Here is a 128143-nt window from a genome sequence, read left to right as displayed (position 1 = left end):
ACAGCTGTGTTTATGTTTTGTGAGAGTTGTTCATGAGTCCCTTGTTTATCCTGAGCAGTTAAACTGCCCGCTGTTCTTCAGAAAAATTCTCCAGGTCCTGCACATTCTTTGCTTTTCCAGCAGCTCCTGCATATTTGACCCCTTTCCAACAGCGATGGTCAAGAAGGCAACACGATACATTAAGAGCCGAGGGGATGTAAACTTTTGAACAGGATGTTTGTTGTAAAATGTTATGATTTTGTTTAAATATTTTAGTATTTCATTTAATACCCCCTTCAGAAGCTACATAAAATATCTACATGTTTCCCAGAAGACAAAATAATAATAATTTACACCAATCATCCTGTTCAAAAGTTTACACCCCCCCATTCTCAAGTTGCCTTCTTGTGAATCAGTGAATGTTTACATCTTTTGTAATAGTCGTGTACGGGTCCCTCAGTTGTCCTCAGTTTGAAGAGATGGATCTCGACATCATATAGTCACTGCTGGAATGGGGTCAAATATGCAGAAGATGCTGGAAAAGAAAAGAATGTGCAGGACCTGTAGGATTTTTCTGAAGAACAGTGGGCAGTTTAACTGCTCAGGACAAACAAGGGACTCATGAAACAAGGGACTCATCCACTATCACAAAACATAAAAACAGTCGTTGATCATCTAGGTAAAGACACACAGTATTAAGAATCAAGGGTATGTAAACTTTTGAACTGGTTGATTTGTGTAAATTCAGTTATTATTGTGTCTTGTGGACTATATGTAAACATCTGTTATGTGAAATATCTTATTCAGGGCAGCATTAAATAAAACAACTAAATTCAGTTTTTATGATTCCATGATTTTTCTAAAAAATTATTAACATTTTGCAGATTTTGTAAGGGGTCTATAAACTTATGACCTCAGTTGTACAGAGTCAACAATGGTGAAGTAATGCTGCGTTTAGCTAAACATTAAATCAGTTGATCATGACTTTTATAATCTTTTCCAGTGATTTATGCGTCCGTTCTGCAATGCCTGAATGTGCCTGTACTCTCCCGCTCAAAATGCGAGGCGTCCTATGGTTCCAAAATCACTAGTAACATGTTCTGTGCTGGGTACTTGGAAGGAGGCAAAGATTCATGCCAGGTAAAATCGCAATAGTACTGCAAGATTTTATTTCATTCTAACCCACTTTAATGTATTCTGTTTTGTATTTGTTCTGTTTGCTAATTAGAAATGGATGTTGACCCATGATATCTCTTGAGTTATGTAATAAAACAATTTATTTGAATGTAAAAACCTAATATACTTCCAAATAAATGAGTAGTTTCATGTTAGATAGTTTTGCTGTTGCATTTCAAGGAAACTGATTTTAATGAATTAACTATTAGCCTTTAGAATGGCAAAACAGACAAGCATTTGCCCTGTTGCCAGGAGAACTGTGGTTGGGAGTCTAAAAGAGTCAAATTGGCTGTGCAGTCTGGGTGAGAGGGATGGCATTACATTATGAATGGATGGGTGAATGAATAAGGGAACTGATTAATTAATTAACCAGTTCATTCATTCATTCATTCATTCATTCATACACCTTCTTCACATTGTTTATTTTATTATTTTTATCCCATTTCCCAACAATTTTTTCATTTGCCAATTCCCACCCAATAGGCCACAAGACATGTACCAACCAGGGAGGGTGAAGGCTAGCACTTGAAGCCAGCCACCACATCTTCTTGAACTGGTGCTCCACTGCTGTATCACAGAAGTTGAACATACTAGGAGGAAACTTCCCTCTTACACATACATGGGCTTACACACCCATAATTGTCTAGCGTCACTGTAAGTGACAAGGGAGAGAGTAATGCTGTAATGCCATCCCTCCCACCCAATTTTGAGTATTTAGACTCCCAGCCATGTTCTCCCTGTTCTCTCTGTTATGCCTCCAATAATTTTATTTGGAAACAGATTCTTCCACGCTCTTTTTTGTTTATGATATACAAAATATACATACACTGCACTACAGATTCATTTACAGATGTATTGCTCTCATTCATTTCTTTTGTACCTCATTCCAGGGTGACTCTGGTGGTCCTGTTGTATGCAATGGGCAGCTGAAGGGCGTCGTGTCCTGGGGCTATGGATGTGCTCTCGCTGGCTTACCTGGTGTTTATGCTGAAGTGTGTCGCTACATTGACTGGGTCAATACCATCATAGCTACCAACTAAGAAAGAAAATGATACTTCAAGCACCGTGAAATGTAAAACTTTGCTTTATGTTATAAATCTGATCATGCTGATCATACTGTCTGGTGTCAACCAGAACTGGATTTAATTTTGAGTCTGACTCGTCCTGTTTCTTTCTCATTCCATCTCAGTGAGTGTTTCCTTGCCAATATTACCTCTGGCTTGCTTATTATGTAGTTAAATTTACACCCATATTTCTGTAAAGCTCTTATTAAAATACTATGCTAATAAAGATGACTTGAAATTGAATTAAGTGAAGCAGGAGCTTTTTTGAGGCAGATGGCCCAAAAAAAGAGCCGTATTCAGTAACATCTCAATAAGTAGATACCATGTAATGTACTGCTATCACTATCACTCACTATCATTGACCGTAGTCTGTAAAATTAAAGGTACCAGTTTAGTTTACAATTGCATTGTAAACTAGGCACTGCTAAACAACAAATTTTCTTTAGTAAACTCAGTTTGGCTGTTTTGAAGATTCAGCAAATGGCCAAAAGTTTGTGGACACCTGATCATCACACCCAAATGTGGGCCTTCCCCATACTTTTGCCACAAAGATAAAAGCACACAATTGTCTAGAATTCCTTTGTATGCGATAGATAGATAGGTAGATAGATAGATAGATAGATAGATAGAAAGTATTTGAACAACAAGGCCAATTCTATTGTTTTTGCTATACATTGAAGCCATTGGGTTTGAGATCAAAAGTTGAACATGAGACGATAGATCAGAATCAGATATCAGACATCAGAATTTCTTGATATTTACATCTATATGTGATAAGCAACTTAAAATAGGGCACCTTTGATGGCAGAACACCCAATTTTTAGTTGAGCAAACGTATAGGATCAGACAATCTTAAAGTAAACTATAGTAAACAACACTTAATAATTGGTTGCATATCCCGTGCTTGCAATACCTGCATTGAGCTGGTGACCCACTGACATCACCAAACCATTGAATTTTTCTTTTGTGTTGCTTTTCCAGGCTTGTACCACAGCTTCTTTGAGTTGTTGTTTGTTTTGGAGGATTTCTCTCTTCAGTCTCCTACTCAGGAGGTGCTCTTGCATTCTCAATTGGGCTAAGGTCTGGTGATTGACTTGGCCAGTCTAAAACCTTCTACATTTCCCCATGATGAAGTCCTTTGTTGTGCTTGCAGTGTGTTTTGGATCATAGTCTTGCTGCATGATGAAGTTCCTCCCAATTAGATTGGATGCATTTCTCTGTAAATTGAAAGACATTTTTCTGTAGACTTCTGTATTAATTCTGCTTCTACCATCATGAGTTACATCATCAATAAAGATTAGTGAGTCTGTTCCAGAAGCAGCCATGCAAGCCCAAGCCATGTCACTACCTCCACCATGCATGACTGATGATCTTCTATGTTTTGAATCATGATCTCCTTTCTTTATGAACACTTTGGCCTTTCAGCCACATTGGTAAAGGTTAATCTTAGCTCCAGAACTTTTGTGGCTCATCTCTGTATATCTTTGTGAATTCCATTCTGACTTTCTGATTCATACTGCTGATGAGTGGTTTGCATCTTGTGGTCTGGCCTCTATATTTACGCACTTGAAGTCTTTATCAAATGGTGGATTGTGATGCGTTCACCCTGTGAAGGTTGTTGGTAACATCAGTAACTTTTGTTTATGAGTTTTTCTTCACAGCTCTCACAATGTTTCTGTCATCAACTGCTGTCATTTTCCTTGGCCAACCTGTTTGATGTCTGGTTGTTAGTACACCAGTGGTTTCTTTCTTTTTCAGGACACAGTCCTACGTGTTTATTTATGAGGGCCTAAATAACAATTGTGGTGAAGTCCTCACCAACTTATATATAAGTACACCCTTCCTACTTTCACAATCATCAAGAGAATAATTACCCACTAGGTGTTACTAATGAAATGTACAAGATTAGTTAATCAACAAGAAGTGTGATCCCAATAAAGTAGCTCCGGTGTGAGTCTACATCAGCCATGACCTCAGAGAAGCAATTGTTGCTGCTCATCAATCTGAGAACGATTATTTACAAGACCCTTCAAGACAGTTGCCAATCTTCCAAGGAGTGGGCAACCCAGCAAATTCAGTCCAAGGTCATATCGTTTAATACCCAAAGATATAAAGAAAAGCCCAAGAGCTACCATCATATGACCTGCAGGCCTCTGTAAGCACATTAAATGTTTATGAATGGTTATGTAATCAGGATACAAAAAAACTGGTAACTGTAATCTGTTACAGCAAAGTAATCAGATTACAGGTACATTTTGTAAAAAATGGAATACTATCAGGATTACATTTTTTTCTCATTTATAACCAAAGAAATTAATCTTTTGACATAACACAATACAGACAGTGGCTTGATTATAGTTCTGGTTCTCTCTTGCCAGTCATGTCTCACAAGGGCAACCTCCATGCGCAAATTTAATTTGGTAGAAATTAACACAAATTGTTCTCTGAAATGCTTTTGTGGTGTAACGTTACCTGCATCAGAGAGAGTGATCTTCTTTTAATTTATTTTTTATTAAAGCAAATCCAAACATTGAACATATTTTTAAGCTCTAAAATAAACTCTAAATAAAAGTATTTAGATCATATTGCTTTTCTCTTGAATTTATTTACATATGTGACCTTGAAGTAATCCAAAAATAATCAGATTACATTACTTTCATATTGTGATACTTGGATTACGTTACTGATTAAAATCTTTTATGAAGTAATTTGTAACTGTAACGGATTACATTTTTAAAATAACCCTCCCAACCCTGACAATAACTTATGAATAGATTATTATTCATTTATAATAATCAATCTGCTGTTTAACAGCACTGGACTCTTATTTTGAAAGGGGTTGCAGAAGAAGAAGAAATCATGTCGGTTGACCAATAAGGGACATTTAGAAATTTATCCTCAGCCACTCATCCAAATCAATAATCAACCCATATGGTTTATTTATTCCTAATAATGATTAAATGATGAATCAAGCCAAAATCTGGTTTGTTCTATTATAGACACAAAAAGATAGAAAAAAAAGCATTTCCCATTTTTTTTGTAAGTTTCAATTTAATGCAAGAAACGAAGGGTTAAAATGTACACAGACCCCCAGTGCAGCCCAGAGCAGGATAAAACACTTCCCTAAGATGAGTGAATGAACTGCATGAATTTACTGCAGTTCCATAATAAACAAACAACAGGCTAAAATGAGCTAAATTAAGGTAACTCTTTCTCACTTTTGGTTTCTCAACCATCTGAACACTCAGCTTTGTTTGGAGCAAAAGGCAAGAGAGACATTGTTTTTACTTTTCATGGTATCAAAATGACTTTGGGGTGGCATGGTGGTGCAGCGGGTGGCGTTGCTGCCTCACAGCTACAGAGTTCGATCTTTAGCACGGGTGACTGTCTGTGTGTTTCTGTGCATGTTCATGTCTGTGTAGGTTTCCTCCGGTTTCTCTGGTTTCCTTCCACCTCCCAAAAAACATGCCAGTATTTGGTATTGGCTAAGATTAACTGCCCCTGGGTGTGTGCACGTGCCCTGCGCATGGACTGCTGTCCCATCCAGGCTGTATTCCTATATATAAAGGGTGCACGGTGGCTTACTGGTTAGCATGTTTACCTCACACCACCATGGTTGGAGGTTCAATTACCACTACTGCCCTGTGTGTGCGGAGTTTGCATGTTCTGCGTGGGGTGCTGTGGGGGTTTCCTCCGGGTACTCCCTCAGTCCAAAGACATGCATGGTAGGCTGATTGGTGTGTGAATGTGTACGCGATTGTGCCCTGTGATGGATTGGTACCCTGTCCAGGCTGCACCCTGCCTTGTCCATCATGCCTCCTGGGATAGGCTCCCGGTTCCCTGTGACCCTGAATGACAAGCAGTATAGAAAATGTATGTGTGTGTATATATATATATATATATATATATATATATATATATATATATATATATATATATATAGTCATTTTTCACCATGAAAAGTAAAAACATGATATGTCCTAAGGATGCTGTGTTACTGGACAAAAAATGACTGTCTAAATGCAAAAATCATTCATTCATACATGAGGCTGGCTCTAACCATTTTCCCCAAACAAAGCTAAGTCTGAATCAGGACTTATCCCCCTTTTCTGGTGGTGTTGAGATGGTAGCAGGATAAACAAACTGCATTTGTATGTTCTATCTTCACAGGATAAACAAAATGAATACAATGAAAAAAAAATTCCTTTAGAAGCTTAATTACTGGACATAAATGAACAGAAAACAGCACGATTGAGTGCCTCTGCAAAAGGACTACAATGTCCAAGAGTAACTGCTGCGTCCCACGTGACGTCACACACTCCGGATTCATATTGATGAGGTAGTGACTGGTGATGCAAAGAAGAAACAATGCAGGTAGGCTGAATGCGCCGACAGAACAGCATTTTGGTAGCCTTTTGCGCATTAAAGTGCCTGTAATGAACATACTCTATCGTCGTTGCATAGTATGCGTGTGTTTTTGGTGAAGTGTATCAGTAGGGTTAATTTAGCGTTATAAGACTAAATAAAACAGAGGTAGCCTAGCCTCAGCTTCAGCTAACTATGGGCGAGTCGATGAAGCGTCGGCTTTGCTAGCGCTAAGCAGTTATTAGACGAAATAATTTTTTATTAGTTTTTTAAGTATTCACACCGTTATGGTGCAATTAAATGTTGTAGTAGAGTATATTCTGACTGAATATAGCCACCGTGCACATATCCTGCATGCCTACATTGTTTGTATATATGTCTGTATACTACTGTTCCTATATCAGTCACTATTCCTTCCCTGTCTATTGTTTGTATATATGTCTGTATACCACTGTTTCTATATCAGTCACTATTCCTTCCCTGTCTATTGTTTGTTTATATGTCTGTATACCACTGTTCCTATATCAGTCACGATTCCTTCCCTGTCTATTGTTTGTATACATGTCTGTATACCACTGTTCCTGTATCAGTCACTATTCCTTCCCTGTCTATTGTTTGTATATATGTCTGCATACCACTGTTTCTATATCAGTCACTATTCCTTCCCTGTCTATTGTTTGTATATATGTCTGTATACCACTGTTTCTATATCAGTCACTATTCCTTCCCTGTCTATTGTTTGTATATATGTCTGTATACCACTGTTCCTATATCAGTCACTATTCCTTCCCTGTCTATTGTTTGTATATATGTCTGTATACCACTGTTTCTATATCAGTCACTATTCCTTCCCTGTCTATTGTTTGTATATATGTCTGTATACCACTGTTTCTATATCAGTCACTATTCCTTCCCTGTCTATTGTTTGTATATATGTCTGTATACCACTGTTCCTATATCAGTCACGATTCCTTCCCTGTCTATTGTTTGTATACATGTCTGTATACTACTGTTCCTATATCAGTCTTATTAAATGTTCCAGATTTAAACGTTTGCGAATTTGTTGTGTGCATTTCAGGAGTGTTAACTACATCTTCGTTAAGTCTTCGTGAACCGGATTCCTTCTGGAGCTGAGGATCATGGAGTTTGCCAGTCAGTCAGTCAGTGATCTGTTTCTTGCTAAAGAAAATATGTCTCTAGCTTTAACGCAGATGGCTCCTGCAGAAACAGCATTAGATCACACAGTACAGGACATCACAGCACAGATCATTGGCCTGGGAGAGGGGAAACTGGACCTTTATGTCCCATCAGAAGCAATAATTGAACCGATATCCCCAGCGGAGGACGTGCCAGAAGACAGTGCACTTGCAGCTTCAACGTATGAAGCTGCTGAAGATGAAATGACAAGTTATCCGGTTCAGTCAAATCATTCTTCAGATCCAGGTGTGCCAAATGAGATGATCGCAGTCAGCAGTTCGGTATCAGACTCAAATCCCAGTGACGCGTGTGAAGTGTCCCTTGGAGACTTGGCATCTAACCCTACAGCTCCTGGAGAGACAGGAATCTCTAAAGAGGATACAAGTGTCAGAAAGTTCATCCCACCAAAGAAGGACAGAATGGACCCACTAAAAATGGACATGTCCAAGCCTACAGTGATCCCCCTCACCTGTAAGTTTACCTGATATTTGTTGTTGTTGATTACTGTGTGAGAAATGCTTTAGCTTTTAAGTATTGTCATATTTTCTTTTTTTTTCTCTACTTGTATTGAAAACGACTTGAACTTGCAGTATGCTGAGAAGTTATTAGTTTATGATCCACTTGCAGCATCTCAGCTCTCACTGCAATGTCTGGAGTGCCACATTATCTTCAGTGACGACAAGAGCAAGCAACGTCATCTCAAAATGAACCACCCTACTGAGTATGAGCAGTGCATGCTTGGAGATGCGCTGTTTGCGTGCTATGTGTGTGATCGTCATTTTACCTGCTCTACAGAGCTCATGGCACACCAGCGCGCTCACACAGAGAAGCAGCCCTTCAAGTGCCCCATTTGTGGAGATGCCTTCAGCCGATCGTCTGAGCTTACAAGCCATAAGAAGGTACACTATAGCAAGCAAGGTTATACCTGCTCAGACTGCAGCAAGCTCTTCAAAACCCTTACACTGCTTAAGTACCACCAGCGTGTACACACTGGGGAAAGGCCATATGTTTGCATACATAAAGAGTGTGGCAAGAGATTTACCATGCCCAAAGCTCTCCAGAAGCACCTGGATGCACATGAAAAGGAGGCAACAGAAGGTTTAGAAAACTTGACAAACGCCACAAGCAAAACAAAGAAAAAGAGGAGCAAGTGTAAGTATTACTGTGTCTCTACCAGTTATAGTCAGTACCGTTATTTAGTATGGTACATTCACAATGTTTTCCTACTGTAGGAACTTTCCGTGGACATACAGCATAGCATAAGATTTACTGACATGAAGCTGCATCATACTGTTGTTTTGCATTGGGTGAAAATGTATATTAGAATGCATTCACATGTAAACCATCCCTCTTAGTGATCCTAAAATTCATGATAATTGCTTTGTCTACATATAGTTCATATCTGGAGTCTGGTTTGGTAGTTGATTGAGGGGATATATTTCTCTCTAGATGATAATATAACCTTTATATTTTGGTACGATTTAAGCAGCTTAGCAGCTGGTAATGACAGATGATTTGTCCTCGTGGCATCATATCTTTTCTTTCTGCCTTCTATATAGATTGCTGCAGGGATGATGTATTTTTGTAGGCCAGCCCGGAAGTTAGCTTCAGCTTGGCCCCCTAGTCAAAAATCCAATACGATTTTTCCACTGGCTTTTAGAAAATAAGCTCTGTGACCAAGAAAGGTTTATGATTTTCGTACACATTTTGTTCATTAAGTTAATCTTCACAAATGAATACAGCTTTTATGAATTTTGAAACCTAATACATTTGCCAGATGTAAAAAGCTAAAGTTTGGCTATAAATGAACTACACCATGGTCACATGACTTCAATGTCACCACTGGGCGGCTGTGGCTCAGGAGCGGGTTGTCCACTAATCGTAGGGATGGCGGTTCGATTCCCAGCCCACATGACTCCACATGCCGAAGTGTCCTTGGGCAAGACACTGAACCCCAAGTTGCTCTAGATGGCAAGTTAGTGCCTTGCATGGCAGCTCTGCTACCATTTGTGTGTGTGTGTGTGAGAATGGGTGAATGAGACACAGTGTAAAGCACTTTGTAGAAATGCTAAGGTTAAAAAACAAAGTGTTTTTATTCGGACCATTTACCGCTAAGTTATTCCATAACTGTGGGGCTTTTGTAAGAGAAACTCTGCCCACTGCTGTAGCCTTCTATAGCCGCGTTTCCACCGAAATTACCCGGAACAATTAGTCCCAGGAATTTTTTTTCAAGGGACCATTTGGTTCCTCCAGACCATTTGTATCTACAAACTGATGATGATCAGACAAATAAGACCTGAGCCAGGAGAGGGTCGTTCCCTTAACTCCAGCAACGTTTTCTACTCTTATCAAGGACAATAGTATGATCAGTGGTATCAAAAGCTGCACGACGGTCAAGCAATATAAGCAAGGAGGCACAACCCTGATCAGAGGCCAGTAGTAGGTCATTTACTACTTTAACCAGCGCTGTCTCTGTCCTATGATGAGGCCTAAATCCTGACTGATACATTTCATGAATGTTATTCGTATGTAGGTCCGAGCATAGCAGCTGTGCTACAACCTTTTCTAAGATCTTGGAGATAAAGGGCAGGTTTGGTATTGGCGTATAGCTGGACAACTGACAGGAGTCAAGGTCAGGTTTTTTTTTTAATTAGAGGTTTGATAACTGCTAGTTTGAAAGATCTAGGTAGCCAGTGCTAAGGGAAAAATTGATTATAAACATACAACAAGCCTTCCACTCATGCAGCCAGTGTCTACATCTCTTGGAAGTTGAGGATAGGCATCCTGTATGTGCTCACTGCCCTGGAATTGACCATCTGAAGGATGCTGTGTCTGACCCAAGACAATGTGTGACTTACATGAAAAAGAAAAAAAGTACAGTTCGCAGTGTCACCGATGAGAATGTAGTGCCCTGGTCTGGGGGGAGGTGTTTCTAACAAAAGATGCCATGTTCCAAGTTGTTTAACACATCTGGATATAAATATCAAGAAATGAAAGCTGATATTCTGCTCCATTGTATCATATATTTTGATCTCAAACCCAAATGTCTTCAGTGTATAGCAAAAACAAAAGCATTGGCCTTGCCTTTCCAGTACTTTCGGAGGGGACCGCATTTGCATGTTAATATTTACTAAACCAGTGAAAGATAATGCAGAAACGAATGCTCCTTATGAGAGGTGGGCCATCAACGAGGGTAAGGTGAACAGTATTCTAGGAAGTGATTGCTGCATGGCAGCAGTATTTATTGCAAATAATGTCATACTTCACAAGGAGGTATCCAGGTGTTACACTCTGCCCCTGCCAGTTATCCATGGTTCATAGAATCATGTTCATTGAATTGCCTCCATCTGTTAAAATAGGTGATTCTTGGCCAAGCTTACTGATGAAATGTACCAGCCTTTCTAGAAAATGCATGCAAAGCTAGCAGTGTTGTGTACTAATATATAACAAATGTTTTTACTTGGTTAGTTGTCACTTGGTTTGTCTCACTGTTGTTCTATACATTTTACATGCTTTTTTTGTTTGTTGGTATCAAAGCAGTCCAGTCGTATAAATTCACTGTAAAATGTTTAAAGACTATTTTAAGGGCTTATCAATGGCGTGGCGGAAACTTTCTCCATGCAAAATGCATTCCTTGGGAATGTATATGGTTTGTCATGATTAACAAGATATTTATTTAGACAATTTTTTTTTTTTATTGTTCCAGGTACATCCTCTAGGAAATATGCATGCTCACAATGTAATGAATCTTTCAAGACAGCCAAATCACAGCTGCACCACATTAAGGCAAAGCACTCACAGTGCTCAACCATTACACCATCCAACAGTGCTGTGGCAGCAGGAAGCCCATGTGTTACAACTCTGACTGAAGTAGTTCAACTGCCTCTACCACACGTGGAAGCGTTTGGACAGGCAGCCCAGCAAATAGGCCCACTTGGAGTTGAACAGATTAAAAGACTAATAGAGAAAATGGGAAATGTCCAAAAAGTAAATCAGCTGGTCATTCTTGGAATTGATCAGTTACCTTTGCAGGCACAAAGCGCTGGTATGCAACAGCCACAGAGCCTTATACAACCGTTGCACTTTGATTTCACACAGCCAACAGTTCAACAAACTGAACTTCAGCAGGCAGGGGACAAGAAAGGACACGAAGGAACAGCACCAACTGGAACTGAGCAAGACACATTATTAGAATCTTTAGAGGTTGAGGTTGCTGTTGAACAAAAGAAATCTGCGGCCCACGTTGAGACAACTATTTCTGCAGCATGTCCAGAGAAACAGGCGACAGTTATTGAATCAGACATGACAGGAGAACAGGTAAATGAGGTTCAGTATGAATTTCTTCCTGAAATTACTGAAAAGGACATTTCACCTCCTCAGTTGGAGGCCAGTCATCAGCATATGCTTATAACAGAGGAGCAGCACATTCAAGATGCAGTAGATGTCAAAACTTCAGAAACAGTGAACGATTCATCTTTGACTTATTTAACTGATTTTGAGAGTAGAGTAACAAGCGAGAAGGAACTTGTGATCAAGCCAACAGACATCACAGTGCAGGAGAAGACAAACACAGATACAGAGCCAAGTCAAAAGGACTTTGAAGCTGCAGGTTCATCAATAGAACCCGAGACCCAAACTGAGCAGGGGAACGTAGTTAACCCTGATATGACCAACACACATGCAGATCCTCTAAATCAAAAGGCTTCCGAGGCACTAGGTTCATTAGTAGAATCTGAGCCACAAACTGTGCAGGGGAATCCAGATAAACCTGATGAGACCATTGCCAATGCAGAGTCCCGATGTCAAAAGGCAACGGAGGCAACAGATTCATTAGAAGAAGCTCAGCCAAAAGCTGAGCAGAATAATCCTAACCTTCAGAGGAGTCAAGAGATTGAAGCTCAGTTAGACCAAGAGCATTTAAAGGAAATTCTCTCATCAGAGGATTCAATATTACAGATGAATAAACCCTCTCTTGGCAATGTACAACGCAATCAAGAAAGGTCTCCCTTGGAGCAGGCACCCTGTAGTGAGTCCAGTGTACAGCAAAGCAGAGTGGAACCAGAAGACCAGACTCTTTTGGAAGAAGAAAAACATTACATTAAGAAGGTACTGCCAATAAAGAAGAAAAGTTCTAAAAAGCGGGTGATCCGTAAGTCTCAGTACTTGGAAGTTCAGGATGAAGTTGCAAAAAGTACATTACCCATAACACCTAATCAGAAAATTAGCACTGTATCAAAGACACCAAAAAAACAAGAGAAGGCAACAAAACATTTTGGACCTAAACAAAATAAGAAAAAATATTCAAAGCCAAAACTGTTACATATATCCAAAAACAGTCTATATAAAGATCAGCAAGACATTGATCCAGGAAATGTGCCTGTTTTGTCGCACAGTGAGATTGAAAAGTTGAAACAGAAACATAAAAAAGGGAAGAAAGCTGAAAAGTCTTCTGGGCTCATCCAGGCCCTTAATCTCCCCTGTGAAAAAAAAGTAATGAAGGTGTCGGAACAAGCACATCGAGGGAAACCTCAGAAAAGAAAGTTTGAAAACCAGAGAGATTTGGTAAAGAAAGGGAAGTCTACCCAGGAGACCCAGCAAGATGAAACCCCTGTGCCAAAGAAGAAAAAGTCAGGCAAAATTTCTGAGGCAGCTTCCCAAAAGAAAGCAAAGAGCAACATCACAGTGAATAAAGTAAATAAGAAAAGCCACAAGATCACAAAACAAAGGGAGAAAGATAAAAATGTATCAGAGACCCCAATCATGGATCAAATAAAGCAACAGGCCTTGCTTTTGCTGAAAGGTCATAAGCAACCACAGCTGAAGGTTCATAAGTTGGATGCTAAGACCACAGGATTAGACCACCAACTAATAAGTAAATGTCAAACCAAAGAAATTTATGGTCATGAGACTACAGAGCCAGAAAAGGAAGGGATACAAAATAAATCACTGCAAACACCCAGGCAAAAGAAAAAAAAAGCAAAAACAGTCGGAAAGAAATCCAAAGTAGATACAAAGCAATCTTCTCATTTGCAAACATCTCCTATTAACAGTGACTTCCCTTCTGGTGCAAAACAAAAAGTTGTGAGGAAGCGTAAAGCCCCTGCAAAAATAGATCAGGAAATTGCATTAAGCCCTCCATATTCTCGGCTCATAATTGGCTGCCATGACTGTGGGAAGAGCTTTTCGGAGGTGTCTGCCTTGCAAGAGCACATGGCATCCATGCACTCTGAAAATGGAGCCCTCCAGTCTATTGTACCCTGTGATGTTTCTGAAATGCCCACAGTTAGCCTGCGGCCAAATGAAATAATGCTCACAAATTCAGTCCACTCGAGCAGCTTCGAAATACACGTACCAACAGATTGGGATGTGGAGTCAGAGATGAGAGAGATTGGTTTAGGGGATGAACAAAGGAATGAGCACAGGCTTTCATTCCCTGCCCTCAGTCCTTCCCCGTCTTTTCCAATAACAATAACCTTTGTTGAAGGAGAAGGTAAACTGGATGACACTCCTAATCAAGAGCCTCCACTTGGATATAAAAAGTCAATTGGTAAAAATTCTGCCTGTCACGTTGAAACAAATGAAACTAAGGTAGTAGAACAGGAGAACATAGATGTACATTCACTTCCACCAGACTCCTTGTCTGGGCCACAGGAAAGCATGGCTCTTAAAGAGGCATTGCCATCTAATGTGAGTTTAGTCATGGTTGAGGACCAAAATTATGGAGATTCCCATGTATCAACTAAGTTATCCAGCCTCTCCCAAAGTAACTCTCACAAGGTCTCGGATCCACAGGCAGGGGAAGCAAGTCACAACACAGTCAGTCACAGTCCATCATTTGTTCAGACCCAGCTGCCTACCACTTATAATGCTGGATCTCGCTTAACAGAGCAATCGGAGATTAAGCAAGAGGCAGACGAGATATCCATTCAGACGGTAACGAGCCGACCAAACACTTCTATGACGAGAGGTAAAAGAGGACGAGGAAGCAAGGGTCGGGGAAAGAGACAACTTGGAAAAAGACGTTCTGCTGAAAACAGGCGTACAGAAGAGATGGTGGCCAATGAAGAAGACTGTCAGGTTGTCTTCGAGCTGTATTCACTAACAGGTAACAGTGAGGAAAAGAATGAAGACGTACTCAAAGACAGAAAAGCCATTAATGCCACTGCAACTTCCATGCACTCGGTCTTGAAGGAATCTTCCGAGGTTCAGGAAGTATACGTGTTACCACAACCTGTTACCGCGAGTGCTTCGGAGATGATGACATCAGAAAATGGTTCCCTAACTCAGAAGTCTGGAGAAGATGAAAAGAACAGTAGTTTCTCAAGTAGCTTAAGGAAGGGGAGAATCTCTGTACATCGCCAGAGTGGAATGAGAGGACAGGTAGGTTTCTGTTGAGTATGTAATACAGACTTCTTAATTATTTGTTTGATAATTGTTTAAAGTAAATTAACGTATACAGGAACAACAGCTAATAGGGATCAGCCAGCAGGATTTACAGTTATTGTATACCTTTGCAATACGTGCAAACACCCACAGAAATAATTTTTTCTTTTTAAAGCAAAAATCACAGGAGTCACAAAAAAAAGAGAGTAATACTTTTACAAAATTTGAGTTTTTTTTTTTTTGGTTTGTTTGTTTTTTTTCTAACATTGTTTGATACTAATAATATTGCTTGTGGGTCTAATTCTTTTTAATATATTTGGTGGAGATGTTTCTGTATAAAATTCACACACCACTTTATGCACTTGATGTGCATGATTGCAAACGGTTGAAATGAATCAAGAATTTTTAATTGATTTTTATTCTGAGAATTTTCTTGTTACGTGTGACTTCATTGAAGGGCAATCTACAGTCAGATAGTGGATTAACTTCTGCTGGTACCTCTACTGATGTGAAAATAGAAGCCAGTCCATCGGTTCTCACAGCCCAAGATGTCCAAGCTAATGATGGAGATTTTTTGCAAGGAGTCCAGATGATTTTGGTAAAAGCGGAGGATCAGCCAATTTCAAACGATCCCCACATTGTACAGGAAGCTCAACATATGCAAATTAATCACAATGCATGTCTAGGTAAATATTTTTGTTAAACCAAGCTACATTTAAATATTTTAAACTAATTAATCTAGTGGTTTTGCAAGTTCTTTTTCAGCTGTTGTTTATTTTTGAATACCTTTTCTCATCACACACTAAAGAAAAGCACCTGGACCATTCCACAATTGGAATTTCCTCTGGTTCCCCTACAGTGGGTCAGTCTACTGCCAAGCAGTGTATTTTCTACCCTGTAAAGGAGGAGGAGGGGGAGATGGTGGAGCCTCAAGTTAATATCCAAGGGACCTCAAGTTCAGAAGTTTTGGAAGAGAGGACCGGACCATGTAAGATCAATAATGTTTGGCGTCAATGGGAGTTTGGAAATGAGGTTCTGGATAACATATCACTAATTTGTCCTTTCTACCAATCTGTAGGGGGTGCACCTGGATTAGAGGAGTGTGAGGTCAGGATAGGATGCCCACAAATGGAAATGCACCCTAATTTATACTCCAGCACTGAAGAGGGTAAGTAACAGCAGTTTAGTTTAATTAAACATTTTGCTTTAAGTAAAACTTGTTTTAGGCTTGTGCGATATTGTTTTTTCCCCCTGGTCATGATTTAATAAAAATGAAAAAGTGGTTAAAAAAAAAAAACAATGTAAACATCCAGAACTGATAGGAAAAGACATGAGAACAAGTATTTCCACCATTCTGGTCCAAAGAGAGTACTGTAGGGCAATAATGTTCCAGTAGCTGTGCAATCGGAAACTCTGGATGGTGGATTTTTTTTTTGATGAGTCCGTAGTAGTGAGCCGTAAACGGTTGAAAACAAAACAAAACAAAAAAATATTCTACATTTTCAATATAATCCATTTACAAATTGGTTGTCTAATGTTCACATGGCTTATATTTTTCACTGTTTATGCTGCTGCTTAAAGTGCATGAATGTGTTTGAGTCCTGATTGGCCCAGGAGAGCAAAATCCTCACTGTTAACATCCTCACCATTAACGTTAAATGTAAATGTTAGATTTGACACTTCACTGTAGGCCATTTTTAATCTTTTAAGACCCAAATCTTTAGCCTTTTTTGCTCTTTCAACCAGAAATCAAATGTGCTGTTTTAACCATTTTTAACAATTTTTGGGAGAATGTTTTGGTGGTATTCTTAATAAATATATTTAACTGATGTTTTACATTATAGTTGTGTAATGTTAGCCGAGTCAAACATATATTGATAGATTTTATTTCATATTAATGAAACTCAAAACATTATCAATTTACCTTGACAGAAAGTGAGAGTACCTTGCAAGTTGTCTACTGGAGAGCACATAAAATAGGGGGAAGGGTGGGGCTTCCAGATTCATGTGTCGACTGCTCTTTTGGTGTAGTTTTGAGTAATGACTTATTATTGTACTTTGTTGTTGAATTGCAAAAGTCCTATGCAAATTGTGTAAACGTTGGCAGGTTTGGTGATATAATCAGAGTAAATATCACAGGATGTAATATCGTGGCAGTGTAATATCATTCAATGACAATTACATCAAGATTTGTAAATCACAAAGATTTCACAAGCTTAGTTTATTTATTGTTTGCTTTCTATGAATGTGCAACTATGTCACATGCAGGCAATGTTGGTACGGAGCAACAGAGCACTGAAGACATTTTAGAATTCCTTTCCCAAACATCAGATATGGAGGATTTGGTTAGTGACCCTTCTGATCCGGAAGCTGAAACTCATATTATGTCTTGTTACAATGGTATCTATGCCAATGGAGCAGTGCAACAGTGTGAAATGTCCAGCACTGAGCAGCATGCAAAACCCTCTAAGTAAGTCTTATTGCCATAAATAATTAAATTAGGAAAAGTGCCCACATCTGTCTTACCACATTCTATTGCTCTTTTTTTTCCAAATAGAAATACAGGCTGTCCTGAAGCAGATGACAAACAGGAAGGCAGTAAAGAGCATTGTGAACCCATTGACTACTTCATTCAGTATTTTAGTTGGAATATATGGAAAGATATTGCAACTTGCACAGGGCAAGTGTCAAAATTGCCAAAGCCTGTTACTGAAAAGGAGGTGGCCCAGTTTGTAGGAATCCACATTGCAATGGGAACCCTAAAGGTGAGTAATAACAGTCAGTCAGCTCCATAAATATTGACAAGGTTTTATTTAGGTTTTAGTATATTGGAGGTATATTGGGGAAGTGGCAGCACAGTGGGTAGGATGTTGGACTTCCGATCGGAAGGTCGTGAGTTCAAATACTAGCAACACCAAGCTGCCACTGCTGGTCCCTTGAGCAAGGCCTTTAATCTTTAATTTCTCAGTTCCAATGAATTAGTTATTATTTAAGTCGCTCTGGATAAAGGTGTCTATTTGCATAAATGTAGGTAAAATTAAATAATGTGCAATAATGCATACGTTCAGGATGAACTTGAGAGTATTACATCCAAATCAGGTGAATGGTATAGGAATTACAACACTTTTTTTTTTATATGTAGCCATGCTTCTTTGCCTTGGGTTGCTTTCAAAGTATCCTTTGTGTCATTGTCCATCTGCACTGTGAAGCGCCGTCTTTTTTGAAGCATTTGGCTGAATCTGAGCAGGTGATATAGCCCTATACACTTCAGAATTTATCCTGATGCTTTTGTCAGCAGACACAGTATCAATAAATACCAGAGAACCAGTTCTATTGGCAGTCATACTTGCCCACGCCATAAGATCATGAACAGTCCCTTTACTACTTCATGCACTTCTCTTCACATCATGGTACAAGTTAATAGTTGTCATCTGTCCATAGGATGTAGTTCCAGAACTGTACAGGCCTTTCTATGTGTATTTGGCAAACTCTAATCTAGTCTTCTTGTTTTTGAGGCTTACCTCTTAAAACCAGTTCACCCACTCACAGGCTACTCTAAATTGTCCCTGGGTGTGCATGAGTGTGTGATGTGTGTGCACCATCCAGGGTGTATTCTCTTATGCCAGTTATTTCCAGGATTGGGCTCCTGATCCACTACTACTGAAGACGAATTAACAAATCGTTATTTTATACGATACATTATCATCTTGTGATCTTTCTTTTGCCAAGCCTTTTCTCTTCTTTGTTTTTAGGAGTTTCTGTATTAGGCATATTTTCAATGGGTGAAATGTGTATAAAACAGTTTCCAGTGTCCGATTATGCTAATTAATCTAATTAAGCGAATGGATTTTTACAAAGTGTGCCAGTAATTCTGGAGCTGCCTCTACATAGTTGGATGAAATTGGTATTTAGTCCAAAGTGCAACATTTAAATTAATTGTGTTTTTGAGACTTGAACTTTTATGCTAAATAAGCTGGTCTACATCTTTCTCTTTCTCTCCTATTAACCCTCAGTTTCCAAGTATGAAGTTGTACTGGGATGATTTCACCCGAGTGCCATTGATTGCTGATACCATGTCTGCAGCCATGTTTTCTGAACTTGCATCTAATCTAAGATTGGCCAGTCTTAAAGGGGACGGGCCAAACTGGAACGGACAGGATGCACATAAGGATCAGGATGCAAATAATTGCACAGAAATTTTGGTATCAAAGAAAGATCCCCTATGGAAAGTTCAGGCAATAGTGAACAGAGTTCGAGAAGGGTGTCAAACACTTAAACGAAATGGAAACTGTGGAGTTGACCAGTATCTCCTTCCTTTTCAGAGACACCCAACACACTCATTACATCACACAGTAATGATAAATGCTTCCGGATTGGTCATGGACTTTAGCTTGCGTGTCAGTGACTGTAACAGAGAGGAAATTGTTGAGAAAATGGTTTCTCAAGAAAAAAGTGATGATCAAGGAATGGTATTTCTTTGCAAGCCAGAGCTATCAACACCTTCCATGTTAGAGCATCTCCTAGAGGCAGGAGTGCGCAGTGCTGGCAAGGTTGGTGGTGCTAGGGGGCAAATAGGTGATGAGTTTGTCACTTCTGATGGGAAACTAAAACTGTTCAGATGCCATCATGGCTTTATTTTGTCAGCAGTAACAAAAGACAAGTCCCGCTCGACATCGCTTGTAAGTGGTTTTGAGAAGGCAATCAAAGCTGCAAACCTGAACCGAGATTTGAGAAGCCTTTATCGTACACCATGCACAAGCCCATCACCCAGTGCCTGGCCACAATCTGTACTTTGGGACCTTATTGATCTGGCATTAGTTAATTCTTGGCTACAGTACAAGCAAGATCAAAACCATCTTTCAGAGCTACTATCACTTATGGCATTCCGATTAGAAGTTTCCAAAGCTTTAATTCAATCCAACAATATTGCTGTGCAAGACTCCTCACCACCCCAATATCTTCCACCACCAATACAGCCTGGATCAAATGCATCCACAGGACGTTCGGATGTCTTTGAGACCCCTTTACCTGATGCAGCCACACGATATGATGGTTTGGGCCACTGGCCAGAACAACTTTCCGAGGGTGAAGAGGCTAGGTGTAGATTTGGAGGTTGCGAGCAAATGTCTAGAGTACGTTGTCTCAAATGCTGTGTTTTCCTCTGTATTTCTCGCAATCACAACTGCTTCCTGAAGTTTCACAGTCAAGGAACTACATGAATCTACTAAAATGCTCTGACAATAGGCCAAATTAAACCAATGAGTTTTATATAGTTATTTATCACCATGATTTGTTATTTAGTGTTGACTGATGTGGGTCAGTTTGTCTGGTGTAAGTGATGGTTTGCTCTGTCCTGATTTTGTTAAAAAAAAAAACAAAAAAAAAAACAAGCAAACAAAAACCCTGTCATTTGCTCATCTTGATTGCAATGGTATTGTAATACTCAGTTCTAGGACCCGGTTGAACCCGGTTTCTACTTCTGGGACTGGGACTAAGTGTTGACTGTTTGAAACCTAAAGCACTTTGTTCACAAGCTGTTTTATTGGAATAGTTCAGGGTAACAGGTTATACCTGCTAGTTTGCCATGCTTAATTTGGCCAATTGTGCATCTTTACATCTGTTTAAGCTAAACCCTGACATACTAGGTCAGAATATATAGCCACAGTTTTAAAAACCCTGAACTCACCCCAAGAAACAGTTTTGCACAGTTTATATGTATAAACTAAGTATATAACATCAAATTACATCGTTTACATCGTTTTCTTCCCCCTGCTTTAACTGGTGTAGCCTATGGCTTAGGTGTACATATGTATTTATCATAGGCTAGCGGATTTGTAAGTTATTATTGCCCCCCTGTATCTAATCTTCCACTATTTTAAACTATTTTATATTTTTTTCTCCTGTATTATATATTACACTATTTTTAGCTAAAGAATAATTGTGTACAGTGGATATAAAAAAAAATTGTAAACACCTGTATTAAAACAGCTGTTTTTTGTAATGTAAACAAAGCTAAATCATAAAAGAACATGTTCACCTTTTAGTGTACAAATTACAACCTGTACAGTGCCACTGAACATTAAAGTGACATATTTCAGAGAAAAAAGATTTAAAAAAAAAAAAACAAAAAAAAAAAAACAGAATGATCTAATTGCATGAGTGTGCACACACTTTTATAATTGGGTACACGGCTTTGTTCAGAATGAACATCAAGCTCCTGTGAAATGGTAGTTAGTACACACCTCTCTTAAACTGAAGTAACTCGTATTACTCCAAATAAATCTCAGCTGGTCTTGTAGGATTTAAACTCCCAGTACACTTCTTCTAGTGGGCATTTTAAAAATGTTTGTTTTTTTTTTAGGGAAGTGGATCAAATGTCCTTTCTATTGGAATTTTTACAACACCTTCAGGCGTATAACAAACATGTTTTCTTGACAATAAAAAGTTTACCCGAGAGTTGTTTTATTGAGATACTTTAAGTTAAGTTTTGAAAATATATTTGTAAAAATTTTACTTTGGTGACCTTTAGTCACAGCATTTTTAATGTTACCTTATTTATGTTGGCTTAATGAAGGCAAACCCTTTGCTGTTAGAATTTTCGTGTACACAGTAAATTACTTGAGACAACTGTTCTTTTTTGTTTTTGTTTTTTTGTTTTTTTACACCATATTGCACTGTGTATGCCTTTTAGATCCAAGTCAGAATTCATACACAGGTCCACAATTTGTACAAAAATGTATATATGTAATTGTATAGTATGAACTGTGAACAGATTCAAGTTGTGATTTTTTCAGTATATGGTAGATGTCCATGAACAATGTACAGTTTCAGTTGGGCTTTTAATTTAGAATTGAACTGTCAGTGTTCTGTCTGATTTTAATTTTGTAATTAGGTAATTGCTAAGTAAAAAATGTGTTTGAATGTGCTTTTTTTTTTTTATTGTCTATGCAGTTATAATATAATATGTTGACTGCTATGTTATTTCCTGCAAATATGATGGCGTGTGTAGTATATAAACAATCAGTTCTGAAGCTTGGTGTGTTATGAAAGTGAATCTATTAAGTTATATACTGTACTTTAATGAAATATACTGTCTCTTCCTATGGAATGAATTTGAACTTGTCTGATTTCTTTGACATAAATAATAGAAATGTCTGTGTATTTCAAAAATAAACACATCAATTATTCCTTTGCTATTTAACTAGGTAAAGTACCAGAAACTAAAAATATTGTATAGTAGAAGAGGCATCTGAAGGTAAAGGGAACAGTGTTCTGAAAATATTAAAGTTAATGATGAGCATGTAGTTACCCAAATGTTTGCTAGGAGAATTTGCAATTTATACAAATCATTTCCTAATTCATGTTTGCCAATTCTATTAGTAAGTCAATTGACATGAATTAGTGATATAGCTCCCCAGTCTTATGTTTCATAAATTACAATGAATAATGTATATAATACTGCAGAATTTCTTTTAAAAATAGACATACAAATTAAAGGGATAATCCTATTGATAATAGTGAAAACTGAGTATGATCTGTAAGCAAGTTGTCTAATAAGAGTTGCTGTGGCTGGATAAGACTGTCTTATCATGGGGGCAGAGTGAAAAATGGCCAACATGAAGAGTTTTGGTGTAATGTTTAAACATCCAGCAGTGCAATAACTTCAGGTTTATATCAGGGGTTCTTAAATAATTTTTTTTTTTTTTAGCTGCCCCAAAAAAAACACTTTAGCTTGAAAAAATCTATATCTGCAGAACCTCTTTTGTTTTTATGAGCGTAATAGAACTATTTAAATATCACATTTTATTTGAAATATCAGATTTTTAAATAAATTTTTTAGAGTATAGTTACCTTTAGATTATTTACAGGGTTATTTTATTGATTTATTGTAAGTTATTCAGCTTTGAAGCAATACAGCACGGTACTTCTCTGGAAACTTCTTCAGCATCTGAGCTGTGCATGAAAATGCTTGTTGAAAATGTGTTATTAGATAGTACATTATATTACATTTATACACTATTGTTAGATAAATAATAGAGGAGGCGATCTTCAATTATTTGAAATATGTATTTTGTGAACTGCAATGCAAAGTAATGCTGTTTTGTTTGTTACACGGTAACGCAAGATCTCATTAAATAACTTCAGCCATAACGAGAACAACCACTGATCAGAACAGCGCAAGCTTTTGTCCCTTATAGAAACCAAAACGTCAATGAGCCGTTTGGTAGCCGACAGAGTCGACTCTTGTTTGGTGAGCTGAACCACGTGACCCGGCTCACTAAAAAGACTCGGTATTCACTGGCGTCTTCGACTCACTTGCGCCCCCTTTACATTATTTGCATGAGTAGTTGGTGCTGGCGGTTTCCCTCCATAAAAAGGGCAGCTATATAAGGTAAGCATGTAGCCCTTGTTGTTTGTAGCTTACCTTTTTTTCTGCTTCTTCTTTCCCCCGCCATAGTTACTAATACTTTGCACGTGGTTTATATGTGAACTGGTTGGATAAGGAATTGCTTAGCAGCCGGCTGGCTAACCAATACAGGTCAACAGTTGGCGAGTTTAATTTCTAAGGGTGTTAGCTTAGCTCGCTATCAAATTAGCTAACATACATATACGACTGCTAAGAATTGCACTCATAGAGTTATCTTTCTCAGTAACCGAGTCGCAGCTAAATCAGTAGCCCGGTTGGTCGCTGATCCCAGATCCAGCGGTATGTTTTCATGCAGCAGAGACAAGGCCATGTCACTTAGGCCCTGGTTTGTTAGCTTGGTTAGCTAATGTTTGAACTGTTTCGCAGCTTAATAATTACTTAACACGACGCCGGCTCGCTTTATTTGATTCTCTAATCGGGGGGGGAAAAGGGGGACATGAGCATTTTGCTCTTTCACTTTCCACGTATTCAGTAAAGTCAGTGTTTTTCATCTATCCTGCGTGCTGCTAAAGCTAACTAGCTAATTCGTTAGCTAGCCGTGCCGCCACTGTTAACCACGGCAGAACTGACATGACGTGGGATTGTTAAACTTGTTAAACATTAGCTACTGGTTACTTTTAACTGTGTAATGACTTCATCGGTATTAATGAACCAGCTCTAACTTCACTGAAGAGCAGATCGATAATGTGAAGAAAGTTTGCTATGTATGAGCAGTGCGTCCAAAGCAGAGGGAGGAGGGGAGGGGGGCGGGCGGTCAACTCGAATCAATACCAAAAATAACACACATGGAAGAGTCCATATCTTGAATATCCACTGGTTTTACTACAGCCTGGCGAAAGAGATTTATCTGAAACGTCCTGTTTGACTGGAAACTTTGTGAGCTAACTCTGAACTTGTACCAGCTCGAGTAGTATTACTGAAGTACACCAAGTCTGCCTCACACCTCCAGGGCTGGGGCTTCAAATCCTGCCTCCTTCACTGTCTCATGTCATTATTTAACAAGAGCTAGGAAGTTATTGTGCGGTGATTTAGTATTTATACCTCGTGCTTTAAATGGAGAATGAGTTTGGTTTTATTTCTAGAGCGATAAGACCTCATCATGAAGCAGCTTAGAAAAATTCAGGTGTATATATTTATATTCTGATCTTGATGAAGTTGAGGAAGAACCAGATTCAAAATCCTCTTTTGGGTGATAGCGGGATTAAAAGTCTTTCACGATTACACAGTCAGTACGTTTACACGGACAAAAATAATCTGATATTAACCCGATTAAGACGAGACTCTAGCATGTAAACAGCGATTATTGATGACCTTAATCCGATTAAGGTCATACTCGAAGTAAACACAAATGGAATTAAGACGTGTCTGTATTCCTGTTTTAGTCGCGTTATAGATGTGCATTACAGACATGTACACACCTTAATCACACTGTTAACGCCGTGTGAGAGTTTTCACCGCATTTCGCGACAGGGCACGTACACACACGGCAGTGCTCAACCGTTTTACGGCAAACGAGAGCACGGCTGCGTCTCAAACTGCGTACTTACCTACTACAGGATATAGCAGGTGAAATACATGTATTTCGGCTACTATATAGTAGGTAAGTAAGCAGTTTGGGACGCAGCCCACGGCTTCAAGCAGTCATCTATTTGCACGTATAGCATGACAAATGATTAACTGCACTTGAAGTTTTCGTAAAATTAAAAATGAAACACTCAGAACTGTATACGGTACCTTAACAAAGATAAACTGTATGTCGAAACGTGAAATTCTGGAGGAAAGGTGTGGCGTGGGGACGTAATGACGTGTGCCGTTAATCGATCTCTGTTCTATAACATGTAAAACATGAAAGGAATATTCTAAAAGCAATTCATGTAAACACCTTAATCACAATATGGTCTTATTCAGAATAAGGTCAATAATTAGATTACTGCTGCCCATGTAAACGTCATCACTCTCATATTCATAAGAGTGCATATTTATTATTAGCATTCTGGTCTTTATGATTCCAGCTATCCAGGTGGGTTTGTAATCCTATATGTTTGTTTCTTTGCAGTAGCGAATACACATATAGGCCCATTCTTCAGAATGGATTCCGATATACTGAAGATAGAGGAGATCGTGATGGGAGGTGGGGAGACTGCTGCCCCTGCTGACGTGAACGCTGAGAAAGCGGGGAAGCCGTACACCGCGATCATCATCCAGGATCCTCCTCCAGCACCTGTCCTTCAGTCCTGTAAGAACTGTTCTCTTCACCTTCCCAAGGCTTAAGATAGCCTGGGCAAAGTTAGGATAAGTATGATAGCATTGGATTGAACAATTTGGTGGGGTTGTATTTCTTTCTTTGATTTTGATCCTGTTTTTAAATTCAGTTAAGTTATTGGAACCTTTCCCGTCTGATTTCACCACTTATCATAGCACAGAGTCTGCGTTGCTAAAAGTGTCCAGTGACATCTTACTTGCAGTTGATGCTGGGGAAAAATACTGTGTTGATGCTACTAGATCTAACAGCTGCCTTTGATTCTGTAGATCATAACATACTTCTTTGGCGTTTAGAGCATTTGATTGGTATCAAGGGGTACCACCTTACAATGGTTCAGCTCATATCTTAATGACTTTTCAGTAGCATTGGGTAAGTTCTCCTCATCTTCTGCGCCTATTATTAGTGGTGTACCTCAAGGCTCCATTCTGGGCCCGCTTCTTTTTAACTTATCTATGTGTCCACTGAGGAATATCATCAGGACGCACAATGTCTCTTTTCATTTATATGCTGATGATACCCCGCTGTATGTACCATTTGAAAGCTGGTGACTCCATTCAACCATTGTTGGACTGTCTCGACGAAAAATGGTTAACAAATAGAATAACTTTCTCCAACTGAATGAAGACAAAACCGAAATAATTGTTTTTGGGTCCCCCTAGATTCAGACTGTCTCCGAGGTCTCATTAATGAGCTTCGTAATCACTTCCCCTCAATTTCTTCCCAGGTTAGGAACCTTGGTATCATCCTGGACTCAGAATTATGCTTAACCAAGCAAATTCGGTCGTTAAGAATAGTTTTTATCAACTTCGGATCATTTCTAAACTTAAAACATTTTTGTCTTTGGAAAAGGTTATTCGTGCTTCTATCAGATCGTGTTTAGATTATTGTAATTCATTGTACTCGGGTCTTCCTCGGTCATCTCTTGCTCGTCTCCAGATGGTTTAAAATGCAGCTGCAAGGCTGTTGACCAGGGCAAAGAAATATGATCATGTCACCCCAATATTAGCATCGCTCCATTGGCTCCCGGTCCACTTTAGGATTCAGTTTAAGATTCTGTTTTTTGTCTTTAAAACTCTTAATGATCAAGCTCCTTCTTACCTCAAAGATCTTCTTACTCCACAATCATCTAGCAGATTTCTAAGATCTTCTGATAGGTTTCTTCTGTATGTCCCTCGAACTAAAGGTGATGGAGCTTTTTCAGTCGCTGCCCCTCGTTTATGGAATCGACTGCCACTGGACATCCGCCTTACACCTTCTGTTATCATTTTTAAAAAGAGGCTGAACGTGTATCTCTTCTCCCAGGCGTTTTAATCTCATTTTTACTATTGTTTATTTTCTCTCTGTTTGGTTTTATTCTGTTTTCTGTTTAACTTCTTTCTTACTCTGTTCAGCACTTTGGTAAATGTGCTATATAAATAAAATTTACTTACTTTCTTTCTAGTAACTTGAAATTTCTCTCAATAGAAATTTCCCTGGATTTACTACACTTCTGAGCATGCTTTTCACATCCTGCAGTGGAGGATGAAGTTTGTTTTTCCACTTGTCTCAAAGGAGCAGTCTAAAATTTTGAGGCACACCTTTTGGGGTCTGCAAGTAGATTTGGGTGGTTTCGAGGTTTTACTGATGGTAAAACCTTTAGTATACATGAAAGCATGTGCTGTGATCGCGAAGAACAAGTCATCCGGTTAATGCACCACTCTTTGCATGGTCCTACTATTATAGCAAACGGTGGCATTTCACACAAGCAGTAAACAAAGAAAGATCACACAGAATAAAATAATATAACACTTTCAGTTCATTCATGACGAAGTATGTATGTTAACTTAAATGGATAATGCGACTAATAGAAGCTTGTTTCTGGATTTTCTGCTAACTAAGACAGTTTTCCTAGCAGTTTTATTATTTTCAGTAGTAACCAGACATATTTTGTACAGCATTGGCCATTTAGACATGTATTCATATTGCATGTGCTTAAAATGTTCTCTTTTGACTCAATTTACAGACCAGCATGAGAGCTTGCAGTGTTTCCAGTGTTTTATAACCTTCTGTAACTCCAAAGCCAAGGAAAGGCATATGAAGAAGAGTCACCGTGAAGAATACAAACAGCAACTGCAGCAGGTTAGTTTTAAATCACTTTTTAAATCACTGAATACCTTAATATTTTCACTAGGGCTGTTGGTACCACCACAGACACATATTAGTGTTTAAGGATGTGTTGATACCAGTACTGGTGTTTGTCTGATGCCATGCTTATCTACTCAGTAAAATGTACTCGTAAAAAAAATATTCAGATATTAACTGATTCTCTGAGACGTTAGTCTCATGTACGTTGGCATGTTAATGAACAAACGCTACCAATTCATGGTGATCTGGATGTATTTCATGATTAAAGCTGGCAAGCAAAGCAGACTGTAAACTGTGCTCTGTGCAAATATCAAGGGGAAGTACTGAGAAAACGTTAAACATAAACTTCAGCACCAGTCACTGACGACAACAATTCCTATGTAACAGAAACAAAACAATAAAATCTTTGTGACCTCCGTTGTTAATTAATACTAAGAAGTAGGTTACTCATTTTGGCATCACTGTTGGCAGGGAGGAAAAAAAAAACCCAATGTAAACTGATGCTCAGTCTGAAAAATCATATCAAATTTTTTTCCCTAAGACTTGGCTTGTGTAGTGTTGGCAGAGTTTTTCAGAGTAGTTGGAATTGTTCAAACCAAAAAGTGACCTAAAACATTTGCTCGTGTCTATAAAGTTATTGAGTATATTTTGTTTGCTTTTTTTTTTTTTCCTTATAGTGTGACACACTCTTCACCTGTTATGTTTGTGATCGCACATTCCCATCCTCTGAGGAACTAACACTGCATCAGTCTACTCACAACAAGGAAGACAAACCCTTCAAGTGCGCACACTGCGGAGAGAGCTTCCGTACATTCTCAGAGGTGAAGGGATATTCCTATGAGCTTTTTTTTCTGTTTTTCTTTGTATCATTGTTCATGTCTGTGTCCTTCGACTCCAGCAGCTCATCGTTTTGTCACGTACGGAAAAACCTGTCGCGTGTCGATGCGGCTACGTTTCGGCCAAACGGCAAAAAACGATGAAAAATTGGTTTCCCTTTTTCTTTCTAAACGTACCAAGTTTAGAAAGATACTGAGGCGACAATACCGAGTTTCTGTTGGGATAAGGATCCAGTTTAACATCATCCGTCTGTCTGAAGATGCCTGAAACGTTGCTATTTAAGTGTGATTGCCTCACACAGCGAATGTCAAGAGTTCATGACGTTATATGCCGTAGTAATAGACATGTGCTTAAACACTTGTTTGTACTTGGATATTGATCTTCAAATTGCACCTGAAGCATCTGCACCTGCTCCATCATACCAAAAACAGTGAGGAATGCTTACACCCATTTAAAAAAAAAAAGTTTGTATGACCTAATAAAACTGAGAAATTAAGCCGACAGAACTAATTGAACCAATCAGCTGTTATTTCCCCACCAGTGTAATAGCTAACAGGGATCAGTCAAGTGAGGAGTGTTAAATGTTGCGAGTGACTTTTACTGCAGGTGATGCGACTGAAACACGTGTCTGATTTTTCTCCTCGCATGCCACATATAGTCCTAAAACTTCCAAGAATAATAGTCTAGGTCAGTGATTCTCAACCAGGGGGGTGCACCCCCGTGGTGAGGCGTGGAGAGATCGGAAAGGGGGCGCAAAATGTTTTCAAGAAAAAAAACACAGACAGGGCATAATTTTGGTACTAGGTGCATTTTATTGCTTTTCAAATAGAATGTGCATAAATGAAAAACCTTGCGTTCCCTCTCCCTCTGTATTTTCTTTTTGCTGGGGAGAGGCGGAGTTTAGCCCGCCTTTTATCAGGCAGTCAGTGCAGACCAGTGTTGCCAACTTAGCGACTTTTCAGACACCTTTAGTGGATTTTTTTTGTTGTTGTTGTTGCCAAAAAACATGCCTAGCGATTCTTGGACAAACCTTAACGACTTTCAAAATGTGACCAGTACTGTCCTACAAGCGTGAGGTCTTGCCTTCCCACTGCCCTGTCACCTCTCTCTGTGTCTGCTCTGTTCAGTGAGGGTCTGAGAGCCGGAGATTTGACAATGTCATGGATAACGAGACGCGCACTTCCTCCCAATTTACATCATTCATATGCGAATGTTTATAGAACGCAAGATGAAAAGTAATGCAACATGTTTTACATGTAAAATAGTCCACGTTATTACAGCCTAGTTCTCTGTTCAAATTAGTTATAGTGTTCAGAAACATCTTTGATCATTCATGTTCCATATCGGTCCGTTATATAGTTTTATAAAAGTCATAAGTTATGAAAAGTAATTTTAAAAAAGTATAAAAGCACTAAAGCAAAAAAATCTCTCTATCTAGCTATCAAAGACAGATGATAGATTAGGTTATATATCGATAGATTTTATTTAGAATAGATAATCATTATACCTGGTCTCCTCCAATATGGGCCACATGATAGGGGAGGCTGGGGGAGGGCTTTAGTTATAAAAGGTTTTTTTTTTTGTTTGTTTTTTATCGAAGTACGTTATGTTCTTGGCTGCACTGAAACAAAGATGCCTTTTAAGGCTGTAACTAACTTGTATAGCCTGAAGCTCTTTTTATCGTCAGCTCTGTTTAATTGGTCGGTTTGTCTTCTCATGTCCCTAGTTGACCACACACCGGCGGCAGGTGTGTTACGGGCGTCAGTTTTTGTGTAGAGAATGCAACGAGACGTTCCGGAGCCAAGCACTTCTCCGTACTCACCGTCTGGCCCAGCACCCTGCGCGCCCGGATGGAGACGACACTGACAATCCTAGCAAAACCCACCGCTGTGGTAAATGTGGCAGGGGATTTGAAGAGGAGTCTGAGCTGCTGAGCCATCAAGAAAACCACGCAGCGAACCAGCACTGCAATGGCAGCAGCCCTGTCAAGAGGCGTGGCCGGCCTCCCAAAGCCGAAACAAGCTTGGCGACTGGAGAGAAGAAGCAAAAACGTAGCAAAAACGAAGAAAATGAAATTGCAGAGAAATCAGAGGACGCACCCGCAGCGCCCCCAGCACCACCAGCACCACCAGCAGTTGAGGCTAAACCCAAAACAGTGGGAAGGCGAGGGCGGCCACCAAAATCTGCCTCGCAGGATCCCAAATCTGACGAAGACAAATCTGACAGCAAGAAAACAAAGGCGGCTTCTCCGACAGCTCGCCAGATCCCGTGCCCAGAGTGTGACCTTTTTTTCTCTGCACCAGCTCAACTCCGGGCGCATAAGAAAGAGAAGCACACACAGCGCAAGGCACATCCATGCCAGGAGTGCGAGGAGAGCTTCAACCGTGCTGAGCAGTTGGAGGCCCACATGGCCCGCGCACACAAGGCTGGCCGTTACTCCTGCTCGACATGTGGCAAGAGCTTTGGCCGAGAGAGCAACCTTAAAGCCCACCAACAAAGCCATGGGAAGGAGGATGAGAAGTCTGCTGGGGGCGGCAAGAGATAAGCTGAGCGTGAGAGAGGAATGAGGCTTTGACGGAAATGGGTTAGGGCTTTCAAGGTTTCTAAAGCAACCTTTAGTGGAAGAAAATGAAAAAAAAACATGTTTTGGTTTATAGTTTGGAGACAGGCTTGAGATGCTTTGAGTGGGCGAGACTCTTTAGAGTTTCGTGTGAAAACTGGAAACCTGAAAGTCCCATTTGGCTTCCTCATTTCATTCTGACATGTTTTAATAGCTGTGGCATAAGTATATGATTTGGGCCACAATTTAAAATGTATAGCATAATCAAACCCATGTCTCACATATGCCAGAATTGTAGGGGCATGAACCTGATTTAAAAAAAAAAAAAGAAGAAGAAGAAAGAAAGAAAAGGAAAAAAAAAAAAAAGCCCAGTCTTAGTGAAAGGATTTGCATTAGGCTTTTATTCAAATATTTTAATGTAATTTTTTTTATAAATATGAGTGCGTTGTTTTTACATTATATTTTAGAAGTTTTGGGACGAAAGGTATGCCTAAATGGAATTAGTGTTTTCTGATGGTAAGCATCAATTAGCGAATTAGCAGATTTATTTAATTTCCTGTTGCACCACAAGGCGTTACTTTTAACTTTGTTACATGTGACTAGCGATTCAGAGCTGTTATAAGAGATGATTACTCATGTTACCCCATTTTTTTTTTTAATAAAAAATTCTAATTTTATTTGTTTATAATAATCTGTGACTCCTAATCATAATTACACAGCAAACTGACATGTACAGAAGCTGTTGCTGTGTAGAAGTAAATTCAGTCTTTCTCCAGCTACTTGTTTTAAGAAGAGGTCTAACATGCCTGGTCTAACATTTATCTGAGCTAACCTTTTTAATTCTGCACATGCACTCTTTGTATTCATTAAAACTTTAACCAGCAATTGTATTACTATGATTTACTTGATGGCGGTTGTTCAATGTGAACGTGATACCTCTCATTTTATCATAGTAATGCAGATACGTTTTTAAACTCTTAAAAGCAGCTACATGATGCAGGTTTAATTGTCCTCATTTGAATCCGAATAGTTAGCTCACGTCTGTCTCGGTGTTATCAAGCAAGTAAAAATGTTTCCTCTGACATCTGTAAATTAATGCATACACCCTGGCCCATGTTTTGATGATTTTATTTTATTTTTTTTAAACATTAGTAATGCACAAACTTTGACCACTGTAGCCCTCTGGGGGGAAAAATGTATCCTGTGTCTTCAATTTAATTTTCCCCATGTTGCCTAAATGGTTTAAAATTAAAGAAAACCACCTTAAGGAGCTGCTATGGAATCAGTGTGCAAATGTTTCCATGGTCCAGCACTTTCTCGACCCTGATCTCTTTGTCTTATTTGGTTCCCGTAACTCATTCAGAATGAATCAGTTGCTCTAAACTAAACGAATGCTTCGAAACTCGGGTATCTGGACAAGCACGGGTGCGAACCGAAGGCTCGGCTCAAGGCAATATTGTATTACAGTTCACTCTTGGACAATGCTAATATTTCCGGTCTGTGATCAGTTAGATGTGTAACGGTTTGTAAAGTCATGACAATAACGGACTAATACATTTTGTCCCTTCATGTCGTTCCAAAACTTGTGCTGAGATTTAGTTCAACGAAATAAAGCATCGCTAGATGTGTTGGTTGTACACGGCAGTGTGTGTCGGGATAAACATTTAATGACAATGTAATAGAGAGACAGACTATTAATTAAACAAATAAATAAAATCTTAATAATGCACGACAAGAAATGAATGTCCGTGTATAACAGTGCTTCAGCAAGTTCACTAGATTACTGTTTGCAATCTCCGAAAACATTCCAACTGAATTCAAAGCAAAAATAAAGTTCACATTGCAGCAGTGTCTTAGTGAAGGAACATGGCCCAAACTGTGACAGTCATTTGCAAATATAGGCTTTCTACACCATTCTAATGTATCAGATATTACCTGATGATGCAGAACCGGATACCATCAATGATGGAATAATGCAGTCAAACAAAAGAGCAACTTTGTGTTTTTTTTACCTCCTGCGTATGGATGCCATCCATCTCCTGACGTGCCGTTTATTATTGTCAACAACAAAGAAAGCCAATAGTCTTAACAGGGCATTCCTCATACTGTGAGATTAATCATAGTAAGTGGTATAGTACTGTCAAGCTGTTAAAATCATATTTTTCCCCCTGGGTAGCTTTATATATTCAATAATAAATGCTTAATTATTTAAAACCATAATATTATTAGAACAATGAACCAATTCTAGCAGTGCAGCTGGAGCCTCTCAGTCATGCAGCCTCAAAAGTTCATGTTAACAATGGGGGTGGTGGTGGTTTGGCGGTTAAGTCTCTGGGTTACTGATCGAAAGGTCAGGGATTCAAGCTCCAGCACTGCTAAGCTAACACTGTTGGGCCCTTGAGCAAGGCCTCTTAACCCTCTCTGCTCCAGGGGCGCCGTATCATGGCTGACCCTGCACTCTGACCCCAACTTCCTGACATGCTGGACTATGCGAAGAGAATTTCACTGTGCTGTAATGTATATGTGATTAATAAAAGACTCATTATAACAAACAACTCGGATGTATGCGAGCTGTCTGTCCATGTCACCAGAAAGAGACGTGTCAGCGTACAGTTACATTTAACACACATTTCAGGCTGTGGGCCAAGCCCCAAAAACATTTATGTCATCTAATTCTGGTGTGGAACTATGCTCTTTTTTTGATATCCATGTATAAAATATATGATATGGCCAAAAGTATGTGGACACCTGATGATTACACGCATATGGACAATTTTAAAACCATAGGCGTTAATATGCCGTTAGTCTTACCTTTTGCTGTTATAATAACCTCCACTCATCTAGGAAGGCTTTCCACTAGATTTTGGAGCGTGGCTGTGGGGATTTGTGCTCATTCAGCCACAAGAGTATTAGGTTGGGCGGTGATGTTGGGTGAGGAGGGTCTGGGGTACAGTTGTGTTCTAGTTCATCCCAAAGGTGTTCAGTGGGGTTGAGGTCAGGTCTCTGTGCAGGTTACTCGAGTTCATCCACTCCAACCTTGGTAAACCATGTCTTCATGGAGATCGCTTTGTGCACAGGGGAATGTTGTCATGATGAAACATGATGCAACAGGTTTGGGCCTCTTAGTTCCAGTGAAGGTAAATGGTAATGCTACAGCATACAACAACATTCTGGAAAATTGTGTGCTTCCAACTTTGTGGTAAACACTTGGGGAAGACTCAAGAGGTCAGGTGTCCACATACTTGTGGCCTTATGGTGTATTTCTGTTAACAAGGTAAGAAATGTTCACATTTATTCACATTCTAAAAGCACCAAGTGTAACTTTCAGGCTAGATGTCAGGGCCATCAGATTACTTCAGATCAGATTAAGAACACCTTTTACTGCAAAAATATGTTGTTTTATATCTCTGATTACCAAGAAAGGGAGCATCAATCTGAAATGTCACACTGTAAAAGGTCTTTAGAGCAGATCTATGACCTTTCCTACATTATGCAATTGTCTACCACAGCGGAAGCAGCAATGACAGACGGCTTAAAAAATAAATCATTTATTTGCAGTCTTGAGGATGTTCAAATTTGGGGATAAGTTTATTAAGAAATAAAGGATTAGCCTCCTTTACTCATCCCCTAATGCCAGGGTTCAGACAAACGATATTTATTCGGATTATTTTGCTCTCGGACGAGGGTGTCGTCAAGGTTGTCCTTTATCCCCTCTGCTTTTTGCTGTCGCCATCGAGCCGCTGTCTATTGCACTAAAATGTTCTCCCTTGTTTAAAGGAATAGTTCGATACGGTGTAGAATACAAATTGTCGCTGTATGCTGATGATTTGTTATTGTATGTAACCGATCCTATTGCCTCTATGCCAGCTGTCTTGGGTGTTCTGGAGTCCTTCGGTGTTGTCTCTGGTTATAAATTAAATTTATATAAAAGCGACTGTTTTCCTGTCAATACTGCAGCATTTTCTCTCCAACAGTCAGAGTTACCGTTTTGATTTTGTCAGTCAGGTTTTAAATACCTAGGTATCAACGTGACACGTTCTTTATCTAATCTTTCATCAGCTAACTTCACTCCCCTTATCTCAAAGGTTAAATCTAACATTCAGAGTTGGGGTAACTTACCCCTTTCTCTGATTGGCAGGATCAGTGTCGTCAAAATGAATATATTACCGAAGTTTCTTTTCTTGTTCCAGCAAGTGCATCTTTCTCTGCCAAAATCATTCTTCGATTCATTGGATAAGATAATTAGTACATTTATTTGGGGAGGGAAGCCACCAAGGGTTAGTAAATCTTTATTGCAGAAATGTAGACTCAGTGGAGGACTTGCATTACCCAATTTTCAATTCTATTACTGGGCTGCGCACATTCATAAACTTTGCTACTGGGTTAAATCTCCTGGATCTTCTTGGTCTAAATTGGAACTATCTGCTTGTAGGGAATCCTCTTTACCTGCTTTGCTTTACTCCTCTTTACCTACAAAACTCTCCCTATATACTGATAATCTAGTTTTCCTCAACACACTTATGACTTGGTATCAATTTAGACGGCGCTTTAAATTTGTAGGTGCATCCTCTTTGGGTCCTTTAGTCAATAACCATCTATTTCATCCATCGTGTTTGGACTCCACATTTTCAGTATGGTATGACAAGGGTATTAAACAAGTTAGAAATCTATATGCCGAAGGTGTGTTTGATAGCTTTGCCAATATGGTATCCACTTATGACCTCCCTGTGACGCATTTTTTTCGGTATTTTCAAATTCGGAATTTCGTTTCTAGATGTTTTCCTAATTTCCCCTCTGCGCCTCCTGAACAGGCTTGGGAAAGCTTGTTTTCAAACAATCCACATCAGAGAGGAATGATTTCTAGGATTTATGATTTTATTCTGGCGCTAGGTAGTGAGTCGAGTAACAAAATTAGGAATGCGTGGGACTTAGGGGTACAGATAAGAGAGGAGTGTTGGGAACATGCTATAGGGAGGGTACAGTCTACCACTTCTTGTGCTCATCTTGGACTTATACAGTTCAAAGTTTTAAATAGAGTGCATCTGTCCAAGTCGAGACTTTCTGTGATGTATCCGGACGTAGAGGACAAGTGTGATAAATGCCATGGCTCTCCCTGCCATCTTGGCCATATGTGTTTCTTCTGCCCTGATCTCCATGGTTTTTGGTCTGGTTTTTTTTACCATCATGTCCACTATTCTTAGGGTAGATTTAAAGCCTTGCCCATTGATTGCTGTATTTGGGATTCCTGATGACTCAGTTCCATTGAGCTCGATACAAAAGGATGTTATTGCTTTCACATCCCTTATAGCAAGACGTTCCCTACTGTTGCATTGGAAGTCTGCTAAATACCCATCTATCTCCCAGTGGCTAAAGGACGTGATGTTTTTTCTAAAACTCGAGAAAATAAGGTATACGATGAAGGGTTGTTCGGAAAATTTTTTTTTTTTTAAATGGCATGCCTGTATCATATACTTTATGGAGTTACAGACACTTCCCACTTAAATTTTGGTGCCTGTTGTTGGGTCTTACAATATCTATGTAACCGGCGGGGGGGGGGGTACTTTTAATTTTGTTTTCCTTTGTTAGTATAAAAAGAAAAAAAAACCTGTGAATGTTTACTGCTGTGTGTTTCTCAATTTGTTTTCTTTTTTCTTCTCAATGGAATATTTGGGAAAGGGAGGGGAGGAGAGAAGAGAAAAGGTGATGTTCCGCAGACATGTTTGGTAGACGTGTTCAGCAGAAATGTTTAGTTCAGCAGAAATTTCAGCAGAAATGTTTAGTTCGGCAGAAATGTTTAGTTCAGCAGAAATGTTCAACAGAAATGTTCAGTAGAAATGTTCAGCAGAAATGTACAGCAGAAATTTTCAGCAGAAATGTTCAATAAAAATGAAACTGTAAAAAAAAAAAAAAACTTTTTGTTGTGGTTTTATGTGTTCATTTTTACATTTTTATATACATAAAATTCCCACATTCATAAGAAGTTATCACCTCCCACACAGTGTCTAGCTGTACCTACACAGTGTTGTCTCACTTTCTCCTGATGTGCACATTAACACAAACACCTTTGCTATATATCTGAAAATAAACCAGTGGAAGAAGAATCTGCAGTGAAGTTCTGTATGCACGTAGCCTCCAAAACAACGGGTCCTGTAATCAGTTTTACAGAAAAAAAAAAAAAAAGCTTGGACCAAGTTGTAATTATGATTGTGCCTTAACGTTATAGAAAGTGTAGTGGCAAAAAATGTCCTGATTAAATGCAAGCCTGTGAAGCTTCAGGATCAGCTAATACTGGACTCCCCTGAGAAATGCTATAGCCAATTTACAACTAAAACAAACATTGAGCGAGCACAGAGGAGGAAAGACATCCAGAGAAACAAAATGCTTGTATTAACTGATGTATCTGCCAGTTAACCTCTCATCAGTCTAACACAGCACGCTGAACTTTCAGGGTTTATTATACTGATGGTGAGTCGCTGACTAAAAAGGGGGGGGGGGTGGACGATGGATGATGATAGACTGCACATTGGTCATTTTGCTGTGTTGGCCTGAATTATTATAAAGTTTTGCAGCCAGAATACAATTCAATTACACGTGAGCCAGTTTTTCCTCAGTTCCTATAACAAGGGATCGATCAACTCGAAAAATAGGCAAGATAGCGAGACTCAGCTCACTGCATATATAGTTAGGTCCATAACAATCTGGACATTGACAAAGTTAGTTATTTTAGTTGGCTGTTTACCACAGTATATTGGAGTTGAAATTAAATAATGATGTTTATGGCAGTTATGATGTTTATACTTAAGGCAGTCAAAGGATTTGCAACCAAGTACTAAAAGATATTTGTAGGTGGACACATATATAAAGTCCTGTAATTGCTGCATCGTTCACCCGATTTGGATGTACATACTCTCAAATAAAAGCTGAAAGTCTGTACTTTGAGGTCATAATCATTATTTAATTTCAATTACTTACATCTTCTGGTGGACCCTGTGCTTTTGAACTGTGTGAAGCTGATTGATCTCCTGATTGTTGACTTTGACAAGCCTGCCTCCAGGATGGTGTTTTTGATCTTGTGAAGGGTTTCTTCTTAATCAGGGAAATAATTCTTGTTATATCCACCACAGTTGTTCTCCATGGTTGTCCGGGCCTTTCGATGTTCGTGAGCTCACCAGAGCTTTCTTTCTTTTTAAAAATGATCCAAATAGCCTTTTTGGCTACAGCTAATGTTTCTGATATATATATATATATATATCTCTGATGGATTTGTATTGACTTTTCAGCCTAATGATGATTTTTCAGCCTGATGATGGTTCACTGACAGCTTTTTGGACCTCATATTGAGTGTTAACAACAACAGATTCCAAATGCCACATTTGAAACCAACCTTTCATCTTTTTACTTGTCATCTATATACTGTGGTAGACAGCTAAAAAAAAAAAAAAAAGTAAAGTATATAAAGCATACCTAATAAATCTCTCTTTCTCTCTCTCTCTCTCTTTCTCTCTCTGTCTCTCTCTCTCACTCAATTCAATTCAATTCAATTAAAACAAGCTTTATTAGCATGACTGTATTACAGTATTGCCAAAGCATTGTTCATGAAATAAAATGCACATAAATAAAAAAAATAAAAAAATAATCAAACAATTAATTAAATAAATAAAACACCTGTTTTACATATTTGTGCTGCTGTGAGGGTTTCTACTCAGGGGGTTGAATACTTTTGAGACTGGAGAAGTCATTATAAGTTGCATTTTCAGTTGAATTTGTTTGATTTGTTCATTGCACACAGATGAAAGTCTGTACATTTCGACAATAAACTTGATTTGCATTGGGAGTTGAATAATTCTGCTTGCAGCTGTATGTATTCCGGAAGCTTCCACACTCCAGTGCAGTAGATGGCGGTGTTACACTTTAACCTGGTCTACCAATCGCAAAAACACCAAGGAAGAAGAAGACGAAGAACAGCAGAGAGCATAGGCAGATACTTCACTTTTTTTTTTATCCCGTGAAAGCGTTTATGTTGTTGTTTTTGTGTGTATTTGGAAGTAGTTCTTCACTTTGACAGTAAATGTCGGATATCTTTTGTATTACTCTCCTGTGAAAGCGGAAGCGTGTAAACAGAGAGGTGCGTGTTGGTAGGAAGGTTAGCTAGCTGCTTGCAGCAACACCAGCCTGTTTCTGTGAATACGGTAAATAATAATAATAAATAATCATTTTTACATTGCAAAAAGTGAAAGTGCATGCAAAAAGAAAGTGTAAGCTCTTGTGCGCCTGACGTCCTTTGGTATTTCTCCTTTATCAGGCAGACATGTCTTCAGAGCTAACTATTGACATCCAGCTAACAGAGTTGGGCTTTTCAAGCTGGGATTTTCAGGTTTTAAAACAGAAAGAGACACACCAGACTTCAGACCAGGAATATGCATCATCATCATCATCATCATCAACAACAACAACAACAACAACAACAACAGCGTCGTCGTTGTGTCCCATACCAGTGGAAAACCTCATGGATGAGGACACAAAAGTGGGTCACAACACTGCTGTTGTCTGTCCAAACTCCTGTCCCGGTGATAAAGACTATGGGGTTAATGCCAGTTTAGTGCATGCAGATTCCACAGAGACTAGTACAGGCGAAAGCAGCAAGACTGTTTGTGAAAAAGAAAATGGACATGTGGGAGAAAAGAGAAAAAAATGTGGTCCATGGTACGATGAAAATGCAGACCAGGAACACGGAGAGGATAAAAAGAAGAAGTTGCACAAAGACCAGAGAGAAAACGACGAGCTCCGAGAAACAGGAGCTCAGAGGAAGCTGATGAGTGATGTTTCTGGGGACGAAGAAGAAAATGAGGAGGAGGAGGAGGAAGAAGAGGAGGAGGAGGATGATGATTATGACGACGACTTGACGGCAGATGAAGAATGTGATGATGTTATGCCTTTAGGTAAGTGAGTGAGTGTGTGTGTGTGTAAAAACACACAGTGTTCAGACAGTGTTTGAACATGCCTCGGCATTGTCCTTGGTATGATCTTAGAAAATAGATATTTTGATGTTGTGCAATCGTACCTAAGAATTATAGCATTATACTGCATTGATGCTGAATATATTGCATTGAGAAATACTTTATAAACTCATTAGGTGCTTATACTGACTGCCCTAATTTGAATATTTGTAAAATCAGGAGAACTTAGTTGATCATAAGGCTGAATCCCTGAACGCTTTACTTTCTATCTGTAAGAAATAAAACATGATGGAGCATGCTGTTCTAGAAAACGAATCAATGTCACCTGCCAAGTCTGAATGAGAATTCAACAGCACTGTGGTATTCTCATTACTGTCATTTGTACCTTTTTATTTTATTTTATTAAAGGCACTTTCAAAGGACTAGGTCATATCTATCACCGGGGCATCCAATCTTGTCCACGGGACCGGTGTGGGTGCAGGTTTTCATTCCAATCAAGCAGGAGCCACATCTGATTCCACCTGTTTAATCAGTTGAGCTTGGCCATAGACTCAAGTTTGGCTTCTGCTTAGGTGGAATGAAGACCTGCACCCACACCGGTACTTTTCTGATAAGATTGGACACCCCTGCTCTGTCACATCTATTTTGTAACACTCCAAAGTAGAAAGAAAATAATAATAATAATAATAATAATTCAGGTCCATGACAGTAGCTGCAATGTACCTTTGTTGAGAAGCATGAAATTTCCCAGGAACTAGAAGCTTTAGTATGTATCAAATGAAGCTAAATGTTAACGTTGTGGGATTGTGGAATTTCATTTATAGCATGTTCCCTCCAGACAGTGTGGGGTGGTAACAAATCTGTGATCCCACATTTGTTTCCATTACCAAGTAGGCTGTACTATACCTACAGTGGATATAAAAGGTCGACACACCCCTGCTAAAATAGCAGGTTTTTGTGATGTAAAAAAAAAAAAAATGAAACCAAGATGAATCATTTCAGATCTTTTTTTTTCTCTCCATTTTTTTAAAATCTTAAACAGCAACCAATATCATTCAAGGTAAAACCAAATAAAAACATACAAAAGAACCCGATTGTGCAAGTGTACACACTCTATTATAATAGGCATGTGACTGTGTTCAAAATGAACCAATCATATTCAATAAACCTCAAATAAAGCTTTTGTAGGATTCTTTTCATCTTCTTAGTTTGAAAGCTGAAGCTATAGTCTGCAAAGAGCTTCCAAAGCATGTACAAGATCTCATTGTCCAAACGTATCAATCAGGAGAGGGGTACAAAAGCATTTCCAAAACATTAGATGTACCATGGAGTACTGTGAAGGCTATCAACATCTCAACAAGAGGAGAAAATGGGGTACCACAGTGACCTTACCAAGAACAGGACGTCCCTCAAAAATTAACGAAAGGACAAGAAGAAAAACAGGGAGGCTACCATGAGAGGTATGACAACATTGAAGATGCTGCAGGAATATCGGTCAAGTACTGGTCACTGCCTGCATGTGAGAACAGATTCATGTATTCTTCACGTCTGGGCTATGGAGTAGGGAGGAGAGAAGGAAGCCTTTTCTCACAAAACAAAAAAAAAACTTCCAAGCCCACGTGAATCACCCCAAACCATGTTGCAAAATGTGTTGTGTTCTGATGAGACCAAGGTAGAACTTTTTTGGGCATCTTTGACACAAAAATAAGACTGCTCATCACCCAAAGAACACCATACCTACTCTACTCAAGATGGAGGGATTAATGTTTCAAACGGCTCAGCCCGAGCCCCAAATCCCAAAAACACGTGGAATGACTTGAAGAGGGTTGTGCACATGAGCACCCCTCACAATTTGGTAGTCGTGTAGTAGTTTTTGCAAGGATGAGTGGAATAAAATTGACAAAGATGAGGATGGGTTCCCTTCTGAGTCGGGTTCCTCTCAAGGTTTCTTCCTCTTAAAACATCTTAGGGAGTTTTTCCTTGCCACCGTCGCCACTCAGTGGCTTGCTCAGTTGGGATAAATTTGCACCTTTAATATCTGTATACCATGTTGATATTTCTGTAAAGCTGCTTTGAGACAATGTCTATTGTAAAAAGCGCTATACAAATAAAATAAATAAATAAATAAAATAAACAAAGATGTGCTACATTGGTAGACTCTGTATTACAAAATGCAACATGTGCTTTAACAAAGTATTAGTTAAGGCATGTGCACACTTATGCAGCCATGTTATTGTACATGGTTTTGTTTCTGCTCTCACCATTAAAGGCAAAAGGTCTGATATTATTCATCCTGGTTTCATTTTTCTTTTACATCACGAAATCCTGCAGTTTTAACAGGGGTGTATAGACCTTTTATTATTATTATTATTTTTTATATCTGCTGTAAACTGTTTAAACGATAGGTGTATCGCTTTGCGAGACTGTGAATGAAATACAGTTTGATGTAATGATAAGCCATATTGCGATAAGCCATTCTCATTAATGCAAATGGTGTCCATTGTGTCACAAAAAACCTCCTCTCCCATACCAAAACTTATTTAAGATACACAGAGACCGAGCTGGGAAACAAATAGTTAGGCTACACTATTTGGTTTTGCCATTTGGATGCGTTCGTTGATTGAACCAGCTGCTTGAAATGGAGAGCAGAGAATGCAAGCCTCAGCTGGAACAACTCGAATGAAGACGTACATCTCTTGTTTGGGAAACACCACTGTCTGAGTATTTACTGATTTTGTTAGCTCGGAGCCAAACCTTACTGCACATCCTCCTCAAATGGAAAAGAAAAAAAAAACCCCTCTAAAAATGGTTTCTATTATGTCTCTGCAGATACAAATGGTTCAGAAGAGTATCGTTGCCAGTTGTGCAAACTCACATTTTCCACAACATTCCTCCTACATGAACATTTGCACATGCATAATGGTGTGCGTCTCTACCAATGCGCTGAATGTGCCCAGCAGTTCTGCCACTTAGTGAGCTATCGTAAGCACCTGCGCTCCCATGCAAAAGCACCCCCTATCCAGTGCATCATTTGCACAGCCCAATTTACAACCCAGGAGGACCTGCAGCAGCATCTGGACACAAACCACTTTGAGGACAAGTTCTACCAGTGTGATCTCTGCAAGCGCATTTTCACCAGCATGGCAGAGTGCAAGAAGCACGTGCAAACGCACAAGCGGCGCACAAAACGCTACCCGTGCCCAAAATGCGAACGCAGCTTCCGCCATCGCAGTTCTATGCTCTACCACCTCAAGCGACACAATAAAGGCGTCTTCCTCTGCACTGACTGTGGCCTGGCGTTCTCTACAAAAGCCGTCCTCCTGCGCCACAGCTTCCATCACCTGGGCCTTTTGCCCTACACCTGCATACGTTGCAAACGCCATTTCCGTTTATCATCTCAGTACATGAAGCATGAGTGCAAACCGGAGCAGTTGCAATGCGAGGCATGCCTCGTCGTCTTTCAGAGTCAAGAGGACTTCCTGAAGCACAAGAAGGACACGGGTTGCTGGGGTCATCAGACGGCTCTTAGCACAAAGACAAATGACATCCGATGTATGGAGTGTGGGCAAGTCTTCGACAGTACAGAGGAACTGAAGAAGCACGCGGGGACGCATCAGAGGGTCATGAGGTGCTCGGAGTGTGGGATGGGTTTCCGTTCATCCATTATGCTCATGTCGCACATGGTTGGGCATGCGGCTAAGCGGCCATGCCTCTGCAAAGAGTGCGGCCTGGGCTTCTGTCATCAACAGGCTTATGACAGCCACCTTAAAACCTGTGGGCTTGCGAATCCAGCAGAGGTAACTACATTTGTTTTTCCTTATAATATACAGTTAATATCATGCAAGGATAATTCATATCTAATATTAATGAAGGTAATATTGTTTATATAATGTCAAATTAATTTGATTTGAAACAGTAATTAGTTGTTTTATAATACATGGTTATGCTTTATATTAGTCTAATATTGTGCTATCATATTTATTGTCAGTATTATGTTCATCATGTTTCAACAGTTCTATTTGTTTTATGTTCTTTGAATGGGCTATGTATTATTTGTATTATTTTAAGCCATTTTATTTTTCTATTTTAATTAGCTAACCATGTGGCAGCGGCACAATGCGTGAAATCGTGCAGATACAGGTCCAGAGCGTCAGTAAACATGTTCACATCAAACGTCAATCTTTTCACTATGACTCATTATACATCCAGAATCCACAGACCCATGCTGCCCACAACAAGCCTTCCTTCATGTTGTTCCTTTTATTTCTGTTTTGTTTTTCGTTTGTTTTTTTTTTTGTAAAAAAAAACAAAACAATGCAGATGATGACATAATAGACAGCTGTCTGTTTATTTTCATGAGAAAGCAGGATTTGGGGATCAGGGGCCTGTACTATGAGGCTGATTTAGGTGGCTAGCCAGGTAAGTGTCGAGCACGATGAAAGTGGCTCGGCTTTTACTATGGTGTTCATCACCATAGTAACTTGCCCTCCATGACTAACCTGCTGTGGGGCAGGTTATGTTCTAGGTACGAGAACTCAAACCCAACTTGGACCAATCAGCTGTGAGGAAAGTGACATAATAAGTGACGCAACTAATTCAACACCCCAGTGCAAATTATAAGACGAGCACATCGCAGAGAAAGAGTTTTCCCCTGTTACTTACTCGCATGAAAGATATCTATTTTCCTCAGATGGAATTTCATATCTTTGTCAACTTCTTGATCTGCACGTTTAAAATCTGACACGCCAGAGCTCTTGCTCTGGTGGCATTATTTCTGTCCATAAAATATTTTCACAAATTTGATAAATTTTTTTAAATACTACATTTTCCTGAGCTGTGGCAGCTGCAGCGGTGGTGTTTTCTGTGTAGGCTAGTGTAGGATTAAATTCCTCATATTTGCACATAATAATTTCTTCCTTTTCAACTGGAAGTATGCTGCTTTTTTTTTTTTTTTTTTTGCACGTTGACCCGCTATTGGTTGTTTGGTGCTGACGTCGTGCTTTTATGTGCACGTGCTCGTGGCGTAATCATAGCTTAAGGATCAAAGCCTGAGTTGACACAGAAAGCTGATAACCAGCATCATGATACCAATAAAGCCTGATTGGATTGGTTTGGTTTTGTCAACTCGAAACTAATCCCATAACCCTGAGTTTGTTCAACTAGCTTCATGGTACAGGCCCCTCGTGTGTTTCACTTGGGATCTAATGCGAGCCTCAACAACAGGTTGCAAGTGATAAAACTCATGTAGTGTGAGCAGCACAGCATTTCTGAAATTTTGAATATTGTGTCCACTAGTCATTAGTGTAAAGGGGTTTGTTTGTTTGTTTTTTAAACATGCCATATTAATACAGAGTTCACTTGCTGTGATGAAATCTCGGGTGTGAAATAATTTGAAATGCAGATGAGCCAAGGATTCATCCATTTTATATTTATTTTATATAAACAGAGTTTATAGGGCCTGTCCATTACTCTACGTCCAGGTCCGAACGTTATGGTCCATCTTCACTGACTGACGAGTTGATAAAGTTGACCTTCATCTGCACCACACACAATAATTATTTACCACGCACAATAATGAATCTAATTATATCATTGATTTTGATTATTGAAATAAAATATTACTCTCAAATGTGCGCACACTCACTCCAGTCAGAGGTGATTTTGATTCTACAGATAAATCAAAGATGAAATTGGTAAACAAGGAAACTGTAATGGAATTTGCATACAATATTTGAATATTTGAATACAATTTGTATTTTGTGCTCAGATTTGTCTCCATCTTTGATGAATAAGGATCAATGTTCCTGCCATCCAAAGTACAGTGAGGTTTTCTGAACAGTTAGCACTTCTGCTTAGTGAGAACTTGGTGAAAAGTATCAGAAGTACCCTTGATTAGTACTACCACCACGAACAGCAGCCTGCCAACCAGACACGATGTTGAGAGCTGAATGAAAGGAATCTTAACACATGAACGATGATATTAAATTTAAAAAAAGATCAAAAAAGAAGAAATGGAAAAAGCCAGAGTCAGAAAAATAGACCAAGATCAACCAAAGGCTTCCATCCATGAGGGTCGTCCCTACTACTTTTATTTCAGATCCCAAATGTCTTGTGTTTAGTGATGAAATGCACTCTCAAAAACTAAACAAACCTTTATAACAATGTTTTTGCAGATTGTCCCAAAGAAGCAAAAGCCAAACTCACTGAAGAAGGAAGCCGTCACCATTCCTAAAAGCAAGGAAATTCAAACTATAAAACAGCTTGTGCACATGCATCCAACTGCCGTAGTAAGTGACCAAACAAAACCTGCCGAAGTTCAGTCTACATTCACTCTGAATAAAGAGCCCGTTTCTCCTATACCCCTGGTTATGATTTTGCCTGTACCCTCTACATCTGCATCCAAAAGCATCCAGAATCCTCAAAAGCTTAATTCAGATGTCTCAAAGAAATGCCTGTCGGCTCCACAGGTCATTCACATTCCATTACCCCCTAATAAATGTTCTGTACGCAAAGAGTCTGGCAAAACAGTACTGTTAAAAGACATGGCTAGCCCCGTGCCTGGCTCAAACATTCTGATACCTTTGACATCTGGTCCATGCACATCTGGTTCAGTAACTAAAATATACGTCGTGAAAAAGGAAAAGGAACAAGTGGCGATAACGCACATTCCACAGTTGAATGCGAAGAATGAGCAGAAAAAGACCATTTTGTCAAGCATGGAGATCCTACAAATCTTGAACGTGATGAAGAAAAATGTTTGTGTTGACAAGAAGGCAGAAACTCCATCAAGCTTGACCAGTGCAGCATCAGACAATGCAGAGGTGAAAGCAGATGATGAAAAGCAGGGAGGGTTGAGGCTGGAAAACAGTAACCCCTCGCTTGAAAAGAGCAGTGATGGCACAACAAACACAGAGAGAGACAGCCTTAGTCTTAGTGCTGTAAATATGCAGCCTCCTTGTCCTGACGTTGATTCTTCAGCAGTGATGCTTGACAGTTCACCAGTTAAAACACAGCCTAAACAGGATCAAATCCCACAATCATCGATTCATTCATCATCCAAGTTCTCCTTAAACCCGGATGAGTTATCGTCAAAGAACAGTGTACAAAAGACAGACCAACCCCCTCAGGAGGAAGACTTTTGTCTGTATAGTGCACAGTCGGAGTACGGTGATGAATCCGAAATAGTGCAGTGTGAAATTTGTGGGAAAATTATTTTAGAAAAAGATTTGGACCAACACACTGAGGTGCATTCAGTCTCTTCTGTCCTCGCTACTTCCTAGGTCTTGGATTTTTAAACTTGAATGAATGGTTCAGGTTAATTTTACTGTAAGAACATTTTTAAAAAAAAAAGAAGAAGAAAAAGATGACTCTGAACAGCTTTCATAGTCTTCCTTCCTTCATTCCTTCCGTTTTCTCTTCCTTTTAATTTAAACATAGGGAATCTTTCTATTAAATCCAATATTATTGGAGTAAACAAAAAAAAAAGACTGGTTATGTGTATTCATATGAATGAAACACTGAATATAACAAAATTGTTTACTGATCCTGCAGATAATTTGCACAAATGAGTACTGGTATGTTTTGTTTTCTCTGCTGTGTATGAAGATCAGGACCTTGCATTTAATCGATATTGTACACGGCTTTTAACAGATGATTATCTTCAGGTTCAAATCAAGCTGAACTGATTTTATGTTCTATTTTCTTTGAAACCTTTTTTAGACATTTTTTTCATTATAACAACACAATCAAGAGTGGTGTTCATGATGGATGTATTTGTTTAGTTATGATTAGCATTTAAAAATTAGGCTAGCTTTTATTGTTTGGGGACGGGAATAAAAATGCAATCAAACATTCTAGTTTTGCATTGTTGTTTTATTTATTGTTTACAAAACCATTTACAAGCATACGATTGTATAGAATCTTTGTTTGCTGTGGTATTACAGTTTCCCTTCACTGGAACTAAGAGGCCCAAACTTGTTCCAGCAACGGAGAACCCAACTTTGGAGTTGAGTGTGATGGTTGGGTGTCCACAGATTTGACCCATCTAGTGTGTTTTACGAATGTCTTATTGTGAACCAGTTTCTTGTTAACATGCTATCCCATGTCGTGAAAGACCATTCCAAAACACCAGTAAGCTGTGAATATGGTGTTTACCCAGTCGTTGTTTTTCAAGTGGAGTTTTACTGTCCTCTCATATCAACAAGCCGTTTCCGCCCACAGCGTCGCTGCACGCTGGATAGGTTTTGTTTTCCTCTCAATTCTGCATGAACTCTATAGACTGCTGTGTATGAAAGTTCCAGGAGATCAGCAGTTTCTGAAGTACTCAAATTCAGCTTAGTCGTCAGAAACAATCACGTCATGGCAAAGTCAACATGAAAGAGCAGATGTAGAGGTGTTCTTAATAAAGTGGCTGGTGAATAGTATAGCATTTATTATATATAATATTACTATATATATATAGTATAGCAGCTCTCATTGAATAGGCTTCACACTTTTTGGCCAAGATAATTTTGAGACAAATTAACAAAATGACCATATAATATCGTATGATACAAATAATGTTGAGAAATGGTCATATACTGTTATACATGTCAGACTTCATGTGCACCTTTTCAGCTATATAACTAACAGATTAACAGCTTGTGACTACAGTCAGAGCTATGGGTACCCTGTCCTCCAAAGCTAGCGATAGGCTCCCATCATCTCCATTTATCATCTCTTGATGGCTCTGGTGAATTGCCCAAGCACAGAATGCAGATGCACTGATGACATTCTCGTGAGGTCTTACAATATCGTCTCGCCCATCGTGCATTGGAACAATTGCCCTACGACGATCTGCAGCTATTGACCCCTCTTTGACGAAGGTGATTGGAAACTCACTTCTGATAGTGGGATACCTAGGCAAGTTGACTCTCTACCAATCAAATTAATGCAGAACATTCAACTCAACCCTGTAAAACCTGCCTGGGTTGCTGTTTCTGCTCATAGCCAAAGAATCCATAGAGAGAAAAGCATCGATTTCAATAACAAATAAACCAGCAGAGCCAAATGGACCAGCCATGTGGCACCCTCAAATTGTTACAGCTTAGCTCATTGACAAGGTACCCAAATAATAGGTCTTGTGCCAGCCTTAAATGGACAGTCATGAGCTCGGGTTCTTAGAAGGTGCCAAAGTAAAACCATTTACCTTGTGAGTAGGGCTGTAAACAGTGCACACTACCACTAGAGTCCTGTGGAGCCTGGCCGTGGAGGATGGGGGGCTGCCAGCAGGACCCTTCACATTGCTCATGGGGCAGTGACAGTAATCAGACCAGTGACTTCTGATGATACTATCACACAGGTACAAACTTCAGTTTTGCCATCAGCCCCCAAGCTCTATTGCTTTTGAACAAATATTTTTGAAAGTAGAATCCAATTTTCAGAACAAGGGTTTTTACTTAACATACTTCCTATTTCAGAGGAAGGACAGTGAGTTCTGTTGAATTCTAGTTTTGCAATTGCGAGGGCTGATCTGAAAAGGAGAACACATGGTGTTCAAGACACACAAAAGACAAGGTGAGACCATTTAAGCTTTTTTAAAATTATTATTATTATTTTTTAATACGTAAAGTTTTGGTGTAATTGCCCATGTTGTAAATATGCATGTAATTTCAGTATTCATCTAATGCTTCAGACATGTTTATTTAACTACAAGTAGATACATATTTTAGTATTGGTTTTTTTTTTCCACTTTAGGTACCATATGAGCTGTTTTTCCTATGGTTCATTTTAAAATCTGTAGAGTACTGGAAAAAAAATAGCACCCTCATTCAGTTGTGCTCCAGGCATGCACTGCAAAACCTTGCCCACGGCCATCGACAGGAACATTTAGATTCTTTAGCACCTTTACATTATGGGGGTGAAAACTGACAAGTGAAAAGTGTGGCAAGGAAAATGGTTTTAAGCTATGCCACTAATAACTAACTTTTACATTAATAATAATAATAATACTTGTGTAGTATTACTATTGCTTTTAAAAAAAAAGTAGTCTTGGGTAGAATTAGTGCAGTTTTATAGGGAAATGAGCTGTAAGTTTTATTGAGCATCTTACAGAACCAGCCACGGTTCAGCCATGGAGACTTTGACTGTCGCACTCGCTTCTTTTTTGCAGCAATGTCCAGCAGCCTTCATTGTGTCTTTTTTTTGGTCTGAAAAGTGTCTCTTACCTCTTAATGTTTTCTTTACTGACATACAAACATTTTTTCTGTAACAGATACTTTTGCGCTGGAAAACTAATGTTTGGAAGTCTAACATATTTTTGTACTGACTCGATAATGTAGAAGTCATCAAATAAAAATCTATAACAAAGTTTGTACTAAACAAAATAGGGTGCCTAAGACGTTTGCACAGTACTGTATATATGTACCAAATGTACCTCACCATGTAACCTTTTGTATGTGCATTTGAATATGATTTAATAATAAATCATATCATATTCAAATGGGGGGGGGGGGAGTCAGAAAACTGAAAACGGGTAGTGGGAGATCAGAATTGCCTCCCCATGGTCACGCTCCACGGCACCTTCCACAAAACAGTTCACAAGATTGCATTAACTGCAGTTCCATTACATTACCATGTGTCTCTTATGAACCATCTAATAGAAAAAATAGCCCAGTATGAGTATGAAGGAAAAACTTGGTTGAATTGGGTAGAGTCAGAAACCCCCACCTCCACCCCTTACCTCTTGTTTAATAATGATAATGTCAGGCACAGTCTTATGTTCCATATACTAACAGCCTCCACCCACAAAACCTTGTACAGGGGAAAGGAGAACAACTGCCTCTCATCCTGCTGACTGTATGATCTTTAGGCGGGTTGTTCCTGTTTTCGGTAAGCCTTATTTACTTTTCTCTGCCAGCCTGAAGGAGTTTTACATTTATATTGGACCAACATAGCCTACCTATTTGCAGTCATTTGCAGATGTTGGTAGAAACACAGTTTTTTTTTTTGGTGGAAATGTTTTTAGCTTTGAAACTTTTATTCAGGGCACATTATGCTAGCCAACATGCAGTCTTTAAGCAGATAGACACTGCCTTGTACTATCATTGTTTGTAAGTAACAGAACAAACTCTGCTTTTTCTAATGATGAGGTAACACAATTATAGTAATACAGGCGCATTTATTTAAATAATACAGTTTGTAATGAGTAGCTTCTCATAAGAGGGCATGGGGTGAATGCAGGTGATACTTAGCTCAGGACAGATAATCAACATAGTTATTAAAACGGTGACTCAGAAGACATACTTTGTTTCCTGTATTTTTACACTTTGTATTTTGAAATATTGATTCATTAATTAAACTGTGAGTGAAAATACACAAGGGGTTGTTTTTTTTTATTTTATTTTATTTTTTTTAAAAAAGATAAGTAATTTTACTTTTTACCTAAAAGAAAAACATTAAGACGTTATAATGTAGTACATTCTGGCCTAATCAATACATTGAGTTGCTAGTTTAAGTGTTTCGCCTCTTTTCACTTTCAGAACTGTATTTATTAGCCTGGCCATGATGGAAATATATTGAAGGGATGAAAGGTTTCAGATACACTGTGCTGTTCAAACAACCTGTCACCACCAGCCTGTACGTAGCTGTTCGTAGCAAACGGGTTCTTGTGACAAAAAAAAAGGCACCTAGGTCTTTTATGTAAACAAAGTAATGTTCTGACATAGCATGTTGAATTTGGATGCAAATTCCTGAGTGTTATCCTGTAACTGCCCTAATAAACAATCAGATATAGAAAGCATTAAAGACATTGTCACAAATTACCTTAGTTCACTTCATACACCTTACTCTGGTCTAACATAACCTCACCTAGATTAAATAATATTGGAGAATTGAGTGTTTGCAGTACATGTGGCACATAACACGAATACCATCCCTTGTCTGTGGTTTTACGGCAGTATAGAGATACGGGCATGACTGATCGACAGGAGCTGATTTAGTACAAATGGCAGTGAATTATCTGTTTCTTTCAGAGATGGCTGACAAGGAGGATTTAAAGACCACCATTTTTAATGAATTTGAACTTAACATGGTTTATATTGGGTCAAACACACCTTTTTTTTTAGGTCTTTAGATACTCCGCTAGTTTGCTCTGGAAATGTTCTAGTTTAGCCCTCTTCAAGAGAATTGATGTCTGTCTAAAACTCTTAACAAATCCAAAGGATTTCAGAAATGACATCATTTACATGTCCATAGTGTGGTAATGTTTTGAGTTCAAAGGTAGCTAGACTCAGACATATAGGTATTAGGCTGTTGCTCGTCAAGTTCAATGATTTTTATAAACTGTTTTTGTAAACTGTCGGTTTGTTATTCCTGTGCAGGTGAAAGTAAGTCAACAGCCATCTTTACAGGAAATGACAAACCAGGGCTTTCCTTTGTATCTTTTCTTTTCATGTTTAGGTAAGTGCGTTATTTTTTTTTTTCACACCTCAGACTCATACCCATGTACGAAGCGAGACCACCATAGCTGTGTTTGCTTGGTCTGCTGATTTCCTGTGCTAACACACTGTGTTTTTCCACTTTGTAACCGTCTGAGTAACTTATTCCACTTCATACATGAGAGGTTATTTAGGAACATCATGTGGCGATTGTTTAAAACCATGTGTATTTGTGTTAATTCATATATATTTTATGTCCATGTGCTTCTGTAGTCCCAACCTACAATTCCGAAAATTTAAACCCATTAAAAACAGTGCTGCTGTAATTTTTGAGCCAGTTTTGTCATCTGTAACTGATGATTTCCTGTTAAATGGCAATAAAAAATTTTTTTCAACTTTAAAAGCAGTTCAGTAACCTATTTTATTTCAGGTTGTGTTGACTGTAATGTGTGTGTATAACCCTGGATACTTGACAGTATGAATACATATACACGTGTGTAGGTGTAAATAATTGTACTGACTACAAAGAAACTAAGAATAGTAGTGACTACTAAGAAACTAATCCTTGTACAAAGGAACTTACTAATTAAATTGGGGGAGGGTTCAGCAAGTTTTGACTGATTAAATTTGACTCATTAATTGTTTTATCTTTCACATTCTTGTTCTCCTTTCTGTCATAAGCCATGATCAGTGCAGAAGAGACAGGTAAGCTTTAGCTTGTAAGTTACTAAACTCCAACAACAGTGTTGCTCTCAATGTTCTTTCTTACACACTTTATATTGCAGCAGTAGATTTTAATAGATGAGGTGATGTTTTTATCCATTTTCCAGAAAAGGGTTCATGCTACCGGATAGCTCCAGGTATGCTGGCAGGTGTGGTTCTTGGTGACATCACACTTACAATACTGATTGTCGCGGCTACATATTACTGTGCTAGTAAGCGTAGAATCAAGAAGGAAAAGGGTAAATCCTGAAAATTGTTTCTTCTAATGTCCATTTTACCCAGTTCCATATGTTCTCTATTTGTGACATTAGTGACATTAACATGTATATGCATGCTTTCACAGCTGATAAAGTCTACATGAATGTCAGAGCGAACTGCAAACAATAAGCAGCTTAAGAGGATGAAGATCTGACAGTAACAGTAATACTTTACTATTTTCCAAAAAATGTGTGGTAGTCCTCTCACTTTTCAGACCAGAAGATATTTATTTGTGTTATATAAATATTTTTTGCTAAAATTGTCCAGTATGTTTGCTTCATCTAACAACTATAATAACTACATGCATAATATATATATATATAATATATATTTTAATGGCTTAAAATTAGTTAGTTTTTTTCTGTCTGTACAGTTGTGTTGTGTGAATCATTTTAAATCTGTGAATAAATTTATTTGAATGTCTTTTTGTTTGTTTTACTTTTTTCATTTGGGGTGTGGAAAAGTATGGAAAATTCACAGTATGATAAGCCAATATCACGGTTTGGAGAAAATCACTATCTGCTTAAAATATGTACCACTACAACAACAGTGCAAACATAAAATTATTTGATTAGCTAAAATGTACATTACTGTTTTTAACATTTTGATTGGATTCTTAACTCCTTAAAGTCATCCCTTATAAAATGTAGAATAGAAATAAAAGTCTGGACCCGCCAACAGGTAATGTGCATTTAAGGCGCCATCAATTGGTCTTCAACTTTAACAGTAGAAATACGTTTTCTCAGATTTTTGCCTGGTATGTTTTTCCTTGTTTTGGTTTGTTTTAAATTTGTACTGTACATGGTGCTTCGTGATAGGCTGACATCCCATCCAGGGTGTATTCCCACCTCTAGTGTTTCACCGCAACCCTGAGCAGGATAAAGCCATTACTGAACTGATTTGTTTGTCATCATCTGAAAAAGTCATATAAAAAGTCCAACTATTTCAGATTTAATTATTACAGTATACCATCACACTGATCCTTCATACAAGTCTCATCTTTTCTGACCAGCCATGCCATAGTCTTGGCAAGTCTTTTGATAGACTACTAAATACCCTGTTAAACATGGCTGTGTTGCCTCGCTAGCCACTCTTATACAGTTGGGGCCATCATGTAACATGCATGCAGTACATAAATCAGTGGAAATACAGCATACATATCCACATTAGATCATGTGTGTTGCACCAGTCTTGTACATTATTTAACTGAGGGGGAAAAAATAAAGCTAGTCTGATTATGAAATAGAGACTTCTCATTAATCCTTCATGTTAATAGTACTTACTTACTTCTGAGTTATATTATCAGGTGGTACGTTTTAATTTTTTTTTTAACATTTGATTCTTTTAGTTGTTCCAGTAATCTTGTTTTGGTGTGTTTATCTCAGTAAAATGAAGTACAATTGTTTTGCACTGCAATCTGTGCATCCGGTGACTGCCTAAAGCGAAGCAGTCTCTTATCATCCTGATAATTTACCAAAGAAAAATACTCTGGCCTTTTGCTGTCGCGTTTTTATCAAATCCTGTGCGTTTAGCGAAGTCGGCAGTACAACTCGGACTAGAACTGGAAGTCAGCTTGACAAAGCTGTCACGTAAATGTCAAACGATTCAAAAGTGTTTCACCTTACAGTTATTGCACTAGTTACAAAGTTGAACAGTATGTTATTTGCGCGTATGTAAAATTAAACAGTTTTGATTTACTATATTAAAAATACAGGCCCTACAGTAGGAACTCTTTTTCATTACTGAGATTCAAATCTTTTATTTTTTTTTTCAGTACTTCATAGGACCTTTATTTATCATAACAAACTCAATCCTCCTCGGCATGGAGGATACCAGTGATACACAAATTTCTGGAGAGATATTCTGCCATTCTTCAGAGGCAAGTTTTTCAGCTGCTCTTTGCTGGAGAGGTTATGTTGCTATACCTTTTTCTTGTCACAATTGGATTCAAGTCAGGTGACATAATTGGCCAGGTCATAGTTTTCACTTTTTTCTTCTGTAGAAACTCTTGTGTGATTTTAAAAGTGCGCTTTGGGATCATTATCCTGCCAGAATGTTCCTCTTCTGCCAAGCTTCTGGAGACTGGGAGTCATTTTGGTATGTCCACAGGCATTCATGGCGCCACCTATAAATGTCATCTCCCCAACATCTTTTGCACTCATGCAGCCCCATACAGTATCATCACACTCCCAGCTCCGTGCTTCACTGTCAGGACTATGTATTCACAAATTCATCATGATCTCATCTGACCAAACATTGTGCTCCCAATATTCAAGCAAGGTTCTTTTTCTTGGACGCCGTCCATAAAGGTTGACATTATGCAATGTCCTTCACACTGTCCGAGCTATCACAGAAACTCTGATTTCCATTGATCGCTCATGTGCCAAGCCTGAAGCACTTGCCCAACTATTATTCAGCACTTGATTGTGCAAGCTCTGATTAGTGGTACAATGACGTGTAGATTCTCTATGTGTTGGTTCATGTATGACTGGCTGGAAAGGGAGACCCAGCGTAGGACTGCTCTAAGCATGGCACACTGATGTGCACTGACTCTCCCATCTGAATGCCAATGTCCATCATTTCATTATTAGCGTGTCATTATGCTTATTTATTTCTGCTCCTATGGCCATTTGAAAGCATCAAATATCCCCATGAGGCAATTCTCATCTGATTAAGAAAAACAGTATATTAATTATCAGGATTTATAATACGAGTTGAAAGGGTTCCATTTGATTAGGATCAAGGTCAGTGGAAAAACCCACAGATGAAGAGTGAGTGTGTGTGTGTGTGTGTGTGTGTGCGCACACGTTCTCTCTCCACCTGTGGGTAAGTGTGTGTACGTGTGTGCATGTGCGTGTTCAGGGGAAGTGAATGATAATATCTCCCAAGAGTGTTAGTGTTACTTTGACTTGGCTAGATTTCAAAAAGTTTCTTTATTATTTCATATCTAGTAGCTCTTTTTTTAATAAAATAAATACATTGTATACAATAATAATAATAATAATAATAATAATAATAAAAACAAAAACGTTCTTTATCTATTTTAACCTAATCTGTAATTTCCTCTTTCACTGTGGTTTTTGATTTCATTTCAAAACCACACTGAACAGTGTTCCCACTTTCATAGCAACAAGGAACAACAACAAAAAGCTTAAATCACATCATGCACGATTGCACGCAGTGCTAACGTTTCTGACAACATTGATCATAATGGTAATCAAGTTCACTTTCAGACAGCACAGTTCTGAGAATATCCAGTGTTATTGAAGGCTGTGATCTCGCACGCCTAGGTAACAATATTTCATGATTATGTTTGCTTTTACTGATAAAACCACACCACGTATCAGCATAGACGGAGCTGACACATAAAAGAGTAGACCCACAACACTGAAACTAACTAACCACAAGCTGAGAGTATAAAGACAAACACAAACTAAACTGGCCTGGTCTGAGTACAGAAAGTATTTCACGCCAAACACTCAACAACATTTTCGAAAATAAGAAGTTTGTAAATAGGTGTATTCATTTTGCATTCGTTTTGAAGGCCATAGATAATGAAATCCTAGCAATTAGCACAGTGGAAAAAAAAAAACCCTGGCAAAAAAGAAAAGTTCCTCATACATATGTTAGCTTGACTAACTGTATTTGTTAGTGTTTGCATTTTTAGATTGTACACCTTTTCTTAAATTTTTTTTTTTCTTCTTCATATTTCTGTTGATTAGCACTGAAATGTAATGAAAGGCCAAAGAAGAGCGTGTAAGCATCTGTGTAAAAATAAATAAATAAATAAAAACAACTCATGACTCCTCCTAGTATCACACTGGCCAACAGACAATGACACGTCTTTAGCATTCGCTCAGTCCCTCACCACAGTGTCCCTCTTTAGGTTTCAGCCAACTGCAAGAACTTTGTGGACTCCTGTGCGTGAGATTCTGGTTTAAACATAGGCAAAATATTTGTGCACCGTTCATAGGAGGATAATTAATCAAACACTTAGTGTCCAACATGAGCTGGATTCTGCACTCGATGGCTCTTCTCAGTGGACTCTTTGGTGAGTTTGTGTTGTATCTCTATTGTATCAAAGTTCTTTTTTTATTATTGCCTTTTATTTTAATATACTTTTAAGTGATTTGGGAATGTTTGACAGTATTTATTGAAAATCAGACTCATGTTTGATGAAATATATAGAAATTAAGTCCAACCTTCTTGGTAATGCAAGTCGTTTGGATAAATAGTGTGTTAAAATTTTGACTAAGAACAGTCTGTGTATGCATGTTTCTAATTTCTAATGTTTCTAATATTTATTTATTTTTTCAGGTTATGTGGCAGCAACCCAAGGTAATGCCTATTTTATGAGTGAAAATAAAACGTGAGCTTGCTTAAAACCTGTTCATGTAGTTTATTTTGAATTGTCTGTCATACAACAAATGTGCCGTTTCTCTGTTTCTCTTTCAGACTGTGGCACATGCTATCAGCTAAACATGATGGTCATTATTGGTATAATTACCTGTGATATAATTCTCACACTTCTTATTACTATCACGGTCTACTGTTTTGCATCACGGGAAAAAAGAAAGAAGAGCTTGCGTACACGTAAGAACTCCAGTGAGACAGGTATGTGTTTGTTTGTTTGTTTGTTTGTTTGTTTGAGAGAAAAAGACTTAATCTAAATGAACTTGATGCTTCTTCATGTCCTAAGACAAGGGAAAATTTCGCCAGTCGTCAAGCAAACCAAAGGAAGTGGAAATTACAGAGTCACCTTATCAGGTAAACGTTCTGCTTGCAAAGATGTAATAAAAAAGCAATAAGAAGTCTGATACCCAAGTGTCATAAATGACAATAACATAAATAGATTGAACTACCCATCTTTTTATGTTTTTTATTTTTTGTTAAAATTGTAATGAAATCCCTTAAACGTTTACGTCCTTAAACACTTATGTAAAAACACATGTCTTTGATAGCTACTGTTTTGGTTGTAATGTAATGTAGTGTATTTCTTTGTTAATTTTGTGACAGGAACTATATGGAGTGCAGTCCGATATATACAGTGATCTTCACCAGTATCGGAAATAATGCTTCTACAGGTGATAGGATCTCTGTCGCTTTACATCAACAATTTATAAACCGACAAGGTCCAGAATGCAATTTTAGACATTACTGGCCTTTCTGTAAGTCTGTTACTTTGAATTTTTGACTTTTGAAATATTAAATGTTTTGTCAGTGTGTGCCTGAGACAGCAGGTGTGATTGGGCCAGAAAGCCTAGCGGTCACAGCTGAGAAATCAGGAAGTAAATATGCAAGCCAGATATAGATCATATGAACATTGGCTTTTTTAATATTAGTAATCCTTATGTTCATCTAACTTTAATTTTTATGTATGAGGTAGCCGAATATGTATCTAACATAAACCACTGTAGCAATGTTTGTATAAAATATCTATACAAAGGATTAAAAACATTTGTTGAAGAGAAACAAAGTGATGTTTTCCAATGCCTCACAGACGCTGTTATAAAGAGAGCTGAAGAGAAGTGAGGAGAGCTAAATTGGTACTTCCCTACCAAGAACAATTTTGTGCCAGGACACAAATCAGCACATGATTATGATTCAAGGAAACATTATGTCTGAAGTAAGCAAAGGAGACACAACGAAAAACAGTAATCACACAGCCATGCTTTGATATATCAAAGTACAGTGCCCTCGACTAATATTGGCACCCTTGGTAAATATAATAATAATAATAATAATAATAATAACATGTTTAATTTATATAGTGACTTTCCAGAGCAAGGAAGGCTGTGAAAAATTGTTTTTATTTGTAAAAATTTGTCTTTTGATTGCAATTATTTGATATCTATGAGTATTTTTTTTTTTTTTTAACAAAAGTTCAAAAGGTTAAACAATAAAGACAATTTTTTTTGGACAATATTAGTGGAGGGCAGTGTATATGAACCAATATATAAAACAGAATGTTGTGTTCTGTGAATAAACAGAACAGAGTCAATGATCTCTTCTTGGAGTATCACACTACTGGGGTTATTTAATAAATCAACATTATGGATTGCTGCTCTATTTTTCCTTCTTAGATATTATAAGAAATTTTTGACATGAAGCAGAATTGGAACACGGTGATTAACGCTCTGGGTTTCTACATTTATATTTATAAGCATTTAGCAGAATCCCTTATGCAGATAATGCTTTGTATTCTCCATCAAAAACATATCCTCATGATAGTAAATAGCCCAGGGTTTAAGAATACCAAGTTCATTAATTCATTCATTCATTCATTCATTCATCTTCAGTCACTGCTTTATCCTGGTCAGGGTCATGGTGGATCCGGAGCCTATCCTGGGAATGCTGAGCACAAGGTGGGGGTACACCCCGAATGGGACACCAGTCCACTGCAGGACACCATGAACATTCACACACCAAGGGGCAATTTAACCAATCCACCTACTGGAATGTTTCTGAGAGGTGGGAGGAAATTGGAGACCCCAGAGGAAACAAACATGAAGAACAGAAACACCACACAAACAGTAACCTAAGCTTAGGATCAAACAGTTTCTTTTTTTTTTTTAATGGCTTGCTTACTTGCTTGCTTGCTTGCTTATTTATTTATTTGTTTGTTTGTTTGTTTGTTTGTTTGTTTGTGAATGAATGAATGAATGATTTATTTATTAGTAGCTGTTTATTGCTTGTTTAGTGAAGTGGGTCTTCAGGCTTTATTTGAAGATTGCCAAGGGACGTTCATTCCACCACCTGGGTGCCATGATAGAGAAGAGTATTGAGAGATGGAGGGTCAAGTCGAGCAGTGCTACACGCTTGAAGAGATCACGGTGTTTAATAAGTGCCTTCAGTTATGTGGGTGCTGGTCTGTGTTTGGCTTTGTAGACAAGAATCAATGTTTTAAATTTGATGTTGGAAGCTGTAGGAAGTTAGTTAGGGAACACAGTAGTTGAGTGATCTGGGAGTATTTTTGAGAGAAAGCAGAGCATGCAGAGGTCAAAACCACCAGGCTGTCAGTGCTGAGCAAGCCCCTCAACCCTCTACTGCTCAGCTCAACTGTAAGTCACTTTGAATGAAAGCATTTGCCTAAAGAATAACTGTAAATGTAAATGAAGGTTTATTTGCATCAGACTTCAACAAAGGCCTCTAAACATATTTTGGATAACAGTGAGGGTAATGTTTCCAAGTTACTGATGTCAAAAAGAATTCACATTTAGGATGAAGTATCAAGAGTTATTTTGTGGAAGTACCACCACTTTTAGAGGTGGTTTTTTTTCTTATTCTTTTTTTATTGTGTTGGTGTGGACGTCTGAATTGTGTACCTTATCTTCTTTGATTACAGTCCAGGTTGTTGAATAAATCACCTGTGTGCAGTATTTTGAAATTCAAATATGAATCAAAAGGGTTTTGTTTTTTTGTTTTTTTTAAACATAAGAGTAACAAACTAATGTAGCAAAAATTGGTTGGTTTTCTGTTTATATGCAGTCATCGTGACGTGACACGACATGCCCTTTTCCAAGGTAGTGGATGATGAGAACCACTATTTATACAGTTTTCAATTGTATAGTTTTATTTTTTTTATTTTTATTTAAACATTTTTAAAAATGCATTATTGTAGCTGCTTGTATCATACAATGTATCATAAAAAAGACCTCAGTAGGTTTTAATTTTGCATTTAATAATGGTTCTTAATATTAAAAGTAACTCAAAAAGTGAAACTGAGTGCTATTAACACATAGGGAGTGACTGTACAATGGCAGTTTTGCCACATGAGGGAGACATGAGTCTGTTAAAGAAGCTTAACCTGGTCCCAAAGCACATTTTTGCTCAATTAATGAAGTTGTTCCAACCTCGCTGTCCTGGAAATCTCTTAAATATGGTGGGATCCCCCAGGACTAGGGTTGGGGACCAGTGAATTAGTTGACAACCTGAAGAAAAAAAAGGCTTGTGACAGACCGGGAGTGCACCCGAGGTAATCACTTAATCAAATATCAGTGGTGTGCTCAATGGTTTAGAAAATCCCTGATGTGCCCATGAGACATTTTAGCTCTCTGCTTGATAAAATCGTTGATCTTTTCTGAGATTTCTTTCCTGCAAAGCCACTCAGTTTTATTAGACTACATTCTATAGAAAGTCAAAAAAAAAACCTGTATTTTTTCATGTATGTGGATAGTTGATATACGGATACGAACCAGTGAGATAATTTCACTCTCTCACCTGGTACTATGAGCCAGAGGTCAACACTATCTGCTGCAAAATTATTGCCAACTTGGATGAAAATCAAAACACATATAAGTCCGAAACACTAAAACACGTACTTTTTACAACAGAGATTATCACAAAGCAACTTTACATAAATCAATTTCCTGACCCAGTAATTTAGCAGAGGACAACACTGGCAAGGAGAAATGAGTAATTATCTAATCTGGTTTCATCCTCATATCCACAGTTTATCAGTTTGTGTGTTGCTGCTTTATTGGAATGATGAGAACGTAGGGTTAGGGTTAGGTTCTGTAGGAAGGTAGGAAGTTCTGTATTACATCATGGCAGGTTTAGAAGGTCAGGAAGAAAGTTTCATGTTAATGAGACCAGTTAGGGACTATGAGAATTAGGGATTTCATTTTTATCAGATATATGATTATAAACATCCACGTGAGGTCATTTCTAAAATGTTTCATCGATGCTCAAACAGGAGGAACATTGGTGGTGCCATGTCAGCATTGCACATTGAAATAGATTGTTGGGTATTTTGTATTTAACAATACTTAGATTAATTTTTAAAGTATACATACTTAAAGAACCATCATGCCTCCTCCACCCACCGACCCCCCCAACCGAGGGCGAAACTGAAGAATAAGTAAGAGTGTTTTTTTTGTTATTATTAATTGTTTGTACTAATAAACAACATTCAATTTGCCATCAGTAGTGGTTCCACAATGAGACTAAGATAGAGGAAGAGTGGATGACGGATATCTGCTCTCTTGAATTCCCTCACTATACAGCTCGGAGAAATGGCTTCTAACAAGTTATGTATAGTGTTTCCGACACATGGGTGAAACATGGAGCTGGGTGCACCACCCATGTATGGGAAACCCTGTAATTTCTCCATTTCTCCGAGCTGTATAGTGAGGGAATTCAAGAGAACAGATATCTGTCATCCATTCTTCCTCTATCTCAGGATCATACTGAAGATCCAAGTATATTTAATTCTATCAAATATTATATGTATATTCCCATTCTAAGAAAACAAAGCAATTTATTTCCAACCTCACAGTGACATAAATGCAGCACGGGGTCAGAGGGAGGGCGAAGGAGAAAGAAATATATATCTTCTCTGTGGCAAACCCTGCAACTGAATGCACACACCACCTTAATCACAGACTGATATATATATCTATATATATATATATATCTATATATATATATATATATATATATATATATATATATATATATATATATATATATATCTATATATATATATATATCTATATCTATATCTATATATATATATATATATATATATATATATATATATATATATATATATATGGCACCCCAGAGAAGTAAAGTGTATTTTCCTGATCGAGAAGAAAAAAGGGAAATCATAAAAAGGAATTGAATCATGTTTATTTGTGTTGAATGAAAGGCAGTCACTTGCATTGATTACGAACAGCATAGATACAGTAATAGATGGATCAAAAGCCACCAGATACTTATTTTCGAAATAATAAAAACAAGAAGGGCGAAATAAAACTAAAGATAAAGGTCTGTCTTGATAACAGTAATAATAATGATGTTCTCTTGCTATTGCATCAACATACATTAAAGTGGTAACATTACGTAGTCTTCTCCTGTTTATAACCCAGCTGAACGTTCAAGGCTTTTCACCGTATGAAATTGATTCAGCAGCAAGCTGAGTCCCTTTCATGCCGATCAGTGTCTAGAGAAAATAAGATAAAGCCGCATGTCTCAGTTATCACATTAACGGCTGTATAATTAAAGGGGGGGAAAAAGCATGCCTTTTCATATTAATTTAGATACAGTACACTTCTTAAAAAGTCGGGCTCATTAAGGATGCCGGATCAACCCGGTCACACAGAACATTTCTGTTGAGTGAAGACTTTGTTGTGTTTTATATGAAACGAAGGCATAAAATGACAGATACTCAACCCAAGCTTAATGTCTTGTGAATTTGCCATTAGGAGACCATGTTAGACACTGTCATTTTCAGTAGTAGTTAGCAATGTTACTGTACATACATTTACATCACACAAGTCTTTAACCCCTTTGACACCCAGTAGCTGCTGGTAGTTCTGTAATAATTTATAGTGGTTACTGAATAATATGCTTAAAGATGAATAACTGAATAATAAGCCGAGGGTCGAATTATGACAATTCTGTAGATAAGATGGCCTGTGATGGTTTTTGTGGCTCTAGAGAGACAAATTTAGCTGTTTATTTCATACAGCAGTTGTTCTTTTATTGAGGGTATCCATAATTCTGTATATTGATGAATCCAAGGTTTTCAGATAGATTACAGGCCACAAAGCACAAAGATATGATGCCAGTGTGTAATATAAAGTATACACCATCTAAATATTGCTTCTATGGCCCAAATAAACATTTCACTTCATTTCTCTTGCAATCATAAAGGAATTCAATTAAACATAAAACACTCGTATTGTGGCCAGAGTGTCTGGTTAAATTCTCCGTCGTCCTTTTTGTTTAAAGGCTCTTTGTTTGCAGCACTTGGGTACAAATAGAGTACTGGGATGAAACTAGGTGAAGCTAATCTTTTAATAATCTTACATCAGGTTGGGCCTAAGAGGATTTCAGGGCCTTGCTTCTTTGTTGCCTTGCTTGGTCTATTTATGCAAAAAAAAAAAAAAAAACCTGCTTAGACTAAAACACCCAGAAGTAAAGAACAGAACATATTTTTTTTTTTGGTCCAAGCTTATTGGAAGTGTAGTATCACTGTTGAAAAAGCTTTATGAGCATCATTTGTGACTTACTTTTAACATCTAGCAGCATAAATTAAATATGTATTCCCTGATTACAGTGATATTTAATGTAGAGCAGGGCTGTGCAAAATCTACTGAGTGCCTGGAATGAAATTATGTATAAAGACAACAATCTCAGAGTATGGCTGGTAATAACCAGACGAAACATCAAACACTTTTTTTTTTATCTTCGTTCAGACTGGGCCTAATTGGGGGGGACAAAACATAAATTACCAGCTTCCTCAGATCATATTCCAAGGCCTTTTATGGTTTTACCAAACTGGTGCTGGCTAACAAGAGTATGCCTTTTTCTTTTAAAATGAATTATTACTCTTGTTTGTCTCCTCCTTTAAAACATCCATAAATAAATATCAAAGCACTTTCTGATTCATACAGCACCTTGGTGAACCCTGTCATGCAGGAAATGACACATACACACGCACACACAGCCATTAGGTAGGGCTCGTATTTACAAATTCTGTTAATGATTTTGATAAAGCTTAGTAATTAATAATACTATAATAATAATAATAATATAAGTCTAGAAACATTTAACGGACAGGATAGGAGTTTGAAAGCAGGCATTTTTTTTCTGTAGAAATCTGGTATGCAAAAAGTCCAGAGTCCAAGGTCAGAGTTAATAGTTATTTGTGTATATTTTGAAGTACAAGAGTACGAGAGTACGATAAGCAGAGCAAGTTAATATTTGCAGGACTCAAGAAGAGCAGTCCTCCCCTCTAACAGTGTGGAATGCAATGAATCTCTCTCTCACGCTCTCTCCCTCTCTCTCTCTCTTCCTCTCTGGTTTCATAGAGATTTATGAAATGAGTATTTGACCTTTGGCATAGCAAACAAGCAATTCCAAGTTATGGTAGTTGGTGTGCTTCGGGTGTAGGAGGCTGAACTGTATTTTGTTGTATGCAGAAAGTCTCTTCTTCCTTTGAGGGATGTAACAGATACTATCCCCATGAGTTTTGTTACCAAAAAGGGACCTTTAATGATGTCATATCATAAGTACTGCCTGCAAAAAAGAATGTTCGTCTAAAAAAATTTTTTTAAAAAGTCTAAAAACAAAGAAACAAATGAATAGGTAAATAGATTGTTTGAAGTATATGCTGTATTATAGTGCATAATGATAAACAAAAAAAAATCTAAACCGATTTATATGTCCACCTTACTCTTACCCTAATCCAGGTTATCAATGCACATTTCTCATGGGTACCAGCCAAATGTTAGAACTGTTGAAATCCCCTTCCTAATCAACACACAGAAAATATTTACACACAACAGTTCAGCTCAATGAAGGCACTAGGACATGTGCGAAAGTTTCATAGAAGCTGCATTGTGAGCTAACTATGGGCATTGCAGTCATTCTCGATTTCACTCTGTAGGACTTACTATGACCAATTGGTTCTACTAAACAGGTTCTATAAATTAAGTACACTGTTGGCCAAACAGTTTCCTGATTTGCTTTTGGCAAAAGTCAAATAGAGTAAGAGGTTTTTGCTGACAACCTAGATTTCTTTCTCAGTCTTGTCTGGACACATTTCAGCACTGTTGTTGTTCAGGTTCATTTTTAGACACAGCAAACAGTGACAAAGAGAAAAATAGCGTGGCAAACCACAACAGAAACCCCCAAGAGAATATCAGTGCTAATTTTGATAACTCGTTGCTGACAAAGTGATAGTTTTTATGGTTTGGGCAGTACAGCATCATGACAATGAATTTGCTATTATTAAAGGAACAAAAAAAAAAAAAAAAAGAAGAGTCATGGGTCAGTTTTGAGGACATCTAAGAAATTGCAAGAACACACACACACACACAGACACAGTGTCCTATAGGGTCAATCAAAGAGAGCGGGGCTAATGTGTGTCACATCGATGATCCTCAGCTGAGAAGAAAGCAGTCACATTAACAGTAACAATGTACCCTGGCAGAGTCAGGCAGAACTGAGAGCTTATAGACCCACTCTGAAGACCAATACTGTGATTTCTCTTTTCTTCTTTATTATTGTGAATCCTGCATCTTCAAACTGGTTAGTTTCCTACATTTTATGCAGCTGTTTTATGCTGCACCACACGCAAGCAAAACACAACCTCAAACAAGTAATGAATTTTCTATAACAGAAACTCTGGCAGTAGTGCTGGCTGCAATTCAAACTCTAGGTTTATATTAATGTACTCATTGTAATACGTTATTGTTTTCATTGTAACAACTCATTCACAGGGACTGGTTGATTAAGTGAAGACACTCCACATCTGTCTAAGCCTAATAATAAACCTAAACGTGTTGTTATTTAACAAAGAAATACATATCATTGAAAACATTTACATTAAATTTACATTTATTCATTTAGCGGACGCTTTTATCCAAACCGACTTACAAATGAGGAAATACAAGCAAAGCGATATATCAAGCGGAGAACGATGCACAAGTAGTGCTACCGTACAAGATCTTTAATTGAGTTCTAGAAAAAGCAAAGTGCACAGACTAGAGGTGAAAGAGCCAGTGTAAGTTGTGTGTTTTTTTTTTAAAGATAATGTGGGGTTGACATTTTATGGGTTAGTTAGGTGTTCACGGAAGAGGTGGGTCTTTAGCTGTTTTTTGAAGATAGTGACAGATTCTGTGGTCCGGATTGAGGTTGGAAGTTCACTCCACCACCGAGGGACAGTTAGTGTGAAGGTTCTGGAAAGGGACCTTGAGCCACGCTGAGTAGGAACTACTAAGTGTCAGTTGTTAACTGATCGCAGATTGCTTGAGGGAATGTAAGCCTTCAGGAGAGAGTTGAGGTAGGAGGGTGCTTTTCCAGACAAGGTCTTGTAGGTGAGTATCAAGGTTTGAATTTGATACGGGTGGCTAAAGGAAGCCAGTGGAGGGAGATGAAGAGGGGTGTGACATAGGTTCTCTTGGGCTGGTTGAAGACGAGGTGTGCTGCTGCATTCTGAATCATCTCAAGGGGTTTGATGGAGCCGGCTGGGATGTCCGAGAGTAGTGACTTGCAGTAGTCCAGTTTTGATATAACAAGAGCCTGGACTAGTAGCTGTGTAGCCTGTTTGGTAAGATAGGGTCTGATTTTCTTGATGTTATACAGAATGAACCTACAGGACCGTGCAGTTGTTGAAATGTGGTCTGTGATGGTCAAGCTTTCATCAAAAGTCACCCCAAGGTTCCTGGCTGGCTTGAAGATTACAGAAACTTTTAAGAACTGGCACCAGACGGGAATTGAACCAAGTGCACCACACAGAAAAAGAGAAGTTTCCTGTAAGGAGATATTTACATATTTAGTATATATGGAAGGAGTCTCCAGTGTCAGCAGTTTGTAACAGTCAGTAAGTTTTCCTCTGCAGGAAAGTTGTCAGGACATAGGAGTTTATGCTTTGCAGTTTTGTTTTTTTTATTATTAACTTACAATGAAAAAATGTTAGAATGTGTGTGATAACAGGAGCTAACCTGGGTTAGTTGCCTCATTCATTAGAACATTCTTTAATTAACAAGCATTTCCTGAAATCCTTTGTAATTAATACAATACATAAAGTCGTCCATAAATTAACGAGTATCCTGACCCATTCGGTATTCAATGAGTACTTGGAGCATCATTTGGAGCTTGCATGCAGTTCTACCTCAAAAAAACTGAGGCTGCTAATTACTATACCAAAATCCTTATAATTATATAGAGTGAGTGTGACCCATTGCCTAGTAATCATCTGATTAACTAGGAGGTTTGTGGTACAGTAGTGCAGTGGGTTTTGTGACTGGCTTACAATGCTAGGTTACATACATATTGTTTTTTATGTTAGCTGTACAAAAACAAACGAAACAAACTGAATTTAAAAAGCCTGTTCATGTAAATCAATCCACACAGAATTTATGTTGAAGTAAAATATTTCATTTGCGTGAATCGATGTAAAATTTGAATGAAGTCAATTCAGTGGAATTGTTTTACGTAGCTTTTGTCCCTTTGGTCGTTGTTGTGTAAATTGGAAAAAACTTTTTTTGTTGACTTTACTTGATTCAAATATGTCAATCGGATCCATGTGGTGGAACTGATTTTCATTAACACAGTTTGTTTTTGTACAGCCAACATGATTTGACCATTCACTATATATTCAAAGCCCTGGAATTAAATTGAACTCCACGTGGTCAGCCGTGCTCAGGATCGAATCCAAGACCCCAAAGCTGTGCGGCAGTAACTTTAACCACTACACGACCATACTAGTCAGCACTAACTAATGTTCCCTTCTTTTCTGTATAACTCTTCCAAACAAATATCATTTTTGTTGTATATTGTTGATTGTGCTCGGTCTATCATCTACTATTTATAAATGCTGTCTGTCTGTGTCTGTTTCTGCTGTTTAAGTCATTGACTCATCTATTAATTTTTCCTCTGGACTGTGAATTGATTATTTGTCTTGTGCCAGAGTCGGACTGAGCAGAGTCAGCAAAGAACTACTTACAGTTTGTTTGTTAAATCTCTGATAAGTAAGGCTATCAGGAAACACTCACAAAACAGTCTTGTACATAATGTACATCCTTCTATAAGTTGTTCGTTATTCACTAAGATTAATCGTTATCGGGAAACCCACCAGTTTTGCAGATGTTCCACAACTGGAACTACTGTATAAAAGGCTAAAAAAAAAAAGTATGATTTTACTACTACTACTACTACTACTACTACTACTAATAATAATAATAATAATAATAAGGGCCACATCACACCACCACATAGTTGATTATTAGTATTGTGGATTAGTATTTTTCCATAACAGCCTGCCCCAATGTGTTATGTAATGTCATCACAGTGCTCTTTTTACTTGTGCAATTATCTTATGTAACTACATGCAGTTAAACAAATATCATTCTTCCACATTGAGAACAGTGTATATTGCATTGTGTTTATTTGATATCATTCCAAATTTCTTCAGTCTACTATGCTGTAGAACTGAGTAACACAACAAATTGTCAGCTGTTTTGGTTGCTAAATGTGGAATGTCCCAACCAGTGCAAATATAAAAGTGCAAATCAGGTCACACCAAATGAATCACTTCTCACTTTGCTGAGAAGTGGCAGGTTTTATTGTCGGATGCCTGTTATTAAACACTCGCTATATCTTGCTAAGTCTAGAAGGAAGCATGAAGTTGGACATAAAACCCACATATGATAGTGGTGTGTATTATTTATTTACTGCTGCAGTTTCAAACTTTATTGGTTAAAAATGAACAAAAATCAATTATTCAGCAAGTCCATGAAAAAAAAAAATCAGTGTTCAAAACGGTCTCCTTACCTTACCCCCATTCACAAAAGTAAGCTTAAAATAATGATTTATAATTTGAGCTGTCAGGTCAGATTTCGCGGGAAACATTATGCAACATCCATAAACGGAAAGAAGAAGACCCGGCTACTATATAGTGTGTGGGTGCTGAGGATGGTGGAGTGTTTGTACCTTGTCCTTACAACAGTTGCTTAGAATTACAACTTGTCATCTAGATGGCTGCTTTTAATCTGGATGGTTCTAAACACTATCATCATTGACATATGGGGAATCAGCTGTTGTCAAAACCAAGAAGCCTCGAACTGAACTCAAAGTGACAGAGTACGTGGTAAAACGAGAATAAATATCGACATGGCTTTTGAGAGGTGGTGACAACCATGAGATGTGAAGGGATTGAATACTGAAGCAGAGATGGAGAGATTTTTTCTGCTGAAAAGACATTTCAGTGGCTGAATAGGTAGCTAAATAGTATTAGCACACTTGTTCACTTGATTCAGATAGGTATCGAGTTTCCTATGGCTTTCTTGTTATTTGATTTTTGTTATGTACAGTGTGGTAACTTGCACTTATTTTCTGCTAGCTATGAGAGAAAGCAGTTCACCTCTACTCTAGCAAAACCGTATCCACCACCACCGTCGTTGTCAAGTATTGGAGTTAATATTGGAGCAACCCATATGAATACCACAAACCATCAGATTCATCCGTGCAGAGGCGCATTGCCGAATCACAACCCACATAAAAAAATAATAACTCCACAAGAAACTTGCAATTTTATGTTTTAAACAGAGATGGCGATAGAGAGGCAAAAGTTTTGTACTGCAGCTTTAATATTTTATTCGTACTTTGTCAACATGCAAGACATTGCCTTTACAGCCATAGCACCCTTTGCTAGTTAGTTGTGATGAAACTAATTATAAATATATTTGGGAATAGTATTGCTAAAAGGAGTGAATGTGTGTATAGATTACATATGCATAAATATTTGATATGCCTCACTCATGGCTTCTTACCATGAAGGGACATCAGTAGCTAAGCAGAAGTTACTCAGATGGGAAACATGGGGTGCTGAGATGTGAAAGGGGGATTAGAGGAGGTTTGGGGTCTGACACAAAAGCGTGAGACCCAAGTGTCTTGGGAAGAAAAAAAAGAAGGATAGATTAAAGAGCCTCTTTGATGCTTGTGAGAACAGTGAAAAGGGTGTGGATGTGACAAAAGAATAGTTTTCATATTCTAAAGACACAGTATGATGTAAACCCTGCATACATGCCATACACTGGTGGAAGCATGGCTCATGAACGCATTGTTGATTGTTGATGATGAAGTCTAGTTTTCACCTTTTCTGTTACTCTGTGGATGGGCTTGTGAGGACAGTGTGATATTGACTCGATAACGTTTCATGATAAAACTTTCACGGATACTAACGCAATGCACACCAACTCAAGGCAGTGATGGCTCAGTGGTTACGGTGCTGTGCTACTTATCAGAAGGCTGTGAGTTTAAATCCCAGCACTGCTACTGTTTTTCACTTGTGCAAGATCCTTGAACATACCTTCTGACCCCAGCTTCCTAACAAGTTGGGATATGTGAAGAAAAAAAGAATTTCATTGTACTTGTATAGTTTATGTGAATAAGGTCTATCTTCTTCTATTCTAAAATTGCTTTAAAATGCTCACTAGTGTGAACTATCCGAACTGCAAATTGTGTCTCCTCAGTGGCGGAAGAGTGATTTGCTAGCGAGAGCTTTCACCCTGAAGGCTGTGTAAAAAAAAGTCAGAAGAAATTTATTTTTAGACCCAGGATGGCAGTTACCTGTTCTTGAAATTGAATGTCATTTATATTTATCTCACACAGTGATTCAGAATGTCTCAGTCAAATAAAAATAAAGTTGATGATGGGGCTCTTTTTGTTCTGTTAAATCTGTAATTTGATTTTAACTTTGCAAGTTGACTGTCATCCTGATGATGAGCAGGTTGTCTATTGCAGGTTTGTTGTTACGCATATTAAAAGCTTGAAAGAAATGAAACATTTAGTGTGTGGGAAACACACACATGTAAATGACATGTTCCTCTATTCTGCTGACAAACGTTTTCACAAGTTATACTGTACCTACTGGTTTCAATTGCTGTTACACACCAGACATTTAAGTTAATTTTGAGCTAACTTGTAGAATGACTTATGTCTGACCCTTCTTTAGTATAGTATTACAGTTAATAAGAAATAAATATGCTGCATTTAGATCCCCCCCAACACACACACACACACACACACACACACATTTGGTGCATCCATCATTTCATCAGAACCAATATCACTAGCCAGTGATATCCAGGGGATACCCACCTTGCACTCAGTGTTACCAGGATAGTCTGGGATCCACCGCGACCCTGACCGGGATAAACAGGTTACTGAAGATGAATGAATGAATATCACTAGCAAATACAACCTTCCATGTACAGTAGCTTAACAACTTTAAACAGTTCATTTGTTACATTAAAGAATTATAAACAAGGTATAAATTATGCAAAAGATGTAGTCAGTAAAAGTAAGCCCATACCACTCCTCCACAGATAAAGCCAAACTTGGACCATTGCCTCCAATCACAGTAACACATAGAAACACAGAGAAACACAGGAGACTACAACAGCCGTTTTAATCTCTATGTAAAAGAAACATAACATTCGATGTTCTTCTTGGCTTGAATCAGTTAACTACTGGTGAATTTCTTGTGCGTATACCACAGTAAACATCTATTAAACTAGTACATTTAGTAATTACAACCAGCGTGACTGACATCTACGATGTCTTCTTAAGTACTTGAGGAGAAAATGCTAAGCCTGCAAAACACACATCTAAATGTAGCTTCAGATATTAAGGGGAAAATGGGTAGATGTGGTATACTTCTATTTTACTTTTTTTTTTTTAAACTTAATATACCATTCAGTAAACAGAACAGGGCCAATGTGTTTTTCCATCCATCCATCCATCCATCCAGCTTTACCCTTTTCAGGGTCACGGTGAACCTGGAGCCTATCCCTGGGAGCATCGGGCACAAGGCAGGGTACACCCTGGACAGGGTGCAAATCCATCGCAGGGCACAATCACATACACACTCACACACCCATTCATACACTACGGACACTTTGGACATGCCAATCAGCCTACCATGCATGTCTTTGGAAACCGGAGGAAACCGGAGTACCCGGAGGAAACCCCCACAGCACGGGGAGAACATGCAAACCGCACACACAGGACCACGGTGGGAATCGTGGCCCCGACCCTGGAGGTGTGAGGCGAACGTGGAGATGTGAGGCGAACGTGCTAACCACTAAGCCACTGTGTGCCCCAATGTGTTTTTGTAAATGTTAAATAAGTATTTTGTGAGGCTCCACCCATCCGTTTCCTAGAAATCCTTTACCTTCGTATTTTACAGATCATTAGAACTTCAGCCGGTTTTAGAGATGGGGGTTTGGCCTAAAATGTCTGTTCCTCTAAATACAGTAATGCTGAAAAAAGATCAAAGGGAAAGTCCTCATAAAACCCAATCTTGCACAATGGAAATGTAACAATTTATAGTGATTTTCATTCATTTACTACAAATGAAGTCCTAATCCAAATCTATGACTACAAACCTTCCTTGTAATTGTAATAGTCTGATGGAAGAGACTCTCCTTACCCTAAACCTAAGTGTTTATGGCTGTAAAGACAACTTTCACATGAGTTGGCTTGTAAGAAACTTGGTCTTTTAGTGGCTTCTCATAAAATCTCATTCTAAATAGTCTGATGGAAGAGACAGAATGTGATTATTGACCCTGAAACAGAACACTGAGGCTGCAAAATTGTTTTCTGTGATAGAAAGTTGTCTGTCTGTATGCTTATTCTACCACATCTGGATTTTTAATCTTAAAGCATATTTATGGAAAGTGCTTATTCTATACAATGCATTTTTTGTTCGGAATTTGATCTCAGAATTGATGCAAAAACTGCAGCAGAGTCTTTACCGGAGACTGTCAATGATTTTGTACAGAGTCAAATAATCTTGATGTGTTGCAGTAGGAGTTCTGTCTGCCAAGGAAATCCTGGAAGCTACACCTCCCCTGATAAGAATGTTTACAGGAACAGAATGTTACTCTGGAGGATGAGGGGTTTAAGATTAGCAGTGTCTTACAACATTATGCAGTGACATGTATATTATAACAGTAATACATTGCCATAGCTGGTGTACTCACTAACTAACAGTCTGTTGTGTCTGACCACACTGATTGGTGTAGGAAGACGACTAGTAGTAGTAGCTTGGATACATTTCAAAAGGAGTCTAGTTATAAAACCCACTAAACATAAACTTAGTCTTTACTTAGTCTTAGAACACATTACTTAGTCTTAGAACAAGCCCAGGTTAAATATTTCTGCAATGTCACTCACTCCTTCTAAGTCTACCGAACTTCCTCTGCAAACTTTCATCATTGTCATAAGTGTTCCCCTGAGTACAAGAGGAAGGGTGGAGATTTTCCTTTGCTGTCTCTCACTTTCTTTTGCTTTTGCTTTTAAATACGAGGTTAGGAAATAAAACACAACCATTTTAAACAGGAACAAGCAGTCAACAGTATTCGTGCTTTAAAAAAAATTGATTTAGCATTAAAGGCACTTCATATTTGAATTTAATACAGTGCAGTAAGTGGCTTATTTTTGTTACATTGTGGCTTCATGTTGTTCCTTTCCTGTACCACTGAGGGCCCGGGGTGCTTTTCTTTCACTAATGGCTTCTGACAGCAGTGCCAGTGCATGGCAATGCCTTGCATTTAGCAGAAAGCGCTGATGTGTGTGAATTTCCAAGGTTGGATTTCCATTCAAATTTAATTTCAACCCAGTTTTGTGCATTAACATCTTCTCAACCCCAACAGCAAATACACACTGAAATAAAATAAAATAAAAAATTAGGTACAGAATTTTTGCAGAATCCAGATTGCTGGCTTCAGGTTTACATTATTCATGTTGGTTTAATCACTATGCAAGTACTAAACAGCAGATATCATATTGGGACTCTGGACTATCTGTGATCTTTCCATTTGTAAATGCCAGATTTAACTTATCAGGTTATTATCAATCACCTCGTCAACTAGGTGTGCTAGAGAGCAAAGGCAAAAATCCTATGGCTAACTATGACTGAGAACCCCTGTTACACAGTGACACTTATAAACAAAATGCAAGAACAGACTCCAGTTAAGAGTCTCCTTAACCTCCACAAAAGTCTGTTCCACCAGCGGGTCGTGATCAGGGTATCTTCTCATGTGAATGGTTGACCTCTATTACCTAAAAGGGTCTCGGCTTCATCATGGAGTCTGGCTTCAAAAGATCGTAATTGCTGCTGTTTTATCTACACCTACAAATTGTGTAAGGTAAACTAACCTAAGCTAAACTAAGCTTAGCTAAGTTAGAGTATATAAATCCAGAGACTTATTTCACCAGTCAGTTTAGATGTTGATTAATCTCGGCGATAAGTAATAAGTTGCTATTACTATATATCTTACTAATACTAATGTTACCAAACAGAATTGCTTTAATCTGTCATGGTGGTTCTGAGGATCTGGTGCTTTTTGGACTGATGTTCATGATGTGCTTTCAAGAGTTTGGAGACTTCAAGACAGACTTGTAAACACAGCAAATTTCAATTTGGATCAAAGGTGCAGTGGGCATCCCCTGAGCTACCGTCTAATGCTGTCTATTAGCTATCTACGATGGGTGATATGATTTTTATCATGGGGCACATAGACTGAGCAATAGGTTGGAGGTATGATTCCTGCCTCCACCGTGTGCACGGAGTCTGCCTGTTCTCTCCGTGCTTCGGGGGTTTCCTCCCTCAGACCAAAGACATGCGTTGTAGGCTAATTGACATTTCCAAATTGTTCGTAGTGTGTGAAAGGGTGTGTGAATGTGTGTGCGATGGGTTTGCACCCTGTCCAGGGTGTCCCCTGCCTTGTGCCCCGAGTCCCCTGGGATAGACTCCAGGCTCCCTGTGACCCTCTGTAGGATACGTGGTACAGTAAATGGATGGATATTGTTCTGAGATCTGATCCAGACAAGACACAATGGAATTTGAGTTAAAAGTTATTAATTGAATCCAGAGGAGTACTGTTTGAAAGCTAGATTTGCAAAACACCTTGGATGCTCTTGGGTATTCCATTTAATTCCCCAACCTGGTTGCACTGTGATCAGACTTGATCCTGTTCTGCTTTTCAGTAACCCAATTTGCTTGTTGTAATGCATGGGTGTTTGTAGGGTGACAGTTTCTTTACTGCTTTTTACAGTGCTTGTGTCACAGCTGTAAACCTAGCACAGAATCAAAAAGGAAAATGATTTGTATACAGTACGTGCTATATTGGAATGCAAGGTATAATAATATATTGTATAATCGACTATAAAGCTATAAGTTATTTTCTTAGAAGGACTATAAAGATTATCATTCAATGTAACATTTAGTGTCATGCCTAAATCCTAAATAGAATGATTTGAATTTCAGGACTCTACGCACAATTAGGCATTGAGTGTGTGAGAGTGCTTTAATTCTAAACAGGTGTCTGTCAGAGGATTACTTCTATTGTGTTTAAGTGAATCTGTGCACAGGTTCAGCAAATCCCTGAAGCAAATACAGGCTCTTGTTCATCTAAAGTGGAATTAGATATAGCAGGAAAAAAAAAAATCATCAAGACAATAAAGCTTTTTATTCCTCTTCTCATAATTAGCATAACGATATTGAAAGGGATCCTTTTATTTCTACCTTGATTCATATTCACAATCATTCCTTTGAACTTCATGTATTGAGCAGCGGAATTACAACTGAATCAGTAGGAAGGACGTTGATAAATATCAGTTCACAATGCTGTATCAATTGTTCTCACTTCATACAGCCGGAATTCACTTTTAATTTATTCTAATTGATTCTTTTAGGTTAAATGTGTACAGCTCATTGTTTTCTATGTCCAGGTGCTTAGAAATGATAGTGCTGGAACATTAAAATTAAATGTAGTCTCTAATTTCATGAAAACAGAAAAGTCCATTTTCAACTCATTTTACTCTAATATAATATCATTTCTGTGATTCCGTGATCGGAATGAGATCTACTGAAATGTTTTAATGGCTTGTTAATAGACTGTAATTGGCTTCATAAAAAACTGTTATGACTGTAACATATCTGACTTAAATGGCCACGCAATGTTTCTACCCTCGATGATGTGGAATGCTGCGTTCAGACCACATGGAGACCTTCCTGCCTAACTCTCTCCTCTCTGTGGTCTCTGCGTGGGACTCTGCAGTGCAAGCACGCTTAATGTTTCCATGGAAGTAAAGGGCGGTGAGCAAGCGAGTCTTTGTGCTTTTAACACAACAAGCAGTGGAAGATGACATTTGACAGTGTGCAATAAAGAAAATGTTGCATGCAGATGAATAAGAGGCTTGATCTTATTTCAAAACATCAGACTGAACATAATAGAAATGATGAATAATATAATTAATGGAAGTTAGCAGAGTATTAGCAGAGTATTTCCAGCGGTAATTTAATCTCCTTTAATTTAATTTAATAATTTAATCTGACATAAATGACTTAAGGACATCAGGGCAGCTTGAACATCATGGTAGATCACTGGATCAGTGCGTGCTTGTGGTCCAGCACTTTTTTTTATGAGTGCTATTTCTTCAATTTTGTAGTTTGAGTAGTGGACACAAAACTCTGGGAGGAAGAAAGGGCTTTTTAGAATATGAATGCACTAGAAGACTTAACTCTCAAAATACTGCAGATAGTCGATGTTGTTGAACTTTTCTGAAGCTTTAACTTTGATCTGCACATAAAAATTTTATGCCTGGAATAACCAGTCCTTCAGATACGCCCTGAGAATTAAAGTGCACAGCTGCTGAGCTGTCGGAATGCACAAATGCATTTCTAGTCGTGACCTTAAAGAAAGGCAGCAATAGAAATAACTTCCTCAAGAGGCAGAGAAGTAGCCTCAGCAGGCAAGGACGTGGAATACAAGTAACCACATAAACCAATCAATGAGGCAGTATCTATGAAGAGCAGAAAGTCCTTTGGGTTGACAAATCATCCTAAGAAAAAATAATGTTATTCTGTTTTCATGAGGCAAGGGTCATCCAGAGAAATGTCATCAGGTGGTGAAGGGACTGGAATGTTGATTGGTGCATAAACAGAAGCAAGAAGAATGATGGTAATGCATTCCATCTTTGTTTGATTTTTTTTTTTTTTTTTAACTACTCATGTAGTCAAAGACACAGTGAATAGTCTAATGGATCAGAGATCAGAAATCATGAGGATTGTAAAAACAAATCATATTGGCTTTTGCCATCCAGTTCCACACCCTGTAAAAACAGTGAGAGAAATAGCATGATCAATAGTACCATAGCAGCATAAAAATTAAACTGCTAATGGAGAAAGCAGCAGAGCCACAAAGAGCATTGAGGTCAATAATGAAACACTTCTTGCTGGAGTATTTATGTGGCTACACCAACAGGTGTTATATGGTGTGTGAAAAAATAATGAATAATGAAAAAGACTTTTGTAAAATCCAAAAACCCTTGGGCCCAGGAGACATTTTGGGCAACACTCTACATATTGTATGTTAATTCCTGATCCAAATCCATTCACTTACACAAAAGCCTTTTGATTACGGTTGTCGTTCTCAAAATTCTAATCTCCAAACTAATCTTAAGATAAGACTTTGAATTTCTTTATGCATGAATGCCATAATCATTAACAGCATATTATATTATGTAATTATCCATGTTTGCTTTCATAAACGGTATCAAATATAATGAGGTTATTTTGTTCCTGTTCCAGTTTGTGACAGAGGCCTCAACATGAACAGTCTATATGCAAATAAATGTGATGTGTTTGAGTTCTATGCAAATATTTCACTCTAACTTGCTGAATAAAACTAAATAGCAAAGCTGAACAACATAAACCGTTTGGTTAGTATTTATCATTGATTCTCATCATTTGTAATGATTAACATTAATTATCCAAATTTGGTTGACTTTAAGTACTTATGGGTGAAAATGACAAGAAGGCAAGTGTAAGTTCTATGCAGTCGTGTTAAATGTTTTAATAGTATTTCACCCAAAAAAGCAATTTGTGTAGCATTTCAGTTTTGTACTGAAAGTTGTAACCTCTGCTCTGAGACACAGTAACATCAAGACTGAGATCTGAGATGTGGCTGCGTTCTGGTAGACAGACTTGGATGAGTTCATTGCTGTCATTTGATGGTGTATGTGGACCAGAGGGTTAGGGTTAGTGGAGCGAGTGGGCCATTAATAGGCCATTGCACATTATCTGTTAGGGTAGTCATAAGTGAGAGCGTCTTTAACTAATATCTGAAGGCATAAAACTGAAATTGTCTGTTTAGTCACACTGTTACAGTTAAACTTGCGTTTTAAATGACATCAAATGCACTTTAGGAAGATTTTGTGATGAAACAGAAAAAGAATTTAGCTACTGTGTACACCAGCATCTGAAGCTTATCAGGCTTAATAAATGGGGTTTATTAAGAAATACTGTGAAACAAATTTAAAAAAAGAAAGAAATGTTGGTAGCCTTGATTTATTGAGCGGCAAATAAAGAAATTCAGAGGGAGTTTAGCTTTAGTCAGTAAACATATTCAAATATATAGACATCCTGTCATTTGGTATTGTCCTATTCTATAGTATCTCCAAATACAGTGTGTAAAAATGTATTATAACATACTGGAAAATACCAGTAATTGCTGTTTTTCTTGTTATATAACTACATCGACAATCAATAAACAATGGAACATATTCATTCATCCCAAAGTGGGGTTGGGGTCAGGGCTCCGAGTTCCTCCACTCCAACAATTGTCAAACCATATCTTCATAGAGCTTGTTTTGTCCACAGGGGCATTATCAACCTAGAACAGATTTGGGTCCCTTACTTCCAGTGAAGTGAAACTGCAATGCTATAACATGCAAAGACATATAGTGTATAGGTTTTTTCTCAAAACCTAATGCAGATATATATACTCATCATTAACTTTACCTTGCACTTGTTTTAAAGAATTTCCTGTTCAGTGTTTCCTGTTTAGTGGTTAGTGTACATTTGTTTACCTGTTATGTAGCACATATTATCCATTAGGGCTGCACAGTGGTTGAGAGGGTAGCATTGCTGCCTTACACTCTAAGGTCCTCAGTTTAATTCATGTGTGGAGTTGTTAACAAATCAAAGCAGCTGAAACTGGGATCTTCTGAACAGTATAGTATCTGTATATTTTGACTATGCTTCATATTACATACTTATTTGAGATATTCAACATGATGTAGTCTACTATGAACAGCTGAATGGCATGCTAGAACCACCAAAGGTCATGCCAGGCTGCTCTACATAGCAGAAGGGAGGAGTCATCACCATCTACTGAAGAAATGGTTGAAGCACCAAGCAAACACACTACTTTACTGCAGAAACTAGAGAGTCATGTTCATACTGTATAGTCTAGGAATAGCATAACCTTTATCTTGGGCCGCAACTAGAAATGTTTGCACATTTTTAATATGGACAGAGTTCTTGAACAACATTACACATCCTACCAGCTCTGTGAATCTTCAGTCTTGTATCATGAAGTAAATATGTGATTATATAGATGTGTTAAACAACTTATATCATGGCACCTCTGGTGGCAGACAACCCAATTGTTAGGTGAACAAAAGTATTAGAACAGTTTTAAAGTAACTTAAAGTAAATAACACTTAATATTTTATTGCATATACCTTGCTTGCAATAACTGCATCAAATCATGTGGAAAAAAAAAGTGCACCCCATGGAAATTGTTGGGGGTTTTTTTGTTTTGTTTTTTTTACATATTTGGACAAGCAAACATTTGATCCTCTTTGAAACAGTGCCTGTTAATAAAGGTGATACACTCTATCAAATGATGCATAAAATCTACATTTTGAAGTAATTTTCACAATTTAAATGAACAAAAAACAGATCAGTCACATGGAAAAATTAAGTACACCCCTACATTTATCACACGTTCAAATCCATAAAATTTAAATCAGGTGTTCAAGATTGGGTGCCAGTGATTAGAACCTGCTTAGGGAGTGCAGGTGAAACCTGTCTTATTTATACCCCTCTCATATCTAGTGTATGGTGTTCTCTTTGCTATTGAGGTGTGTAGTGTCATCATGCCAAGGTCTAAAAAGTTCTGCAAGGCCTTCAGAAAAAAGGTTGTGGATGTCTATGAGTTTGGCAAGGGATTTAAAAAGATCTCCAAATTATTTGAAATACATCATTCCACTGTAAGGAAAAAATCTATAAGTGGCACAGATTTCAAACGACTGCCAATTAGTCCAGGACTGGCCGTCCCATCAAATTCAGCCCAACAGCAGACTGTCTGATGCAAAAAGAAGTCTCCAAGAACTCCAAAATTTCATCACAGTATCTGTTAGTAAGTCTTGCAACTGTTGGTGTCAAAGTGCATGCTTCTACAATCAGAAAGAGATTGCACAAATTTGACCTGCATGGGAGGCGTGACAGGAAAAAGCCTTTGCAGGACTACAGTTTGACAATAAGCAAAGACCAGGCCTTTTAGAATAATATGCTCTGTACAGACGAATCAAAGATAGAGTTGTTTGGCCACAGTAACAGCAGACATGTTTGGTGCTGACGAGAGACAGCTTTTCAGGAGAAGCACCTCATACCAACTGTGAAGCACGATAGTGGAAATGTTATGGTTTGCTGCATCATATCAAAGAGTGCTTGAAGATAATCTGATGCCATATGTCCGAAAGTTGAAGTTGAACCGAAGTGAACCTTTCCACAGGATAATGATCCTAAGCACACTAGCAAATCCACCAAGGAATGGCTCAAAAAGAAGAAATGGAGGGTTATGGAATGGCCTAGCCAAAGATCAGATTTGAATCCCATTGAAATGTTCTGGGGGATTTGAAATGGGCAGTACATGCAAGAAAACCCTCAAACATCTTGCAACTGAAAGAATATTGCATGGAAGAGAGGTCAAAAATTTCAGCAAGCCTGGTGGACAATTATGCAAAATGCCTACAAGAAGTTATTTCTGCTAAAGGGGGCAATATTAGCTTTTGAAGCCAAGGGTATACATACTTTTTCCACAGAAGAATATCACATCTATTGATATTTTTGTTGAATAAATTATTGAAAAATCTAATTTTCCTTGTGGTTTTGTATAAATAAAGTATATTAACTTTATTAATAGGTACTTTATTAATAGGCACTGCTTCAAAGATGATCAAATGTTTCCTTTCCAAATATGTCAAAAAAGCCAACAATTTCCATGGGGTGTACTTATTTTTTTTTCACATGACTGTATATTTCGGTTCAAGAGCAGATCCTTTCTTTCTTCCACGCCTTTCGATCACTTTGGTAGAGGCTAATCTTTTGTGGCTCATCTCTGTATTTCTCTGCAAATCCTAATCCGGCCTTCTGATACTTACTGCTCATGAGTGGTTTGCATCTTGTGGTGTGGCCTCTATATTTCTGCTCTTAAGTCTTTGAATGTTGGCTTGTGAACACCTTCACCCCTGCCCTATGAAGATTGTTAGTGATGTCACTAACTGCTGTTTTTGAGTTTTTCTTCACAGCTTTCACAATGTTTCTGTCATCAACTGCTGTTGTTCCCTTTCAAAGGGAACTCAACTTTGCATGAGTTCCATGCTGTGGGAAGCGCCCTCACGTGTGACCGGTATCTGAAGCTTGTGTAACATCATGCCTATTTATAGGCCTGCCGTGATCAGGTGACGTGGCAATTAAGCGCATCGTGTGATATAAAAACAGCACCTGTGAACCATGCCATCAGCCTTATTATCTTCAGTGAGACTGCATGTCGGTCATTTGTGTAACACTCGCAAAAAGACTCTTTATTTCCTCTCTAGCTTTTCAAATATATATATATATATCTTTTTTAATTTTATATCCCTTTAAAAAAGGGAGAGAGAAAAATATGAGTGAGAGAGTATTCAGGAAGTGTGTTACACCTTGCTCCCGTTTCATCAAGGGGGGTGCGGGTGGTAGGGGACACTTTCTGTGTGAAGTTTCTAGGGATGGAGCACGCCAAGGAAGCCCTCGAGAGGTCTGACTGTGGAAATTGCATGTCTGGAATCACGATCTCCACCAGAGATTCTGGTCTCGCAACTGAGGTTCTAGAGACCATGTTGAATGCTAGAGCACCATCCACGAGGAAACTGTATGCGCTCAAGTAATGACATTTTGTCTCGTGGTGTGAGGAACGTCAACTAGACCCAGTGAACTGCGCAATAGCTACAGTCCTGGAGTTCTTACAAGGACCTATCTCAGCAGGGTTGACTCCTACATCAGGGTCTACGTGGCCACCATTTTGGCCAGCCACACCCCTACTGATGTAGCCTCTGTGGGGCAACATCCTCTAACTTCGAGCTTTATCAATGGTGTCAGGTGGCTGAGGCCCATCTGCAGACCGTGCATACTTTCCTGGGAAGTTTCTGTGGTCCTGGAAGGTCTGTCAGGTGCCTCATTTGAGCCATTAGAGTTAGCCTCAGAGAAGCTTCTGACTCTAAAAGTAGCTCTTCTACTGGCCCTGGCATCTCTCAAGCAAGTAGGAGCCTACGTCTGCTGCCCAGCTAATAGTGTTGCAGGCCTTCTGCCCTCCTCCGTTCCTCACACCGATACAAGAGAAATTACACCTACTGGTGTCCAGTAAGGGCTCTCTGTACGTACATCCACCGCTCCGGCCAGTGGCGTAAGTCGGAGCGGCTACTGGTCTGCTTTGGCGGCGATAGTAGAGATGATGCTGTGTCGAAGCAGCACATCTCTAATTGGATAGTGGAAGCAATCTTTATCGCTTATGAGGCGTGCGGTCTCGCTACACCTCTGGGCATAAGGGCTGCAGCGGGGTGGTCTACGACACACATTCATTCGATATTACAGCCTGGATATACATTCCATCCCGGGCGCGAGTGTCTTGCAGAGACCCTCGGGCTCGGATATTTTTATACAGGCCATACCCTCAGTATGACGTGGTGGGTATTTTCATTCCCACAGCGTGGAGCTCACACAACGTTGAGTTCCCTTTGAAAGGGAACATCTGGGTTACACATGTAACCCTGTTCCCTGAGAAGGGAACAAGAAATTGCATGTCATACTGGGGCATGCCTGTGAATTGCATCTTTGCTTCGGATAATAGAGGCTGATGGCGTGGTTCACAGGTGCTGTTTTTATATCACACGATGCACTTAATTGCCACGTCACCTGATCACAGCAGGCCTATAAATAGGCATGATGTTACACAAGCTTCAGATACCGGTCACTCATTCCCTTCTCAGGGAACAGGGTAACCCAGACATTTTCTTTGACTGACCTGTTCGATGTCTGATTGGTAGTACACCAGTGGTTTCTTTCTTTTTCAGGACATTACAAACTGTTGTACTGGCTATGCCCAAAGCTTGTGCAATTTTCCCTCTTTTCTCCTCTTCAAAATGGCTTGCTTTTCTCCTACAGACAGCTCTCTGGACTTAATGTTGGTTTATCCTTGCAACAAATGCGGTTTTCACAGGTGAAACCTAGGGCTCAAACCAAAAATAGACATTCAGAGCTATTAATTGTTTAAACTATCAGTCTAACAGGGCTCACCTGGGCAACAAGAAACACCTGTCAGTCACGTGTTACAATATTTTTAATCACTTGAAAAATGGGTGGGTTTAAACAAAAGGTACCATGTTCTAAGTTGTTTAACACATCTAGATGTAAATATGAGGGAATGAAAGCTGAAATTCTGATCTATCATCACATATTCATCTTTTGACCTCAAATCTAAATGGTCTAGCAAAAACCACTGTATGTTTCCATTTTAACAAGCATTTCAAGTCACACCAGCTGTGTCAGAGACACTTTAGAGCTGCAGAAAACTCAAGCCTGGCATCATGCTGACCTTGTTTACACTTTGTCTCTGCATGAATGAGTGATGTGTAAACCCATATAAAAGCACACATTCTATACACAGTATATAATATCTATAATGTCACGATTGTGTAACTTGCAGGCTTTGTAGATTGTATATTAGTGATTGTTCAGTACAGCTATTCATGGATAACCAGAAGAAAATATATGAATAAGCTGTTTATGCACTGCACAGTCTCATGTCACATTTTATTGAGCTGTGTTGTAATTATAGCTGGCCTTGACCCCCATGTTTGATTGACACAGCTGTACTTTTTGGATCAGGGATGTCCAAGCAGGAGCCATACCTGATTCCACCTTTTTAATCAGTTGATCTTGGCTTTCAGTAGACTCAGGTGTTGCTTCTGCTTAGTTGGAATGAAAACCTGCACCCACACTGGTCCTATCCTGATAAGATTGGACACCCCTGATTTGGATGTACAACTGTGTACGTTTACAACTGTGTACATAGTTGTACTTTTCTGAATTCACACCTGGGAAGTTGTGTAAATGTTACGGCAAAGTTGAGGAAGACACACAGCAACAGTCCATTTAGTCCATGCCACATGCATTTTCAAGAGACAAAATGTGACTGTTAGATGAATGTAATTCAAATCAATGTCAGTTTTGCTGATGATATGTGGTGACTTTTTACATGTTCTTCAGCCTCAGACTGTTTATAACTGAGCGATGCTTGAACAATTAGTGAGGAGCGGTCACTCTCCTCTTTATCAGGAAATTAAAACAACTTTTGTTTGGGGTATATTTACAGTTATCAGCAATTTTTTATCTTGCATGAGAGCCAAGATTTTTTATACCAACATATGGTTGTATTTAGACCTTTTACCTACATAATATCATGGTTTGAAGGCGTCTAAGATTTCTTCTAGCACCTGTGCAAACAGAGCTCCTCTTCTGTGGTCAGTACGCTAGATTATCCCAACTGCATACAATCAGAGTGTGTGCTTATCAGTCATATTATCCTATTAGCAGTCATATGTTAAGGGATTGTATGAACCACCGTATTAATTTTAAAGAAGCTGTTACGTTGTAATTTAACACTGAAATGTTTAACCAAAAATTCTCCATAAATAAAAGTGTAGGCTTAAATGCAGAAATAGTAACTGCTACAAGTGTAGTGTAGATATTCATTATATATATATATATATATATATATATATATATTTCCCATATAAAATCACCCCTACCCCTATCTCCACCCCAATTTGTAGGAAAGTTTCCCACAGTAATAGTAAAATTCTATTCAAATATATAGACATCCCTTGTTCCCTTGTTATTCAAGAAGATTTTATTTTTCTCTCCAGAGAACAGTTGTGTGTAATCAGTCTGAAACATTCAAAGAAATGTTTGTACCGATGCCAAAAATAACATTATCTGAAATTAATTAACCAAGGACCCAACCCACCAGAAGTCAGAATGTTGGCCCAGCAGTGGTTCCCAAAGTGAGGGACAGGGACTAGAAGTGCTCTATGAAGCAAAGTCATGGTAAAGCAATCTTTTAATTTTCTTAAAGTTGCTGAAATTACAACCCTCACTATATGGCCAAAAGTATATGGGCCTTCCCTAAACTGTTGCCACAAGGTTGGAAACACATAATTGTATAGGATGTCTTTGTATGCTGTTGCATTACAATTCCCCTTCACTAGAACTAAAGGGCCCAAACCTGTTCCAGCAGGACAATGCCCCTGTGCACACATCGAGCTCCATGATTTGCCAAGGAGTGGAAGAACTCGAGTGTCCTGCACAGAGACCTAACCTCAACCCCACTGAACACATTTGGGATGAACTGGAAAGTGGACTGCACCCCAGGCCTCCTCACCCAACATCAAGAAGTGCATATGGGTGGTATGGAATGTATGTGTCCACATACTTCTGTCCATGTAGTGTACCATTAGCTAAGTTATTTATATTTATTTATTGAGTTCTTACACTTCCACATCCATGCAGCTATCTAATCAGCCAATCATGTTGCAGCAGTGCAACACATAAAATCATGCAGATACAGGTCAAGAGCTTCCGGTAATGTTCAAAATGTGATCTCAGTGACTTTAACTGTGGCATGGTTGCTGGTACCAGTTGGGCTGGTTTGAGTATTTCAGAAACTGCTGATTTCCTGTGATTTTCACACACAACTGTCTCTACAGTTTACACAGAATGGTGTGAAAAAAAAAAAAAAAAAAACCATTGTGAAACACCTTGTTGATGATAGACATCAGACTGGTCTGAGCTGACAGGAAGTCTACAGTAACTCAAATAACTACACTTTACAACTGTAGTGAGCAGAAAAGCATCTCAGAATGCACATCAAACCTTGAGGTGGATGAGCTACAACAACAGAAGACCACATCAGGTTGCACAGGTTGCAGGCTATCATGGGTGAGTCTGTGTTTATGATGGCCTCAGATTCCTGTTCTTGGCTGACAGGAGTGGAACCCAATGTGGTCTTCTGCTGTTGTAGCCCATCCACCTCAAGGTTCGATGTTTTGTGCATGCTGAGATGCTTTTCTGCTCACTATGGTTGTAAAGAGTAATTATTTGATTTACTATATCCTTCCTGGTGCATCAAACCTTATCTGGATTTTTCCTCTGACCTCTCAGATCAACAAGGCGTTTCCACCCACAGAACTGTCGCTCATTCAGTGTTTTTTGTGTTTCCACACCGTTGCTGTGTGTGATATTCCCAGGAGATCAGCACTTTCTCAAATGCTCAAACCAGCTCATCTGTCACCATCACTCAAATTAAATGGGTTTAATCCAAAGTTCAATAACTCAGAAAACAAGCAGGGATATCAATGACAACTGAAATTTAATTACAATGTTAATATAAATTGTGTTCTGTCAGTAGAAAGTTAATGAGTAGAAAGCATTATGGCTCCGATATAATGCTCCGATATATGCCTCCAAAATATTACTCTGCACATTTAAATAATGAGTCTAATTTGAATAGACAGCTCATTGTAAAATAAACATGTACTGTAGGGGTCACTCTAGTTGATTTTAGCAGTTAAAGGGCTCCCTAGCTGCAAAATGTTTCAAAGCCCCTGCTTCAGAGAATGCTCATAATGCTACTCATCATATAAAACGGTGGCTTCTTTAGAACACTTCTTCCTGGTGTAACAGAACACATTTCAAATTGTGCATCAATCCAACAAATACCTGTAAAGATTGTGCACGGATGAATGTTTCAAATTTCATGTGGATATTGCATACATGATTCAGCTGAAGCTTGAACCTACTATCTATCTATCTATCTATCTATCTATCTATATATAATATATATATATATATATATATATATATATATATATATATATATATATATATATATAAAATATATAAATAAAAATAATATAATATAAATATATAAATATATATAAATATAAATATATAAATAAATATATAAATATATACATACATACACACATATATACATACATGTATATATGTGTATATATATATACACACATTATATATTATATATATATACACATATTATATATATATATATATATATATATATATATATATATATACACATTATATATTTTATATATATATATATATATATATATATATATATATATATATATATATATATATACACACACATATTATATATATATATATATATATATATATATATATATATATATATATATATATATATATACACACACATTATATATATATATATATATATATATATATATATATATATATATATATATATATATATATATATATATATATATATATATATATATATATATACACACACACACACACATACATACATACACACACACACACACACACACACACACACACACAGAATATCTGTAGCACTTATAAAACAGTTATTCAAAATAGTATTTATTTTCATGGTAAAAAATAGAAGAATAAACAAAAACAAAGAAGGTACACAGATCATTTTAGCCATGACAAGAGGAGCAACACAGAGCTTACATGTAGTGTCTCTATACCTGAACGTAAGGTTTGGTATATATAAACAAACAAAATAAAACTAATCATGAAAATGAAACACAGTGCTGTTATTGTAATACGATTCATACTGTATTATATAGAGAAGGTTAATGTTCAATCACTTACAATTATTGATGTTGTGGAACATGACTATGATTCATGTAGTAACGTACTGAACGTAAACAAACGTTTAACTGATCCGTTGAAATGTGCCATACTGTGGCTGTGCTCACAGAGAAGACCAACACATAAAACAAGTTGATATATTTAGGACTCGTTAACTTTGGTGTATCATTTGAGGGCAAGGAAGAGAACCATCGCTGCTTTCTTTAATCGAACAAAGTACCTTTATCGCTGGAAATAAAAGTATCTGATTCATAAAAAGTCACACATATTGCTCTTCTCCTATCTCTTCTAAATAGCCAACCCAAACACATGCAAAAATCCATTGACCTTAAGCGTTAATATGAGATGCCATGTATGAGTCCTGTACGATATTATGATCATGAGACATGGGCTTTAATTGTATCATGGCATTCATTGTGAGCAGGTGTTTTAAAGCTTGGTCATCTGTGTAAAAAGTTGTCCATGTGTGAAAAGTATATTCCTAAATCAATCAATCAATCAATCACAACTGCAATCGCTGTTGAGCTCTTCACTAGAGTTGAGATGATTCGCCAGTTCTTGGATCACGGCGTCTCTACCGATCTGATCGTTCCTGCGCTTCTCCATGATCAAATCCTCCAGACTCTGAAACTCCAGCTCGTGGCTCCTCTTCTCAGAGAGCTGTAATTTCATCCTGTAAGGCTGCTTGCCAATGCGCAGCTCTCCACCGGTTTTAAATTCACGTTTACCAAACCTGCACCATGCAGCAAAACACTCCGGGTTCCTCCAGGAAAGGCTGCTGTCCTTCACACCCAGCTGATCAAGCGCGTTCTTCACGACTACATCCGGAGGCAAGGCGCGGAACTTGTACAAGTCGTTGACGATTCGTCCGCGTCTGCCCTGACCCGCGTCGGAGAGGTGGTCCATTTTAATCTCACTCCTATGCAAGTGGACCACCTGAAAGTCTCCTGTACAAACCGCCCAGTGGGGATACTGACCCGCCGCGACGAACTCGACCAAGTCGCCGGGTTTGCATCTGTTCAGCAGGTCGTCACACGCCTGTAGAGCGCCCGTGTCTGCGTCCTTCCTCTCGTACACACACTCACCGCGGTAATACACCGCGCACTCCATTTCACGCAGGCTGTCGTACTCTTCTTCGTCGCCTTTCTCCGCACTGTGCTCCTCTTCGTCGTCGTCGCCGTTGTCGTCGTCGTTGGAGAAAATATACGAGACTCCGATCCGCGGCCCGTCGTCATCCTCGTAGCCGTTCGGGTCGACTGTGGGAACTTCGTCGTAACTTAAACGAGTCAGTTTTTCCACCTGATTCCCCATCGGTGAAGGTATGGAGATTAAAAACACTTCCCCCCGTCCTCCAGGTTCAGACCGTTTCAAATCATACTTGGGGCTGGTGCTTCTTTCCTGAACAGGTGTATTGTACCTGCTCACTTCCGGCTCTGCCTTAAGTCCACAAACAGCCGGAAAAGACGTGACACACAAACAGGAAAGTACTCCAGTATTGTTTCTGTAGATGTTCCAGAAAAGTTAAAAAATAAAAGTAAAAAAAATAATTGAGTTTGTGTGAAAGTTTTTCCCCGCTTTCGGAGGAAACTGACTAGTAGTGGTGTGTCCGGAGCCGAGCTGCCGCTGTGCGCTGTGACGGTTAGTGAGGACTCAGAGGACTCCACTAAACCTCCACCGAGTACAAGCGCGCGCCATTTAAAGACACAGCGCACTCTTAAAGTCACTTCAGATCAACACACAGCCTGCAGAGTTCAAGCATGTGGTCACACTTAGGCCTATTTATGTCGTTTAATCGTAATGTGGCCTTTGTTTTTTTAAATGACAGTGGATAAATCCATTACATTTAATTTAAAATACTTTTAAAACGTTAATAAGAAAATGACGCTTGCTTCATCAAAGGAAAGATATACTATTATTTATTATTAGTATAGTAGGACTGGGTAAAAAAAAAAATATATCGATTCTCCGATTTGAATCGATGTTCAATTTAACAAAACGATATCGATACGGGAAATCACTGAATCGATTCTTTACTTGAGAGGATGTGAATATTATCTGTAGTTCGCCTCTCGTCCTGAAGATGGCGCCATCTTTCATGTTTTGAATTTTGAAAAACGTTCCATGTCAGCAAAATTAACATTTTAAATTAAATATTGATAACTAATCGATATTGAATTGAATCGAAATTGAATCTAAACCATATAAATATGAATCGAATCGAATGCTTTTAATTTTCCTTTTTTTTGAGTGATTACCTCGATGTATTATCATTGCAAAACCACTATTTGTTTCATTTATTTATTTATTTATTTATTTGGTTTAACTACAACCGCCATCTTTGTGTCAAGGCAAACAACAAATTTTGGTTATACAGGTATTTATCTCGGCTCAGGATAGCTCCTTGCAACAAAAACCGATTTCTGGAGCACATTATAGGGTGCATGTACATATATAACCGTTTTGCACATTCTTGTTCCTTAGAATTGGAACTTAAGTCCAAATGTAATGCTCAATATTGCTCACAGTTTCACTTTTACGGTCAATTTATAACGGGAAGGGTTTGAGTCTCAGTCTTATTTTTCAGTCTTATATATAGTCTCGGTACCTAGGTAAGTACAGTTTGCATGTGGAACATTTCAGGTTTGAGATTTCTCTTCTTTTTTATGGGGGTGAGAAAGTGCAATAAAAAAAAATCCCTCATTTCAGGTTGAATATTTCTGGTGGGGGATCTGAAATTTTCACAGAAATAAGTCCTCTATAATAGCATTCTGCTGTAAAAATTGTGTTTGAGACTGGAGGTAAAGTCTGCAGGACGGTGGACTTCGAGGGCCAGATTTGAGGAACCAGCCTGATCTATCATGTTGGTACTGGTGTACAGTTGCTATGCTTGAACAGCTGTGGTGTTGTTTCTCCTGTGATAAAAGTAGTAAGTAACTTCTGATATGCAGTCACTTACTGCTTTTGTCACAGGAGAAAAACACAACCAGTCGGTTTATGACACTGTTCATATGTAAAACACCCAACTGAACACTGTACTTCCATATTTGGATCAAATCTATTCAATCCTACCAACTGTACACATGTACCAACATGATAGATCAGGCTGGTTCCTCACATCTGGCCCTCGAGGTTCACTGTCCTTTACTAAAACACCTTACAAGTATTTTATTAATAAAATGACTGAATCTGTTACCCAACGTAGGACAAACCTAGAATTATGCTATTCGAGTTTTAGACTTTTTACTTTTGACCAGTTCTGTGCTCAGTTATGCAAACAATCGTGTTAAATGGTAGTGAGAGTGTTCAGTATGATATTCGCACCACCAGGTAGGTTGTTTGAGCACTACAGACGGATAGCCTTTGACCAGTTTCCCAACTACATGTTATCAGAATGCTTAATTGCCAAGTACGGTGTACTTTGTAACAATAAACCTGCCCCAAAAGAACAACAACTGTCTGGTTGTGGAATCTGAATTACTGATGGTAACAGAAACAATCAAATTACTGTTTAAGTCACTTTGTATGTCCATTTGTACATTTACTTTACACTTTAGCCACTTTACATTTTACTGTCACTCGTCACATTAATATAGTGCTGATGCTTGGTCTTGTTCTTTGCACTATGACAACCTGTAAAACCTTCCCTACAACTGATAATCCAGACCTCATACGTTCTTGCACCCACTTGTTATACATTTTATATATTTATTTGCTTGACCTTTGTTTAATATTTGTATCCTCTGATAAATTATAGATTCACTTGTAACCAAGTTTGGTGAATTGTTACTGCACACTAAAAGTACATTGACTTATTCATTTTGAAACATTTGTAAAGGTGGCCTCTTTTTGACACTGGCCATGCAAATCTGAGTTAAAGCAATGATTCTGAATGTGTAAAAGTAAAAGAGGATACTTCTGTGGACAGGTAATGCTCTTTGTAATTTTTATAGCTATTTTCTTACTCCTTATAGTTCTAGAGATTATTTAGACAGCTGTATATGTAGATTGCTACAATATCAGGTCATGTGTTGCTCTTATCTGTCATTCTGTCACCTTCACTGAGCCCACCTCCAGGCATGTGCTCCAGTTATTAATCATCCCTCCCTTAACAGTTGGCCAGAGAGTTTGCTTTATTTAACAGAGTTGAAGGACTTGCACTAGGTGTAGCTGTGAGGCATGTCTCTGTTACTCATTACCATGCTGAGCACTCATCTCTATATTCCACCTCACAGAACCCCTGCTCCAAATTCAAATTTAAAGAGATTGTATTGGCTGATTATTATTACTTTCTGTTCAATGCACATTGCACTACATTTTCAAATCAATATTTTTTTCAATCACATTTGGCTCTCCTAGGCCTCTTCTATCTGTTTATGTCTCAGCGTTAACACTTACACAGTGGAGGTTGTTAAATGATTCGTGCACTCTATAGATAGTTCTTTCAGTTTCATATTACCGACATTGGGGTGAGTCGATAGTATGTGAAACTTTCCTGCATTAATGCGTAGGCTGAACTTTCATGTTTGAATGCTAAATGTCTTTCTTATATATAGTGAAGTCTTAAGCTCTTTGACATTTTTTTTTCCAGAAGTGTGTTAAAAAGATCCTCACACTCTGTACCATTGTCCTGTGGAGTAAACTGAAGGATTTCAAACTACCTGACATTTCACCAATGTAAATGACTGGAATTTGATAGTGACAGCTTTCATTAAGAGTCACAGAAAAAAATACTCACGTGCAGAGTAAGCAGCACAAGTTAGGACAGTTGGAAGAAAATGTGCCACATAGCACTTTTTTGTTTTCACTGAGCTCACTTTGGTTGCATTACAAGAATTTTAAGCAGCTAATAGTAAGCCCCTTAATACCGCCTTTCCTGGTTTAGGGTCATAAAGGCTACTGCTCTTCATCAAAGATGGATTATTCGTGGAAGTGCTTGGTGTGTATCTCTTTAGGTCATGGCAGGTAAGCATCTCCATGTAAAGCCCACCAATAGTGCACTGGGAGAAGTGAAAGGAGGCAGGCATGAGTATCAGCTGGTCTGGAGCTTCCCAGCATTTGTAATGGTATATTATTTCAAATGGGATGTTTCATCCCAACCCAAATGTTTTCAGATGATTGAATCTTCTTAATTATTTATTACTATACCAAGCAACAAAAGAAGATGGCCACATCGGGTTCCTCTTCTGTCAGCCAAGAACAGTATTCAGAGGATACAGTGGGCACAGGTTCACCAAAACTGGACCAGGTCAATTTGTTCCCATCTTCAACTGTCCCGTTTCTGCCCACAAATCTGCCTCTCTCACTGGATGTTTTTGGTTTTTCACATCATGCTGTGTAAACTCTACAGACTATTATGCAAATCCAAAGAATCTGAAATAATCAAACCAGCCCATCTGGCACCAACATCCATGCGCACATTCTGGTGTTTGATGTGAACATTACTGTAACTGAGGCTCTTGATCTGTTTCTGCGTGATTGTAAGCACTGCACTGCTGCCACAGGATTGACTGTATGGATAATTGCATAAATGAGCCAGGGTACAGGTGACCCTAAGCATAGTTAAGCACAAGGTTTCTAACCTTTCATGGAATGAAAGTAATGTTTTAACTACAGCCAGTACATCATACAGCATTTCAAATATCTACTGCTTTCACTTGCTAGGGCCTTTGCTGATTTCACATAGATGATTTCACATAGAAGCTTTTAATGAATCCAAGAATCTTTAACTTTCCAAAGACCCATATGAGAATGTTCATACAGCAAGTTTTTTATCTGATGCTGTACTGACCTCTAGAGCAGCAGCCAATCAGAGTGTACATTTCAATCACAAATGTATTTTTAAAGATATACTATATCATACATGAACAAAAAGCTAAAATTCTTAAGAGCAATTATTCTTAAATTGCTAAATGGTTTAAAGTTTAGCCCCCCCCCCCATTTCTTTAAGAACTGTTTGACAGAAATATAAAGTGTCCCAAAACTTCTGTGGCTTATTGATGATTTTGAGCCGATTTTCCTTGTGCTTTTGGGTCAGTAGTGATGTACGTCTTGGAGTTCTGGCATGGAAACCTTCTGTGTTTAGTACGCGCCTTACTGTGCTCACTGAAACCTTAGTGCTTGTTACCACCAAGTCTTGCTGCAGGTCTTTTGCAGTCACTCGAGGGTTTTTCACAACCTGCTTTCTCAGAAATCTGGTTGCAGCCATTGATAGCTTCCTTTTTCTGCCCCGTCCAGGTATTTTATACGTTTTCTACCCCTAGCCAGTTCAGGTATTTCATGTGTTCCAGCTCAAGCACACCTGGTGCAACTAATGAAGCCCTTGATTAGTTGCATCAGGTGTGCTTGAGACAACACCCGTTTTGCATATTTGTGCTGTTGTGAGGGATTCTGTTCAGGGGGTTGAATAATTTTGAGACTGGAGAAGTCTTTATAATTTGCATTTTCAGTTGAATTTGGGGAAACCGCTTGAAGCATTCATTGTGTTGAACTATTTCAATTGCTTTTCTTTGATTTGTTCCTTGCAAACAGCTGAAAGTCTGTAAAGTTTGACAATAAACCTGATTTGCAATGGGGGTTGAATAATTTTGATTGCAACTGTAAGTTGTTTGGTTAAAATTATGATGGTCTGATACATATAGTAAGCTGTATCAGAATAACAGGTGTTAAACCTGTGGTTATGACAGTTAAGCTTGAGGTTCTGCTCTGGCATTCTCAGTGTTTAAATACCCAAGTTGTTTCATGTTTTCCTTGGTACCACAGTACTATTAGTCCAAGGTGTTTCTGGTTTGTGCTATCTACAGTCTCCCTGGCTTTGGTTTAAATAGTGGTATCACCCATTGCTTTATTGCAGGAAAAAATGTGTAATTACAACTGTATGTTATTTTTCATTTGGGGGAATAACATTCCATTCCTTTTGGAGTATGTCTATGCAACATAATTTGTGTCAGAGGTTACTTGCACATGGGTCTACACAGGATTATGTCCTTCAAAGGGGATATTTGAGGAAAGATCACAAATGAGTGCATAAAAGGAACCAAAAGATAAAAGTGTGGTGATCCTGTGCTTCAGTCCTAATTGAACACTTTCCACTCTACAAAATACATCAGAAAATGATGCTTTGATTTGCACCACTTAATCCATGTACACCTGGATGCAAACTATAAGTAGGGTTTCTAATTAGAGGGTCTTACTCTCAGCTTTTGATAGCATAAATAGCTGCATTTGCATAAGCCGTGAATCAGTTGAGCAGCATACACAATACATTATACTGCTTTCTGGAGATTTTTGCAGCATATTATGGATAGACAGGGTATTGAGCAGCAGCGACTCATGACCACAGGTTTTGCCTGGGCAGGATGGCATTAATAATGGCAAAGCTTCAAACAATATTACGTCAAGAAGCTATTACACTATTTAGTGATTTTTTTTTTTTACAGTTACCCTGCAGTAGGCAGTTAAGAGTTGGCAACATACAGTCATCCAGCAGCAGCGTCTAGCAGCTCATTTTGAGAGTTTAGTCCATGTGTGTTTGAGATAATGTTATTAACCAGGTTTGATATGTATTTCATATGTATTTTTGATGTACAGGCACTAACCAGTCCATAAGCAGCCTTTCACTCACCCAAACTTTTCAATATATCTTACAAAACAAATGGTACTGTAAATCATAAATACACTGTTTGCACTACACTTTGCTTTTCTTATGGAAATTTATTAATTTAATTTCTATGACTTGCACATGAACTTTGTGGCCACAGGGATTTTTCAACTAGCCCACCCTGGCAACCCTGTCATTAACTGTCCTGCCCTGTGCTTCTCCCTAAGCATGGGGTAGCATGAATCTTTCCCCAGTAGGCCTCTATTAGTGCTTGTTGCATTTTTTTGACCACTAGATGCAATAATAGCTCTACAATATCTAGAAAGTTGAGCAAATCAATTGAACATTGGATTATATCTGTTAAATAGCAACTTTAAAAAAAAAAAAAAAGTGGGTAACTCAAAAGCATTAGTTTTCAATAGAATTTAAAATCTATGAAGTTGCGAATGAGAACTTAAAGGACTTGAAGGTTAACATTTGTTGAACAGCTGATATAAATGGCTCTGCACCTAATTACAAGCCATTGGTATTACGATCTTCTATGATAAGTACTGTCTTACCTTGGGTTAGACAGTCATGGTAGAAGCCTGTTGCTTACAGATGTACTGTATGTTTTGTGTTTTATATGCGGGACAACCATTAAGCATCGACCTATGCATTGTATGTCATGAATTCTAAGCTGTTTCTTTGTCAGTGTGTACAGTAAAATCCAGTGACAAATTAAATGAGCAACTAACAAAGTCTCTTACTAAGGTGTTGGGCCACCACAAGCTGCCACAACAGCTTCAACTCTACTGGAGAGTTAAACAACATAATTTCTCTTTCTTCCAATAGATAGTCCCTCAGTTTGGTGTTTTGATGATAGTGACATTAAGCGCTGTTTAACACATTGCTCCAAGACCTCTCTTAGTGTTAAATTTTTGTTGAGATTTGGTAAATGGTCTGCACTTATATAACACCTTTTAACCTTATCAGTTCTACAAAGTGCTTTACACTGTTCCTCATTCACCCATTCACACACCAATGGCAGCAGAGCTGTCATGCCATTGAAGGTACTATTCTGCCATTGAGAGCAACTTGCCCAGTGTCTTGCCCAATGACACTTTGGCATGTGGAGGCACGTGGGCCGGGGCTCAAACTGCCAACACTACAATTAGTGGACAACCCGCTCTACCGTCTGAGCCAGAGATCTGGTGACTGTGAAGGCCATAGCATATGAATTACATAATTTTCACACACACTTCGATGAGGATAAAAATGTTTTTTTTTATCATAGAGTAAAGGTTAGAAGAACTTTTAGAAGAACTTTATATTGATTTTCAGTGACTCTTCCACAGACCCAGACCATACCAGCAAAATGCCCTCACAGAGTTGTGGACTTCTTCACTGTAGAGGTCAAGCATTCAGACATGAACAGTTTTCTTTTGTATGAGACACATGTATTTAAAGATGGATCTAAATGCAGTTGTCACTGTTCCTACTGAAACACAGCCATTTGAACAGACTTTGAATGTCACTGAAGGTCCTGCCATCCTACTGTTCTGTGCAACAATAATAAACCTCTTTCACTTTTCATTAGTTTTTTCTATGCCATTTTGATCCCAAATCTAGGTAAACTTGATGTGTAGCATTTTTATACGTGCCACAAAGCATGGTGGATGTTAAGTGCTTTATCATGCAGGGCACCTATGTGGAAGCATCAGCTCTCAATATGTTTCTCTACTCATTTGTTCAGGGTTTTTCTTTTACTTGCCTCTATGTATCTTTACTATATTTGAAACATCCATCCATCCATTTTCTGTACCGCTTATCCTACACAGGGTCACTGGGGAGCCTGGAGCCTATCCCAGGGAACTCCGGGCACAAGACAGGGACACCCTGGACGCTCACTCACACCCTCATATCCATTCACACACTACGGACAATTTAGAGATGCCAATCAGCCTAAAACGCATGTCTTTGGACTTGGGGAGGAAACTGGAGTACCCGGAGGAAACTCCTGAAGGTACGAGGTGCAACGCAAATGTGCTAAACACTAAGCCACCATGATCATCAAAGCTAAATTATTCTCATGAAAGAACTTATTTTCTTTTATTATTTTTCCCCCTTATTTCTTATTTTCTGGAAGTATTTACTTCCAGAGATGTAGATAAAATGGGGGCTTTATTATCTGACCCTAACTGCATTGTCACATTAGCCACTATTCAATAATATAATACTACTACTACTACTACTACTACTACTAAAAATAATAATAATAATAATAATAAATAATAATAACAACTACAACAGAATCCTGTCACATTGTATTGTAGTCTGTATCTTCATCTGCTGCACTCTAACGTATGTCCATTTCTGGCAGGTATACTGAAAGCTTTCCCACAACAGTGTTTTTTATGGACACTGTAAAAAAAATGTTTTTTAAAAACTTATTATTGAAAAATTTAATATTACAGGAATAGAACATTAGGCTATGCACAAAGGATATGATGAGAAAGAGAAAATGTTCACAAAAATCAACATAACTGGACTGAAATTTGCACTAAAGTGTAACTTCTCTACATCCTCCACATTCTTTATTTTTACATGCAATGACAGACTGACTGATGTTTTCTATTTGTGTATGAAACACAAGATTCTTATGGCCTTTTCCTTATAATATTATAGCTTTGAGCTGAGCTGAGCTGCTCCAAACTGTTACTCACACTGAACTGCTACTGTCACTGTAGTAGGCCACAGGTGCCAGTCCCTTGCTATATCAACACAGTAAAGTGTACACCTGATTGAATCAGTGGATAATTACAAAGGCCCTAAAGTTCTCCTAACTTTGTATGTTAGAAGAAGGAAAACATACAGTGCATCTCTGTATAACTGCAGCTTTTCACAACTGAACGATGACATCCCTTTGACTCTGCAGTACAACTGGTAAGGAAAAGTGGTCCAGACGCTCATATTTCCTTTATAAAATAAGATATGTCTATGATTCTATTTCAATACAAACCTTCTTAATATAATCTGTAACACGGATTTTCCACTGCAGGAAGGTACCAGGTTTTAGATATTGTACTCTGACATTTATTGTGCACAAGCATTAGTAAATGGTACAAAGCTGTGTGATATCTTAGCTTTTCTTACAGTTGCCATATACTGATTACTCTTGGCTCACAGGCATACAATAACAAATGCCCTTTAGATGGAAATCAGTGGAACACCTGCACAGAATATAATTAAGAAACTGGAATTGGTGTGCCCTTTCAGCATAGTCTAGTAGTCTGGCAAGATTTCTGAAATAAATGTAGGCACAGATACATGAGAAGTTTCTGTCATCTGAGCACTTAATTATACGAAGGCCAAATTGTGACTATGTGAGGTTTACATATTACTAGCTTATTCACCAACTGCATTTTCTCCTGGTAGTGGGTTGAAGACAGAATTTTCCCTATCTATACCTCCTGGATCGGTTGGCAGTCCATTGAGGGTGATAAATACTGTATACACACACACACACACACACATACACACACACATTCACGATTTAAAGTAGTCAATCCCTCTACCAGCACCTAACCTAAACCACACAGATGGAACATGCAAAACTCCTCACAGACAATATCAACTTCAGCTCACCTTCTGCCAGCCTCTATTTATATATGTTAAACATCTAACACTGTTAAATATGGGCATCATGTATCATCCAACATTAATTTCACATTATCAACATGACCACGCTCTCTCTAATTAAGTATGCAGTATTTATAATACACTGAAATTCAGTAATGTCAGTACTGCATTGGTAATAGCTAAAATAATACATTTACTTCAGATCTCCTGTTACATAAAGAGAACCTACAGTATATTTATATGAAGGTTATCTCAAGTCCTATTCACTGGGACATCAAGTGAACTATCCTATGCACTAGATGGAGCTACTGAGCTATCTCTCTCTCAGTCATGGTTTTAATAATTTCATGTAACAACTTGTCAACTTGAGAAAGTCTAAGTAGCGACAGTGTAAACACAAACACCAGGCTGGTATGTGGATGACGTTTTGGAAGCCAGGAAAACACTCAAATGTGCAGGACAGGACCAGGGTTGGGAACCTGTACATAAAGATTACTTTAGATCTCTGGTGCCCTGGCTATTGGTACATGAGACCACGCTGTTAGGAAGCATCAAGATAATCTGTGTCTTAAGGCAAGTGTAGGTTTTTTAGGATAGTTATTCATGCAGATGCTAATAATGTATGTCTTCATCAGTGAGAGGTTGCTTAACTAAAGGTAATACTGCTGAGGTGTGTAAATTAGTCAAGGCTGTAGTATCAAGGGTGGATGAACACATCGGTACACCTAGGCTGAAGCTATAGTCAAGGTCTGCTATAATCAGCAGCCACCAATCGCCACAGAAATTCACATGATATAGTGTAGTGACTACTGTTCAGCATCTAACCCCAATTTCACACTGTACATTGCAGCACAACAGTTTGCTTGATTTTTATCAAACGCACAGAGCTCGCCATTATGGTGCAGTACTGTATGTGTACACTGAACTTACAGACAGGGAATGCAAGTGCTGTGTCAAGCTGATTAACAAACACAAAAACAAAGCAAAAGAGCACTACAATAATCAAGAACCGTGACAAAAGCAAAGATGTGAGTAAATGGGCATAAAGAGAGAAAATGAGTTCAGAGAGAAAACCAAAGATATGTACAGGCATGTACTGTAGACAGTTTAGTAACATCACAGAGATTCTGGAGTGAGACTTTGCAAAGTTATGGAAACAGCTCAGAGTTTAGAAAGGCATGTAGTAATTGTGATCAGGTCTGCCCAGTAAGTGACAGTAATCGCAGTGATTAGTCAAATGAAGAAGCATGGGTCCATCAGCTGACATGCAAGTTGACTGGACTCATGGCTAATGTAGTTTGGCTGGTGAGGAGTAGGACAGAAAATAGAACTGGCTAACGTTGTAAATTACCTAATACCAGCTTGATTTCTTTGCTTGTATTAATAGATCTCAGTGCAGCTTTTTGATATCATATATCACAATATCAATAATACGATTTTGTTGGGGTTAAGGGAACGGCTGTTTCCTGCTCACCACTATCAGTTTACAAATGTTAATGATTGAATGATTTCTATGTGCGTAGTTCACTTGAAACTGTAGTTAGCATTAACAAAGTCTGTCTTGACATCACTTTCAAGTGCACTCGGTCATTCATCTGCTTGATAGCCAAGTTATAACACGACAAACATGAGAAATTTGGCTAATTTATGACAATGGTCAGGAATGCCTTCATTGTCCTGTTTTTTTCTTTTTCTTTTCTTTTCTTTTAATTTCAGGTGTTAGAATCATTAGAATTACGTGGAAGTTATCTAGCATTACATATATTTTTATCAAGGTGGGTCATCCAAAGCATTGATTTTGGAGCACTGGCTCTCTAAGTGATCAAAATTGATCTACTTGATTTGTTATGTACATAAGTATGCTGGTCAAACAATTCAAAACTTTATACAGATTGTGAGTCCAAGAGCAGCATCGCTAATTCTATAGTCAGTTTCATGGCTGGTATGATTTACCATGTTGCTAGCATAATTTAGCATGTTGCTAGCATGTTTTAGCACATTGATAGTGTGAATTTGCATATTGCTAGCATGAATTAGCATGTTGCTAGAATGTTTTACCACTGCTAGCATGAATTAGCACATTGCTAACATGAATGAACACATTGCTAGTATGAATTAGCATGTTGCTAATATGAATTAGCACATTGCTAGCATGAACTAGCATTGTGCTAGCATATTTTAGCATGTTGCTAGTATGAATTAGCATGTTGCTAGAATGAATTATCTGACATGAATTATCATGTTGCTAGCATGATTTAGCATGTTGCTAGTATGTTTTAGCACACTGCTAGCATGAATTAGCATGAATTTTGACCCACTGGTTCCACACTTGGTTATTCCTTTTATAAATGTCTGTAGTGTGCAACATGTGTCAGGGTTGTGGTCCTATAATTATCCACTGGATATATACACCACATTGGATATATATAACTGGATATATATACTACACTGGATGTAAAGTGAAACATTATTGCCTCATCTTTGACTCCCACAGTGTCTAAAAACACTAAAGCTGTTAACCAGGTGCCGTCTGTATGTAACACACTGTTCCAGCATATAGAACACCGAACACCCAGTCTGCTTTCTCAGTCATTTATACTGTAGGAGATGCAACAACAGTTCTTGGAAATGCCAGTTTGATTTGTGATTAAGAAGCATTTCAACTGCAAAGAATTTTTGAGTATTTTTAAATATAAAAATACTGATCTAAGGTGTATTTTGGTCCAAATGTTTTGGTCCCTCTTCACAAATAAAAAAAAATCTTCAAATGGAAATTACATATTGGACACAATGACATCTCTGCCTAAGGATGGACATTAAAGCGCACCTATTATGGATTTGAAGCGTGCCTAATTGTGTTTTAGAGGTTCTCATACAATATATTTACATGCATCCAAGGTAAAAAAAAAAAAAAACAAACAAAACTTTAATGTGCTCATAATTTAAACTGCAGCATTACCTTTTTTCTCCCAGTGTCACAAACGACTCATTCAATGATCCGTTCTAAAGGATTCATTCTAAACTCCTCCTTTCAGAGAGCATACTCTGCTCTGATTGGTCAGATGTCCCAGTCTGTTGTGATTGGTCTGCCGATGTCAGCGAGCAGCCAATGAAGACCAGAGGCGGGGCTTTTTGTTACAAACCTACGAAGTAAGTCTGGAATTACTAACGACTCGTTTCAGCTGTTCAGAATCGGTTCCTTGTTTTAGGAGTCATTAACTCTGTTTGTCGTGCGCTTTGATTTTTGAAATTTTGCAGATATTTTTACATTCACAAACAGCTCTATAACACACTACATGAACGGTAATATTTGAAAAACCATAATAGGTGCACTTTAAGAAAACAGCCTCTACAGACATGGTGGTCTGGCATGTTGGATTATATACTGTATACCTTTAATGCTAAAGTGTCCCAGGTCATGAAGATTTAATTGATTGCTAAAAATATTGAAATATGTCACAGCTGGAATGAAGCGACGACAATATACTCACTTTACAACAGAGACAGCACTATTGAATATTAACATAATTTTTTTTATTTAGCGAATAAGAAAATAGTAACTTTATTCTCTTATTTTGAATGTCCTTGACCGTGTATCTTGTGACCTGACATTCTATAACACATTTCTCAACAAGCCCACTTGCCTCACTTTGTTTTCTTTCATTTGGCTGCTGTAGGAACACCCTGAGCCTTGCATAGAAAAGGAAGGAGGGGGCATTCCAAGTACATGGCCAGTCACCTAAATGTCTGTTGGGTACCAGAAACTTCAATGCCCTATGTAAACAGGGAGGAAGCTTGTGTGCTGGAAAAAAGGGGCGGGGGGGTTAGTAACATGTTGGTGTTAGTAAGAGTAGCTGTAGCTCAGACAGAGGCAGGGGCATTTCTATTTTTAGGGTGACTGGAATGTACACAGAGACTCATGGAAGGAAAGCTTGACAACAAACAACACAGCGTGATCCATCCTATAAACAGCCATCTGCTAGTGTTTCAGACTGCATCAAAGATACAAAGAGACCCTGGAAAACACAAGTGACAGATTTGGCTGTGTCTGGATGAGCTTTGCTTATACTATAGCAGGTACAAAAACCCACAGGATGTGTTACACGCTGGCTAAAACCAGGTAAGATGACGGACTAATTGACAGTTAGACATCTGTAAATACAACTACTGGATATAGATGGATATAGACTATGGCAACTGTCACATCTTTAATGCCACTTCTTTAATGTTATATACACAAACCTCAGGCTTGCACTGTTCTGATTTGATAGTTACTGGGGGCTAACATAAGAAACTAAGATGATAAGTAAATAGTATTATACTGTATTAAAAAGAAAAAAATTTAACATGTTGCTTATTTTATGCAAAGAATAAATCAAATGTGAACAGTCCTCTTGCAAGAACGTTGCATACCTTGTTAGCATGTGCAGACGTTTGAAGTAGAACGGTCATGATAATACAAAACACTCTAGACAATGAAATCAAGTACTATGTCGTTTTCATGTATCCATTCACATATGTGTAATTAAATATTCTCTGTATAACCTTGTGGATTTTAATGTTAATCAGCCTTATATAATAATGCTATTTTAGCTTATTATAATAATGGCAAAAGCTGTGGGGTAGCGGCACAGTTGGTAGCATTGCCGCCTCACAGCTTCAGGATCTCTGGTTCGATCTTGAGCTTGAGTGATGGTTTTGGGAGTTTCTGTTTAAGTATTCCCCATGTCCATGTGAGTTTGCCCTGGGTTTTCCAGTTTCCTCCCACCTCCCAAAATCTACTAGGTGGATTGGCTAAGATAAATTGCCCCTAAGTGGGAATGTGTGTGTAAATGCGTGTGCACGGTTCCCTGAGAGTCCCGCCTCAAGCCGAGTATTCCTGGGATAGACTCCAGATCCACCATGACCCTGGCCAGGATGAAGCAGTTAACCTTGGAGTTACAGTGGGGGAAATAAGTATTGAATGTGTTATCTTTTTTTTAGTAAATATATTTCCAATGAGGTGATTCACATGAAATTTTCAGCAGACATTAGTATTAACTCAAGAAATCTGGAAATATAAAGAATTCACAGCATTAAATTCCACAAATAAAGTTATGTGTAATAAAGTGGAATGACATGGGGGAAAAGTGTATTGAACACACTAAGAAAAAGCAGTTCTCCAAGGCAAGGAACCAGCTGAAATTCGTAAGTAGTTAGAAAGTAATTATACCTCCTATCTGTGCAAATTAATATCAGCTGGGTTAGTAAATTGATGGTCTATAAGAAGGCTTTTCGTTACCAAGGTGTCACACAAGAAACATCTCATGATGGTTAAAAGCAAAGAGCTCGCCCAAGACCTTCACAACCTTATTGTTGCAAAATATATTGATGGAATTGGATACAGACGTATTTCAAAACTTCTGAATCTTCCAGTAAGAAACATTGGGGCCATTATTCGCAAGTGGAAGCAATATAACTCCGTCATCAACTGGCCACAGACAGGAGCTCCTCACAAGTTTTCTAACCAGGGAGTCAGAAGAGTACCCAAGAGCCAAGGACCACTCGGAAAGAACTCCAGAAACACTTGGAGGCAGCAGGTGCCATCATCACAGAGAAAACAATAGGCAATGCACTCCACTGCTCACGCTCACCCCGCAAGACTCCATTACTAAAGAAAAGGCACGTCGAAGCTCGTTTAAAGTTTGCTACAACTCATTTGGACAAGTCTATGAAACACTGGGAGAGTGTAGACGAGACAAGACGAGAGCAAAATTGAACTTTTTGGCTGTCATACTACACACCATGTTTGGAGAAGAAATGGCACTGCACATCACCCTAAAAACACTATACCAACAGTGAAGTGTGGAGGTGGAAGCATCATGGTGTTGGGGCTGCTTTTCATCACATGTTACTGGCAGACTTCATATAATTGAAGGAACGATGAATGGAGCCCTTTACCGGGAGATTCTTAATAAGAATCAGCTGCAATCTACCAGGATGATGAAACTGTCATTACAAACAAGGGCTTCTCATTTGTTTTATAAAATTTTTGTATTAAATAAATTTCAGTTAGCGTGTTCAATACTTTTTTCCTGTGTCATTCCATTTTATTAGCCATAACGTCATTTATGGACTTTAATGTTTAGATTTCTTTATATTTCCAGATTTCTTGAGTTAATACCAAAGTCTAGTGAAAACTTCATTTGAATAACCTCATTAGAAATATATTTACTTAAAAAATTCAATACTTCGTTCAATACTTATCTCCCCCACTGTACATTATTTTGTATGCTTGTAAATTGTGTTGTTTAATCATCTAATTGTGGGCCCTTTGTCATAATAATGACCAAATTCAAGATATGGTAAATGTTAAATCTATCATCTCCTCTTGCTGACAGATTAGATGGTGCATTAATGGAGGTCCTACACTATAAAGACAAAGAGCTGTTGTCCACCCTCCTCTTGCAGCTGAACAACTTGAGGAAGGAGCAAATCCTCACAGATGTTGTCCTTTGTTCTGATGGCAAAGAGATCCCCTGCCACCGCAATGTTCTAGTGTCCAGCAGTCCTTACTTCCACGCTATGTTCTGCAGCAACTTTTGTGAGAGACAGCAGGCTCGGGTGGAAATGCAGGGAGTTCCCTATAATGCCCTTAATAGCATTGTGGACTATGTCTACACAGGAGCTATTAGTATTACCATGGAGTCAGTTCTCCCTCTGATGCAAGCTGCTGCAATGCTAAATTACGAGCGGATTTTCGAGGCCTGCTCGACCTTCTTGGAGGCCCAGCTCAGGCCGGATAACTGCTTGAGCATGATCCGCCTTTCAGAGATTCTGCACTGCACTAGTTTGCAGCAGAAAGCTCGGGAGCTAGCTGTGAAAAGCTTCTCTGATGTTGTGGATTCTGAGGACTTCTGTGAACTCTCCCTGAAAGAGTTGGTTGGTTACTTAGAAGATGACCAACTGTGTGCTGAGGAGGAGCAGGTGTTTGAAATCCTTCTGGCTTGGATCCATCATGACCCTTTTGCCCGCCAAGGTGCTATCCATGACCTTTTTCGAAAGGTGAGGCTACGACACATCCATCCCTCCTACCTCTTCCAGTTCATCGCCAGTGACCCATTAGTGCAGTCCTCCTCCCTTTGTACTGAGATCATTGACTCAGTGAGACGTCTCCTCTTTTCTGTTGGTTCCAATTGTCCGGGCGAACTGCAACCACTCTGGACTGCTCCACGGCGTCATACCTGTAAAGAATCTCTAGTGGTTATAGGTGGGCGTAAAAACAATGAGCGCACATCTCGCGAGACACTGCTATTTGATGAACAGACAGAGTGCTGGCAAGGGCTGGCTAAGTTACCCGTACGACTCTACCGTGCCTCTTACGTCTGCATGCATAGCATCCTCTATGTTCTGGGAGGTCTAACCATGACCGCAGGAGGAAGTGGTGTACCTACTGCCACAGTTTACACACTCTCCCTAAAAATGAATCAGTGGAGGGTTGCGGAGCCCATGCTGACGCCTCGATTTGGCCATCAGAGCATCTCCTACCTACAGTTCATCTTTGTTTTAGGTGGCATTACAGATGACAGACAGCCCTCCAGTGGGGTGGAGAGATACAATACCATGTTCAACCAATGGGAGTCTATGGCTGCAATGCCAGAAGCAGTCCAGCACCCTGCTGTAGCAGCACATAACCAGAGAATCTATGTATTTGGTGGGGAAGATGCCATGCAAAACCCAGTACGAATGATTCAGGTAAGGTCACTAATGATTTCAAGATTTTAATGATCTGCCATACAAGATGAAATGTAAATGCTAGATCTTTTGAAAATTGGTTTGGCACAACATTTTATGTTCACATAGGTTTACCACATTGGAAGAAATCTCTGGTGTAAAATGGAGAACAGGATGGTGAAGAATGTTTGTGCCCCTGCTTCAGTTATTGATGGCAAAATCTACATTATTGGAGGTACGCTGGGTAATTTAATTAACTGTGCAAAAATAATGTTTAAAAAGATCCAGATTTGTTGATTTGCTTCTTTTTGCTCAATCTAGAAACCTTTCCTTTCACAGGCTATACAAGAAGAATGGTGGCATATGACATTAAAGCAAACAGATTTATTAAATGCAAGAATATGAAAGAGAGAAGGATGCATCACTCAGCCACCGTCATCAACAACAGACTCTATGTCACTGGGGGCCGATACATTAACAGCCATGATGATGTCCAGGATTCAGACAGCTTTGACTGCTATGACCCAGAGACAGATGCCTGGACATCAAAAGGCACTTTGCCATTTAAACTCTTTGACCATGGCTCAGTTCCGATGGTGTGTGTCTCACAGAAGCCTTTTCCCACATGAATGTGATTATAATGTTGTTGAAAACTCAGCACTGTGTACACAGATTGGTCATTGACTGAGAAAACTATGTCTTTAAGTAAGAAGCTTTCAATGACTAAGATTCATGCAGGAATCTACATGATTTTTTTCCCCCCAACTATTGTGACTAGAGGTTGCAGTTAAAGAGTAACGTGACATACAGCTGGTCTAGCATAGGGAACTTGGTCATACGATATTCTAGATGTGCAATCAAAGAGCAGCATCATTCAAGCATGTTCCAACTCATTGTAACATGTAGCAATACCTATTCCTCAAAATTATAGCAAGACATCTTGGCAGTTATTCCATTTCTTTAAAATGTACTGTAAATAAGTATGTACATGAGTTAATTAGTTTAACTACCCCTACTTTCATGTCTAGCACTTTGTAGTGAGCGCAGGCATTATCCACACACCTTTATGCAAAAAACATTCCTACAATTTCCTATTCGCTGATCCTTTTAATAAGTTTCCATCGTTCCTTAAAACAGTGCCTGCGGTTCTGTCAATTTCCATACCGCATTAATTAAGTAATGTTTTTCAATTCAGCTTTGAATCTTTGAAGTATTTTCTGTAATTATCATAAAATTGTTCCTATTTCATAGACATTTCCGTGTAATCTCTTTTTTTGTTTGTTTGTTTAATATTTGTTTTAAAATGTCTCAAAGCATACCTTAGGTTTTAGATGTTTGAAATAAAAGGTGTTTTGTGATTTATTTTGGAAATCTTGTGAGTTTATGGATCTTATTTCAGTACATAAGCAACTATTGCATTTAATACATAATAAACTAAAGTTGCGACACATTGTGCAGTTCAAAAGGTAAACTGTGAGCATTTGCTGCAGTGAAAATTCTCTATGCTTTGCAAATCTTGGCCATGTTGCTCCAATATTTACATGCCCAGACATGAAGCAGTAAATGAAGCAGAGGTCAATGAACTAGCATTGGTCTCTTCTATTGTTGCATGGGAAGTTTCTAAAATAGATGACACACATTTGTCAGGATACTCATATCTGATCTTAATGGTGAAACTTTGTGGATATTCTACATTCAAGATACTGTTAATTCTCCACTTTGGACATTTAGCAAACATTTCTGAATGTGCACATGCATTTTCCAAGAATTTACACTTCTTGGACCTATGGTATTCTATTCAGGCAGTCTGCTGGCTTACACAAATAATTATGTAAATGTTGATGTGAAAAGGTTCTGTATAATAATACTACATGGTCTTTTCTCCTCCCATTAAAGTTCTGTTTACACTGCATAGATCCAAAGTGTATTTCCATGAATCCCAAATGTACTGTGCTAAAGGTTTTTCTAGAAAATGGGCAGTCAGGGTTCGGGGCCTATAGGTGTTTCCATGTTATTTTGGGAAACAAACAAGGGAGAACATTACACCCCAGGAATCATGTGGTTGAACTGGGTTGCAGGTGTGACAGTCCAGCAGATTGGAGGAATGATGAAAGAGATGAACAGGTGTGTGTGTGTGTGTTTGTGTGTATGTGTGTTTGAGAGAGAGAGAGAGAGAGAGCTCTCATGTGTTTATCCTGTTTATCCTGTCTATGAGTGTGCTCACAGACACACGATCTACCCTTTACTTTTAAACAACAAAACCCTCAGAAAAAATTAGATGTTCTTCTCTGCCGGCTCTATGTTCATTTCAAAATAAAAATACAAACTCAGTATAATAAAATAAAATATTAAGTTCTTTAAGAGTTAAACATTAATTACCATGACGCATAAATGATATTTGATATGATTCATAAAGTATGACATCTTTGAGGAATGCACCGTATAAATGTTTAGGAAATCCCCTTGTAGGATTTGGTCTTGGGAGCAAAACATTCAGCATAGCTTGGGAAAAGTTATTTTAGACTAAGGACAAATGTCACATGGTGAATGGATCTTTCAATTGGAGTAAGTGCTTGATGAAATCCACTGGTCACATGGGATAAGCCAGAAACACAAACTAATCAATTTTCCTACAATTTAAACTCAAATGATCTACATGAAATATGTCTATAGTGTTTACTTTACTCATGTTACTCAACATCTGTAATGATGGATCAGATCTCTGTGTGTAATTGATGACACATAGATTTTATCCATGACCACATAGGTATGTGCCATATCATGTGTTTCTGTTAGAGTACACTACTGATTAAAGAACATCTTGTTGTTCGTGGGGTTTTTTTTTTTTTTTAAACCCTATTTAACGATGATTTTGACTAGCTGAACAACACAATCCTGTTTGATCAATAACCTCTATGAGCTGATCAGTGTTTATCTTTTTAAAACAGAAGGATTGTTTCAGCAGATTTCATCGATTGCACTTCATACAAGAACTTTGATGACCTTCGCACTATGATCCTTGATGGGTGGGAAGAAGAAAAAAGAAAGAAAGGGAAAAAAAACATCATAGACAAGCCAGCCCCTCACCCCCAGCCCCCAATGTATAACCTCTTTGACCCACTTCAAAATCCCATGAAACTGACAACGCTCATTTTTTATGCATGTTTAACAACCCCATCAATCAGTGATCCAAAGCAATACACAGTTGAGAAACAGGCAGACTCCAATGAGCAATCAGCTTAATGTTTATATTTCTTATTCAGGGCTTTTCATTAACACTTAGACTCAGCAATGCATTATATAACTGGTCTTCTAAAGACAAAATTAAGTTTATAATAACTCTTCATGACATTGGGTCTGAAATTTCAGATGGATGCAAGGAGGAGCAGGTGATCCAGCGCGCTGATAGTGTTTCCAGTGAGGTTTTGCAATATTGAACATGATGATAAACAAAGCCACGTGCTCAAGGACGCTTTCCAGAGGGGGCGTAGTCAAGACAACTTCCGGATTCTCAGCCAGACAATATAAAAACGCAGTTGCGCACTTTCAGGCTTAGACACGATTTTTGCAACTACTTAACAAGCATATGAAAGTTTAACCGGTTGTGTTACCCCCCATTGAAGACTTATTATTAATTTTTTTTCCTTGTTATTTCGGTCTCTTGTGCTGCAACATGCCGTTTCTGGGACAGGACTGGCGCTCTCCTGGTCAGAGCTGGGTTAAAACCGAGGACGGCTGGAAAAGAACGACAAAAGAGGAAAACGAGACGAATAACAATGTTTCTAAGAGGTCAGTATCATTACTGCCTTTTACTGTTCATTTGCACTCCTTTGACCGACTGTCTCCTGTGGTCACGTGACTAGATTATCCAGCCTAAGAATTAGACGAGAGATGAAAACTCAGTGTTCCAGACTGACGCACTTTTATTTACAGTCCTGATCATGTTTAATAGAATCGGTTTCGAAAGTGCGACGGATGATGATGATGATGATGAGAGGGGGGGAAAAAAAAAACGAGAAAAAAAAACAAAAAAAAAACCAACCTACAACAACAACCGGACATCTGTTCAAGCTTGGTTTCACGTTACAGCTGTGCATTTGTGTTTGGACCACTGTTAATCATCCTACTATTAATACTCATCTCTCTGGCCTGCTTACTGTTTCCATAACCGTGACGCGATCAAAATATATTTATAGGACTCTTGCTTTTGTAACATAGAAAGATCAATATTTTTTTTTATTGCCATTAAGCAATACCCAACACCCATTCATCTCTACATTTAGTTTTTTTTTTTTGTTTGTTTTGTTTTAATGTGCATAATAGTACAGACTTTACAGCATGTCATAGGTATTTGAGCCAGATGTGATTGCTGATATGACTCCTTCTGATTATGATGATCATTCTAGCCATGAAAGCAACCAAGAGGACTATAACAAAGAAAATCTGCTCCTTTCTATTAATTACGATGTGGCCTCAAAGAAGAGAAAGAAGGATTTGCTGAACAACAACAGCAAGGTTCCATGTAAGTGATGATGGCTAATAATAATAATTTATTATTATTATTATTATTATTATTATTATTATTATTATTATTATTATTATTATTATTATTTATATAATAGTATAAAGTGTCAGTTCATCCTGTAGCTTGTTGTGTAAATGTTTTTTTTCCTTTCTAGATTTCCACAAAGACAAGTGGATTTATGTGCACAAAGGGAGCACCAAAGAGGTAATGGAACAAAAACTTTTTTTTTTTTTTTTTTTTTTTTTTTTAAAAAGACATTCATTTAGCCAACTGTTGGTCTGTGATGATCTTATTATTCATTTTTATTTCCGGTTAACTTTGTTTCGTACAGCGTCATGGCTACTGTACTTTGGGAGAAGCTTTTAATCGCCTGGATTTCTGCAGTGCCATCAAGGACACCAGACGATTTAATTACGTTGTGAGGGTAAGCTTTCTTTCTTTCTAGAAACACTTCAGTTGCTCCGTAAGAGGACGAAACCACAACAGCATTAGCACAGGATCTTGTAAACATGATGCACAGGTTAATAAAAACAAGAAATGTAATGCACTCATTCGGATAAGATATAAAGTCTGTGAACAAAATACAATAGCAAAAGAATCTACATCTCTTAATGAGTTGGTTTTGTAATAGAAACTGGAATGATGTATTGATCTAATGTGTTTCTGTAACAAGTAAATGAATCCTCAGAAATAGAAAGCAATACAGGGCACTTTTTTTTTTTTTTTTTTTTTAAATTAAGAGAATATGGTGTCGTCCCAGTTTAGCACTTAAATGAAGACACTGAGATCTAGCAGAGGATGGCGGTTAAGTCTTGGTGTGTGGCTCTGTTTTTTATCCTCATCACTGCACTCCAGACTAGTGTTCTTCTGGAAAAGTTCTGTCACGGTGATATGTACTTGAGTGTGTATCGAGTCTGAGCACTTGTTATCTTATAATTGTTTCTGGGCCTCACTCAAAACACTACCTATGCAAGAGGTACTGAAAAAGAAGGGGGGGGGGAACCCTGTTTTAATATAAGTGGTAAACATAGACAAGTTCATGTATTTTGCTTAAAGCAAAGGTCAAAAGAGTGTACCAGTGAAGACCAGGGTGAAACGTTCAGTCAGGCAGTGCTCAGCTGTGCTTCGAAATGATGGCCACATGAAAACAGAGTGGAAAGTCACCCCCCTCCTTCCTTCTCCAGTAGTGCACCTTCACAATATTTCAGCTTGCTAGTTTGCTGTGTGAAACCATGTTTAAAAAAAACAAAAAAATAAAATTACTTGATTCTCAATCTGTTATCAAAGGAGTAGTTTGAGGATTGCTTCATGGATTGCTATCTTAATAATAATAATAATAATAATAAAGTGAAGAAAAATTATTAGAAAAATACTTTGCATACGTTTATCCATTGCATAGAAAACACTCATCAAAGCAACAGTGCATAATATTTCTTGGTAAAGTTGTTTCTAGCTTGGTAATGTGCTCAGTGTTCAGGTTTGTCTCATTGTGTGTTTGTGGGTTGAAGGTAGTCAAGTCTGCTAGTGTTTTGCTGAGCTTGGTTACAGTGATTGAGTTCAGGTGTTCTTGGAAAACAGGTTCATGAGACAAGAGAGTAAACAATAACACAGCACACCTTTTTAATCTCCATTCGACAGTATTTACCTGATAATCCTGTGACGCTCGTCGGCGTACGCATGTTTTGTATTTCGGCTCTTTGTCCGTGGTGGTTAAACACACCCTTATCCTAAACACCCAAAATAACCTGTGACTAATTTAATTGTACTCATCTGATGGTCCTGTGATAGTTGTCAAGGCACATTTCTTTTGTATTTAGGCTTTATGACAGTGGCTAAACACATTCTTGACCTCAATACAAAATACAGAACAACCAGATAAAGTGTATATTCAAAAATTTTAACTGATCAATTATTGCGTACGAAGTGCCACATCACATGTAATAAAACTGGTTTGCTCTGTTGGCTTGGACCGTGGAAGAGCAGGTGGCGTGAAATGTGTATGGACATGCAGACTGGGTTAATTGTAATTGTAAGACTCTGTGTCCCAGTTCAAGAGGGTAGAAATGTCACATCCTGAAAGATACCACGTGAACACACTTGAAAGGGTTATCCAGGGGGGCATGATGACATTCACATGATTTCAGGTCAGCTGGGGGGGTCAGTGTTGCTCCATGGCACTGCAGTTATTGGCTGGCCAGCATACCGATCTACTCAGCTCTGGCATTCGGACTCAATGGAAACAGAAATCATTGCCCTTTTGACTGACTAATGTGTGCTGGAAATGCCATCAAGCATATTGTCGGGGAGCGTCCGCCAGTTTGAACCCACACACGCCACGTTCTACCTCTTTGTCGGCCTAAAATAATAGAGGGTTTCATTTTTATTTATGCACTTATGCCTGTGACCTTTTTATAAACCTTGAATGTTCTCTTGAGCGCAAAACAGCACAGGGCTTACTGAGACATAAACCAGGGTGTGAGGTACAGAGGGATGCTTGGCTGCTTCTCAGATTAGGGTTTGTTGTTGCTTGAGCTTGGATGGAGAGAGAAGCACAATGTTGTGTAAGTGATGTTGGAACAGAATGTCTCCAAGTCTGACTGCTGATATTTATGCCTTTTAGCTGCTTGAGCTGATTGCCAAGTCGCAGCTACCGTCTCTGAGCGGAGTGGCGCAGAAGAACTACATGAACATTCTGGAACGAGTGGTGCAGAAAGGTGAGCGCACACACACACACTTGCTCAGCAGCTCACCCATTTTCTTTTCTCGCTGTCTCAGAATACACGCGTACGTACACGTACAGATAAGATTCAAATCAATTTTTTTTTTTTTTTTTTTGCATTTGAATATTTGTAGCTCTGTTTATTTAAGGATTTAACTTCAAGCAACAAGCAGATGTCTAACTGTACATCCATGTATTCACACTGTTGTCGATTGATCAGTTTACAATAGCATTCGGCCTCAATCAGTAGCATAGCTGTAGGAAATTTCATAATTACCTGCAGTGGAAAGAATGAAAAGGCTTTGAGAGCAAACAGGAACCTCACAAGTATTGTAAACCAAGTGGTCCCTCAGTTAAACAAAGGTGCATGTTAAGTACACTAACTTGTAGATCAGGCCCAAGTCATAGTATGATGATGATTAGCTTTTTTGCATGGACATGGGCTTGTTTATTTAATGTAGCATAACATAGAAACTAGCAGGTATGATATTGAAGGAAATTAAGATGAAATAGGACTACTTCCCCTTTAAAACGGCGTGGGGTTATGTTTTCCTTTTTTTTTTTTCTTTCTTTAAAGCTGCCAAGTTTTTTTTTTTTTTCTTCTTCTTCTTATTCCTGCGTCTCTGTCGAGGTCCGTGTAAACGGTTGTAATCCTCTGAACTCTTCCTGTTCTTGCTCTGTTTTAGTTCTGGAAGATCAACAGAATGTGAGGCCCATCAAAGAGCTGCTGCAGACGCTGTATGTGTCACTTTGCAGTCTGGTGCAGGACATGGGCAAGTCAGTGCTGGTGGGAAACATTAATATCTGGGTGTACCGCATGGAAAACATCCTGCAGTGGCGGCAGCAGCTGGACAACATTCAGATTAACAGGGTGAGTATAGCATCTAGAGTTGGCTTGATAATCAGGGCACGTTTCCACACAGCGGCTGAACAAGTCCTCCTTTCTAAACCATTATTGGCATGAACAATCTGATAAAGTAGACTTTCAACTGAGCTGAATTTCTGTAACTCGGTTTACTGAACACCTCATCTCTATAACAAAACCAGAGAGCAACAACAGACCAGAAATATTCATAGACGTTCATTACTGAACCAGTTTGGCATGCCTGGCTTAAATTGGACCATAAAAAGGTGTTATTATTGGTCAGTCCTGGTTTGCCTTGATTTGGCCCCTAAACATGCCTCCTTTTTAAAAAAAATTAAAAAGAAGCACATGAAAGCGTACGTCTAATTATAATAACAGAACGAACCCATTAGAGTTGTGAAATCATGTCGAGTCCGTGTTGATCCTATTTATACACGCGTCAGCGGGAGCCCTGGACCAGCGCGTAGCGTTGATTTACAAGTAGTGCAGATAAACAGTAAAAGACGAGATTAATGAGCATCGAGTTCACAATACAGTTAAGCAGGACATTTCTTCTTTGTATTTGGTTAAAACTTAAAAGCTGCTGTCCATCTGTGCATAGTGCTGCCTTTTACTGTAAATCAAGCCTTGAATCTCAATAAATCGAGCAGCAGAAAACCTGCGAAAAGCTCATACATGTGAAGCTGAGCAGTCTGACTGTGATTGCAGAGATGAGAGATGAGGGATGAGATTGACCTGCGTTCTTTTTGTATCCAAAGCCCACAAGCACCGGGATGACGCTCCTGGACTTACCCATCAGTCTCCAGTTGAACATCATGCAGCGGCTCTCGGACGGGCGGGACCTGGTCAGTCTGGGGCAGGTGTGTCCTGACCTCGGTCTACTGACTGAGGACAGGCTGCTGTGGAAGAACCTCTGCCATTACCACTTCACAGACCGACAGGTAGAATATTATTTTAATGCCAAATATCAATTTAATTATGTTGTAAGTCATACTTGTGGATAGGTGTGCCCAAGTTAAAGTCAAAAAAGAATCGACTAGCATTTTTTATTATTATTATTATTATTATTATTATTATTATTATTATTATTATTATTAGCAGTTTTTCTGACCTTATTTTAATATGCTACTTACAGATTCGCAAGCGACTCATGGTATCCGATAAAGGACAACTCGAATGGAAAAAGATGTACTTTAAGCTGTGTCGTTGCTACCCTCATAAGGAGCAGTACAGCGACACCCTGCAATTCTGCACACATTGCCACATCCTGTTCTGGAAGGTGAGATTGAAATACATCTATACAGCATCTAATAATGGTTTTCAGTTCCGAGTCGAGCTAAAAAGCTTTACTATTACTACTACTCAGTGTCTGAATTTTGCTAACCGTGACAGCTGGGCTTTGATCTAACCTTCACACCAAGCGCTAAAAGCTTCCTTTCTGTTATTGTCCTCTACAGGATACAAACCATCCCTGCACAGCCAACAATCCAGAGAGCTGCAGCATTTCTGTTTCTCCACAAGGTTTCATCAACCTCTTTAAGTTCTGAAGGGACTTTTCTTGGTTTTCACTGTTTGTACATAGTGTATATAAAGTCAGAAGTGCAATAGATTCCCAGATGGCATGAGAAAAGCAAGTCAACGTGAGGAATTTGGAGTTTTGAAATAAAAAGAATCTGATCTGTTTTTATGAATCTGAAAAATGGAAAGAGGAGAAGGAAAAAAAATCAGTATGTAAAGGAGGTCCATTTATACGTAATGGGTGCTCATGTATTATGTTAGGCACAACTATGTTTACTCCAGAGATAAATATGCTTTGCTTGGTGCAAGCAGATGGCGTTACAGTTTGCCCTCATGCTGCAATAATTCTTTATATAAGTTGGGATTTTTTTTATACGACATTGCAGTGGATGAACTTCTGTTGGACCTTTATTTTTGCATTTGCAAAAGCATGCTGGAGTTTTCAACAGAAAATGAAGGAAATGGTATGTCCATCATTATGGTGTGCAATACTCTTCTATGGAACTTTTTTTTTTTTTTCCACTTTTATACGTTTGATATTTTTTGTTTGAAATGTATTTGCTGCAGAAAATGCAATGCGAGTCTACACTTGACTATAGTATGACCTATTACAACACTAAAGTATGGTGTAATTTACAGTGTCATAATTCACAGATGTTTCACGAATACAAATGTAGTAAGTGCACGTTGAAATGTTTGTCATTGTTAATAGACACATTCACATGTTGCCTTTTGTGCATACCAACAGACAAAATGTTACTGAGCTATGCATTAATGTTTGTAGCATATCTGAATGTTTACTACCACCCGCATGGTATGAATTTGATACCAAAGAGCTGCTTATTTATTTGATTATGTTGTGTACCATGTTATTCTGACCAGGAATATAGAGGCCCTCTCTTTTCTTCTTCTTTTTTTTAATTTTTTTTTTTATGCAATATCCCACTTGTGTTCAGTTATGCAAACACTGATACTCTTGAAGAGCAAGCCAGAATACATCCTGCTCCCATTGGGTGAAAAATAAACCATGGTCTTTTATTTCTGTGTAGTGTGTTTTACTGCCATCTGGTGGCATCTCATATATTCCAATCACAGAAATGTGGTATAAAAGTAATGGTAAATAAATAAGTTAAAGGGTATGTTTAAAATCTATTTCTCATCTATCCTCCCCCCCCCCCCCCCATATTTTTTAAAGAGTAATCACACTTTTGAATAGGGTACAATTTTATTTAAATTGATCTAAATAAAATTACAAGATAATATTACCATGCTGGTTCATATCAAAATAAATAAAACGCCATTAACAACTTTCTTAACAGCAGCATTATGTACAAGACTAATGAAAAAGAGCTACATGCAGTATTAAACAAAAGACTGCAATTGTTTGCATTCTAATCTAATATTGTAAAGTTTTTTCTTCTTTTATTTTTTTCTTCCCCTTATTCAGGACTACATGGGAGAATTTGTCAGTCATAAAAAGCTCAGCCGATATTAAATCCTTGTTTACGAACAAGGATTTGCTCTGTAAAGCCATTTGTTAGCCTACGTATAAGGTTTGTAAAATTCAGCCTGTTACTCCTTCACCGCCAATGAAGTACTAACACTCACCTCTAAGCGCAGTTGTCATAGTATTAACACAATACAGTACATGATGAAAAGGCTTGATGGATATGAAGGATATGAAGCAGTTGAACTGGCCATCGTGGTCTATACGCCAGCACATTACACTTACATTTACACTCAGTCATGATTCTTTATTTTGGTAGATGCTTTCATACACATGACGAAGAAGCCAGTCTCGAGAACGCAATAGAACTCACCCCTTTATCACTAGTACAGAATTTAAAAACTACGCTCAGGACACTTGTATGGTAAATGTGTGAGAAACACTTCAGAAGAAAAAGTCACACTTTAGTACAGTGGTCACCAACCTTCTTCCTAGAGAGCTAGACCTTTGTTGACGTTTTCATCTCCAACCAAAATCTAACACACCTGTTTTAGTTGATCAAGAACTTCTTAAGGCAATGATTAAGCTGGTCAGGTGGGCACAGTTCTGCTTGGAGCTAAAGTCTCCAGGAACAGAGTTGGTGACCACAGCCTTAGTATAACTTACGAACAGAAGACAGACACGTAAAACGATAAATGTTTAGAATCCAATGCTAAAAATGATTGGTACAATTGGTACAAGGTACAATTTACTGTTCTCATTAACACCAAAATCGAAAACATCAGCAAACTGGAATGGACGTACAGAGAATAAATAAATAAATAAATAAATCTGAACCAATGTGATAAGGGGTTAAATTGTGGATAACAAAACTTTCAGAAACATCATGTATCATGAAAAAAAACAATTTACAAAGACAGACACTTTACTGTTAGAAGCAAGATCTTAAAATACACTATATGGCCAAAAGTATGTGGACACCTTACCACTGCACTCGTGTGTGGTTTTCCCCCCAAACTGTTGCCACAAAGTTGGAAGCACATAACTGTCTGGAATATCTTTGTATGCTTTAGCATTACAATTTCCCTTGAACTAAGAGGCGCAAACATGCTCCATCATGACAATCCCCCTGTGCACGAAGCAAACTCCATGAAGACATGGTTTGCCAAGGTTAGAGTAGAACTCGAGTGGCCTGCACAGAACCCTGACCTCAACCCCACTGAACACCTTTGAGATGAATTAGAAAGCAGGCTGAACCCCAGGCCTCCTCGCGTTACATCACTAATGCTCTTGTGGCTGAATGAGCAAATCCTCACAGGACATATGGGTCTTATGGTCATGTGTCCACAAACTTTTATCCATATAGTGTAGTTCAAGCAAGAGCTCTTAATAAAGATTGCGCAGTAAATATCGTCAAGGCTCTATGAAGTTTGCACAAAATGTGCACATTTTAATTTGCTCATGTGTTGGGGGAGGATAAAACAAAAGCATGAGTCCGCTGTCCCAAATCTTTGGTGGCGTAAATAGTGTAATATGCAAAGTAAAAGTCTTTTTTGACAGCTCAAGCGTAATTAGAGGGATTCCTCTATATTCTTCCTCTGTACTTGCGTCTTAATACGGACACAGCGAAGACCTGGATAAGCGGATTGCTTTGATGAACAATTTGGCAACTAAAAATGGAGTTGAAATACTTGTAGTTATTTATATAGTGTGATATAGTGGGGGGAAAAAACTGTGTTCTCTTTAATTGGAGTCCTATGTGATTCATTTTACACAATTGTACATGATATTTCAGTTCATAGCACAACTGTAAACAGCCTTGGGACGTCCCTGCTCAAATAAAACAACAACAAATCAATAAACAAAAACATGCATACATCATTATATATATATATATATATATATATATATATATATATATATATATATATATATATATATATATTATATATATATATATTTATGCTGCTGCCATTAGGTTTTATCATCACACTGCATCTACTATAGCAATTAACAAGAAACAGTAAGAAATACAATCTACACCAGGACACATATCTATACAGATTCACGTTCACGTCCCATTAGTGCACTGAGAAAAGAGTGTTTAGCAAAAAGTTTCAAGCACACAAATTTTTTTAGCACCAAATATGAGCCATCACATGATCAACAGGGACTTGCGCTGTTCCTTCAGTTTGCTACTAGGCCTGTCACAATTATAACCTTTTGATTGAGAATTCACTGGCATACAAATGACTGCAGTAAACAATTTAAAGGGCTTTCCTGTTGACGTTCTGCCAGTTGTATCATGAACATTATATCAGTTGTGTAATAATGTATATACTGTACACAGCTATTTACTGACACTGAAAACACCAGAATTTCTGCGTAAAACGCACAGGAAAGACATGTCAGTAAATCATAACTAAAATCTGTTAAAACAGAAAAAATAACAGTTACAAATAGTTAATCGGCCAAAGCTTTTGATCAAGAAAAATGATCAAAACATGTCGGAACATCATCCATCCATCTTCTATAGCGCTTATCCTTTTCAGGGTCATGGGAAACCTGGAGCCTATCCCAGGAAGCATCGGGCACAAGGCGGGGTACACCCTGGACAGGGTGCCAATCCATCGCAGGGCACAATCACATACACACTCACACACCCATTCATACACTACGGACACTTTAGACACGCCAATCAGTCTACCACGCATGTCTTTGGACTGGGGGAGGAAACCGGAGTACCCGGAGGAAACCCCCGCAGCACGGGGAGAACATGCAAACTCCGCACACACAGGGTCACGGTGGGAATCGAACCCCCGACCCTGGAGGTGCGAGGAGAACGTGCTAACCACTAAGCTATCGTGCTCCCTGTCGGCACACCCTCTTCATTATACTGATAAACAAATAGAAAAGGAACATCAATTCATAAAGTGTGGAATTTAACGGTTAAATCAGCTCAATCCCTTCAGCTTGAATAACTGTGACAGGCCTACAATCAACCAACAATGTGTTTCATTTATACAAATGATTATACTGTAGGCTGAGGTTTTGTTTTTTCTTGCAATTTCCCATACAGCAAAACTGAAATAAATTATTTCTGTAAAAAAAAAGAAAAAAAAAAAAAATATCATCATCAATGAGCATATAAAACCTAAGATTTCTGGATTTGGCTAATTTAAACAGCGTTATTCTGAGCAGATGGACTACAAAGAGACGTTATCTTTTCATGGCACAAAAATGGTTGCTGAAAATGACACGTTTTTATATAATTTTTAAAGAAAAAACGACTTGTTGAACTGGTAATTGTGCGTTGGCACTCGTGCTGGGATGATTCAATACATCATATATCATTCAAGTGTGAGGGACAACAGTGACAATGAATCTGACCAGTATAACATTATGCTATACTAACACAAACAGTTGTATGTTAAAAAAAAAATAAATAACCCTAAAACCAATTTTAGCTTTAAGTTTCTTTCTTCACCAAAAAAATAAATATAAACACCTTGCATCAGAACCTACATTAGTAACAAAAAAAAAAAAGAACGAAAAAGGAACAAAAACAATGCGTAAACATTTTGGGTGAACTGAATTATTTAAGTTAGCAATATTAACATCAATAAATATTTTTGAACAAAAACAAAATAAATAAAAAAAAAAAAAATGACTTGTGCACTAAGAACACAGTTAAACATGCTTCCCATAACAGAGACAACACTTAATTTACCCGATAACCTTAACGGATGTCCAAAGATTCTCAAAAGGAGGTAGTGAGAGCATTTGAAGTGCATCTTGATATTTAAATATAATATTCCGTAATTCAACAGTGACTTCAACTAGTATATATTACCGTTAAAAGTGCAGTTTTATGCGGATTAGGAGATTTTCGCCGTGGTGCTTCAAACGTTCACTCTTTAAAAGAAGCACACACTTACTGTACAACACACAGAGAGGTGCAAACTCAGACGAGTCGCTTGTGATTCCAGCGCTGGTGCTGTCCATCTCACACACTTTACCGTTTGGCCCTGGAATTTCACAGCAGATACAGAGACAGACTGTAAGACTACGCGCCTTGGAATACAATGTCAAGAGATTATATAAAGTACATACAATCAATTTAAAAATGCTTAGAACTTATGAATAGGTCACATCCAGAAAGCAGATCCTTGTGCTGTGATAAACAATATGGCCAAATGTTTGTGGACACCTGACCATCACACCCATATGTGGTTCTTCCCCAGACTGTTGCCGCAAAGTTGAAAGCACACAAACGTATTGTTTGCTGTAGTTTTACAGATTTATGTCACTGGAACTAAGAGGTGCAAACATGTTCCAGCATGACAATCCCCCTGTGCCTGACCTCACTAATGCTCTTGTGGCTGAATGAGCAAATCCTCACAGCTAAGCTCCACGCTCGGAATGGACATATGGGTGTTATGGTCATGTGTGCACAAACTTTTGTCCATATAGTGTAGTGTAGTCCACAACCATGCTCCAAAACCGAGTTGAAAGCCTTTCCAGATGAGTGGAGGTTAACAACAAAGGGACGACTAAATCTTTAATGGGATGTTCAACAAGCACATACAGTGGGGGAAATAAGTTTTGAACCCCCTCAACATTTCTTTCAGTACATATATTTCCAAATCAGGCTATTCACATGAAATTTTCACCTGACTTCGGTATTAACTCAAGAAATCTGCAAATATAAAGAATTCACAACATTGAAGCCCATAAATAAAGTTATGTGTAATAAAGTGGAATGACATGGGGGAAAAAAGTATTGAACATGCTAAGAAAAAGCAGTTCTCCAAGGCAAGGTAAGGCAAGGAACCAGCTGAAATCTGTAAGTAGTTAGAAAGTAATTATACCCCCTATCTGTGCAAATTAATATCAGCTGGGTTAGTAAACTGATGGTCTATAAAAAGGCTTTTTGTTACCAAGGTGTCACACAAGAAACATCTCATGATGGGTAAAAGCAAAGAGCTCTCTCAAGACCTTCGAAACCTTATTGTTGCAAAACATATTGATGGAATCGGATACAGACGTATTTCAAAACTTCTGAATCTTCCAGTAAGCACCATTAGGTCCATTATCCGCAAGTGGAAGCAACGTCACTCCGTTAACATCTGGCCAAGCACAGAAGCTCCTCACAAGATTTCTGACCAGGGAGTCAGCAGAATAGTCAGAAGAGTACCCAAGAGCCAAGGACCACTCAGAAAGAGCTCCAGAAACACTTGGAGGCAGCAGGTGCCATCGTCACAGAGAAAACAATAGGCAATGCACTCCACTGCTCACGCTCACCCCGCAACACTCCATTACTAAAGAAAAGGCATGTCGAAGCTCGTTTAAAGTTTTCTACAAATCATTTGGACAAGCCTATGAAACACTGGGAGAGTGTAGTCTGGTCAGACGAGCGCAAGATTGAACTTTTTGGCTGTCATACTACACAACATGTTTGGAGAAGAAAGGGCACTGCACATCACCCTAAAAACACTACACCAACAGTGAAGTGTGGAGGTGGAAGCATCATGGTGTGGGGCTGTTTTTCATCACCTGGTACTGGCAGAATTTATATAATTGAAGGAACGATGAATAGAACCCTAACTCTATATTTGTGCATTTCTTGAGTTAATACCAAAGTCTGGTGGAAATTTCATGCGAATAGTCTCAGTGGAAATAAAGAAATGTTGATGCATTCAATACTTATTTACCTCACTGTATGGGTATGATGTGTATCAAGTGTTCACAAACGTTTGGCCATAAAGTGTATATTGTGCGATATAATGATAGTATTGTTAAAGTTATAAAAACTATTATGGACACTTCATATATAAATATTCTTGATTAACAGTTCTATTTCCTTCCATCAATCCATTGTCTGTACCACTTATTCTACTATCCCAGGAGACTCCGGCGGGGGACGAGGCGGGGGACACCCTGGACAGGGTGCCAACCCATCGCAGAACAGTTCTATTTATGTTTGTATATTGTCAAAAGTTCAAATGGTTACATTTAGTTAGACTAAAGGCAAGTAACATGCTAATCCTATATATGTATATATGTATATATATATATATATATATATATATATATATATATATATACTGTATATATTTTAATTCCCGGCTGTGATTTTACCGAAGCTGAAACACAAGCGAGTGATGGCAGGTAAGGAAATGTCGCATGTCCACCATGCTAGAAATAATTACGTAATAATTTCATAAAATACAACAACATCATAAACAGTGATAAAAGACAAGGCAAAAAATTAGGTCAGCATACAGAAAGCACATGCAAAACTGCATTCAGAACACATGCAAGTTGGACATTTTTAAAATAACTTTACCGTTTTATTACTGAGATGGTAGAGGTTATTGCTGTTCAGCACATGTCACATAACGGTACGTTCTCCCGTTCTGAGTTCTTAATGATCCACTCAATTGCATCCCATCCCTACAGAGAACAAAGACACAACAGACAGTGTCACTGGATTAAACATTAAACTACATTCCTTCATGCCATACAGTTAACCCCATATTTAATATTAAAATTAAACAATGAATATCTTGGAATGTCTGATCGAGATCCTGAAGACTCTTATTATAATGCATCAGTGCAATAATCGTTCTGATCTCTTATCACTGTGAATTTGTGAAATGATAGTAATTTAATCACAGGTCAAGACATGATGTCTGTAATCAGTAATTCAGGATTATACGGTTAGGATCAGCGGCTTTATCACGAGGGTTACACTTTCTCCAACCAAGGCACGTTAGTTCATATGAGCTCAGCAGTTTCAATATCCATGTTTCATAGTTTGTCATTGAGGAACTATAGAACTGTGAGATTTTGGAAATGCACAATACTATTTTACTTTTCATTTGAACTTCAGCAGAAACAATACGTGAGCCTGACTATTTCCACTTGCATTCTAAAGTAAAACCCCTTTTTTTTTTTTTTTTGGTCAGCATGCTTGTTTTTGTGATTGCTGATGATCACCATCTTTGAACTATACTCGTTCATTGCAAGCAGTTTCACTTCCTGCTTGTGTCATGTTTAGGCTTTCTGATTCAAGAATTTTTTCCCCCCCAGCAGAATAATCATACAAAAATTTAAAATAAGACTGACTTGGAAAATCTGTGATTTCAAACTTATAATCTGGGCAAATGAGTATACGTGGGCTAAACATTTTAGTTTACATTTTTGAAATTTTGGATCTGGTAATCCAGAACTGTGCGATTCTGGAAATGCACAGAAAATTGCTGAGTGCTTGACCAACACTTTAGCGTTGTTTTGTCATTGTATATATAAAATACAGGTTGTGTATATATATATATATATATACACACCAAATACATCTTTATTTTAAACTTAAAGATAATTTTACATTTTTAAAAGACAAGTTTCTGCATTTCTAAGTAAGCTATTTTATCATCGCTCGAAAAGAAGCGCTCGGTAATGAAAACGTGATGTTTTCACATCCAGCACTTAGCCTTGTTCAGTGCACTTAATGTAAACCTGCAGAGCAAAAGCAGATGTGTCTTCAATCATATTACACCCGTGTGGAAAGTTATTTTGGTCTGCCTGATAATATAACTGAAAGGGTTTGTCTACTTTGTCTTGGGTTATTAATAGTGGCCTAGTGAACAGAATAAATACTGAATAAACCCTCTGGAAGACTTAATGTAGAAAATAGGATTATTCTTAAATAATAAAGCACATAATATCCAGCTTTACGCTGTAATGTTTGCCTCGTGTGCTCCAAAGAAATACCACATTGTTTACAGCGTAAATGCCTCGATTGCTTCAATTTGCTGATTGTGTAATCCAGGCAAACGAGAACTAGGTTGGAGGCGCCCCTTTATAAACCCATGTCATCATGTGATGTGACGTACTGAAGAGGGTATTCCAGCGAATGTAGCAAGTCAGAAATTGACTTAGAAAGCTGCACCAGATACAGTGGCCTGCATAAGGATTAGGATTCATGAATCTACACGAAATAGTCCATAATATTGAAGTTTGGGGAAAAATGTATTCAGCTTGCAAAATTATTTTCGAATAATAAAAAATGTTATGTGATTGCATAGGTATTCACCCCTGTTGTGAAATCTCTAAATTAGGCTAGTTCTGGTACAATCACTTGCCACCAGAAGACACTTAATTGGTTGAATGGACTTCACCTGTCTGCAGTTAAAGTGCAACATGATCTCAATATATCTGCAAATACACCTGTTCCTGGAAGACCCCAGAGTTTGTTAGGCAACATAAAACAAACAGCATCATGAAGTCAAAACATGTTTCAGAAAGTTCTAAAAAAATAATAATAATAATAATAATAAAGTATCAATCAGGATTTGGTTATAAAAAAAAATATCCTAAACACCTCGCAGAGCCCCATTAAATCATTTATTACAAAATGGAAAGAATGTGGCACAACACAGCTCCACCTAGAGAAGACCGTCCAGCAAAGGTTATCAGGTAAGATGGGCATTAATCAGAGAAGCAACCAAGAGGCCAAGGGTAGCTCTGAAGGAGCTGGAGAGATCCACAGCTCAGATGGGAGAAGCTGGTCACTAGCCAACCATACTGAAGACACTCCACCAAACTGGGCTTTATGGAAGAGCAGAAGGAGGGAAAAAAAAACAATGAACAAAACCATATAAAAGTCATTTTTGGGATTGCCACAAGGAATTTTGGAGACTCAGTAAACCTGTGAAAAAGCTCTACATTTAGCAGAAACCCAACACTGCTTATCACCATGAAAACACTATCCAGAGAGTGAAGCATGGTGGTGGTAACATCATGTTGTGGGGATGCTTTTCATCTGCAGGGGCTGGGAAACTGCTCAGGGTAGAGAGAAAGATGGATGGAACCAAATATAGCACAAAATCCAAGAAGATTTAGTTTTAGTATGCAAGAGACTTGAGACTGGACTGAAGTTTTTCCTTACCAACAGGGCATAACCATTAAGCATACTGCCAAAGCTACAGTGGAGTAGTTCAAAATGAATAACTTGAATGACTTGGAAAGATCACAAGGGGTT

General features: G+C 38.3%; 10 protein-coding genes across 27 annotated transcripts in view; 8 read left to right on the top strand and 2 right to left on the bottom strand.

Annotated features, from left to right (window-relative positions):
* LOC128606411 (trypsin) overlaps positions 1-2307 on the top strand; it is a 3977-nt gene extending 1670 nt beyond the window's left edge. Inside the window, exons 4-5 of the mRNA XM_053622523.1 lie at positions 983-1119; positions 2046-2307. Of these exons, the coding sequence (XP_053478498.1) occupies positions 983-1119; positions 2046-2195 (287 nt within the window). The 3' untranslated portion in view covers positions 2196-2307. The remainder of the gene's footprint in view (positions 1-982; positions 1120-2045) is intronic.
* Positions 2308-6495: 4188 nt separating this feature from the next.
* Positions 6496-22195, top strand: LOC128606356 (uncharacterized). 5 transcript variants are annotated; one of them, XM_053622435.1, is made up of 10 exons: positions 6500-6593; positions 7663-8252; positions 8409-8933; positions 11488-15161; positions 15622-15850; positions 15973-16152; positions 16243-16332; positions 17433-17634; positions 17722-17929; positions 19178-22195. In XM_053622435.1, exons 2-10 carry the CDS (start codon positions 7724-7726, stop codon positions 20381-20383), a joined length of 6843 nt encoding a protein of 2280 aa, XP_053478410.1. In that variant the 5' UTR covers positions 6500-6593; positions 7663-7723; the 3' UTR covers positions 20384-22195. The 5 variants fall into 5 exon arrangements, with proteins under 5 accessions (XP_053478402.1, XP_053478385.1, XP_053478410.1 ...); XM_053622427.1 differs by having other exon boundaries at positions 6496-6626; positions 15973-16332; XM_053622410.1 differs by having other exon boundaries at positions 6498-6593; positions 15973-16332.
* A 1295-nt stretch (positions 22196-23490) lies between these two features.
* Positions 23491-32646, top strand: LOC128606342 (zinc finger protein 84). The gene is made up of 5 exons (XM_053622385.1): positions 23491-23556; positions 25649-25828; positions 27858-27973; positions 28657-28800; positions 30543-32646. Exons 2-5 carry the CDS (start codon positions 25681-25683, stop codon positions 31359-31361), a joined length of 1227 nt encoding a protein of 408 aa, XP_053478360.1. The 5' UTR covers positions 23491-23556; positions 25649-25680; the 3' UTR covers positions 31362-32646.
* Positions 32647-39326: 6680 nt separating this feature from the next.
* Positions 39327-49066, top strand: wu:fe05a04 (zinc finger protein Xfin). 2 transcript variants are annotated; one of them, XM_053622373.1, is made up of 4 exons: positions 39327-39501; positions 39679-40315; positions 43163-44130; positions 46507-49066. In XM_053622373.1, exons 2-4 carry the CDS (start codon positions 39685-39687, stop codon positions 47611-47613), a joined length of 2706 nt encoding a protein of 901 aa, XP_053478348.1. In that variant the 5' UTR covers positions 39327-39501; positions 39679-39684; the 3' UTR covers positions 47614-49066. The 2 variants fall into 2 exon arrangements, with proteins under 2 accessions (XP_053478348.1, XP_053478341.1); XM_053622366.1 differs by having other exon boundaries at positions 39327-39565.
* A 210-nt stretch (positions 49067-49276) lies between these two features.
* On the top strand, positions 49277-54679 carry hcst (hematopoietic cell signal transducer). The gene is made up of 6 exons (XM_053622397.1): positions 49277-49888; positions 51134-51202; positions 52693-52771; positions 53431-53454; positions 53580-53711; positions 53816-54679. Exons 3-6 carry the CDS (start codon positions 52726-52728, stop codon positions 53857-53859), a joined length of 246 nt encoding a protein of 81 aa, XP_053478372.1. The 5' UTR covers positions 49277-49888; positions 51134-51202; positions 52693-52725; the 3' UTR covers positions 53860-54679.
* A 2412-nt stretch (positions 54680-57091) lies between these two features.
* tyrobp (transmembrane immune signaling adaptor TYROBP) lies at positions 57092-63080 on the top strand. Of its 5 annotated transcripts, none has more exons than XR_008385659.1 (6): positions 57092-57781; positions 58048-58068; positions 58186-58344; positions 58430-58497; positions 58747-59356; positions 60051-63080. XR_008385659.1 is itself a non-coding variant. In XM_053622355.1 (6 exons), the coding sequence occupies exons 1-5, from the start codon at positions 57736-57738 to the stop codon at positions 58801-58803; spliced, it is 351 nt and encodes a 116-aa protein (XP_053478330.1). In that variant the 5' UTR covers positions 57092-57735; the 3' UTR covers positions 58804-58814; positions 59231-63080. The 5 variants fall into 5 exon arrangements, 2 of the variants coding, with proteins under 2 accessions (XP_053478330.1, XP_053478314.1); XR_008385660.1 differs by having other exon boundaries at positions 60030-63080; XR_008385657.1 differs by having other exon boundaries at positions 58747-59449.
* Positions 63081-88840: 25760 nt separating this feature from the next.
* On the bottom strand, positions 88841-90965 carry lratd2b (LRAT domain containing 2b). Its single transcript, XM_053622331.1, has one exon. It carries the CDS (start codon positions 90401-90403, stop codon positions 89591-89593), a length of 813 nt encoding a protein of 270 aa, XP_053478306.1. The 5' UTR covers positions 90404-90965; the 3' UTR covers positions 88841-89590.
* Positions 90966-103683: 12718 nt separating this feature from the next.
* klhl38b (kelch-like family member 38b) lies at positions 103684-109321 on the top strand. Its single transcript, XM_053622322.1, has 4 exons — positions 103684-104430; positions 106691-108044; positions 108153-108258; positions 108363-109321. Exons 1-4 carry the CDS (start codon positions 104363-104365, stop codon positions 108650-108652), a joined length of 1818 nt encoding a protein of 605 aa, XP_053478297.1. The 5' UTR covers positions 103684-104362; the 3' UTR covers positions 108653-109321.
* Positions 109322-111543: 2222 nt separating this feature from the next.
* fbxo32 (F-box protein 32) lies at positions 111544-118705 on the top strand. The gene is made up of 9 exons (XM_053622312.1): positions 111544-111812; positions 112430-112545; positions 112703-112752; positions 112880-112972; positions 115169-115262; positions 115954-116138; positions 116891-117073; positions 117268-117411; positions 117590-118705. Exons 1-9 carry the CDS (start codon positions 111697-111699, stop codon positions 117677-117679), a joined length of 1071 nt encoding a protein of 356 aa, XP_053478287.1. The 5' UTR covers positions 111544-111696; the 3' UTR covers positions 117680-118705.
* Positions 118706-121068: 2363 nt separating this feature from the next.
* Positions 121069-128143, bottom strand: part of prelid3a (PRELI domain containing 3A) — a 10889-nt gene continuing 3814 nt past the window's right edge. For 2 of the 9 annotated variants that reach the window (XM_053622247.1, XM_053622263.1), the window contains 2 exons: positions 125447-125553; positions 121069-123125 (listed from right to left, as the gene is read on the bottom strand). In XM_053622247.1, the coding sequence (XP_053478222.1) occupies positions 125482-125553 (72 nt within the window). In that variant the 3' untranslated portion in view covers positions 121069-123125; positions 125447-125481. Of the gene's footprint in view, positions 123126-125442; positions 127711-127731; positions 127942-128006 lie in introns of those variants that run through there. The other 7 variants (XR_008385643.1, XR_008385651.1, XM_053622245.1 and 4 more) reach the window with 7 other exon arrangements.

Source organism: Ictalurus furcatus, chromosome 1 (assembly GCF_023375685.1).
Source record: "Ictalurus furcatus strain D&B chromosome 1, Billie_1.0, whole genome shotgun sequence".
Classification (NCBI taxonomy): Eukaryota; Metazoa; Chordata; class Actinopteri; order Siluriformes; family Ictaluridae; genus Ictalurus; species Ictalurus furcatus.
This window is presented reverse-complemented; position numbering and strand designations above follow the sequence as displayed.

Excerpts from the sequence above, each read along its gene's own strand:
- tyrobp (XM_053622355.1), top strand. The coding sequence starts at position 57,736 with ATGAGCTGGATTCTGCACTCGATGGCTCTTCTCAGTGGACTCTTTG. Across the intron at positions 57,782-58,047 it reads TCTTCTCAGTGGACTCTTTG|GTTATGTGGCAGCAACCCAA; the intron begins GTGAGTTTGTGT and ends TTATTTTTTCAG. Across the intron at positions 58,069-58,185 it reads TTATGTGGCAGCAACCCAAG|ACTGTGGCACATGCTATCAG; the intron begins GTAATGCCTATT and ends TTTCTCTTTCAG.
- klhl38b (XM_053622322.1), top strand. The coding sequence starts at position 104,363 with ATGAGCTTTGCTTATACTATAGCAGGTACAAAAACCCACAGGATGTGT. Across the intron at positions 104,431-106,690 it reads TACACGCTGGCTAAAACCAG|ATTAGATGGTGCATTAATGG; the intron begins GTAAGATGACGG and ends TCTTGCTGACAG. Across the intron at positions 108,045-108,152 it reads ACCCAGTACGAATGATTCAG|GTTTACCACATTGGAAGAAA; the intron begins GTAAGGTCACTA and ends ATGTTCACATAG.
- LOC128606356 (XM_053622427.1), top strand. The coding sequence starts at position 7,724 with ATGGAGTTTGCCAGTCAGTCAGTCAGTGATCTGTTTCTTGCTAAAGAA. Across the intron at positions 15,162-15,621 it reads AGAGTGGAATGAGAGGACAG|GGCAATCTACAGTCAGATAG; the intron begins GTAGGTTTCTGT and ends ACTTCATTGAAG. Across the intron at positions 17,930-19,177 it reads TTGCAATGGGAACCCTAAAG|TTTCCAAGTATGAAGTTGTA; the intron begins GTGAGTAATAAC and ends ATTAACCCTCAG.
- lratd2b (XM_053622331.1), bottom strand. The coding sequence starts at position 90,403 with ATGGGGAATCAGGTGGAAAAACTGACTCGTTTAAGTTACGACGAAGTT.
- fbxo32 (XM_053622312.1), top strand. The coding sequence starts at position 111,697 with ATGCCGTTTCTGGGACAGGACTGGCGCTCTCCTGGTCAGAGCTGGGTT. Across the intron at positions 112,753-112,879 it reads ACAAAGGGAGCACCAAAGAG|CGTCATGGCTACTGTACTTT; the intron begins GTAATGGAACAA and ends TGTTTCGTACAG. Across the intron at positions 117,412-117,589 it reads GCCACATCCTGTTCTGGAAG|GATACAAACCATCCCTGCAC; the intron begins GTGAGATTGAAA and ends TGTCCTCTACAG.
- LOC128606342 (XM_053622385.1), top strand. The coding sequence starts at position 25,681 with ATGGATTCCGATATACTGAAGATAGAGGAGATCGTGATGGGAGGTGGG. Across the intron at positions 25,829-27,857 it reads AGCACCTGTCCTTCAGTCCT|ACCAGCATGAGAGCTTGCAG; the intron begins GTAAGAACTGTT and ends CTCAATTTACAG. Across the intron at positions 27,974-28,656 it reads ACAAACAGCAACTGCAGCAG|TGTGACACACTCTTCACCTG; the intron begins GTTAGTTTTAAA and ends TTTTCCTTATAG.
- wu:fe05a04 (XM_053622373.1), top strand. The coding sequence starts at position 39,685 with ATGTCTTCAGAGCTAACTATTGACATCCAGCTAACAGAGTTGGGCTTT. Across the intron at positions 40,316-43,162 it reads TGATGATGTTATGCCTTTAG|ATACAAATGGTTCAGAAGAG; the intron begins GTAAGTGAGTGA and ends ATGTCTCTGCAG. Across the intron at positions 44,131-46,506 it reads GGCTTGCGAATCCAGCAGAG|ATTGTCCCAAAGAAGCAAAA; the intron begins GTAACTACATTT and ends ATGTTTTTGCAG.
- hcst (XM_053622397.1), top strand. The coding sequence starts at position 52,726 with ATGACAAACCAGGGCTTTCCTTTGTATCTTTTCTTTTCATGTTTAG. Across the intron at positions 52,772-53,430 it reads TCTTTTCTTTTCATGTTTAG|CCATGATCAGTGCAGAAGAG; the intron begins GTAAGTGCGTTA and ends TTCTGTCATAAG. Across the intron at positions 53,712-53,815 it reads TAGAATCAAGAAGGAAAAGG|CTGATAAAGTCTACATGAAT; the intron begins GTAAATCCTGAA and ends ATGCTTTCACAG.